Here is a 125,007-nt window from a genome sequence, read left to right as displayed (position 1 = left end):
GATCTTCCCAACCCAGGGATTGAACCCAGGTCTCCCACATTGCACACATATTCTTTACCATGTGAACCACCAGGGAAGCCCAAGAATACTGGAGTAGGTAGCCTATCCCTTCTCCAGGGGGTCTTCCCGACCTAGGAATTAAACCAGGGTCTCCTGCATTGCAGGTGGATTCTTTAAGACCTGAACTACCAGGGAAGCGCTTGTGTGACTTTAGGCAAGTGATTTGACCTCTCTGAGCCGGAGTTTCCACCTTGTTAGAAAAAAAATTAAAAACAAAACAAAACTCCCTCCCCCTGCCAGCCACTGTGAGAAGACACAGCAATGCCCAGAGAAGACCCAACTCTGTACTTGGCTCCCAGAAGAGCCTGGTTCACAGAGCTTGCTGTTGCTAATCTCTGCTTCTCTCTTCCCCAAGACCTCTGCTGTCTGTGGGTTTGGGGACTCCTATACCCAGAACATGGCTCAGTGGTAAATAATTCGCCTGCAGGTGATACAAGAGATGCGTCAGATTGAGACCCAGGGTTCAATCCCTGGGTTGGGAAAATCTCCTGGAGAAGGAAATGGCAACCCACTTCAGGATTCTTGCCTGGAGAATCCCATGGATAGAGGAGCCTGGTGGGCTACAGTCCACAGGGTCGCAAAGACTCGGACACGACTGAGGACAGCACCCAGAACACACTCTGCCATGGCGTGAGCTGCAGAGAGAAATGACTGTGCACACTGAGAGGGCAGGGGCTGAGCAGGGCCCTGGCGTGGGGTGGGTGCCAAGTGCCGAGTCCCTGGTACCTGCTGCTCCCTGTGCTGTAAGGAACGCAGGGAGCCCCGTGGGTCATGCAGAGTTTGAACTGTAATCGGGCAGAGTGTGTGGGTGGGACTCTCCTTGAGCCTCTGACTCTGGGCCTTCTGCCCGAGGCCTTGTGGAGGCTGACTGTTCCTCTCAGATATCAAAGGCTCCCAGTGACAGGGCTCCACGAGGGATTTTCCTCAAGCTTTTTGGCTGCAAATTTCAAGCCTACAATAAAGTTGCAAGACTGGTGCAATGAGCATACATATACCCTTCACCTGGATCCACCTCTTTTGGTTCATCTCTATCTGTACACAGGCGTGCGTGCTAGGTCGCTCAGTCATGTCAGACTCTTTGTGACCCCACGGACTGTAGCCCTCCAGGCTCCTCTGTCCATGGGATTTTCCAGGCAAGAATACTGGAGTAGGTTGCCATTTCCTGCTCCAGGGGATCTTCTGGACCTAAGGATTGAACCACGTCTTCTGCGTTGGCAGGCAGATTCTTTACCCCTGGGTCACCAGAAAAGTCCCTGTCTGTGTACATGCACACACTTTTTTCAGAACCATTTGAAACTTGACATCGTGACACTTGATCTCAAAATGTTTCCCTAGGCATCCTTTCAGAACAAGGACATTCTCCTTTAAAACCGCAACACGGTGATCATATTCAAAACACATGATGCTGATGAATCCCTTATCTAACTGTGGTTCTTGTTTAGACTTCCCCAGTTGTCCCAATTGTGATTTTTTTATATATATATATTTTTTGTTTTGTTTCGATCCGGGAGCTGATCAAGGACCTATCTAAGCACTGTATGTAATTATGTAATTGTCAACCCATGCCAGTATTCTTGCCTAGAGAATCCTGTGGACAGAGGAGCCTGGTGGGCTGCTGTCCGTAGGGTCGCATAGAGTCGGACACGACTGACGCGACTTAGCATGCATGCATGCATTGGAGAAGGAAATGGCAACCCACTCCAGTATTCTTGCCTGGAGAATCCCAGGGACGGCGGAGCCTGGTGGGCTGACGTCTATGGGGTTGCACAGCATGTCTTTTTAACCTAGTTCTCCTTTTTTGTTTTTTTGGTCATCTGGGACACTTACATTAAAAAAAAAAAGATTTTAAAAATGTATTTATTTATTTTTGGCTACGCTGGGTCTTGACCACTGCTCGGGCTTTTCTCTAGTTGCGGTGAGTAGGGGCTACTCTCTAGTCGTGGTATGAGGGCTTCTCTTGTTGTGGAGCACAGGCTCTAGGGCTCGAGGGCTCCGTATTTGTGGCTTCTGGGCTCTAGAGAGCTGGCTCAATTGTTGTGGTGCATGGGCTTAGTTGGGCTTCCCAGATGGCACTAGGGGTAAATGAATCTGTCTGCCAATGCAGGAGACATGAGACTCTGGTTCAGTCCCTGGGTTGAGAAGATCTCCTGGAGGAGGGTATGGCAACCCACTTCAGGAGTCTTGCCTGGAGAATCCCATTGACAGAAGAACCTGGTGGGCCACAGTTCATAGGGTCGAAAAGAGTTGGATACCGCTGAAGCAACTTAGCACACACGCACTTAGGCTTAGTTGCTCCTCAGGATCTTCCTGGATCAGGAATCGAACTCATGTCTCCTGCATTGGCAGTCAGATTCTTTACCACTGAGCCACCAGGGAAGCCTGATACTTATATTAAAAAAAATAAAAAAGAATCCAGACTAGTTGTTTTGCACAAATGTCCCTCAATTCGAGATTATCTGGCTACCGTCCATGGTGTCAGAAAGAGTTGGACACAGCTTAGCAACTGAGCACGAGTGCACGCTAGTTGCTGCTGCTGCTGCTGCTAAGTCGCTTCAGTCGTGTCCAACTGTGTGACCCCAGAGACGGCAGCCCACCAGGCTCCCCCGTCCCTGGGATTCTCCAAGCAAGAACACTGGAGTGGTTTGCCTAAATTCAGGGTGTGCATTTTGGGTAGGAATATTAATAGCACAGGGGGCTCCAGTATTTTTGACTGGAGAAGCTGATGGACAGAGGAGCCTGGTGGGCTACAGTCCATGGGGTTGCAAAGAGTTGGACACGACTGAGCAACTAAGCACAGCACATTAATAGCACAGAAGAAAAGTTTGACGCGCTTAGAACATCCCACCAGGCAGCACAAGATGTCCCATGTCCCACTATCTGTGACCTTACTTTTGACCCTACAGGTTTTCATAGAGGAGAGAATTTTGCGGGAACCTGCAACCTCTCTGCTTGCCCCCCAGGCCAGCCACATTGGAGACCTCCCCATGGGGAGGTGGCACCTTCTGTGACTTTTAGGGACTAAAGGGAATGGAGTGTGGCCAGAACTGCTTCCCAGGGTCCCAAACCCCACCCTCAGTTCCGGGGTTCTGGGGGAGAGCACAGGGGCTCGCTCTCTTGGCTGCTCCCCCTTTATAGATTTTTCAGAGAGCACCAGAGGAGAAAGTCATTATCCATCATCACAGAGGCAACCCCAGTGTTTATGATACTTTTCGATTTCCAAAGGACTTTCCTGCCGGGGTCCAGCCCCGGTGGATCCAGGGAATTTGAAGCGGGGACAGCGTCGGTGAGGATCAGGAAACAACTGCTTAATTAAACGTTAATTAAGGATATAAAGAGTAATAGAATAAGGATAGCTCAGTGAGGAAATTCAGTGGAGAAAAGAGGCTGAATAATTCAGCCAGAAGGTAAGAGAAAGAACGACACAGGGAGACCAAGTTTCGGTGAACAAGGTCCGCACTTTATTTTCCAAAGTAGTTTTTATACCTTAAGTTATGCATAGAGGATAATGGGGGAAGGGGTAGAGTCATGCAGTAAGCCAGGCTTTCTTCCTGCAAACTTATCATATGCAAAAGTTTAGGTGATTTGCATCATCTTCTGGCCCGGAGGCCTGTTAACATTTTAAGACCCTTTCTTCAGAAAACTTACTTTTCTCTAAAGGTGATAAGTCAAGCGCCACCCTCCAAAAGCATTAGATAAAGTTGCATTCCTACAGAGCAAAGGTGTGGTGGGCTATAACAAGAAAAAGAATTAACTCAAGGGTCCAAGGTTACAAACATTAAAGTTACTACTTACACCAATTATATTAATCAATACACTGCCAGGGACACAGCAGGTAAGGGATATGGAAACTAAGCAGCAAACATTGGCCCAACAAGTGAAAATCCCTTCACCAATACAATTTCTAATCAATCTTTTAACTGCTCAAAGGAATCTGTATTTAGACAGTTTAGAACATCTCATGCCTCTCACAGTTGGGAGGATCTGAGCAATCACATGTGGCCAGAAAAACCTATTCAGGCAGGCTAGAGGACTTCCAAAGGAGTTTGTAGGTTGAAACACTGTCACACCCAGGAATTATTAACTGGAGCTGTAAGCTAACTCTTTTTTCAGAGAGAGGTAGTGGGGGACAGCCCCCCATAAAGTCAGAGGTGTAGGTGAAAGCATAAAGCAGAAAGTAGGCAGACTCTGGTTTGGGGGGTAGATGCTCGAAAATTTCCAGGGGAACTCCTGAGGCTCGATCCGCCTTTGGCCTTTGCGTATGCCAAGCCTCCTTCCTCTTGACCTTTGCCACGGGGGGAGCTCGCTCCCAGCACTTTCCCGCTTCATTTCCAGGGGCAAATAAGAGCCAGTCTCCTCAAGCACCAACCATGTTATTTGTTAAAGTTTCATATGCCTTAGAGTGCTCTGCTCCTCACACCCATCCTGAGAGGTGGGTACAACCGTCACCCCGGTGTACAGATGGGAAAATGGAGTCACAGAGAGGTTAAGCAGCTTGCCTGAGGTCACCCAGCTAGGAAGTAGCAGTGCTGGGACTCGAACCCTGGCTCCTTTGAACCCCTAGCCAAGGTTCTAAGCAGCATGCTGCGAGTTCTCTTTTGAGCTTCACAGAAGATCCAGTGGCAAGCAGGGAAGACGTGAAGGTACCTGTTTGCAGATGGAGGAAATAAAACCAGAAAAGTTGTGTGTTCTGGCCAAATTTGTGGAACTGGGAGTAGGCCCCGGAACTTCGGAGTCCTGGCCTAGTGCCTTTGCCGCAGCCACAGGCTGCTCTTGGACTGAGGCCAAAGATACCGAGGAGGGCCTTCCCTGGTGGTCCAGTGGCTACTCTGAGCTCCCAGTGCGGGGGGCCCGGGTTCCATCCCTGGTCAGGGAGGAACTGGATCTCACACACTGCAACTAAAAAAAAAATAATAATAATAGATCTCGGCATGCCACAACCAAAAGATCCTGCCTGCTGCAACCAAGACCCTGCCCAGTCGAATAAATATTTTTTAAAAACAAACAAACAAAAAAGCAAAGATGCCAAGGGTCCTGATGGTGATATGCCAAGAGGGATGGCAAGAGGGCAGGGCAATGGCAGTGAGTGTCCCTCCGCAGCCTCCTCAGCATGCCACCATGAGTGAAGCAGGGATCTTCCCTGCTTTTGCCCCCAAGCCACAATCCACCCCCCTCCGCCTGCCCTTGTGCCTGTCTCATCCTGCCTCTCCTTGGCTGGGAGGGAACCATCCCGTGCCAGCCATCCACTTGTCAAGGCACCCTTGTTTTAGGAAGAAATGGCTGGTTCCTGTGGCAAACCCCTGCCTAGCCTGATAGACCTGAGCAGCTGGTTTTTGAACCCTGGTCTCAGAGAAGCCCAGAATCCCCACCTGCTGGAGGCAAGAGGAAATACTGGGCCAAGATGGGGAGGTGGCCTGGAATCACCTGGGGGATTGGGTGGGACATGGGCAAGATAAGGGAAGCCAGAGGGTGAAGGGGAAAAGGTCCACCCCTTTACTGCTTTACAAATCCTAGATTAGGTCACCTCTTCGGTGAAGCCCACCTTGACCACCTTGGTGCTCAGCAAGCTCTGCTCAACTATATGTGCTTAGCCAAACAGTTGTGTCCAACTCTTTGAGACCCCATGAACTGTAGCCTGCCAGGGTCCTCTGTCCATGGGATTCTCCAGGCAAGAATACTGGAGTGGGTTGCCATGCCATCCTCCAGAGGATCTTCCCAACCCAGGGGTTGAACCCAGGACTCCTGCATTGCAGATGGATTCTTTACCAGCTGAGCCACAAAGGAAGCCCCCTCAACTATATGGGAAAGTACTTAATTCTGCTTTAACCAAAACAGGCAAAGTGCTTGTGTCTCCTCTACACGCTCCAGTATTCTTGGGCTTCACTTGTCTCAGCTGGTAAAGAATCTGCCTGCAATGCAGGAGACCTGGGTTCGATCCCTGGGTTGGGAAGATCCCCTGGAGAAGGGAAAGGCTACCCACTCCAGTATTCTGGCCTAGAGAATTCCATGGACTGTATAGTTCATGAACTCCCAGAGTCGTACATGACTGAGCAACTTTCACTTCTGGGCTTCCCTGATAGCTCAGTTGGTAAAGAGTCCACCTGCAATGCAGGAGACCCCAGTTTGATTCCTGAGTCGAGAAGATCCCCTGGAGAAGCGATAGGCTACACTCTAGTATTCTTCGGCTTCCCTGTGGCTCAGCTGGGAGAGAATCTGCCTATAATGCAGGAGACCTGGGTTCAATTCCTGGGTTGAGAAGATCCCCTAGAGAAGTGAAAGGCTACCCATTCCAGACAGTCCGTGGAGTTGCAAAAAGTTGGACACAACTGGGCGAATTTCACTTTCACTTTCCTTTTATATAGTACTAACTGGCGGTGGGCGGGGGGCGGGGGCAGCTTTGTGCAGCTATTTGGGCCTAATCCTGAGTCATGTATGCAATAGGTGCTCAGTGCATGGGTTTTTGTTTTGTGTTTTGTAAAACTAGGTGACCATTGTAGATGCCATTTCAGATGCATTCAATCCTGTATTGTTGCAAACTTGAATTTTCTGAGATACGTCAGACCACAAGGACTTAAAAATTCCCTCACCCTCTTCAACATTTTGGTTAAAGATTTTGGCTAAAGATTTGAAAGGATCAAGGTTGAATAGAAGACTTTCCAGTCAAAATGGAAAAAGCATCCCAAGTGACAAAAACCCTTCTTAAGGATAGTGTTAAGAAAACTCTCACCAAGCTATGCTGGAAAACTCATCTAAAATTACTGTCAGGGAAGCCTAAAATGGAAAAAGGTCTTACAAATTGCTCTGCATATACCAGTGGCCCCATAAGTGGACTAGGAATGAGCCCTTATGAAAGGATATATAGGAGACCACGCTTAGCTCCTGAGCTTCCACAATGGCTTAGCAGTAAAGAATCTGCCTGCAATGCAGGAGCTGCAGGAGACATGGGTGGGGATCCCCTGTTTGATCCCTAGGTGGGGAAGTTCCCCTGGAGGAGGAAATGGCAACCCATTCCAGTATTCTTGCCTGGAGAACCCCCATGGACAGAGGAACCTGGCAGGCTACAGTCCATGGGGTCACAGAGTCAGACACGACTGAAGTGACTGACCACGCACACACACTTAGCTGCTAAAAGTAAAAAGAGAAACATGTCTAACACAGGAGGTAAAATTAAACAGTATGTTCAATAGGTTGTGTTCCACCAGGTCTCCCTCTCACCTGGAAGTCCCTTTCCACCCTTCAAAGCAGGAGGCCAGGTGCTGCCGAAAGTGTGAAAAAGAGAGATGCCCTGAGCAGCAGCTTGAAGAAAAAGGGAAAGAATCCTATGTTCCTCAAGATTGAGGGGTATCAAAGAAAAGAGGGGGGCGCGGGGAGAAAGTTCCCTGGTTGTCTAGTGGTTAAGAATCTTTCTGCCAATGCAGTGGATCCCTGGTCTGGAAAGATCCCACAGGCTGCAGGGCAAGTAAGCTCATGAGCCACCACTACTGAGCCCATGCCCCCCAGAGCCCGAGCTCTGCAACAAGAGAAGCCACTGCAGTGAGAAGTCTGCACACCGCAACTAGAGAAAGCCCGCTTGCAGCAGCAAAGACCCAGAGCAGCCAAAAATAAATGCATATACAAATCTTTTTTAAAAAGAAAGAAACGTGATAGTTTAGAAAAGAAAGAAAAGCAAAGGGGTAATTAATGCCCAGCACGACCCTGTGGGGCTGCTGGATATGGAGGCCTTTTTGTCCCCCAGTTTTTGTAGGCAAGACTCCAGCTTCCATTACTCAGCACATGTTTTGATTAGCTAAATAAAATGAAAGACTTTATCTATTCATCCATTCATTCACTCGAAAAAATCATTAACATCATTAAACGAGCAACTGCTCTGAGCTAGAATCTCTTCTAGGGGCGCTCACCCTCGGGGACTGACATTCTAGTGCAGAGAGACGGATCACAGATAAATAAGCAGATAACATGAGGCCAGCTCTAGGAAGAAAGAATGAGTGAGTGAGTGAATGAATTGTCGATGGAGGAGAGGAGAAAGTGGATGAAAGGCTCAGGGAGGGAATTCCCATCCTCCTGCCATCACCCTGGAGGACGGGCGCTCTGCAGAGAGTCTGCCCTCGCCAGAGCTGGGGCAGCCTGTTGCCCTGGCTTTATGTTAGTCCGAGAGAAGATATTCCAGGAGGAGATATTTACTCTAGGCTTTTAGAGCACTGGCTATCACCCACCTTCACCCCCATCCAGAGGCACCAGAAATGAAACTGCTGGCCTCTCAAAGGAAAACCAGAACTCAGTCCACCGCTAAGACCAAGGGCAGCCAGTATAGGGGACAGCTGCCCTGGGACATTCAGAAAAGTGCAGCAGCATCAAAATGCTGCCGAGGAGGCCGTGTTCCCCAAGGTCAGGGCTGACCTGGGACTAGAGGCAGCAGAAGAATCTTCTTCCTCCCTTCCTTTCGTTCCTTTCGTTCCTCCCTTCCCTGGCCACTCTGTGCACATTACACTCCCAGCCTTCTCTCTTCCACTTCCCATTTTATTTTTCTCTGTGGCACTTATTACCTTCTAACACATCATACAGTTTACTTATCTATTGTGTTCTTGCTTTTTTTAAATTAAAATTTTGTTACTCAATAATGAGGGGCCAGTTTACCATGATGTGACAATGGTGGTAGCCAAGAGTACTAGGAAGAAGCTCAGCATTCAATGTATCTAAGACATAAAGCTTCAGTGATTCGTTAAATATTATACAGGATCAAAACTTTCAGCACTTCCTTAGATCTTTAATTGAAATCTTTCAGACAAGGAGACATGGATTTGATCCCTGGGTTGGGAAGATCCCCTGCAGAGGGAGATGGCAAACCACTCCAGTGTTCTTGCCTGGGAAAATGCATGGACAGAGGAGCCTGGCAGGCTACAGTTGCAAAAGAGTTGGAGATGACTTAGTGACTAAACAGGAACAGCAGATAAGTTAAATAATCTGAACAGGTCAGAAATTGCCTGCTGACATCATACTTTAGTGAATTACCTTGCACAGGGAACTCTACTCAGTACTGTGTAATGATCTGCTGTACAGCAAAGTGTATCAGTTATACATATACATATGCCCACTCTTTTTTAGATTCTATTCCCATATTGTGTTTGCTTTTGTCAACAACCCCCCAGACCCCAAATGCAAGTTCCACGAGGGCAGGGATTTACCTCTTCTGCTCACTGTTATATTCTGGCACCCAGAACAGTGCCTGGCACACAGTAGGTGCTCAAAGAGTATTACTCACACCTTCCTTCATCCTTCCAAAATTCCTTGAGTGCTGGTTCTGTGCCCGTACTGTGCTCTGGGCAGGGGCGTGAGTCATCAATAAGACATCCTGGGACTCCCCTGGCAGTCCAGTGCTTAGAACTCTGTGTTTCCACTGCAGGGGGCATGGGTTCGATCACTGGTCGAGGAACTAAGATCCCTCAAGGAACTCAGCCAGGCCCCAAAATAACTAATAAGACATCACTCCTCTCTTTAAGACACTCATGGCCCCTGGGAGCCATCCTTGGGAATGGATGGCGCCAGAAACCTGTGTGCCCTTCCCCCCACTTCATTCCCAAAGTTCCCCTCCATTCACTCCCCTTGCTGTGTGAATGAGGGGAAGTCTTTCCCTGTAACAGCGAGCACGCGTCCCTGAAAGCAAACCTTCCTTCTGGCTCTGCCCGGAGCCAACAAGCAGCCTGGTCCAGTGGAATCAGACAGCCCAGAATTTGACTCTGAATCCTGCTCCCTGGCTTCTCTGAGAACTCCGTTTCTTCATCTGTAGGATGGGACTCCAATATCCACCTTGCAAGGGTTCCACTGCGAGTAGAAGCTGACTAAAGGGTTTGGCCAGAGCAAGCAGTAATCAAAGGCCCCGCTTGCTGACACTGTTCCCGCGGTGTCTGGCTGTGACTTGCAGCAGGCTGCCTCGCGTAGAGAGGACACCCTGGTGCCCCGGGCTGGCACAGCGAAGCCACACTCCAGTCCCCAGCACGCTGGGCAGGCACTCAACCTCAGGTGTTCCACACAGCATTCATGGCTTTTACAAATCTGAGATTCAACTTGACGATGACTTTTTAAAATCCAGCATTGGTGAGGGTGTGTGCTTCCCGCTGTCACACCTGGCTCCTGAGGCATGTGTTTTATTTGGGAAAATCTAGTGATATCTCAGGGCCTCCCAGGTGGCGCTAGTGGTAAAGAACTCGGCTGCCAATGCAGGAGACATAGGAGACACTGGTTGAATCCCTGGGTCAGGAAGATGCCCTGGAGGAAGGCATGGCAACCCACTCCAGTATTCTTGCCTGGAGAATCCCATGAACAGAGGAGCGATATCTATCAAAACAATTCAGCCTCTAGGAATTCACTGAAACCTGTACAAAGACTCACAGACCTGGGTGTACATGAAAATGTTATTTATAATACCAAACAAATAAATAACTTCATTGTCTAACACTAGGGATTTACTAGATAAAACATATGATATATCCTGCCATTAAAAATAGTGTTACAGAAAAAGAATAATATGGGAAGATGTTTACAAAATATTAAATGAGTAAAGCAAATATAAATCAGTATTATAGTATACATCTCTTTCCCTCTCTCGTACTAAAGTTGCCTCTAGATGGTAGGATTACAAATGTTTTCTAGTGTCTTCTTCATGCTTTTCTGCATTTTCTTTTGTGTATTACCTGTTTTGAAAGAAAAATTAGAAAATCAAGCTCATTTTTGCAAAATACAGACTAAGCAGAGATATAACAAATTACATAGTTACATTTTATCTTATATCATGTCGAGATCACTTATGTTAACCTATAGATAATTTCTGATCACAGCTCAATGAACTTGTGAAAACCTTTTAAACTGTCCCTATGATCTTTTATTACTGGACCAGAAAGATCCCCTGGAGAAGGGAAAGGCTACCCACTCCAGTATTCTGGCCTGGAGAATTCCACGGACTGTATAGTCCATGTGACTCGCAGAGTCGGACATGACTGAGCGACTTTCACTTTCATACATATATATGTAAATTCTTAATGCCCTTTTCTTTGGAAATAATGTTAATTTACAGAAAAGTTGCAAAGGTAGTATAGAAAGTGCCCCTCTTCCCACCCCCATCCCTCCTAACTTGCATAACCAGGGTACACTTGTCATAACCCTTAGTGACACTTGTCACTAAGAAATCAGCACTAGTAACTAAACTTCAGACTTTATTTGGATTTCACCAGTTTTCCCATTAACATTCTCATTCTGTGCCAGGGTACAATCCCTGGGTACCATATCGCCTTGATCTGTCCCTGTCTTTTCAGGCTTCCCTGGTCTGTGACAGTTTCTTGGACGTTCCTGGTTTTCCAGGTACCTGTGTGAATTTTGTAATCAGGAAAAGAAAGGGATGAGGACGAAGCAGAAGAAAAGAAGATGAAGATGATGATGGTGATGGTGAAGAGTTATGTCCCGGAATGCCTTCGTTTTTATCTCGGTGGGAGGCAAAGGATCTTCTTTTCCTTTCTCTGCTCACCAGTACAAAACGGGGAAAGCAGTTGCTGCCTCGCATCTGTGGGATCCACAGAGGCTGGGTGCCTTAATCCCTCCCTGCCTTCTGCCCTCTCGGTTCCTGCGCCCGCTACCGTCCCTCCCGCCCCCCACCCCGATGCGGGGGCCCTTGGCTACTGGGCGACCCCGGGGCCGCGGGTCCCCTCTCCGGTTGGGCGAGCGCGCGGGCGGCACCCGGATCAACTGTTCCACAACACCCGACTCGGCCGCCCCGCCCCGCCCCTGCCCCTGCCCCGGGTCTTATAAGGCTGTCCTGCCTTCAAACCTCCGAACTGCCCGCTGCCCGCCCCGGCCAGGCGCCCCCTGCAGCATGATCTGGAACACCAATCTCCGCTGGCGGCTGCCGGTCGCCTGCCTGCTCCTGGAGGTGGCCCTGATAGCCCTCTTCGGTGTGTTCGTGCGCTACGACATGGATGCCGATCCCCACTGGGTGCAGGAGAAGGTGATCAAGAACTTGTCCACTGACTTGGAAAACGAATTCTACTATCGCTACCCGAGTAAGTTCCGCCACCTTGCAGGTCACCCCCCCACAACCACCCCCCTCCCCCCGCCCCGGGCGGAGGGTCCTGCCTGGCCTCGGGCGGGAGCTGCCTGAGGAGATGCAGCCCCCAGCCCCCTGCCCCGTCCCTCTTAGGCTTCCCACTATGGAGACTTCCCAGTGTCTGGAGGTTAAGCTCGGGAAATGGCCAGGTGTGCCCAAATTCCTCGGAGACCTCCAACCTCTCTTCAGAGAGCCCTTCTTGATGTCTTCAGGAGACCCCAGCCAGTGGGTGACCTTGGCTCTCTTATCCAGCTGTGCCCAAACTCTCCGCCTTAAGAGGGTAGTTCCAACTTCAAGGGCTGCAGGGGTGGCTCATTGGCCTACCCGCCCTGCTGGCGTGCAGGACCACAGCACAACCATGTTTTGGCTTGGAGAGGGAGAGAAATGCCCCTGAATTCCCTGGCATCCGTGGTGCCGTGATTAACAGCATGGCCGTAGAGTCACCACACCTCACCTGTATCACGGCTCTGCCCTCAACCAGGTGGGTGACCTGTAGGCAAATGTCAACAATACACAGACTCGATTTCCTCATCTGTCCAATGGGGATAATAATGAGACCTACCCTACAGGAGTGGGGTGAGGCTGGCATGAGACATTGCACATAAAGTTCTGGCACTGTGCTGGGCATGGAGTCCTCACTTCATAATGCAGCAATTACTGGATGAGTACTAAGTGCAGACGCCCTAGGACTCAGCAGTTAGAAGAACTGGTGCAAGGTTACTTGGGTTGGCCCAACCTCTGGGGCCCCAGCCCAGGACTCTCTTCATGCCCTTGTGCTTTCTAGCTTTCCACACCATCTGCCAACAGCCAATGACAGTCTCTTTCTAATTGTTGGTACTCACAAAGTCATGGACTGTTAGTTTTAGAAGGGACCCTAAAGTTCATCTCCAACAGTCACCTATGCAAACTGATCTTCCCTCCATGACTTGTTTGTTGTTGTTCAGTCACTCGGTCATGTCTGACTCTTTGCAACCCCATGAACTGTAGCATGCCAGGCTTCCCTGTCCTTCACTATCTCCCAGAGTCTGCTCACACTCATGTCCACTGAGTTCATGATGCCATCCAACCATCTCATCCTCTGTCACCCCCTTCTTCTCCTGCCCTTCATCTTTCTCAGCATCAGGGTCTTTTCCAATGCCTTGGCTCTTAGCATCAAGGGACCAAAGTATTGGAGCTTCAGCTCCAGCATTAGTCCTTCCAGTGAATATTCAGGGTTGATTTCCTTTATTTAGGATTGATTAGTTTGATCTCCTTGCTGTCCAAGGGACTCTCAAGAGTCTTCTCCAGCACCACAGTTTGAAAGCATCAATTCTTTGGCACTCAGCCTTCTTTATGGTCCAACTCTCACATCTGTACATGACTATTGGCAATGTTATGACTCCCATTTTACAGACCAGGAAACTGAGGCCAGAGAGGGGACATGTCTTGCAAAAGTCACTCATCCAGAAACCTAGTGAGCTCCAGGGACCTGAACCCACCCTCCTGGACTGCTCTCCTCCCTTTCATTTCACCTTTCCTCTCTTCCCCTTCCCTACTGGTGGCTGTGACTAGGAGTTGGAACATAGGTGTGGCCCCAAACTTGGGTTCCCAGGCCTCAAGGCAGTTCCCAGGGGTATGGAGTGAGGGCCATCCCTTTTGGTTCTTTCTGGGTTCTTGGGTCCATGCTGTCGACACCTGTGCAGGCTTCATTTCTGCCCAGAGGATTAGAGGAGTCCTCTGGGCATCTCAGTTTTCAGAGAAGTCTAGCTCCAGCTGGCTCAAGCTGGGGCTCAGGGGTGCCTGAAGATGGCTCCCGGGGCATGGGCCCCTTGGCAAATAGCAGGCACAGAACCAGCTGGGGACCCGTCCTGGCAGTGCCCTGAAAGCCCAAGCTGCTGAACACGAACTTCTTCCTGGGCTGATGCTCCGGGCAGTGTCTGGCGAGGTTGGCCTGAGGAGAAGCCATCAGATCCTGGGCTCTTGAAGCTTCCCGGGAAAACAGAGGGAGAAAGGAAATGACCTAAGGCTGAGGATGCCACAGTTTCAAACACCTGAAGGTCTGGTTCAGCAGCAAGGTTCACCCTGTGCTCCTGGTAACCTGAACCTCAGATTTGTGCATTCCTCAAGCAGAGGGCAGTGTAACCTGGCAGTTGACTTTGGAATTAAACAGATATGGGCCCATCACTTTAAATGGAGTAAAGCGAAAGTGTTAGTAGCTCAGTTGTGTCTGACTCTTTGTGACCCCATGGACTATAAACTGCCAGGCTCCTCTGTCCATGGGATTCTCCAGGCGAGAATACTGGAGTGGGTTGCCATTTCCTTTTCCAGGGGATCTTCTCAACCCAGGGATTGAATCCAGGTCTCCTGCATTGCAGGCAGCTTCTTTACCATCTGAGCCACCAGCGAAACCCAAAATAGATTAAGCCACCTCCCTAATCACACTGAGTCTCAGTATGCTCATCTATGAAATGGGAATGTTATTTAATGCATAGGAACTCTTGGAAGATTGAAGATAATGGGTAGCCAGGAGGGCATGTCTCATGACATGAAGCCAGAGGACAGTAAATGTTGGTATCAAGCTTCCTCAGAAGGGACTGATGCTGTTGCTGAAGGTGTTTAAGTGCAGGCTTAGCATCCATTTAGTGATGTGTCTCCCCTGATAGCTCAGTTGGTAAAGAATCCACCTGCAATGCAGGAGACCTGGGTTTGATCCCTGGGTTGGGAAAATCCCCTGGAGAAGGGAAAGGCTACCCACTCCAGTATTCTGGCCTGGAGAATTCCATGGACAAGTCCATGGGGTGGCAAAGAGTCAGACACGACTGAGCGACTTACACTTCACGTCACTTCAGTAATGTGGCCAAGGAATATCTCTTTGAACGTGAGTTTGAACTACTATAGCATTTAATTTCCTTTGTGTTCTCCCCACTTGTTGTTCAGTCACTAAGTCATGTCCAGCTCTATTGCGACCCCATGGACTGTAGCCTGCCAGGCTCTTCTGTCCATGGGATTCTCCAGGCAAGACTACTGGAGTGGGTTGCCATTCCCTTCTCCAGAGGATCTTCCCAACCCAGGGATCAAACTTGTGTCTCTCTCGTTGGCAGGCAGATTTTTTACCACTGAGCCACCAGAGAAACCTTCCCACTCACAAACACTTTCTCCATACTCTGTCAGACGAGGAGTGTATTTGCTTCTATTTTATGTTGCCAGAGGTGGAGCTTAGAGATTTTCCCAGCTGGTCAGTGGCACAGGCAGGGGTGAGGCCAAGCCCTCACACTGCACAAAAACCGCTTCCCCCAATCTCTGTGGCATTGCCACTCCTCAACCACCTCTCCAGGAGGTTTTGCAGTGATGGGATGGTTCTGTGTCTGGCTCCGAGTTGTGGGAGAAGTGGACACAGAGTCATGGAAAATTGAGGGACTGGCCAGTGGACTTGAAAGGCAACAGTTTAGGCTGGGCTGGCCTATAGAGCATGGGAAGGGCCAGTCCCCAGGCTGCTGCAGGGCTGAGGAAGCGTTGGAGAGAGAGCTGCTGTTACCCACCAGCATGGGAAACTTGATCCTCAGATTTCAGAAATTTTCAAAACTTGGCCTTCTTTAGACCATCCCAAAAGAGAAAAGTGAACCAGGAAGGGGTCGCAGAACAGCTGTGTACTGGCGCCCCCTGGTGGCGGCTCTTAGAACTGGCCTCCAGGAGCCAGGCTTGCCCCTCAGGGACCTCCCGTGGTGGAGGGAATCTGCCTGGCTGCTCAGTCACTCACTACAGGCTGGGGAAAGTAGGGGAAGAGAGGCGTTGTCTTATTAACTTCCACCGACCCCCAGCAAGTCGCCAACCCAATGCAAAGCACCTGGTCAGTCTTGAAAGAGAAAAAGAGAAGTAGTAATTAATATAATTAAGCAATTGCTGAGGAGGAGAAGGGGACAACAGGATGAGATGGTTGGGTGGCGTCACCAACTCTATGGACATGAGTTTGAGCAAGCTTCAGGAGATGGTGAAGGACAGGGAAGCCAGGTGTGCTGCAGTCCATGGGGTCGCAAAGAGCCGGACACAACTGAGCGACTGAGCAACAGCAGTAAGCAGTTGCTGAGGAATCAGGCTTAGGCCCAGGGCTTTGATTGGATGACATTAAATGTGTACCACACACCTCTGAGTTCTGTTACTATTCCTCATTTTACAGAAAAAGAAACTTGAGGTCAAAGAGGTTATGTCCTTGCTCAAGGTCATACAATCTGAACCTTCAGACCATTAAAAAATATATATTTATTATTCATTTATTTGGCTGCCCTGGGTCCTAGCTGTGGCATGTGGGATCTGGTTCCCTGATCAGGGGTGGAATCCAGTACCCCTGCACTGAGAGCAAAGAGTCTTAGCCCTTGGACCATCAGGGAAGTTCTGGATCATTATTATTAAAAGCACTTTCAGTAGCATCAAACTCATTTGGCAGTCAATCCTAAAGGAAATCAACTGTGAATATTCATTGGAAGGACTGATGCTGAAGCTGAAGTTCCAATACTTTGGCCTCCTAATGCTTAGAGTCAGGTCATTGGAAAAGACCCTGATGCTGGGAATGATTGAGGGCAGGAGGAGAAGGGGGCGACAGAGGATGAGATGGTTAGATAACATCACCGACTCTATGGACGTGAGTGTGAGCAAACTCTTGGAGACAGTGAAGGACAGGGAAGCCTGGTGTGCTGCAGTCCATAGGGTTGCAAAGAATCGGACACGACTTAGTGACTGAACAACATTCGTATTCCAGTAAGGACCAGTTTAGGAGACAGAGAGAAAGGAGTAAGAGAGTGAATAAGGAAGGTGTGGAAAGAGAGCAAAGCTGGAGTCTGTGCACCTGAGGCTGGGGGGATAAGAAACAGATATCCACAGAAGGGTTAGAGACAGAGGTCAGGACAGCCGGGGAGTCACAGAGAAGGACGGAGAACTAGCGAGGTGGGGACTGGCAGGGAGAAGCCCTGAGAAGCCGTGCGCTCTCTGCTCTTTCGTCCCAGGCCACAGGGAGAACTGAAGGCAGCCCCCAGGAAGGCCGCCTCCAGTCTCTTGAGCCCCTGCCCGCCTGCTTCCCCCACCTCCAAACAGCTCACATATGGAAGTCTGTGATGCTGCCTTTTCCCAGGGGTTCCCCTCACCTCCTTGCCAACACTGTCCTTGTCTAATCTGCTTAATTCCGGCCGGCCAGTCCTCGGCTCCTGTCTCCCACTCATCGTTCCAACTCCCAGCTCTGTGTGCAGGTCTGCTGGACCTCAGACCCCAGCTCCATCCCGAATGGCCAGGCTCCATTGCGCCACACTACCCCGCCTGACACTTACCGCCACCACCCACACCCGGGGTCATGGGGTCATCTCAAACTCCCACGACCAGCCCTAGACCCAGCACCTCCCTCCCTCCCCAGCAACCTCTTCCTCCTTCCCGGCATTTGCTTTCGAAACTGTGGTCTGAAGGTGTCTCCTCCCTCTCTCTCCAGTCTGTCACCCATCAGTTTCTTCCCAAGAGTCACTATAACAGTCTCACACACTGGGAAACCCAAGCTGAGCTGCTGTTTGTTTAACTCTGTGCAAAAAGCAGCTCAGAGCACCGTGCTGGGGTGAGACCTACAGCTCTCTTGCATCAACTTCTGTGCCTCAACCCTTACCCAGCCTTAGGGAAGCCTGCAGGGGAGACAGATGAGGGCAACGGGGGAGGGGCAGGACAGCCTGAGCATCTCTGCCCGCCCACACTGTGGGCCTATCTACCCAGTGGGTAGGAGACATCAGACAGGAGAGGGTCTGCAGTCTCCCCTGATGGTGAAGTGCCACCTGGGGCCCTTGGCTGCTGCTCAGCTGGCATATCTGGCTACTCCTGAGACTACAAGAGTAATTATCCATTCATCCCTTCAGGGATATTTATGGAGCATCCACCTGGGGAATGCCCTAGGCAGTAGAGAATACCAGCGTGAACAAAATAGGCTTGGCCTGGACTCCTGGGGCTTCCCTGGTGGCTCAGCAGTAAAGAATCCGCCTACAGTGCAGGAGATGCAAGTTCAGTCCCTGGGTTGGGAAGATCCCCTGGAGAAGGAAATGGCAACCCACTCCAGTATACTTGCCTGGGAAATCCCATGGACAGGGGAACCTGGTGGGCTACAGTCCATGGGATCGCAAAGAGTCAGACATGACTTAGCAAATAAACCACCACCATTTGACTCCTTGGAGCTTTACGGTCTAGTGGGCTAGACAAACAAACTTAACTACCTAACTACAAATTGTTGTAAGAACTAGAAAAGAAAGAAGAAGGTGTCATGAGGGAGTGAACCAAGTTGAAACTCAGGGGTCTGGAAGGCCTCTGTGATGAGGTGACTTTTTGCTGAGATCCACAAGAAGAAATGGAGAAGGAAATGGTAACCCACTCCAGTATTCTTGCCTGGAGAATCCCATGGACAGAAGAAAAGAGTTGGGCACGACTGAGCGACTAAACAAGAAGAACAGAAGTTGCTGGCCATTCTGCAGGAATAGCGTCCCACGTGGAGGGCCCACCACAGGAAAAGATCCAGAGTGAGACTGAGCTCAGGGAGGCCAGTCCGGCTGGGGCACCAGAGGGAAGGGAGGACCGAGGAAAGGAAGAAGGAGACTGGCGGGAGGGGCCAGGCCAGGCCTGGTGAGCCCTGCAGTTCTCTCTTATTCAAAAATGTTTAATTGGGGAAATCATTCCGAATTTACAAAGAGTTGCTAAAACAAAAATAGTACAAAGAACACTATATACTCTTTTTAACTCCCATTAAGCATCTCTCTCTTTTCCCACATAAAAGCAACACGTACATACCGTTCCTTTTCCCCTGAACTAAGAGTCCGTTATACATATTGCGGTCTGGCTGCCTTAATTACTCCACTGTTTCCTAAGAATAGAGGTATTCTCTTCCATCACCACAGTAATCAACTTCACACATTTACACTGTATGCTACTTTCATATACTGTCCCTATACAATTTTGTCAGTGGACCCAATAAGAACCTTTGTGGCATTCCCCTGCACCCGCACCCACTCCCTACCCCAGCCAAATCCAGGACCCAGTCTAGGGTCAAGTATTGGATTTATTTGACCTGTCTCTTTAGCCTCTTTAACCTAGAACATTCCTGTGTAGGTAAGGCACCTAGCACGTGTCTGTCCTATAATAGATGTTCACAAGGGCAGCCTTTCTTTATCTTTTAAGACACTGATATTTTTCAAGAGTCCAGCTTCAACCCCTTTCTAATAGCATGTTTCTTTGTTTGGTGTTTCCTCGTGATTAGATTGGGATTGTGCCTTCTCAGCCAGAGCACCACATAGGTGTTGTGTCCTTTTCAGAATATCTTCCTGAAGGTGCACAATGTCCGCGTGTCCCCCACTGGTGACGTTTATTTTGATCACACCACCAAGATGTTGCCCAATTTCTCCACTGTATGGTTACCGGATGTTTTTTCACCCTCCTTTACAACTCATAAGACTCCTTTAAGACAACGCAAATACCTTGCTCTTCGTCAAAATTTGTCCCTGGATTTTAACATCCAGTGATGAAATCTTCATTGTGAAAATTGTGATTTTCCAGCTTCAGTGCTCATTCCACATTTAACTGTTGGGCTGTCAGCATCCTGTTGTAAGCAAGAACCCTCTCTGCTCTCTCTCTCTTAAAAAAAAAAAAAAAAACTGTTTCTGTTTTTTATGATTTTCATTTGTTATGGTACCTAATTATTTTGGCCAGTCAAGGGACTCCTAGGTCAAATGAGACTAACTTCTCCACAGCAGAAGAATGGAATTGCGCAGGTAAGGCCCTTGGCAAGGGCAGTGAAAGGGGGCTGTCATCTCTCAAAAGGGACGCTCAGGCATTCCTTGGCCTTAAAACCCAGTGGTCTAAGTGGTCTAAAGTGGGGGGGGGCTCTTACCTCCATCCCCCCAGCCAAGTCCACCCCAGAGGCTTTTTTTCTTCTAATTGAAGTACAGTTGATATACAATGTTATGTTAGTTTGTGCTGTATAGCAGTGATTCATTTATACATATATAACTGAATATGCTATGCAGTAGAACCTTGTTGTTTATCTGTTGTATACATAGCAGTTTGTATCTTATGATGTGATGGGGTAGTAGTGGCTCTTCTACTCGCAGCAGAGTCATAATTACTGCAGGAGCCTCAGGATCCAGATGTAGGGGTGGCGGGATGGGGGTTGGAGGGTGGCCCAGGCCCGGCCAGTGGCGGAGCAGACACAGGCTCAGCTGCGGACCGCGCTGGCCCAGACGCAGAGCTGCAGCGAGGGGCTTCGCTAGGCCACCGGGACTCTGGACTGTGTTCTCCCCACAGGCTTCCAGGACGTACACGTGATGATCTTCGTGGGCTTCGGGTTCCTCATGACCTTCCTGCAGCGCTACGGCTACAGCTCTGTGGGCTTCAACTTTCTGCTGGCGGCCTTCGGCATCCAGTGGGCGCTGCTCATGCAGGGCTGGCTTCAATCTTTTGACGGACGCTACATTCTGGTGGACCTAGAGAAGTGAGCGCGGCTCGGGCCGGGGGCGTAGAGCAGTGGGCGGGGCCTGCGCGGGAGGCGGGTCCAGGGGCGTGGCCCAGAGGCTTTGGGCTGTGAACTGGGTCTTCGTCTTCCAGCCAGGGTCCCCAGGGGCCCGGCAACATACACCCCCCACCCACAACACACACACACACACACACACACACACACACACACACTCACTTCCTAATCAGTGAGTCTCCAGGGTGGGAGTTCTCATGGTAACTAAGTGCTGTTGGAGGGTTTCCTTCCTCCTAAGACACAGGCTGTAGGGATGCAAGGCTTTTCCCCAGAGTCCAAGTCCTGACTCCGCTCTGACATCTCAGGGCAAAGATCAAAATTTGCCCTGAGAGAAATCGGGCCATAGGACCCATGGAGGGGAGGGAGTGGGTGGCAGGCGAGCGGAAGGAGTGTGGGACTGCCTGAAGCAGCCTACTTAGGTTCATTGTAGAGGGGATATTGAATGGGGAATCCAGTTGCCTGTGTCCCCACCCACGGAACAGAGCAAAGAGCTGTGAGGCATGTGTGGAGTCCTAGGGCTGAAGCCCCTCCCTGCATCAGCCTCCGAGGGGGCCCCTGATCCCTATCTCTTCTCACCTCCATCCTCATCACTTTCGTCTGTGATAATCTTTTGGTCTGACAAGTACTACACTCCCTTCTATCAGGGAACTCAGCCCCTCCCTCTGTCTGAAGAGACCTCTTAGGAGCCTTAGTATGTTTCTTCCCTCAACACCACCACCAGGTTATACAGTAAATTTGCCAACTTGCCAAAACCCAGCTTGCCAAGCAGTCATCTCACTGAATGACTCATTTATCAAACTCTCCAGCCAGGGAAACTTAAGAAACTGTCAACAGTTTCCATTGCATGGTACAAAATCAACAGCCTTTGGGAGATTTCCCCCCTCCCTTCCCTTTTTAGTCAAGGTTTGGTTTATTGAAGGCTCTTTCTTTAAGTCCAGTTAGATTGTCTTCAATTTCTGTAGACATATGACGTTTGGCTAAAGAAAAGTACATTTTGAGAAAGTTGTCATTGGTGTGTAAAAACAAGCATTCATTAGCCTGCTTGGAAAACCAAATCCACAGAAAGGGTTTAGAGGCAAATTGGTATGAAACCACGTTTTTTTAAACATCTATTTTTAATTGGAAAATAACTGCTTTACAATATTGTGTTGGCATCTACTGCGCATCGCATGAATCAGCCATAGGTATACTTATGCCCCTTCCCTCTTGAACCTCCCTCCCCAAAACTACATTTAAAGTGCAAATCCCTGCTGTCACATACAGGACACCAATCAGATATCATAGGCCAGGGGCCTGAAATTTTAAACATATGTCAAATATTTGCAAAATGTTAATTCATTCGAGCCAATTAATGAATCCATGAATTAAGAGAAACAGGAAAAATAGTCGACTAGGTAGAAAATGTTTTGGAACCAAGAAATTGGTCTTTTTGTATATAAAATCCATGACATACATGCATATCATTCTACTGTATAAGATACACAGGAAATTCTCATTCCCAAAGCCATAGACCCAAAGTATAAAAGTGCCTGTGATATATTTAATTGGCCACCACAGCAAAATAGCTATGGCTAAATGCAAAACAGAACTATAGAGCTTTTTTAAATGTTCAAAGGAAATTATTGTAAACTTTTGTGGGTTAAATTTTTTAAACCAGTTATTTAACAGGTTAGTCACTTGACAACTTGAGTTTTGACAACTTGGTTTTGGGAGAAATGATTTTCAGCAACTTAGCTGGAGCCGATTTCTGGTGCCCAGGGCTGAGATGAACATGTAGCCCCCTAGACCTCACCTGAGGATCCTTCTCCTGGCTTCTGTCCTGCCCCTGCTGAAGAGTCCCAGATCCCACCTGTCCCTCCAGGGCTGTTCCCCAGACTCAAGGAGGACCTGTGTGCTCCTCAGCTTCCATTCTCAGGCCTTGCCTGAGATGTGACATCCAGATATCCATCTCCCAGGGGCTGATGGCCCAGGTATGGGCTTCTGTGTGCTCCCTCTCACTCCTTCCTAGGGGGTGATCTCTGCCAGGTGGTCTTCTGGCTGAGTTATGGAAATTTGGGCAAATAACTTGGCCTCTCTAAGTCTCCATTTCCCATGGAGAATAATGGCTAATAATGGTACCTGTTCCATGGGTCCAGGTGTGATACAGGAAGGCCTGTGCTGCACTGAACAAGCATTGAAGTGCCTGGCACTTAGCACCTGTCATCATGCATTCAGCCAGGCCCTGGGGATGCGGCAATGAACAAGGCTTATAGTGAAGAGACATTCCAGTGGACATCCTTTGTCTGGGGAGGAACCTTGAGGGGACAGAGCCCTGCCCCAACTCCACACACTGTCCCTACCATCAGCTGGCTTCTTACTTCTCACTTCCTGATTCACACACACACACACACACACACACACACACACACTTGAGTATGGGGGAGGGGGCTCCTGTGGCTGTGACTGCCTTAAGGAAGTAGTAGCCCCTGCTGTCTTTATGAGGACCCTGGTTGACAACGCTCATGACTTGGAGGCCACACTGAGAGTCTGCCTTGGACTCCAGGACAGCTTTGCTGCTGGCAGGGCCCAAGGAGACCTGGGTTAGGCACAGCAGGCACATGGATGGAATCCGGATCCCCTCTGACCACATGGCATGCCTCTGCTGGCTGGCTGGGTTTTCAGGGTCCAGACTTAAGGAGGGCCTGCAAGCTCCTTGGCCTGTATTCTCTCTGCTGGCCTTCCTGTCCCCTCTCTCCACCCAGCCCCTAGCTCTCTACTGCCTGAAGGAAGGGCCTTCCTTCTTCCCTGGACATAAATCCTCTCTCCCAGGTAAGGTGAAGAGGAGGTCATGATGACTCAAACCCAAGCAAGGCCCTGGTAGCCAGCAGGAGAAGTGTGTGTAGAGATAAGGATTTGGAGGCAGAGACCACATCTGGTTAGAGGTATTGGGGAAGGCTTCCTGAAGAGGTGGTGGGTGAGAAGAGGTTTTGGAAGGGCAGGTAGAAAATGAAGGGCAGGACAGGGTCCCAAATACGGACCGGACGATATTCAACAACAGCAGCCAGATCACTTGGGTGCCTTGAGTACAAGCTGCCTGCAAGGAAGAGGGTGGGGCCTGAGATGGGCCCTCAAAGGAAGGGTGTGGTGGCATCTGGTATGTGCCACTGCTGTGCTGGATACTTCACAGGCTATTTCTTTGCATTCTTAGAGTAGCTCTAAGATGCTACATGCCCATTACCACAGATGGTGAAACTGAGGCTCAGCAAAGTTAGACCACAAGCCCAAACCCACAGGTGACCAAAGTTCAGATTTAACCCCAGAGCTTGAGTGCCACTTCTTGCTGTGGCCTCAGCCCCTCCCCTGACCTGTCTCCCCACAGCCTCATCAATGCGGACTTCTGCGTGGGCTCTGTCTGTGTGGCCTTTGGGGCAGTTCTGGGCAAAGTCAGCCCTGTCCAGCTCCTCATCATGACTCTCTTCCAAGTGACCCTCTTCTCAATCAATGAATACATTCTCCTCAACCTGTTAGAGGTGAGCAGAGCTCAGAACAGGGATGGTGGTGGAAGGGACACTTGGGGGGACAGGAAGGTGACAGAGAAAGAAAGGACTGGGGAGACAAGCCAGCTGGATTCAATTCAAGTTTGACCAGTCACTTAATCTTCTGACTCTCAGTTTCCCCAGCTGTAAAGCAGGAGAAATGACATATATTGAGCATCCACCCGGTACATCAATCCAGCAACTAGACAGAGTAGAGGTTCCTCACATGTTGGTTTTCTTCCTCCTTTCTCTTTTGGCCCAGCAGAAAGAAAGAATGGGATGTTCCTGCACATCATCTTGCACACACACATTCCCAGATTGCTCTGCCAAGAAAATGACCTGGTATACTGAGGGGGCACATCTGTAAGGAAGGTTCCCAGGGGAGTGGCCAAAGCAGACATGTACAGTTGCATGGGTTGCACACTGCACAACTCTGGAGGTGCCATTCACATGGACTTCTATGGCAGGAATGATGCCCCCTGAGGTTGACTAATTCACTGGCCAAGGTAAAGAGCATCCTAGGCCTCTGACTCTTGTTTAGACACCTCTTTGGCATATTTGCAGGAGTAGGGATTATTCAGGAACCCCATCCCTTTCTCATTCTCCAACTTCTCTATGTTTGGAGTCTGGCTAGAAACCCCCATGAGTTGTTTATTTTTTTAACATAGAATTTCTCAGAAGCAGGGTGATCATACTTGCACAGTGGTTCCTCAGTATCATCTGGGATTCAGTCTTTTTTGTTTCACTATTTTGAGCACATGATTTCCATTCTAATTTTTTTCTGTGCTGTGCCAAATGCAGGATCTTAGTTCCCCAACGAGGGATTGAACCCACGCCCTTGCAGTGGAAGCACAGTGTTAATGTTAATCTTGGGACTGTCGGGGAAGTCCCACCCCCAGGGGTTTTGCTTTCAGACGACCCTATATTCAGTCACTCATTTTGTCATTGTTTTCCTCTACCACACTATCATATTCCTTCTTCCTGACTCATCTCCCTGTCATCGTCCTTTTTTTTTTCGGCCATGCCAGGTGGCATGTGGGACCTTAGTCCCCTTACCAGGGATTGAACCTGTGCCCCCTGCAGTGGAAGCACAGAGTCTTAACCACTGGACCACCAGGGAAGTCCCTCCCTGTCTTCATCCTTGCCTGATCCACCACCTCAAGCTAGCTAATCTCCACCAGCAGCTGTGGGGACCTGTTAATAATGCATATAAGACCATTCCTCTGATTAAAACTCTGATTTTTTTTTTTTTAATTTCACTTCAAATCAAATCTAAACTTGTTTTAAGGCCCTACATGTTCTGGCCTCAGCCTTTCCTCTAAGCTTATCATCTACTCTCTCCCCATCTTTCTGTGATTTGACCATATCCTGTGGTCTGCTTTTCAAATACCCAAGCTTGGTTCCACCTCACGGCCTTTGCACTTACTGCTCCCTTTGCCTGGAGCGCTCATCTCCCTGGTCCTTTTCATTACTGAGGTCTCAGCTGCAGTCTCACCTCTTCAGAGAGGCCCGCCCAGGTTCTCCTACCAGTGCTGCCCTCTCCCTTACCTCCTTCTAGTCACTATCCTTGACTTATTTTCTTCAGAGCATTTATCCTTAAGGGAAAATAAGAGTGAAACCTTATCTGTCTGGAGACTATCTCTATTCCTGGCACTTGGCCCAATGCCTAATAAATTATCGAGAAGTATTTGTCAAGGAAATAAATTTTGGATTTACATGTCAGGCAGTGCTCCAGGCAGTGGGATACAGGAGTGAGCAGGACTTTGTTTCAATCCCAAGGAACTCACAATCTGGTGAGGGGGCCAGGAAGCAAACAATGACCAGACAGTGAGACAAGGATGGAGTTCCAGGGCTAGGTGCCCTGGGGGGTGGGGAGGAGGACCTGAGCCAGCACATGGCAGGCCAGGGAGGCTTCCTGGAGGAACAGTTGTTAAAGCCAGAAGTCAAGTAGATAATCAGGCAAAGGAATGAGCAAAGGTATTTGAGGCAGAGGGAATGGGGGTGGGGTGCTGGGGGGGCAGGAAGGAGCATGGATCATCAAGACTTTCATAGACTGTGTTGAAGAGTCTCAACTTTATCATGAGGGCAATAGGGAGCTATGGAAAGTTCCAGGCAGGAGAGGGGCATGGTCAAATACATGCTATGGAAGTGTCACTTTGGCTGTGGTGAAGAGAACAGTTGGAGGCAGAGAGTCAAGAGGCTGTGTTAGTCACCCTGGTGAGAAGTAATGGGACCGGGTCTGGCCTAGGACAAAGAGAAGAAAGTGGATCATAAGCGAGTTATAAAAAAGGTGAATAAACCAGCCTTGGAGACTGGTTGGGGTGGGTAGAGAGAAAGAAGCTAGCCTAAATGAGGAGGTACACAGGGGAGTCAATAGATGAGATCTGAAACTGACTGAGAAGTAGTACCTTGGGTGTGAGTTTAGAGGCAGAGAAGGCTTCTTTGACCTTCAAAACCCCTCTCTGATCTGCTGCAGAAATTCCCTCAAATGCATGACAGTGTTTGGGCCTCTCCTGCAGCCAAGTTGAAACACAGTAATCACCGCTGACAATCAAGGAGCACTTGCCCTTGCCTGGGCCCTGCTCTGAATGCTTCACGTGGGTTATCTCATTCAATCCTTCTCTCTGAGCTAGGCACAGTTATTACTCCCATGTTACAGATGAGAAAACTGAGACTCAGAGAGGGTAAGGGGCTCCCCCAAGGTCACACAGCTAATAGAGGCACCCACCAGGCTGGGAGTCAGGAAAGAGGTATGTCAACAATTCAACAACTAGCCCTGTGACATTGGATGACACGCTTACCTCTCTGGTTGGGTTTCCCATCTAGAGGGAAGAAGCAGGTCTGTGATTTTTTTTTTTAATTTATTTTGCCTGTACTGGGCTGTCACTGCTGTATAGGCTTTTCTTTAGTTGCAGCTAGTGGGGCGTCTCTTCGTTGCAATGTATGAGCCTTTCATTGTGGCGGCTTCTCTTGTGCAGCACAGGCTCAGTAGCTGTGGTGCATGGGCTTAGTTTCCCCGTGGCATATGGGATCTTCCCGGACCAGGGATTGAACCCATTTCTCCTGTACTGGCAGGTGGATTCTTAACCACCAGGGAAGTTCCCCACTTTAATTTTCACTGAAGTATAGTTGAGGAGGGGATCCCCACTTCCTCCCCTTCCCAGTTGATGGGTCTGCCAGGGCCCTGGGCTTCCTTCTGTAGCCTGTACCTCCTTGGAGACAGCTGCACCTCTGTCTGTGTGTGGGGAGGTGGGGGTGGGAGAGTGTCAGAGGAGGGAGGGAGAGGAGGGTCAGACCCTGACAGTACCCTTGTACACATCCACCAGGTGAAGGATTCAGGGGGCTCCATGACCATCCATGCATTCGGCGCCTACTTTGGGCTCACAGTGGCCTGGATCCTCTACCGCCCTAACCTACACCTCAGCAAGGAGAGGCAGAGTTCTACGTACCACTCGGACCTCTTTGCCATGATCGGTGAGAGCTTCCATAGCGATTGAGGGGGCCCCCATGATGACCGAGGGCTGCCGTGCTACCGTGGTGGGTGAGGGTCACCATGAGCATTTCAGGCTGCGGTGATCATACCTCATCCCCACATGGTCTGGTGGGTGGCTGCCAGTTCCCTTCGGAGAACGGGCAGGGAGAGGTTGCCTATAGATATTTCAAGGATCCCAGTTACTTGTCCCTTTTCCCCACGGGGCTGGGAGAAGTCGGTCACTCATCCTGTGTGTTCCCTCGAATGCCCCAGGGCAGACACAGTGATAACCAGGAAGTGCGTCCAGCCCTGATCTCAGCAAGGTGTACGTGCCTATTTCCTGTGTCCATTCATTCCAGAGAACACATATCAGCTACCTTCTCTGGTCCTTTAAAACTCAGCCCTGCCTTCACGGAGCTCCTGACAGGGTAGTAGAACAGATGGCCATGCAACTTGATTATCTCCCTACAGTGGAGAAAAAGATTCTCCCTCAAGGTGCCTGGGCAGCAGGGTGGGAGGCATTTCACCAAGTTGTGGGGTCAAGGTAGACTTCCTGGGGCGGAGTGAAAGATTAAGAGGGCATTAGGTAGTGAGTAAGGCAGGGAGGGCCTTTCAAGATGAGCCCCCAGCACGAATAAAGTTCCAGGGGAGGGAAATGGCTGGGCTGTGTGAGTCACTTGATATCTCTGGAGCTAAAGGACAGGATGTCTGTCCAAGCTCCGTCAGGCCCATCTAACGCCCCTTCTTCTGGTTCCACTGACCCTGTCTGGTCTGGCCAGGCACCCTCTTCCTGTGGATGTACTGGCCCAGCTTCAACTCGGCTATATCCAATCACGGAGATGCTCAGCACCGAGCGGCCATCAACACCTACTGCTCCTTAGCAGCCTGCGTGCTCACCTCAGTGGCGCTGTCCAGCGCCCTACATAGAAAGGGCAAGCTGGACATGGTGAGTGGGGTGGGGGCGGGGGAACCTTGGGGGAAGCTGTGGCCACAACTGCCTGTGCCCAGTGGGCACTGATCACCACGCCCTGCCAACAACTCAGTGAAGCAGGCAGCATAAGGATTATTGCACCCATCTTGCAGATGAAGAAACTGAGGCCCCGAGAGAAATGATTTGTCCAGATGACACAGTTGGCTTTAGGCAGAGCCCAGAACCAGATTCGTGGAGGTTCTATCATGCTGGCTGCCCTGGATGAACTGGCTCCTTCTCATCCTCCTCTCCCCACAATGCTGACATTAGTTCTGGACTGAGCAACCCCCCAAAAAACCAGCTTCTGGCCCTCAGCCTTCCTAGCTCTGCCCCTACCTGCCCCCTCCACGCGCTCAAAAGAGAACCCCTTCAAAACACTTGGGACGTCTGTGGGGCTGTGGTGTTGCCCAGTGTCCTTCATATCATGCCACTGGGACACATGTTCCTGTCATTCCGGGGGGAGTAATGGGTGTTGGTAGATTTTTCTATAGAAAGAGGACCACCTCTCTCTCTGATATTCTTTTTTATTTATTTTTTATTGCACTGGGTCTTCATTGCAGTGCTCAGGCTTAGTTACTCGGAGGCATGTGGGATCTTAGTTCCCCAACCAAGGATCAAACCTGCGTCCCCTGCATTGGAAGGTGGATTCTTAACCACTGAACCATCCACGAAATCCCACCATCTAATACTCTGACACTAGCTTCTAGACCCAGGCACCTATGTGCCAAGATGCTGCCAGGAGTGTGTGTTACTCCGGGACACAGCCTTGAGCCCCGGGATGCACTGGTCAGTCACTGTACAGAGAGATGGGGAACAGGCACCGGGGGGAGAGAATCAGACACACTTGTGTGGGCATATGCAGGGAGGGACATGGAAGAGGATGAAGGTCAGGGGCTCTGGCTCCACACGGACCTGGATCAAGACACCTTTCTGCCCTTGGCTGGCCGTGTGGTCTTCGACAAGTCCATGAACCTCTCCCGTGCCTTACTTTCTTCACCTGAAAACATGAAAAGGTAACCGTAATCGCCTCCTGGGCTTGTTGTGGAGATGAAACATAGTCCTTGCAAGCCAGCACCGTGGTCCATGGCACAGGTAAGTCCTCAGAGAGTCAGCCGGTGCGCCTGTAGGCTCGCAGATTCTGCCGCCAGCACACATGTGTACAGAGGCCATCAGACACACGAACCTGGGCACACTTTTGTGTCTGGGCACCCAAATCCAAAGAGGACATGCAGGTGGGCTGAAGGAACCCATGGACACAAGCACATGTGCACATAGAAAATGCCCCGAGTGCTGGTGAGAGTGGCAGGTATACAGACAGCACAGGGGTGGCTGTCCCAAGCCCGGGCTCAGGCTGGAGTCCTCTGTAGTCTCCTGGCTGGCTGAGATGCATGGGAGCCATCTCTGGCTCCCAGGCGGCCCACCACGCACAGATCAACTTGGGCCCTAGGTCAGCTCCTCCAGGACGCTACTCTGGGAGAGGACTGAGTTCCTGCCTGCTCTGCCTGCCCTGCCCAGGTGCACATCCAGAATGCGACGCTCGCCGGAGGAGTGGGCCTGGGCACCGTTGCCGAGCTGATGGTTCTTCCTTTCGGCTCCCTCATCATCGGCTTTGTCTGCGGCATCGTCTCCACCCTGGGTTTTGTGTACCTGACGGTGAGAGCTCCAGGGCCAGGGACTGGGGGGTGCGGGTGGTTTCTAGGGAGAGGGTGGGGGCTGGGTCTCTGTGTATTTGGGGCTTCCAGAATCCCCAGACTCCCCACAGCCTGCCACAGCCCCCTGCCTGAGCAACACTCATCGCCCTGTTTCCAGCCATTCCTGGAGTCCCGGTTGCACATCCAGGACACGTGTGGTGTTCACAACCTGCACGGCATTCCTGGCATCATAGGCGGTATTGCGGGCGCAGTGACGGCAAGCATCGCCAACATTGATCTGTATGGGGAGGAAGGGTAAGAATGGAGGCGGTCCCTCCTTCCTTCTCCATTCCTCCTTCCTACTGTTTCTCTAGGGTCCAAGACTAACTCTGTCCCCTTTCTCACCCACCCCGGACCACTATTTCATGGGCCTCTCTCCTCAACCTCTGTCCTTCCATAAGAATCTTAGAGACCATCTGATCTTTCTAGTGCCCCCATTCTGCAGATGGAAAGGCTGAGGCCCAGAGGTTATTGAGCCTTTGTGTCCACTCATGCGTGTGGGGTGACAGCGGGTAGTCACTTGGCCTCTCCAGGGGATCCTGACCTGCTTCCTGTCTCTACCCCAGGCTTGCCTATGCCTTTGGCATTGAAAGATCCAAATTAAACTGGAGCCCAAACATGCAGGGCAGGTTCCAGGCTGCCGGGCTCTTTGTGTCACTGGCCATGGCCCTGGTGGGCGGCGTCATCGTAGGTGAGTGGGGGTGACCATGCCAGAGAAGCTGGGGCCCTGTGGTTGGGGGACCCAAGAGTGTGTGCCAGAGGTCACCTGGAGCCCCCAGGAACCCTTTGTCTCTGCACTGATGGCTCTGAGACCGGGAGGATTTTTCCAGTTGAGGGGAAAGTCTGGGTAGGCAGAGAAGAAGTCATTCTTGACCTCTGGGACCTCCAACTTCCTTTAGGGGTCATTCTGAGATTACCATTCTGGGGACAAGCACCTGATGAGAACTGCTTTGAGGATGCAGTCTACTGGGAGGTGAGTTCTACCGACTTGTCCCGGGGCTCCTCTCCATGGACCCCATCAGCTGGGCTGGGGCCTGGGAAGCCGGAAGCTGAGGGTTGGGGGACAGAGCTCGTGTCCTCTGCTCCTTTATCCAGGAGGCTGTCCCCTGGGGGGTTAAAGGCTTCATTCTACAGCATGTGTAGAATGAAGCACGCTCAGTCATGTCCAACTCCTTGCGACCCTACGGGCTGTAGCCTGCCAAGCTCCTCTGTCCATGGGATTTCCCAGGCAAGAATACTGGGGTGGGTAGCCATTTCCTTCTCCAGGGAAATCTTCCCAACCCAGGGATCAAACCCACGTCTCTTGCATCTCCTGCACTGGCAGGTGGGTTCTTCTACCGCTGAACCACCTTGGAAGCCCTCATTCTAGAGCAGTACTTTCCAAAGTATAGTGCTCCCTAGAACAGCAGCAGCAGCAGCATCTAGGAACTTGTGAGAAATATAAATTGGCCAGAGGTCAAAAATGACTTCTTTTCTGCTTACCCAGACCTTCAAGTGCCACTCAGACCTCCTAATTTCAAAGCTCAAGGGGCAGGGCCCAGCCCTCTGTCTACAAGCCCTCCACATGATTCTGATGAAAAACTCATCTGTGAACCAACCAACTAAGACCAGTGGTTGGGCCCTAAATGCATGCTGGAATCACGTGGGGGTCTTTAGAAACTTCCCAGGCCTCAGACTTGAAGTTCACTGGTCTTGTGTGGGGCCTGGAAATTAGCATTGTATTTAAAATTTGCCAGGTGAATCTAATATATGGCCTGGGTTAAGAATCGCAGTGCAGTCTTCAGCTTCTGTGGCCATAAATACCACCTGGTGACCTGGTAAAAACTCAGTTTCCCAGACGTTAGCCCAGAAATTCAAATTCAGTAGGGCCTGGACTCTGCATGGAAACTAGCTCCCAGGTGATCTTGTACTGACACTCCCCTAAGCCTCTAGAACAGCGTTGGTACAAAATCTAACTTGAGAAACATTGTTCTAGAAGCTGAAAGTAGTAGAATGTCACAGAACTCACCTTTTAAAAATATGCCATAATCCGGGCTTTCTGTGACTTCAGGGGGGCCTTCCTCCCCACGAATCATCATGACAGGTATTTGCCTGTGTTAGGAGATGGGGAATGAAACACAGGGTCCTTCTTGTCTCCCAGCCTTCCCCCTCATGACAAGGGCAGTGACCTAGCCTGTGTCTGTGGCCCCTGGGACAAAGGTCTGCCCAACATGTTCCTTCTTTTGGCTATTTGTTTTATGATTAAAGTATGGTTCATTTGCAATATTAAATTAACTCCAGGTGTACAGCATAGTGATTCAACATCTTAATAGATTACACTATATTTAAAGTTACTATAAAATAACAGCTATATTTCCCTGTGCTGTACAATATATCCTTGTAGCTTATTGATTTCATTCATAGTTGCTGGCTTGTACCTCTTAATCCCCTGCCCCATTTTGACCCTCCCTCCTTCCTTCTCCCTGCTGGTAACCTCTAGTTTATTCTCCATATCAGTGAGTCTGTCTCTTTTCTGTTATATTCATTCATTCTAAAAAATAAATATTTTTTAGATTCCATATATAAGTGATAACATACAGTGTTTTGTCTTTGGTTTATTTCACTAAGCACCCTCTATGTTCATCTATTTTGTTGCAAATGGCAGAATTTCATTCTTTTTTATAGCTGAGTAATAGTCCACTGCATATCTATATATACACCACATCTTCCTTTTCCATTTATCTGTTGTTGGGTGCTTAGGTTGCTTCCATATCTTGGCTCTTGTAAATAATGTTCCTGTGTACATCGGCATGCATATATCTTTTCAGATTAGTATTTCCATTTTCATTGGATATATATCCACTAGTGGAATTGATGGATCATATAGCAGTTCTATTTTTAGTTTTTTAAGGAACCTCTATACTGTTTTCCATAGTGGCTGCATCAATTTACATTCCCACCAACACTGCACATGGGTTCGCTTTTCTCACATCCTCACCAACATTCGTTGTGTGCTTAACTGCTCAGTTGGGTCTGACTCTTTGCGACCCCACGGACCATAGCCCACCAAGCTCCTCTGTCCGTGGGGATTCTCCAGGCAACAATACTGGAGTAGGTTGCCATGCCCTCCTCTAAGGGATCTTCCCAACCCAGGGATAGAACCCAGGTCTCTGTAGATTTTTTGATGACAGCCATTCTGACAGGTGTGAGGTGATGGCTCATTGCGGTTTTGATTTGCATCTTTAATGATTAGCTGGCTCTGTATTTTAAAAATCATACCAGAACTTTTCAGGATAATCTTAACTAATATCCACTAAAAACCAATATTATGTACATGACTAATAAGCCTTTTAAATTTGCTCTTTAAATTATTTTTTAAATTATAACATGAATAGAAGCTCATTAAAGAAAATCTGGAAATAGAGATAAATAGAAATTCCATCACCCTCATTCAAGCACTATTAATATTTTGGGTATATTTCCTTCCAGCCTCTCCTTTTTAAATCTACATGGACTTTTCTTAAATAGCTATGATATTATACTTGATTTCATATCCTGCTCTTTTTCTTTCTCTATCATAAGAACTGTTTTGTGTTATTACATTATGAATAAACTTTATTTTTTAGCAGCATAATTATTTTCATCCTATATATGAAGTGGGAACTTAAATTATTTCAGACACCACAATTAGAAACCACACAGATTTAAGGTTAATGAAATAAACTAAAAAAACAGAAGTATCCATTCCCATACACAGAAGTTCACTCTTGGTTTCACTTTTTTTCTTCTTCTTCTTCTTCCTTTTCTGTGGGATTCTAGTTTTCTCATTAGGGATTGAACCCAGCACCCACAGCAGTGGACGTGCCAAGTTCTAACCCCTGGCCCCCTGGGGAATTCCCTCTTGGTTCTGTTTTGTTGTTTTTTTTACATTGTTGTTGTTTCAGTTGCTAAGCTGTGTCCGACTCTTTTGTGACCCCGTGTGGCCCGCCAGGCTCCTCTGTCCATGGGACTTTGATCTTCATAAATTATTCTCAGTTCACACCTTCTCTGTGCTGTATTATCAGCAGTGCTCAGTTTCAAGCCACACAATCCCATGCCATTGGGAGTAAGCCACCATCAGGCCATTCTCATGGCCCCTGGCCTCTGGCAGTTTACCTGGGAGACGAGGTGACTTCCCAGAGGACAGAAGTGAGGCAGATGTCCCCCAGGAGCACAGGTGAGGGCATCTTTAGGATCAAAGCTAAGCCTTGAGGCCAAGGCTGGGCTGATCTCTCCCATCCATACTCCATCTACCAATCCACTTGCGGCTGCCCCTACATCCCCACTCCCCACCCCAACCTCACTCTTGGGCCATCGTGGAGTTCGGGGAGCTTGCCAAGCTGCCTCTTACCTGGTGCATTACTAGTCCTCTTTCAGAAGTGCGTTTGGCACAATTGGAATCCCCCCAGGCTGGGATATCAGCCTCTTGCGTGCATGTACAACTCTTACCGTCACTGTGCACTTCACTTGGACCCCTTTCCTTTGCTCTAGTGGGGCAAGGGCTGTGTCCTGCTTGGCCTTGCTGTGCCCAAGCACCCTGGACAGTGGCTAACTGAACTAGGAGCAGGACACGTGTGTGAAGGATTGCCCTGCTTCATGGCATGCAAACTGCACGGTGATCACAAGGTGGCGCCCACCACACACTGTTCGCTGCTCCTGGCCTTGCCCAGGCTGTTCCAGTTCCACCAGCGACACCTGCCCGACCTGGGCAGGGCCCTCAGAGCCGCCGCCTCTCTCTGCAGATACCCAAGGAGCCGAAAAGCACTGCCCTCCGTTCTGAGGACTCCAGCATCAAGCCCCCAGAACCTTAAACTCCCGGGGCAAGAGAGAAGCAGGTGAGCATGGGTTTGGCTTGTCCGTGGGGGCCCAGCTCTGGGAATCAGATGCCACTAGCAAAGGGGAAGAAGGAAAGCATCAAGAACTGAGGATGTGAGCTTCGCCTGCTAGCGTCATGCTGGGGTTGGTGGGAGAGGCACCTGGTGTCAGACCGTGTGCCTACTGGACAGACACAGGAATCTGTGGAAGGCATTCTGGACTGGAAAGAATATACGGAAAGTGACCTGGGCACACCCATGGCTTTGCTGCTTACTGCCTGTGTGACTTTGAGGATCTCTTCACCCCAGAGACTGAGCCTCAATTTCCTCATTTATTAAAGTGGAAATGACAGAGCTGGCTCTATTCAGTTGATCAACTCAGGCAAGAACCTTTTTTCCTTCCTTCTCATTCTCCTTCCTTTTTCTTTTTCATCTACTAACATTTCCTTGCTCCCTCTGTGAGATGCACCAAGCCCTTTTTCATACCGTTTGCACCTGACACCTTAGAGATCTCTACAAGTGCAATGATTTCCCACTTTTCTTTTCTAAAGATTTTTTTTTTCTTTGATGTGGACCAGTTTTCTAAAAGTCTTTATTGAATTTATTACAATAAATATTGCTTCGGTTTTATGTTTTGTTTTGTTTTATTTTGGCCACAAGGCATGTGGGATCTTAGCTCCCCCACCAGGAATTGAACTTGCACCCCCTGTATTTGGAGGTGAAGTCTTAACCACTGGGCTTCCAGTGGAATCCCAACTTCCCTCTTTTTAATGCGTGTGTGCGTTTATGCTCAGTCGTGTCTGACCCTGCAACCCCCTGAACTGTAGTCCACAAGACTCCTCTGTCCATGAGATTCTCCAGGCAAGAATACTGGAGTGGGTTGCCATTTCCTCCTCCAGGGGATCTTTCCAACCCAGGGAGAGAATCTGTGTCTCTTGAATCTCCTGCATTGGTAGGTGGATTCTTTACTACTGTGCCACCTGGGAGGCTTTTTTAATAGATGAGGAAATTAAGGCTCAGAGAGGTTCAGGCGCTTCAAAGCCAACACAGCACATGTGGAGGAACTGGGGTCTTTCCAGGTCACTATCATTGCTCTTACCATAGCTATTTGACCTCCTTGGAGACCAGAGTTTGCAAAGAACTGTTTCTGGGACAAAAGGCTGAGTGATGTGGCAGGAGGGGTTGCTAGGGATTAAGGAAAGGGAAAAGCGAGACTGTGACCAGCTGCTTCTGATGCTGCCCATCTCGTCCAGAAAAGGAAAAGGTGCCTGAGGGGCTTTGGGCAGGACTTGACAGTGGCCCGCTGCTCTTGCCTCTCTCCCTGCAGGCTCCACAGATTGTTCTGGTGCTCCCCAAGGAGCCAGTGCTGACCAAGCTGGAAGCACAAGAGCAAGGCGAGTGGCGCCCCTCCTGCTGGCCTGGTCCAGGGCGCCTCCATCTCCCCCTCCGCCTTCATCCCAGGGGGCCTGCCTGAGAATGGAGGAGGAGCTGTAGGCAAAGTGGGCATCCAAGCCAGGTTCCAGCTGCAGGAGGCCTGCCACTGGGGGTCTTGGTGGTCACATCCTGAGAAAAACAGGCAGGAGTGGGGCTGGGGGCTGGAGTGGACCCGAGTCCTCCTCAGAGACATCATAGCTGCCAGCCAGTGTCTGCTGAGCTCTTCCACCCCCTGCCTGCCTGTAAGCCAGTGTCTTCCATACCCCCTGAATCCCCTAGACCTCTCTGTGCCATGCAGATGGTGGCCTCCGTGAATAAATATGCCTGGTGTTCTTTGTAGAATGGGTGTGAATTCTCCAACAGGGCCAGTTTGAGGGGGTGTGAGTCGCTTGGTTATATCCGGTTCTTTGCGACCCCATGGACTATAGCCTCTGTCCATGGGATTCTCCAGGCATGAATACTGGAGTGAGTTGTCATTCCCTTCTCCAGTTGACCTTCCTGACCCAGGGATCGAACCTGGGTCTCCTGCATTGCAGGTGGATTCTTTACCACTGAGCCACCAGGGAAGCATAAGACCCAAGAAACCTCCAGACTCAGTCCTGACCCCCTACACCCAGCTGCCACTCACACTGCAGGGAAAACCATCCTAGGCTCAAGAGGAAGAATTTGGGGTGCTGGAGTCGGCTCAGCCTGGAGTGCCCCCTAGCAGAGCTCAGCTTTTAGACTGAGCTCTTTCCCCAAGACCCCTCCTTACTTCATTCACATCCAACCACCCCCCAGAAACACCCATTGCATGAAACCATGCCCATGTGCCCTCCATGTGACCGGGCACCCTTTCAAGGGCACTCAGGCAGGGTGAGGGGGTAGGGAGATAGGGCTTTTGTGGTCAACTCCCCCTCCCCCAACCCTTCCCACTTTCCTCCCTGCCACTCTAGCCCTGCTTTCCCTCCACACTGAGAGAAACTTGCAGCCATTCAGATCTTCCCATCAGTCATTAAGGCCTGCCACCACCCGGGTCAGAGTAACACACAACTCTAGCCCCCTGGGGGCTCACAGTGTAGCTGGGAAGTGGATCCACCTGACATCCAGAATCTACCTTGAACTCCAGCAGGTCTTCAGAGCTCCGGGGGCTTACCAAAGTGGACCACCTGTGCAGGGCTTTGGAGGTTGAATAGGAGTTCACCAGAAGGCTGGCCAATAGCTTGAGCAGAGACCAGAGATGAGAATCAACTTGGCCAGGTTTGGCATGGGTAACAAGGAGGTGAGGCGACGGTGTGCCAGCTGGAGAATAAGAAGCAGATTCCAGATCCTTTGTGGAGCAGAGACTCCAAGAAGAAGGGGTGAGGGGAGGGGGTGGAGAAGGTCTCTCCTGCCTCTCAGTCCACCCTCCCCGCCCCCCTCACAGTTCACATGTACAGACACACTCACACACTCGGGCCTCCGCTCCCCTTGCCGGAGGAGGGGGAGGAGGCGGAGGGGAGGAGGAGCTGAAATGCAACCTATTCATGTTCCCGCGATGTAACACCCCTCATTTTCCATGCTGGGTAAAGACAAAAAGCCTTTACAACCTGTTTCTGGAACTTGTCAGCAGCTGCCAAGAGGAGCATGTTAATTAAACGTCGGCAAAGATGGAAGCCGGAGGCCCCGGCTCTAATTGGACAGTTTGCTTCACCGATTGAAAACATTGTGACAAAGGAGGAGGTGCGCGGCGGCTCAGCAGGGGCGCGGCGTGGCGGGGCGGGGAGCGGCGGCTTTGATTTCAGCTGATCTGCGCCCCAGCCTCTCTCCCCCTGCGGAGCCGGCCGGGCCCAGCCCGGCACGCCCCGCGAGGGCACGGGAGGGGCGGCGGCGCGGGAGGGTGGGTGCGGGTGAGGAGATCAGGAGTCCTCGAGGTCCCACGGGCAGTCTCGCCCGGTATGAGGCCCAGCCGAGGACCAGATTTTTGGGGTTCTGGGCTGGGCTCCTTCCCCTGATGACACGACCGGAGTTCCAGGGGGCGAGGGTCCTGCAGTCGGTTCTGTATGGTCGAGGCTGCCCTGGGAACCCAAGCCCAGATCCCAGTAGGGAGAGACCCGGATCTGGACCGGAGAGACCCAGGATCTGGACCTGAGCTGTTGCCCAAACTAGCTCAGGTCAAGTGATTGGGAAAGTGACGTCGCTCAGTCGTGTCGGACTCTTTTGCGACCCCATGGACTGTAGCCTACCAGGCTTCTTCCACGGGATTTTTCAGGCAAGAGTACTGGAGTGGGTTGTCATTTCCTTCTCCAGGGTGATTGTGGATTTTGAGAGGAGATCAACATGGATTAAGGTGGGCCCTTGTTTGTGCTCAGCTGCTCAGTTGTGTCGACTCTTTGCTACCCCATAGACTGTAGCCTGCCAGGCTCCTCTGTCCATAGACTTTTCCAGGCAACAATTCTGGAGTGGGTTGCCATTTCCTACTCCAAAGTGATTGGGGGTGAGGGCTTAAAAATGTTGAGAGGCTTATCCTGGAAGGCCCACCTCTGAAGGTTTTCTCAGGGCCCTGCAGAGCCCAGAGTTTCCATCCCGGTTGTAGGGGCACCCGGAGACTGTCCCCCTTCTGTTGCTTCGTGGCTCTACTGCAAGTCCCCTCCTGTTCTCAACTCACAAGTGAGGCCAGCAGCCATGTATGAAGCCCTGACTGCGTGCTGGGCACTGTGCTATCATTACAGGTCCTGGTATGTAACCTCCCAGCAACTTGTGGGGGGGCGGAGAGGAGGCAGATGGGCAACGAAGGTTCCGAGAGGATAAGTAACCGGTCCAAGGTCACAGTTTTGTTAAAAGTGGTGCTAGGGTGAGACTGGAGCCCAGGTCCCTCTGATGTCAATGTTTGAGCCTGGACCTCACATTTCTTGCTCTCTGGCTCCTGGTCCAGCCAGGAGATGAGGGTCTTCAGGACACTGTGAGACAAGAGTGGGGTTCCTACGTGTGTGTGTAAGTCACTCAGTCATGGCCAACTGTTTGCGACCCTGTGGACTGTAGCCCACCAGGCTCCTCTGTCCATGGGATTCTCCAGGTAAGAATACTGGAGTGGGTTGCCATTTCCTCCTCTAGGTGATCTTCCAAACCCAGGGATCAAATCCGGGTCTTCTGCATTGCAGACAGATTCTTTACCCTCTGAGCCACCAGAAAAGCCCTGAGAACCTCTTCTTCAGGCCTCCAGGATGAATGGCCTGAAAGATGGGTGTGCAGCAACCTGGGGTCACTCTGGAGGCCTCTAGGCATGTTCCCTGCTCCTGCATACTTGCCCACTTTGCATCTCTTGGAGTGGGGTGGTTCGTTAACAAGGCCAAGCCCCCTCTTCTGTCCCCTTCTGCCTTGGCCCAGCTTTGTCCCCCACCTCACCCTTATCCGGAGCTGTGACCCAGGAGGGCTCCGACTGGGGTGGGAGGCCAGGCCGGGGCCTGTGAGAAGCAGGAGCAACTCTGGGAAAAGGGGCCATTGTGGCTGAGCCCGGGGATTAACAGCTACAAAGTGGAGGGCTGAGGCCATTGAGGGTAGCCCTTCGAGCTGAGTTCCCAGGGGGGAGCGGCTAGACCAGCCTGTGCATGAGCCGTGTCCAGGCTGCCTGCTGGGCCTAATCCCCTGGGAGCTGCAGGCCGAGAAGCCCTGGAAATACAGCTGCTCTGGAGAGAGGGCTGCCCTTGGTAGTAGTGGGGGGCGGGGCGGGGGCAGGCTGGTCCAGGATGCTCGGGGTGGCCGCTCTGAGGAGGATTGGGTGAGGGGAGGCATGCCCATGGGGTGTGCATGTACACCTGTGCCCCTGGCCTGGGCAGGGTGCCTGAATGGGCCACTCGAAAGATAGGCAACCCAGGACATAGAGAACAAACTAGTGGTTACCGGTGGGGTGGTGGGGAGAGGAGGTGCAAACTATTGGATATAAGACAGGCACAAGTATTGCACTACGCAGGGAATAGAGTCAGTGTTTTGTAATAACTGTAAATGGAGAGTAACCTTTAAAATCGTATCAAGAAATTAAAAAAAAAAAAAAAAGATAGGTGACCCAGTGTGTTAGGGGCAGCACCAGCCCCCTTCTGTGTCTGAGATTTAGGGGCTCTCGTAAGGGGAACAGTCCCTGAAGGCAGAGACCAGGCCGACCCAGAGGTACTCAGAGGTCCCTGACTGAAGAGGTGAGCCTGGAGAGAGAGAAGAGGCAGCGCCCCCACCAGCAGGCCTGAGTGGGTGCTAAGTGTGTGTGTGTGTGTGCGCGTGTGTGTGTGTGTGTGTCCTCGTGTGTGCGCGCACCATCGAGCAGGGTGCTTGAGAACAGCCCTTCAGAGGTGGCTGGAGGGGCTCCGCAAATTGTAATCAGATTAAGGGGGCCAATCACTTAGGGCTCTTGAAAAGGCCACGAGGTTTCTAATCAGCCCTGAGCGCCCCAGCCCACAAAGCCCAGGAGGAGCTCGGCAGGAGCCGCCTGCGGGGGGGCCGTGCGGGTGGGGACGGCTTTCTTCCCTCTCTGTCTCTCGTAATTATGTCAATTTGCTAGCCAAATTGTTTGCTCGAGTGGACAGGGGGGCTTGTGGCCCATTCATGTGGTAATGTGGGAACCGGCAGGCCTCCTGGCTGGGAAAATAGGAGGTGCTGGACCTCGTTCGAGGGAGCAGGCGGGCCGGGGGTGTAGGCACCCAGGCCTTGGGAACTCTCCCCTAGCTAGTGTGGGGCTTTGTCCCATGAATTCCAGAAACTTCCAGCTTGGGTTATGCTCTGGGATATCCTTTGGGGCCTGTCAAGATGAAGGATGGGGAAGGAGGGGAGGACCCCACAGGGGACAGAAGAGGTGGCCTCCGGGTTCCTTCAAGGTGAAGGTAGGCAGCTTGCTGTCTTTATGCCTGGTCCTTTGAGGACCAGGCTGAGGCTGGAGCAGTTTGTGAACTGGATGGCCGCGATCTCCAACCTCTGGGATCTCATGCCTGATGATCTGAGGTGGAGCTGATGTAATAATGATACAAAGTGCACAGTAAGTGATACGCACTTGAATCATCCTGAAATCATGCCCCCACCCCTGGTCCATGGGTAAATTGTCCACCATGAAACTGATCCTTGATGCCAGAAAGATTGAAGGCCACTGCGAAAGGGGACCTGGGAGATGCTAGAGAGATGGGATCCTGAAAGGGTGAGACTGAGGAATGTGCAGACTTGGAGTAACTTCTAATCGGTTGACTTAGCCTTTATGCAGGGCCAGCTACTGCGCCACTGCTTTGTACACAGCAACCCGTTGAGCCTGAGAGCAATCCAGGGAGGTTGGCACTGGGCTTCCCATTTCACAAAGAAACTGAGTCTCAGAGAGGCTAAGTGACTTGCCCAAGGCCACACAGCCAGTGGGTAAGGAGCAGAAATATTTGTTTATTTATGGCCGTACTGGTTCTTCCGTGCTGCGCTCAGGCTTTCTCTAGTTGAGGTGCGAGGGTTTCTCATTGTGGTGGCTTCTCTCGTCGCAGAGCTCATGCTCTAGGTGTGCGGGCTCAGTAGCTGTGGTGCTCGGGCTTTGTTGCTCTGAGGCATGTGGGATCTTCCCGGGCCAGGAATCAAACCCTTGTCCCCTGCATTGGCAGGTGGATTCTTAACCACTGGACCACCAGGGAAGTCCTGAGGAACAAAACTTTGAACCCAGGTCTATCTGATCCCTCTGTCCCTTTGCCCCCACCCCCAGCCACCCACCCATAGGAGTTCATTGCTTCCTTTAAGCAGCAAACAAGAAATGACAGAAACGCCTGGCTTTGTACAAGGCATGGAGGGTGCAGAGACCTAAGAGGACCCAGGAAGGTCAGGGTCAGGGAGTCCTCAGCATAGGCATACTGGCGTGAGCTGGAGTCACCCTCTACAGTCAGCACAGAGCTATGGCCACAAAGATGGTCAGGCATTGGACACGGTGCTTGGGAGCCATGGTGGACGTTAGGAAGAATGGTTGTCAACAGACCAGATACAGGTGACTTCCCTGTCCAGGGCATTCCCCTGCCCTCTGGGCTCCCCTGCCTTCCTCAGGTCCCCCTTTAGCATGTGAGGCCCTTTCTTGTCTCCCTTGGATGTGGCAACCCAACACCTCCTTTTCTCAGATTAGGGGGCCCTGTGCACTCTGGCCGCTCCCTGGTGGACCCTCCTGGCTTGTTGCCGTCCCTCCCCGCAACAGATACTCACAGGGCTGCTACCCACACCTACCCCCAACCCCAACCACCAGGTGCCTCCTCACTGTGCCACTCAGGGCTATTAGGATCTGCCCTGCTGGAAGCTGGCAGGGGGCTGGGGTGCAGGGTGGCACTGGAGGTTAGGGCAGGAAGAGAGGTTTGAGGGAGGGTCTGCAGTCACAGCTGAGCACCCCTCACTCCCCAACTGGGAGAAAAGGCTGGAATCCATGTTTATCCCTGAATGAGATGATGGCCAGAAATCCTTCTTAGCGCAAATCCAATTTGATGGGCAGTTGTCGTTTGACTCTACTAGGCCAGGTGCTGGAAGACAAGGGTGTGGGGAGGGGCGGGGGAGATTCCACAGCCCTGTCAAGGGCACAGATACGGCAATGGGTCAGGCCAGGAGAGGACTAAAGGCGAATAACAGCAATGCAGAGCACTTATTCTGTGTCAGGCACAGTTTTAAGCACTTTACATACATTACTTCATTTATTCTTCACAATAATTCTATGAAGGGAGTACGGTTATTGATTCCATTTTGCCTCATGAAGAAACTGAAGCACAGAGAGGCTGAGTAACTTGCCTCTGTCACACAGCTACACGTTTAGCAAAGCTGGCATTCAAACGATGGCCCTAGAGGCCCACCCAGCTTTGAGTCCCAGCTCGGCTGTTACCACTCTTAGTGCCTATATACCAGCTGGCGCTAGTGGTAAGAGACCCACCTGCTGGTGCAGGAGGTGCAGAAAACCTGGGTTTGATCCCTGGGTCAGGAAGATCCTCTGTAAGAGGGCTTGGCAGCCCACTTCAGTATTCTTGCCTGGAGAATCCCATGGACAGAGGAGTGTGGCAAGCTACCGTCCATAGCGTCGCAAAGAGTCAAACACTACTGAAGTGACTTCTGAATCGACTTAGCACGGAGCACAGGCTGTTACCACTCTTAGGTCACTTGAGGAGGCAAAGGAAGGGAGGATCCTAGGTGGGGGGGATTACGTGGAGAGGGCTGCCTCGAGCAGATCAGTGATGCCTGTCAAGGGCCATAGCCAGCTCCAAGTGACCCTTGAGGAAGGGAGGAGAGGAGACCACAGAACAACATCCCAGCCTCACTCCCATCCCTCCTGATAACACCCGCATGAAACCCATGAATTTGGTGAAACAAACAGGAGAGTATTTAGCCCGACTTTCCAGAGGCCATGATGTCTAATCGGAGTCCTGAAGGACAAATAGGATTTATTCAAGCAAAGGGTTTGGAGGTGGAGAAACTGCCTTCTGGGAGGTGACAAGACATCTGGCTCAGGAATGGCCAGGCCTGTGGCCAGAGGGGAAGGTGGGAGACAACTCAAAGGGCAGTTTGGGTATTATACTCCGGGTACTGGCTTCTCAGATGACTCAGTGGTAAAGAATCCACCTGCCAACTCAGGAGATGGAGGTTTGATCCCTGGATCAAGAAGATCCCCAGGAGGAGGAAATGGCAACCCACTCTAATACCCTTGCTGGGGAAAATCCCTGGACAGAGGAGTCTGGTGCACTACAGCCCATGGGGTCTCGAAAAGTCGGACACGACCTAGCAACTGAACAACAGCAGCTCCTTCCCACATTGTGTCCACCAGCCCGTTCTCTATACCTGTGTCTGCACTGCTCGCATGCTGAGTCACTTCAGCCGTGTCCGACTCTTTGGGACCCCATGGACTGCAGCCCATAAGCTTCCTGTGTCCATGGGATTCTCCAGCCAAGAATACTGCACTGGGTTGCCATGCCCTCTGCCAGGGGATCTTCCCAAGCCAGAGACTGAACCCTCATCTCTTACATCTCCTGCCTTGGCACGTGAGTTCTTTACCACTATCGCCACCTGGGAGTCCCCCTGTGTCTCCATTACTTCTCTGTAAATCGTTTCATCAGTACTACTTTTCTAGGTTCCATATATATATGCATTAATATACAATATTTGTTTTTCTCTTTCGGACTTACTTCACTCTGTATAACAGACTGTAGGTTTGGCCACCTCACTATCGTTTTCATGGCTGTAAAATGCAAAATTCTTGAGCCGTCCTTCCCTCAGTCTACAGAGACTCTGAGAGCAGGCCTGACAATCTCCAGGTGATCCTGATGCATGCCCAAGTTTGAGACCTACTGTCTAACGTGTTTAACTATTCCCCTGTGGTTGGACATTCAAGGTTTTCCAGTTTCTTATTATTAAAACTTGTGTTACAACACGTCCCTTTACATGTGTTTTTGTGTCCTATGAGAACATTTCTTCTCTCTCACAATTTTCTTGGTTAATTTTTCACATTTGCTTTTCCAGATGAATTTTTTAAATATTTATTTTTACTTATTTATTCGACTGCTCTGGGTGTTAGTCGTAGCATGCAGACTCTTAGTTGTGGCATATAGGATCCAGTTGCCCGACCAGGGATCCAACTCAGGGCCCCCTGCATTGGGAGTGTGGAGTCTTAGCCACTGGACCGTCAAGAAGTCCCCCAGATGAACTTTAGAATCTGTTTCTAAATTCCACTCTCAATGGTATTGCATTGTATATACACTTTAACTTAGGAAGGATCGACATCTTGGCAGTATTGAGTTTTCCCGTCAACTATTGAAATTCTATAGGATTTTAAGTGTAATTCACATACTTATATGTAATTTAGGCATGCTTTGTTATGATCCCAAATATAACAACTGCAGGAAATATTACTATAATGGTCTTCTTTCCCTAAATTTTATGAAACTAAGAATATAATCATAAAGGATCAAGCGTATGATCATCCTATTCTTGTTGGGATAGTCTCATTTCTTATGTTGGCCTCTCCATTTCTTTCATTGGGTCCGTGTGTGTGTGGCTGTGCTGGGTCTTCACTGTTGTGTGTGGGCTTTCTCTAGTTGCAGCGAGTGGGGTCTCCTTTCTAGTTGAGAAAGTAGACAGATTTCTATGGGCAGGTTTCTCACAGCAGTGACTTCTCTTAGTGGTGGGTCTAGCTGCTCTGTGGCACATGGGATCTTCCCAGACCAGGGATCGAGCCCGTGTCCCGTGCATTGGCAGGCAGATTCTTAACCACTGGACCACTGGGGAAGTCTCAGCCTCTCAATTGTGATTCAGTCAAGCCCATGTCTTTTGGGGGAGCAAAGGAAACTTTTTTAGAAATATCCCCTGTGGACTTCGCCAGTGGTCCAGTGGTTAAGACTCTGAGCTTCCACTTCCTGGGGGAGAACCGTGCGGCACAGCCGAAAAAAAAAAAGAGAAATCCTTCTCAATAGACTTCTCCCCATTTAAAGCATGCTCCCCAACCCTAGTTCTTCCAGACTCTTCTCATCAAAAAGTGCAGTCAGCACGCTCCCCTTGAATTTGACCTTGGTGACTGCTTGACCAATTTTTGTTGTTGTTCAGTCGCCAAGTTGTGTCCGACTCTTTGCCACACTATGGACTGCAGCATGGCAGGCTTCCCTGTCCCTCACCTTCTCCTGGAGTTTGCCCAAGTTCATGTCCATTCAACCAGTGATGCTTGACCAATAGAACAGAACAAAATGACACTGTGCCAGCTTCCAGGCCCAGAGACCTTAAGAAATGGCAGCTTCTTATTTCTGTCTCTTGGGATATTTGTTCTAGGAAACCAGCAGCCATGTCTGCAGAAGTTCAAGCAACGAGGAATGGAGGCCCTTGGCCCACAGGCTAGGCTGAGTGACCAGCCCACAGCCAGCCCCAACTTGCAGCCAGGCGATTGATCCTCTAGTTCCATTCAAACTGCCCAGCTGATACCACGTGGGACCTACAGAAGCCGTCCCACTGATTCCTGCCCCAATCACAGATGTGTTGAGCCAAAGAAATGACTGTTGTTTGATGTGCTGAGGTGTTTGTTTTTTTTTTTAATTGGAAGATAATTGCTTTTAAAAAAATTTTTCATTGAAGGATAATTGCTTTAATTGAGATGGTTTGTTAGGGAGTTGTACCAACGCTGCAACTCATTTCAATGCCTAAACCAATCACTGACATCAGAACTAGGACTTAAACATTCCAGAACCCTCCCCTCTGAGGCTGGGGCGGGGGCTGGGTTCCCCTTCCCTGAGCCAGGGACAAAATTAGAGCCATGCCAAGGACAAAGCAATGGCTGCTGGTGGGTGACCAACAGCATCTGCTGAGGACATTAGATCCACTGAGATGAGAGACCTGGCCCAGAGTCCCACAGCCAGTCTGTGGCAGGGTCAGGATTTGAACCTAGGTTCTCTCCCAGACATCTGTAGCAAGGCTGAAACTTACCACCCATGACCTCTCCTACCCCCACCTGTGAGACTTTCCTCCAGTGTTATCTGCTCTACAAAGCCTCCCTGGGTGCCATTTGCCCATGGGCACACCTCCCATCTAACACCCATCACAGTAGATTCTCATCATGTGCCCACCCGGCTACCCCCAATAGGACACAATATCCCGCAAGGTGAGACTTTTGCTTCTGTCTCCCTCTGGCATAATGGAGGGCTTGGCAGAGAAGAGGGAACAGGCACAGTGGACTCATATTTTGTGGGATCAGAGTCAGTACTTAAGGTCAATGTCCAGTATAGCCAAAATTACTCCTAATGAGCCTTTAAAATTTGCCTGGCAAGTCAGTATACATGGTTTTGTATATATAAATTTGAACAGTAACATACCTGTATAAATGGATGTATTAGTATGTAGGATACAAGAAACAGTTCGTATTCAAATGTATTTGTACAGTATTTTTTTAATATTTGCTTTTATGTATTTATTTGGTTGCGTCAGGTCTTAGTTGTGACACACAGGATCTTCGTTACAGTGAGAGGGCTCCGGAGCTCAAGGGCTCGGTAGTTGTGACATGTGGCTTGGTTGCCCCCTGGCGTGTGGGATTTAACTTCCCCTACCAGGGATTGAAGGAAAGTTATGACCAACCTAGATAGCATATTCAAAAGCAGAGACATTACTTTGCCAACAAACGTCCGTCTAGTCAAGGCTATGGTTTCTCCTGTGGTCATGTATGGATGTGAGAGTTGGACTGTGAAGAAGGCTGAGCACTGAAGAATGGATGCTTTTGAACTGTGGTGTTGGAGAAGACTCTTGAGAGTCCCTTGGACTGCAAGGAGATCCAACCAGTCCATTCTGAAGGAGATCAGCCGTGGGATTTCTTTGGAAGGAATGATGCTAAAGCTGAAACTCCAGTACTTTGGCCACCTCATGCGAAGAGTTGACTCATTGGAAAAGACTCTGATGCTGGGAGGGATTGGGGGCAGGAGGAGAAGGGGACAACAGAGGATGAGATGGCTGGATGGCATCACTGACTCAATGGACATGAGTCCGGGTGAACTCCGGGAGTTGGTGATGGACAGGGAGGCCTGGCGTGCTTCAATTCATGGGGTCACAAAGAGTCGGACACGACTGAGAGACTGAACTGAACGGAACTGAACTGAACCAGGGATTGAACCCATGTCTCCTGCATTGGAAGATGAATTGTTAACCACTGAACTACCAGGGAAGTCCCTGTACAGTATTTTTAATTAAAAACATTTTGAATATCTATGCACATAATTAAATGCACATGAGATAAACATCACTGTAAATGTTTGCTGGAAGAAGGTATCAGTCATAAAGACACAGAAGGGATGAGTCTGGCCCATCTGCCCATTATCCCCTCAAACCTCTTCCCGCACTGGCCCAGCACTGTTTATCTTTCTCTTGTGCCTGAAATTTCCCCACTTGAGTCACTGAGCACCAAGGCACACAGGTCAAGTGTCCCAGAGATCATAGTTACAGGCAGCACATTAGTGTCGGATGGGCTTCTCTGGTGGTGCTGGTGATAAAGAACCCGCCTGCCAATGCAGGAGACATAAGAGACGCGGGTTCAATCCCTGGGTCAGGAAGATCCCCTGGAGGAAGGCATGGCAAACCACTCCAGTATTCTTGCCTGGAGAATCGTATGGACAGAGGAGCCTGGTGGGCTACAGTCCATAGGGTCTCAAAGAGTCAGACACAACTGAAATGACTTAGCACTCAGGCACAGTGCTAGATACATGTTTTAGCTTCTCTGGTTGACTGTTACCAATGATTATAATGGAAGGTCACCGAGCTATCTCTTTGGACACACCTGGAAGATGGGTTGTGTGTGTGCACTCGTGTGCACTTACGTATGTGGGTACTGGTGAGAAGCTGCTTCATCAAGAACCTGGCTTTTCTGTATGTTCCTAAGAGATGCCACCAAGGGGTCCTGCAGGCAGAGCTGGCATGAATGCCAACCAGTAGCCCCAGTCCCATGGCCAAGGGAAGGGAAGGCTTAGGGAACTCCTTGTGAATTTGGCTTAGAGGGCTCTGGATTTGAATCCTATCCCCTAGAATGTGCCTGGGTGCGTTGCAGGGGAGGAGAATTGATTCTTCACTTGACCCTTTCCTATATTGTCATATTGTCACAGTAGGGTTTTTTTTTTTCTTTGTCATCTCAAAGCTGAAGAACAATTTTTAAAAGGATTATTTTTTAAAAAAGAATTTCAACATGTTGGTCTCATCCTTCCCAAATAAATGTCAACTCCTGTAGCAGGTGAAGGATGGGGCTCTGTGGAGCCCATCGAGAGCTGCCCTTCTGCCTCTCCGATCTCTTGAAATAGATCAGTCCTGGAGTCATTCACAGCCCACAGCAGAGGCAGTGAGGCTTCACCTGCGCTTCAAATGCAGGCGTACACGACCCCCAGGTCTTAGAGCCCAGAGGGAGCCTCTCAGAGGGCTCCAATTGTCACACTTCAGAGCCTCTGGAAACTGCAGAGACGGCCCTGCCAGAGGAAGTCTGGGGAAGGGGGCCTGGGGCCACTTGGGAGTGTGTCCCCAACCTTCTGCCCTCTCCTGCCCTAGTCACCTCCTCTTCTCTGCGGTCTCTCTCTGGCTCTCTCTCCACCTGTCAGTCTTGGCCCCTGTGTTTATCTCTCCCCATCTCTCCTTCTGTCTCCTCTACCATCTCTTGTCTCTCCCCATCTCTGACTTCCTTGCTGTTTCTCTCTGTGTATCTGTCTGATTCCCCTTCTCTTTCTTTCTCTTCTCTCTTCCTCTCTTTTCCTCGCCTTCCTGCTTTTCTCTGTCTTGGTGGTCTGTCTCTCTCTGCATCTCTCTCTCTCTGTCTCTGTCCCTCGCAGTCTCCTCCCTCTTGCCCCCTCTGGGGGTTGATCTGTGTTGTGGGATCATGCCAAGCCCAGAGGGAAGGTCAGGGCGCCCTGCAGAGACCAGCGCAGACTGCCATTAACCTGTCACTTCTGCCTCCAGTGGGGGAAACAGCGGGGCTCAGGGAAGGCGAGGAACTGCAGTCACTGGAGATGAGACGTCTCAGCTGGGGCTGACAACCGAAAGCAGAAGCCACCCACTCAGAGGGCTGCAGACAGGCACTGGGACGCCGAGGACAGCAGAGCGGGGATCTGGACACCAGCCCACATCATAGCTGCTTCTGGCTTCTGAGCCAGCAGGGACCGTGGCATAGGGAGAGTCTGAGCTGGTGGCCACATTCAAGCCTGCCTCGCCTGCAGTCTTGGGAACTAAGGACGGGGATCTCTGTGAGGTTAAAAGCAAAGCTCTCAAACTCAGCAGCCTGAGGGCCATGTATGCCACTGCCCCTTGCCCCTCAGTGGCTTGAAAATTTGTCAAAAATATGAATCTACATTAAAAAAAATTTTTATTGATGTATAGTTGCTTTATAATGTATTAGTTTCCACTATACAGCAAAGTGAATCAGCCACACACACACACACACACACACATATATATATATATTTGTTTTTTTTTCCTCTCTCTTTTTTAGATTTCCTTCCCATTTAGGTCACCATGGAGCACTGAGTAGAGTTTCCTGTGCTATACAGTGGGTTTTCTGCTTAGTTATCTGTTTCATACATAGGATGTATAGTGTATATATGTCAGTCCTGAATTTACTTTTTGAAATAATTTCCTTTATTTATTTATGTATTTTTGGCCGTGCTGAGTCTTTGTTGCTGTGTGGGCGTTTTCTCTAGTTGAGGCAAGCAGGGGCTGCTCTCCGGTTGTGGTGCATGGGCTTCTCATTGTGGTGGCCTCTTTTGTTGCACAACACAGGCCCTAGGGTCCTCGGGCTTCAGTAGTTGCAGCACATGGGCTCAGTAGTGGGCTCAGGAGTTGAGGCTCCCGGGTTCTAGAGCACTGGCTCAATAGATGTGGTGTGTGGGCTTAGTTGCCACGCAGCATGGGGGATCTTCCCAGATCAGGGATCGAACCCATGTCCCCTGCATTTGTAGATGGACTTTACCCTTGAGCCACCAGGGAAGCCCCCGAATCTACATTTTTGAACTGGCAAACTTCATATATCTGTTTTAAATAAAGTTTCCTCTTGAGGACCTAGCAACACAGGGCTGTGACTGAGCAGCAGTGCTCCCTGTCCTGCCCGCCCCTTCTCCTTGCACCTGGACACCTCCTCAGTTGCCTGCCTGCCTCTGTAATTTCAGGGGCGTGTGGCCTCTGACAGCAGAGAGGTCCTCTGGGCAGAAGTAGGGGCCCGTGTGCTGCCACCAACTTACTGGGTGACACTGGGTAAGGCATGCCAGCTCTGGGCCTCTGCTTTCCCATCTGTAAAATGGGTGATTGGATGAGCCCCACAGTAACAGTCACCTTTTGGAGCAAATGATGAAAGCTAGGGACCCTATCCCTAGAGAAAAGGACCTGTGTGTAGCTTTGCCTACCCTGTGAGAGGTTCACATGCGGCTCCCCCTGGGATGGGCGGGGATCCCAGACTAAGAACTCTTGCTGAGCACCAGCATCCCTTCCCCCTTTGTCTCAGCCTCCTCAATCTGGGCCCAAGGGGACCCACTCTCTTAGAACCTGACACACTGGGGCCACCCTTCCTCTGGGTGAGCAGGGACTCTCTGGGTCCCCAGCAGCCAGGTCCCCAGTGACCATGTCCCAGCCAGGCTGGCAGCCGCCCATCCATATGCCGGAGGGGTCTGGGCTGGCGCTGGATTAGCATAACGCGCTCCTGGAGGTAAAGGCCCACCAGGCGGCCTGTGTGCAGCGCCTGCCTTTGTCCCGGGGGCCCCCGGACCGGGTAGAACAGCCTGGGCGGCTCATACACTTTTGACTGCCAGATGAAAGGGGGCGACATAAAGAGGCTGGCAGGGCTGAGCGTGGGGGCGCTTTGTGTCCCTCCAGACGGAGTTACAGACGTCTGTGAAACGTCAATTACAGCTGAATAAAGATGTCTGCTCGGTCCAGACGTGCCTCCTTTCAGCTGGGGAGGTGTTTCCAGGCCAGGGGTGCTCTGGCAACCTAATTTGGCGATTGTGACTCTATAAGCAGCCCTGGCATTCATCAAACCCAGGGAGGATGGGAACGGGCTGGGCTGGCGTGACCCTGCTCTGGGAGGTGTGCGGGAATTCGGGCTGGGTGGGGGTGGGAAGAGAAAGGAATGACTTATCTCCCTTGCTTTCTCCCCCAGGCCAGACCTCGAGGATGGCAAGGGGCATGCAATTTGGGAACCACACCGTCTCCTTGTATCAGCCAGTCTCCCTTCCTGGGCCTTGTCAAGGTGGCTCAGTGCCTCTGGCAGCTAAGGATGGGATTAGTGTTCACTGATCCTTTCTCCTGATGGGTTAGTGTGAAGCATTGTTGAAGGGATAGCATTAAAAGCGCCTAAGAGCTACCCAGGAGTCTGCAGTGGTAAAGAATTCGCCTGCTAATGCAAGAGATATAGGAGACTCCAGTTTGATCCCTGGGTCAGGAAGATCCCCTGGAGGAGGAAATGGCAATCCTTTACAGATTTTCTTGACTGGAAAATCCCATGGACAGAGAAACCTGGCAGGCTGTAGTCCATGGGATCGCTGAGTGTCAGGCATGACTGAGCACACACGCATGCATACACACGAGGTTCAAGTGCCAAGGTGAGCAGACATGAACCCCTGATGTCACTGAGCCTCTGGGCTCACCCGAGGACCACCACCCTCTTACTGTGTGAGATGACTAAGCCTGCATTTGCGTAAGTCCTGGTCCTGTCCATCAGATTGTCAGTTACTTGCAGCAGACACAATCCTACCTGATGCAGTAGGTAGCCCAGGGCTCAGATTTCTGGTGTTGGATTTACAGAGTGGTAGAAGGGGCTGTGCTACTCAGAACTCCCTTGAGGGGAGGGGACACAGCCCTGGTGGGGTATGAGGACCCAGGGCAGAGTGTTGACTCTGGGCACAGTGAGCTGGTCTGCCTCTTCCCCCAGATGGTGCTGGCCCCTGAGGTGCCCTCACCCCAGAAGACCTCATCCCTGGAGGTCTTGAACAGCAAAGGCATTTCTTGAGGACCCCTATGCTCCTTGGGACACCTGTCCTGAAACTTGCCCAGCGGGACTAGACAACGGACCCTTTGGCCACCATGTATCAAGTCCTGAGTGAAAACTGAGTGAAAACTCTTACAGGAGTGCAGAGCAAAAAAAAGGCCCTAAGAACAACCCTCCTGCCTACTGAGTGCCTCTTGTGCACCCTAGACGAGGTGTTTTCACGCGACTTGCCATTTCCTTCTCCAGGGGATCTCCCAGGGATAGAACCCGCGTCTCTCACGTCTCCTGCATTGCAGGTGGATTCTTTTCCAGCTGAGCCACTGGGAAAGCCCCATACTTTAACCTAGTACAAAACTGAAAATGTTGTGAGAAGTCTCCTTCATTTCCTGTCTCTCATTTGCCCTGTTCTCAAGTCTCCCATTAAAGTAGTAACGTGGGGCTTCCCTGGTGCTCCAGTGGCTAAGACTGTGCCCCCAGTGCAGGGGGCCTGGGTTCCATCCCTGGTCAGGGAACTGGATTCCATATGCTGTAGTGAAGATCGAATGAAGACCCTGTGTGCCGAAACTGAGACCCGGTGCAGCCAAATAAATAATTTTTTTTAATGAAAGGTAATAGCTGTTTTTCATTTTTTATGTATCCTTCCCCAGAATTTTCTTTATACATAAACCAGCCCATCCAAACTTGCCCTCGTATTTTCTTCCCTTATTTGACACCGCTTCCTAGTATGACATTAATCAATCCTCTCTCGAGACTCCTTTGCCTTGCTTTCAACCTTTTGCTTTTGCAAATGTCACTGCAACAAATAACCTTGCTCGTAAGTCAGTTCTCACAAGTGTGAGTGTATCTGTAGGACCAAGTCCCAGGAGAGGGACCGCTGGGCCGCAGCTTCTGTGCATGTGCCATTTTGCTCTACCGTCTTCTTCATGGGGGCGGTGTCACCCCCTACTCACGGTCTGTGGCTGATGCGATTTTAGCAAGGATGGTCACACGTACCCTTTGTGGCTTGGCCAGCAGAGCACAGGCCCCTCAGCCTCAGCCAGTGCTCTCGTGCAGGGAGAATGCACGACCTTACCTGGCGGCCCAGCTCACATGCAAGTCTACTCTCTTTTGCTCCCCTGCCTCTTCCTCTGTAAGTGTTATAAAGGAGGGCACCCTCTTCCCCCAGCCACCACACACACACACACACACACACACACACACACAAATCGCTTCTGAAAAAGGCAGCAGCAGAGCCCTAAAGGAAGAAGGACATCTGCCCATGTTTACTCAGTCAACAGATCCACGAGTACCCACTGTAGGCCTGGCAGCCTCCTAAGTGCTTATATGTGTGATGCGCGATCTTGGCCACGGCCCTTAACCTCTGGCCCCCAGCATCCTCTTGAGTAAGATGACAGGTATGCTATCTTTAAATTTTATTTATTTATTTATGTACGGCTGGGCTGGGTCTTCTTTGCACCAAGCAGGCTCAGTAGCTGTGGCACACGGCTGAGTTGCTCCATGGCGTGTGGAATCTTCCCGGAGCAGGGATAGATCGAACTTCTGCAACGGCAGGTGGACGTCTATCCACTGCACCACCACCAGGGAAGTCCAGGTATGGTACTTTTTGTTGTTTTTACTTTACTTTTTTTGGCCTTGCTATGTGGCCTGTGGGATCTTAGTTCCCGGACCAGGGATCAAACCCATGCCTTTGGCAGTGGAAGCACGGAGCCCAGACGGCTGGATTATCAGGGAATTCCCTGTGGTTTTTTTAATTTAAGATTATTTATTTATTCATTTCGGCTGTGCTGGGTCTCCATTGCTGTGTGGCTTTCGTAAGTTGCAGCGAGCAGGGGCTGCTCTCTAGTTGCCGTGTACAGGGTTCTCACTGCGGTGGCTTCTCTTTTTGCGGAGCGCAGCCTCTAGGCGGGGCGACTTCAGTAGTCGCTGGGCGCAGTGGTCGTGGCTCTTGGGCTCTGGAGCACTGGCTCAGTAGTTGTGGCACACGGAGGTTTGTTGCCCCGAGGCGTGTGGGATCTTCCCAGAGCAAGGATCGAACCCGTGTCCCCTGCATTGGCAGGCAGACTCTTAACTACTGGACCACCAGGAGAGCCCTTCCAGTTTTTTTGTTTGTTTGTTTGTTTTTAAGTTGACAGCTATGGACACCAGAGTTCCAAGTCTCCTCCTAGCTCTAATGATATACCCTCCTCAAATCATGTGGTCAGTCCATGTGGGTGTCAAAGGGACAAAAGGCTTGGAAAACCCTTTTTGGGCCGATACATGTTGGCACTTTGTAGAAATGGGCCACCTTCCCCTCTCTCTCAGGTGGCGAGCTCGAACACTGAATTAGATCTCGTTACTAAAGAGCTGGGCACATTTGGAAGTGCTCAGCAAGCATTATCTGCCTTCCTGGGCATTTCCAAGAGCCACCCCAGCAGCTGGGCTGCCACCCCAGGGTCAGGCTTGAAGGCACGCTCTCCGGGAGGCCCCAGTCAGGCCACTGGCGGGCTCGGGTGCTCTGAGCAATGCCCTGCCCTCTCTCCGTGGCGGCGTCTGGACAGGCCGGGAGGCAGACGGGACGAGTGACAGCTGGGAAGGTTTAATTGCTCCTCGGTGGCTTGGGAGCACCTCCCTCCCTCCGCCAATGATCTGCATTTCAATGTGAGAAGAGAGGAAAGTAGGATGCTGCTCAAAGGGGTTACAATGATTAATCATTTAAAAAGCAAGATCTTAATTACAGGCCGCAATTTTTGCTATTTAAGGAGTCCATTAGTTGCCAGAAAGAAGAAGAAAAAAATTATCACAGGTTATTCTCCTCCGAAAGTAGAGCGGGGGGAGGGACGGGGGAGGAGAATCAGCTGCCGCTCCTGGATGGGGTGGGGGGCAGGGTCCCAGCCCTGGAAGAAGTCTGGCCAGGGACAGGATGGGCCCTGTGTGCAGCGGGAGCCAAGTGAGAAAGACGCTTGCCTGGGGGCCTGGGGGAGGGTACAAGGGTTGGTTTGGGAGAGAGAACTTCCAGTCCTCTCTCTCTCTGCAGCTCTGGTCTGGCTGGAATCCCACCTGTGGGTGCCTCTGGAGGCCTCCTCCTGGGCCTGGCAGCTGGCGGTCAGCCCCTGCCCCCCTTCTCCAATGACCCCTGACCCCACCCTGCTCAGGACGTGAGGTTAATTGCCAGGCCCTCCCCTCTGACCCCTTTGTGGGTTTTAGTTCTGTCTGGTCTCTCAGCCCCCAGGGTGTACAAAGGAGACCGGAGGCCAGGGTTTGGGGGGTTGGGGGGAGTAGTTGGGAGTGAGATAAAAACAACCCAACCTCTTTAGTGGATTAATTTAGTGATCCTCAGGGGGCTAAAAGAGCAAGAGATCAAGCCTCCATCCCGACTCCCCACACACTGCATCATGGCCCCAGAGGTTCCTATGGGATAAGGGATCTGGACATTTCCTCATCCTGGCCGCCTTGAAGCCTGGGCACAATCCCACAGCTGGCAAGGGCCTGCTGCCCAGCCTGAGGTTCAGATTTAAGCCGCCTCATGAGCCATCACTGGCAGCTCCTAAATCCCCCAAAACAGCCTGAGAAACGAAGGGGCAGACTTCCCAGGCGGTCCAGGGTGAAGAATCCACCTACCAGTGCAGGGGACATGGGTGCGATCCCTGGTCCGGGAAGACGCCACATGCCGCAGGGTAACTCAGGCCCATGAGCCACAATGGCTGCAGCCTGTGCTCTAGAGCCTGTGCTCCCCAACGAGAGAAGCCACTGCGATGAGCCCGCGCACCTCAACCAGGCAGCAGCCCTGGCTCGCCACCACTAGAGAAAGCCCGAGTGCAGCAACAAAGACCCAGCGTGGCCAACAGGAAAAATAAATTAAAAAATAACTTTTCTTTAAAAAAGAAACAAAAGGGGCTCCACCAGTGCAGGACGACCTACAGGAATCCCAGAAACCTGAATCCAGGTGATCACGTGCCTGACAGCACCAGCACCATCAAAGTTAATAACTCAGGTGAGTCCAGAAGGATAAATGTGAGCGGGATCTAGGCCCCAAGCTCACCTTATTCCTATGACACCATACGTTTAAAATAATCTTGCAAACAAGTCACAGAGTTTACCAGCCCACCCAGAGGACAGGCTTATTCCCTGTCAAGCCTGCTTGCTAGTGGGAATAAAATAAATGAAATCACTTCTGCAAACAGACCCTCCTGCCAGACTGATTAAATGCCTCTGAGTGTGTGTGTGTGTGTCCATCAGCCTCAGCTGTCTAACATTTAGACCCTCAGAGGGCAGGCTGCTAAATCGGATAGAATGATAATCCCAAGGATTTCTGCGGGGAGTCTGGGGGAGACCCAAGCCACAGACTTGCAATATGGGTTTGAATTCAAAATACCCAAACTGGTTTCATGATGACTCTAACTTGGCCCCTGCCTCCTCCATCCTCAGGCCCCATCACCACCCGGGAGAGGGACAGTGTCTGTCCCTTTAATTGCCAGGTTCCCCACCTCTTGGGGATAAACACACAGACTCTCACCCATCTTCTCCAGCCACTCCCCCCTCCCCACTCCAAAGCTGATTAATTGCAGGGTTGGGCACCCAAAACTGGCTGGACCACATTATTCCTGATGTTGGCTCCTTTCACTGGTCACTGCCTTTAAAGCCACAGTAATCAGCAGCTTTTAGCTTGTCACTCTCCTGACACTCCTTACTTAGACCAGGAAATGGCAAATGAGATGGAAAAAAGAACTTCATTATCTGTTTCGTTCTTTCCAAGAAAGGAGAGTTGGAGGATGGAGAGGAGGGCCTGGCTTCAGGAAGCCACCCCTGTGGATGATGCTCGGACCACGTGGGGATCCTGGATCACAGCCCAGGGCCCACCCGCGGCACCTCCACACACATCACTGACCCAGGCTCCTTGTGGAACACTGGGCATGCAGACCCTTCCCCCACTCCCTTGGAGACCTGCTGAATACTCACGCCTTGAAAAGGGCTCTAGGCCCAGGGAGTCCTGGAGGGCTTCAGATGCCTGGCTGCCTCTCCCCTGATGTGACCTGCACCCCATCCCAGCTGCCAGCCCAGAAAAGTCTTGTGCGAAAATTAGGAAAAGGTGCCCCCTCTGGGCAGATGTGGCCATTGCAGGGCACACAGGTCAGGGATTGGGTGCAGGCTGAATTTTAAACCCACTTCTGCCTTTGTCTTCAAGACAAGCCCTAAAACAGGTTGTTATCTACACGGTGGGGAAACTAATCCTCCCTGCTGTAGGGCACAGACCTCCAAGGGGCCTCTCAGGGTCTAGAAAGCATTATCCTATGTCTCCCAGGAGGCTGTCAACCCACCCTCAAAAAGATGTAGGGGACCCAGCAAAGAGAAGGAGCTGATGACTCCAAGATAGCCCAAACACACCTGTCTCCAGCAGTCTGGGGAGCTCCAGACCCTGGACGAGGAGGCAGCAGGAGCCAGAGAGAAGTGTTTTGTTTTTTAATTTATTTATTTGGCTGTGCCAGGTCTTAGTTGCAGTATTCATGACATTTAATCTTCATCGAAGCAGGCAAACTGTTAGTTACAGCATGTGGGATCTAGTTTCCTGATCAGAGACCAAACTCAGGTCCGCTGCATTGGGAGTGCAGAGTCTAAGCCACTGGACCACCAGGGAAGATGCTGGGCCAGTAGGTTTTATTAATCCCAAACTCTGTTTTCTGTTTGCAAGACGTTGTCCCATTTTCAAAGCACGTGTGCTTCAAGGATCTTGTCTGAACCCCTCAAACCGGGATGTGGGGAACCAGGGCAGGAGCACAATGTCCATTTTACAGATGTAGCCCAGAGGCTCACAGGATGAGACTCACACATCTGACAAGGCTAGGAGCCAGCTCTGGTTTCAGAAGGTCCTGGAGCCCCTTGGGCAGGAGGGGCAGCTAATCCAGCCACCAGGGTCTCGGAGTCCTCCTAAAAGAAGTGACCTCTAAGCCCAGTGAGTGCCCAGGAGCAGTCCAGGCCAAGAAGGAAGAATGGAGTTCTGGCCAGAAGCAGCGATGCCGAGGCTCCCCGCAGCTCAGGGTGGCTGGAACAGGGGCACATGGAGGGAGGGCGAGGCAGCTCCTGAGAGGAACCGCCCCTGTGAGCACTGCAGGGGAGTCTGGACTTCTGGGGGCGAGAGGGATGTGGGCACAGCTGAGCTCAGAGAATGGGAGGGGAGGAGAGGGAGGTGGTGTTTAGAAGGGAAGAGAGGGGGGTGGCGAGGGGCCAGGTTAGCAGGAGCACCCAACTCTGGGGTGCAGAAAGTCTGGGTGTGTTAGGGGAAGGGGTCCTCTTTTTTAATTCAAACAGAGACACCGGGTTAGCTCTAGTGCTGCAGGGAACCTCATGAGCGTTTGAACCTGACACCCTGTCCTAGGGAAAAGTTGCGCCCAGTCTCCTTTTTTTAATTTTTTAATTAATTTATTTGGCTGCATCCAGTCTTAGTTGTGACATGTGGGATCTCCGTTTTGTCAGGCGGAATCTTTCATTGTGGGGCATAGACTCTCTAGTTGCGGCACATGGGCTCAGGAGTTGCAGGGCTTAATTCCTCTGAGGCATGTGGGATCTTAGTTTCCTGATCGAGGGTTGAACCCGCATCCCCTGCATTGCAAGGCAGATTCTTAACCACTGCAGCACCAGGGAACTCCTGCCCCCAGTCTCCTGATAGCCTCCTCTAGACTCTGAGCCCTCTTGGGTCTGGTGACCCCATTTGGGACAAGGAAGGGATCCCCTGGTGGCTCTCCCTGAAACTTTCCCCCCAAGAACCAAGAGCCCTGAGTGCCTGTAGTCTCATGTCGGAACCCACAAAATTCCCTTCCCTTATCTAGGCCTCAGTTTCCTCATCTGTCAAATGGACCACTGTTCTTCCTCCTCCTCTACACCCATCAGCAGTCCAGCGACAGGGCTCCCTGCTGCCTGGATCTCTTAATTCCCCACACCCAGGGGGCCTATGAATGCAGGAAACACCATGTGAAGAGCAAGAACCTGCACTACCTCGCCCCTAAACCCCTCTTTCTGCCTCAGCTGGCTCAGCTGGGGTCAGGGCCTCTTTGGGGCTGGCACCTCCACTCATCGGGGGGTAGCTCTTGGTCCTCCCACACCTGACAGGCCCCCTTCTCCTCCAAGGGGCAGCCAGCAGCTGGGGGTGTCCCTGGCCACCTGCCTCTCTCCTTCCCCGCCTCATCCCCACAGCTGTGGCTACACTCCCACCTCAGCCCTGGGCTTCTGCCAACGCTGAATTCATGTGACATCTCAGGGGCTCCTGGGGCAGACAGATGGAAGGGGAGGTGCTCCAGGCCCCCACCCCCGTTCTCCCGGGATGCTCCTCTGCCCTCATTTGCAGGCCCCCAGGCAGGCAGGACAGTCCTTGGGCTGAACTGATGGCAGGACCTCAGAGAGGGGCCAGGTGTGTGATGGGGCCACAGGACTGGGCTGGCAGAGGGAGGTCTGGCGTAACACAGGGGCCCCTGCTTGGCCTCAACAATCTCTGGGAGTGTCGGTGACCAAAGAGCCCAGAGCAGGAGAGAGCTGGAGCAGGTGATCCTAGCAGACCTCATGGATGGTCAGAGCTTGAGCAGACCTGACTTGACTCTCTGCTTTTCCACTTCCTAGCTGTGTGACCTTGGACAAGTAATTCTTCTCAGTTCCCTGGTGCAAAATATTAAAAGGAAATAGTGATCTCTATTCTAAAGGGTTGCTATCATGCAATAGAACTAATATTTCATAGGTGCTCAATAAATGGCATCATGATTCTTTTTCTTTTTAAATTATTTATATTTTTGGTTGTGCTAGGTCTTTATTGCTGCACTCGGGCTTTCTCTAGTTACGGAGAGAGGGGGCTACTCTCCAGTTATGGTGTGCAGGCTTCTCAGTGCGGCAGCTTCTCTTGAGCACAGGTTCTAGGTGCACGGGCTTCAGGAGTTGCAGCACTCTGGCTCAGTAGTTGTGGCTCATGGGCTTAGTTGCTCTGAGGCACGTGGAATCTTCCCAGATTAGAGATCGAACCCGTGTCCCTTGCATTGGCAGGCAGATTTCTTACCCACTGTGCCAGCAAGGAAGTCCCAGGATGACTCTTTTTATTCCCATGGACGAGTGGAGCCACATGCTACTTTAGTGCACTGGGCTTTGTGACCTTGCGTAAATTGCTTCCCTTCTCTGGGCCGTCCATAAAATGAGAGGCTCGGAGAAGAAACCCAGGGCCTCCTTCTGGTATGAGCTTTACAGTTTGTGGGCATTCTGGATTCATTAGGGGGAGGCTATGCAGACTGCATCAGTCATGAGCTTCAAGTCCTGGGTCCCTGGGGAGATTTGGAGGTGGGAGGAGAGAGTGGAGGAGAGGAGGAGAAGAGGAAAAGAGTGGGAGACAGGGGATGAGGAAGAGGGGTGGGAAGGGGGAAAGAAAAGGGAGAGGAAGAAAGGCATGAGAAGCAGGGGGAAAGAAAGACGGGAGAGTAGAAGGAGGGCAGAGGAAGGAGGAGGGAGGGGGACAGGGGAATGAGAAGGAAGTTTCAGCTGGGCTGCTCCCTTCTCCTCAGAGGAGACCAAGAATGAGTTAGTTCCCAGTGTACCTGAAAGGTTTCCAGCTTGTGGGAGGTGGGGCAGGGTGGGTTCTTCCTAGAGGCTGATGCCCAGAGTCTGGTCCCTGGGGCTGGGGAGGCCCTTCTGGATTCCAGTAATAAACCATGAGTCACTGCCTACCCTGGCCTAGAGGAAAGCAGGTGAGATGAGATGGTTGGATGGCATCACCGACTTGAAGGACATGAGTTTGGGCAAGCTACGGGAGTTGGTGATGGACAGGGAAGCCTGGCGTGCTGCAGTCCACGGGGTCGCAAAGAGTCAGACACGACTGAGCAACTGAACTAAGAGCCACTGGCCCATAGGCAAGCTATTATTTCCTCCAGAGTGTGCTCAGGACGTGCACATGTGCACAGGGTGATCCTTTCTTTGGAGGCCAGGGGGCAGACCGAGAGACAACAAATCAAACAAAGGTAAAGAGCTTTTCTGACTCTTTCCTAGAAGGAGAACCTTCCCACTAGGCAAAGGTGGCCACTCCCAGAAGATAGCTGAGACTGGGCAGTCTAGGCAGATAGGGGCCCGAAGCAGCCAGTCCCAGATCAGGCTCTTTGGCCATGGCCATGTGCTTCCTACCCTGCTTGGCATTCCTGCTCGCTTTCCTGAATTGCGATTAAACTCAGATGGTAAAGAATCTTTCTGCAATGCAGGAGACCCCGTTTCTATCCCTGGGTCAGGAAGATCCCCTGGAGAAGTGATAGGCTACCCACTCCAGTATTCTTGCCTGGAGAATCCCATGGACAGAGGAGCCTGGCGGGCTACGGTCCAAGGGGTCACAAAGAATTGGACATCACTGGGTGACTAACAGTTTAAGGATGAGAGACCCATGGCCTTAAATGTCACTTTTGAGCTGTGAGTCCTTGAGAAAGTCACTTCCTTCTTGCAGGCTTAGTTGTCTGCAGGAAAGGGTACCAATGGGAGCACTGAACACCATACTGTGGGGCCAGGCTCAGTCTACCAGCGCTTAAAGGGCTAAGGAGCGGGTGGAGGCTGAGGTCACGATCTCCTGGAGTCCTTTTCCTTTCTTCACTCTGTTCCTCCTCTGGCCCAGGGCAGCCGTGAGTGTGTTCATGGTGGGTGCAGGGCCCCACAAACAGGCACTCTGCCCACTTCCCTACCCCACCCCACTTTCCAGATGCCCCTCCGGGCGGCCCACACCCAGTGCGTCCTTGGCTGCCTGCATCTCAGCAAAACTCCAAAAATGCTTTGCAGCAGGGGAACGGAGAAAGAAGCATCTTCCTGGAACCTCCCCCAGCGTTTAGCACAGGAACTGGTTATGTTGTGTGTCCAGATATGAGCCCTGGAGGAGCAGGGAGCCCCTGGCTGGTGTGAATGGTGGGGACTTGGGGAGGGGCGGCGGGGAGCTGATGCAGGCTAGATGGATGAACAGGTCTTGGACCCAGAAATAGAAGGTCTGGGTCTCCGGCTGACTCACGAGAGCCTGGGAAACCCTCTTCCTGCTGGGCCACAGGCAGGGGTGGGAAGTCAGGGCCCACAGGGGCTTTGTACCCTATACAATCGCAGCCACTCTTCTGGATAAAGGGGCAAACAAAGGGGCCTTCGGAAGTGGCCACGCTGCTCAGCACCCAGGGAGGCCCCAGGAAGCCAGCTCTCACTTGCCACCCACCCAGGCATCCTCCCCGCATCCCACCACCCCACCCCGGGGGCCAGCTGGGCCCCAGCCCCTTAAAGCCTGGGCAGCTGTGCTGGGAGGAACACCCCCCACACTCTCTGGCCAGGGAGCCTGGAAAGTACCAGAAGAGTCCCCACCAGGAGTGAGTGGGGGAGCTGAAATGCTGCCTTCTTATCTTATCTAGGACACTGACTGGAACTGGTGACTGATGAGGGTTGAGAGTGCGCTTCAGAAAGGCCTTTAGGCCACTGATGAGGGATGGACCCCCCGAGGGGATGCTGGTTTGCAAACAGGAGACTTAGAGATAGCCCCTCTTCTGAGCCATCCTCCCCTCTAGTCAGTCACATCTGTAAGGGCCATGTCCTTAGCCAACTGAGTTCTCATAGAGGAATATCATGCTGGGGTTCTGGGACTATGGGAAGCACAGCGCAAGTGCGCGGATTCAAGACGCAGCATGCCGAGGCTCTGTAGCTCTGGCTTTGTGATCTCAGTGGGCTTCATAACCCATCTCTAAACAGAAATACTGCTTGTAGGCTGTAATGTGCATTATATGAGATGATGGGTATCAGGCCCCAACACATAGAATATGCTCTATAAATGGCAGCTAATATTTCTTAGGCCCTGTTTGAATGTGGAATGGTTCTGAGTTCTAAAAGAGTTGTATCCAATTTTTTGGAAGTTTTTTTTTTCCTTTTGATTCAATATACCGAGAAAGAAATGGGAAGTTGAGATAAGTTTTCAGAGTGCTTTGGGTTGTGTGTTAAATAGCCATTCGTTCTGGAACACAGAACAGGATTGTAATAAAAGGACATGGACCAGTAAAAAAAAAAAATACAAAAAACAGCAAAAGTAGTGCTCAGACTAAGGCTTCCAATGATCTTAAAACAAATGTTGTATATCTGGGTGAAAGTGATAGGGTTCCTTCTACAGTATTCACCTGGCCTTTAAAAAATTTTTATTTTTAATTGGAGGATAATTGCTTTACAATGTTGTATTGGTTTCTGTTATGCAACAACATGAATCAGCCGTGGGTATACACATGTCTGCTCCCTCTTGAGCCTCCCTCCCACCTCCCACCCATCCCATCCCTCTAGGCTGTCACAGAGCAACAGTTTGAGCTCCCCGAGTCATCCAGCACACTCCTATTGGCTATCTATTTTACATATGGTAGTGTGTACATTTCCATGCTGCTGCTGCTAAGTCACTTCAGTCGTGTCTGACTCTGTGCGACCCCATAGATGGCAGCCCACCAGGCTCCCCGTCCCTGGGATCTAGGCAAGAACACTGGAGTGGGTTGCCATTTCCCATTTCCCTGCTGCCGTCTCCATTCATCCCATCCTCTCCCTCCCCTCGTTGTGTCCACGAGTCTTTCTCTGTGTCTGTGTCTCTGTTGCTGCCCTGCAGATAGGTTCATCAGTACCATCTTTCTAGATTCTTTGTCTTTTGTTGAGGTGCACGGACTCTCTAGTTGTGGTGCACAGGTTCAGTAGTTACAGCACAAGGGTTTAGCGGCTCCATGGCAGGTAAAATCTTAGTTCCCCACCCAGGGATCAAACTCACGTCCCCTGCCTTGCAGGGTGAATTCGTAACCGTTTGGACCACCAGGGAAGTTCAGAGCCACCTGTTTTTTAGTTGATGGAAGACACTGCATCAGCTTTGCTCACTCCCCAAAGGCAGAGCTCCCAGTAAAGCTGTCTCCACCGAGGGCCCAGGATCCACACAAGCCATCCTGTGGATGGTGCAGTGTCTCCCCCGTCTGGAAATGGGTTTCCCAAATCAAGAGTGCACATAGAACTGCCCTTCACAGAGCTCTGGATTCACGAAGGATTTCAGTGGCTTCTCGCTAGCTTGGGAGTTCGCAGGCAGAATTTCAGAGTGGTGCCAGACAATGCTGATGGGAACGGGGCACCAGGAGCATCGGAGAGGCCCTATGGCCCGGCTGTTTGGGGTCCACACATACCCTCAGCCCCAAGTCAGGCCATCTTGTGGCTCTGAGGGTGGTTCTGAATCCACAACAGTGGATTCCCAGTCGAGCGCTTGAATGACAACCAGAAGTTCCAGCCCACTCCCCCAAGTCTCTCTCCCTCAGAACTAGGTGTTGGTGGCCTAAGGTGGGCACCCCTAGGTCCCGGTGTACCCTGGGAGCAGGGAGGCCACTGGGCCCCCAAGAGTAGGGGAGGGAAGGCCCTGTTAGCCCCTGTGAGGATGGGACAATGCCCCCCTTTCCCGGCAGCTGGCAGAGCTGCCAGGCCCTGAGCTTCTGAATGCCCATTGCAGCCAGACACTGGACTCTGTTTCCCAGGCAGCCCCGTGCCAGGCCTGCCACCTCCCAGAGAGAAGGAGCCTTTCTTCCCTGTTGGCCAAAGCAAAGGCTCCCAAAACAGCATCAGCGGCAAGGGGCTGACCTCTGTTCAGAAAGCCGGGGCTTCCCATCCCCCCACCTTGGGAACCTCAGAGCTGCAAAGGGAAGTGAGCCCCCACCTTTGTGCTCCCTCCTGACTCTAAAGCTACGGGATCCCCAGGCCCCCCTGGCTCACCGCCTCTAGCCCCCACCCACCCCTACCTATTCATCAGGGCTCTGAAGGCCTTTCACAAGGCTCATCCTGTTGGCCTTGAAAGGGGCTTGCATTGAAGCGTGCTCAGGGCTGTGTTTAGAGGGAGAGATTCCAACTGGAGCTACTGTGCCTGCTTTGAAGGTGCTTCTTAAGTTGTTTCAGTCTCGTCTGACTCTTTGCCACCCCATGGACTGTAGCCCGCCAGACTCCTCTGTTCATGGAATTTTCCAGGCAAGAATATTGGAGTGAGTTGCCATTTTCTTCTCCAGGGGATCTTCCAGACCCAGGGATCGAACCTGTCTCTTATGTCTCCTGCATTGGCAGGTGGGCTGTTTACGACAAGTGCCACCTGGGAAGCTGTGAAAGTAGTGGAGCGCAGACCTAGCAGGTGGCAGTGACCATGGGCCCCGGGGAGGGGCATGGAGTGGGTCTCCAGACCCAAGACTGCTGTCCCCTGTGGCTCCCAGACTATTTTCTCTAAGGACTCATGCCCCAGCTCCATGTAAGGGGTGGACCGAGGTGACCTGCAGAGGGCTCGGTCACTGCCAGGGTTTGCCGTCCACTCCTGACAGCCCAACTTGGATCCATGGATGAGCAAGTGCAGGGCTAGCGGGAACTGTGGAAGGATTGGCAGTCACTAGGTATAGACTGCTGCTGCTGCTGCTAAGTCGCTTCAGTCATGTCCGACTCTGTGCGACCCCATAGACGGCAGCCCACCAGACTCCGCCGTCCCTGGGATTCTCCAGGCAAGAACATTTCCTTCTCCAATGCATGAAAGTGAAAAGTGAAAGTGAAGTCGCTTAGTCGTATCCGACTCTTTGTGACCCCATGGACTGCAGCCTACCAAGCTCCTCTGTCCATGGGATTTTACAGGCAAGAGTATTGGAGTGGGGTGCCATTGCCTTCTCTGAGGTATAGACAGTCTCAGACAAAATGTCAGAGACTTTTTGGTGTGGCTTTTTAGGAAAACCAGGCTGTGGGGTGCCCTCCCCCATCAGTGCAACTCTGGGGGAACCCTGAGCTGGAAAACTAGGGGCCACCAACAGCCTTCTCTATGAGCGCATCCACCAACAGCCTTCTCTATGAGCGTATCCACTGTGGCACCCCCGCCCGCACCCCCAGGCCAGGGAGAAGGAGCAGAGATGGAGGCAGCCACCGTGTGGCTACCACACATGTGACACACAGGTGCAGAGATACCAAGACCTCACCATCGACAGAACCCTGGAGACACAAAGGTGAGAACCCACAAACAAGCACGCAGTGTGTAACAGTTGTTGGATCTTCATCAGAGGCACTGTGATGGGTGCCTGATCATTTCATTGTGGACAGACACACAGACATACACACAAAGAGACATAAATAGACACATGCTGGAAACCTAAAGACAAACACTTACGGACTCAGACACAAAAGAGGGACAAACACACCTTGGACCCACAAAGATAAACACCCCAGTGGTGTCCCAAGGGATCCAGCCTGGGGGCAGCCAAATACCTTGTCTGCAGAGAACTTGAAAACAATAGTAAAAACACACCTTCAGGTCTGCTTTTTCCCACCTTGCACTGGCAATTCTTTAACCATGTCAGTGATAAAATATTCCTTTCCCCTCCCCAACTTATTTTGCTAATTCTAACCTGTTGGATTTTTTTCAGGTGATTTTTGTTGTGGTAAAATATACAAACAACTGTGTAAAAAAAAACAACTGTAGTGCTGGAGAAGACTCTTGAGAGTCCCTTGGACTGCAAGGAGATCCAACCCGTCCATTCTGAAGGAGATCAGTCCTGAACATTCACTGGAAGGACTGATGCTGAAGCTGAAACTCCAATACTTTGGCCACCTGATGTGAAGAACTGACTCCTTGGAAAAGACCCTGATGCTGGGAAAAATTGAAGTCTGGAGGAGAACGCTGGGGACGACGGAGGATGAGATGGTTGGATGGTATCACTGACTCGAAGGACATGAGTTTGAGCCAGCTCTGGGAGTTGGTGATAGACAGGGAGGCCTGGTGTGCTGCAGTCCATGGGGTCGCAAAGAGTCGGACACGATTGAGGACTGAACTGAAAATATACAAAACATACAATGACCATTTGTTGTTTTTTATCGTGACTATTTTAACCATTTTTAAGCAAACACTTCAATGGCATTAAGTACACTCACAACGTTGTATAACCATCACCACTATTTCCAGAAGTTCTTCATCATCCCCATCAGAAACCTTGCACCCATTAAACAACTTCCATTCCCCCTCCCCCAGCCCCTGATATTCTCTTTCCACTTCCTGTTCCTATGAATTGCCCATTCTCAGTTTCTCATATAAGTGGAATCATGTAACATGCATCCTTTCGTGTCTTAACCTGTTGGCTCTTATAATAAATATGTAGGCTTCAAGTTGGGCTTCCCTGGTGGCTCAGCAGTAAAGCATCTGCCTGCAATGCAGAAGACCCGGGTTCAATTCCTGGATTGGGAAGATCCCTTGGAGGAGGGCAAGGCAACCCCCTCCGGTATTCTTGCCTGGAGAATCCCATGGACAGAGGAGCCTGGCAGGCTGCAGTCCATGGGGTGGCACAGAGTTAGACATGACTGAAGTGACTAAGCAGCAGCAGCAGCAGCAAGCTTCAAGTCAGCACATTTTTATTAACTAATTCTGTGTTCTATATGGAAGCTAATCCCAACAAGTCCCAGACCCACACCACACAGTTGACCCCGAACTCGGTTCTGGTGTTTGGAATCAACTGTTTTTTTTTTTTTTGGAATCAACTGTTTTCAGGTGCAGTTCCTGTCTCCAAGCCCTAGGCTCTGTGATGGCGAAGTTGTAGAAACAGATTTGAATTTCTTCTTTTTATTAGCATGTAAAACAATGAATCAAAATGTGAGTTGTGAGACCATAATAGTTTCATTAGGAAAGTGTGAATTTTTTATTTTATGGGAAATATTTCACTGAATTTGAACAGTCTGTTTAGAATTAAGGTTTCTTCTTTTAAAATTGTTAGTCTTTTATTCTGATTTAATTCTAAGGTAATTGTATTCATTATTGAGGTAGACCAATATATAGGTATATATTCCCCCCTTTTAAAAAATATAAGAAGTATGTATCCACTTTTCCCTTTTTGTACTATAATGATTATTGCATTTTTAATTTTATTTTTGAAATGACATGAATTTATATACAAAATTCAGTCAAAAGAAAAATTTGGCTGCTTGCCATTTATTCATTGTTATTCATTTCATGGTCGTTACTGCTCCTAATTTTGTTTTATAGAGGAGGAGTGGTGTTAAGTATCGGCTCAGCCTATATGCTAGCTACACCCTGAAACAGACAACTACACCATACACGTATTGTCCCTCTCTCCTCTCTCTCTCTCTCCTTCCCTCTCTGCTAAGTGCCCAAAGATCATGCAGTACACAGATCTCCTTAGCGGACAGCAAACCCCATAATGGAAAGGTGGGTCACTTGCCCCCTCCTCGGTTTGGCCCAGGTTGAGCGCTGCCTTTGGGCAAGGTGGGGTCTGGAGTGGATGGGCGAAAGAGCGCCTCTGACTTGGACTGGAGAGGACGCCTGAAGCCAGGGAAACCCCCGCCCCTAGCCCCAAGGTCCCATTCCTGCTGCACTTCCGAGGTCTACCACGAGGTGCCGCTGTAGCAAAGCGATCCCCACCTATCCGCCCCTTCCGAACCCACTGGGCTACGCTTGCGGAGGGAGCACCCTCTCTGTGCCAGCCTCGTGCCCGGATCTCGGGGTTCCGGATGAGTAAGGTACCGCCTCTTGTCCCGGAGCATCGCACAACCTGGCGGGGGAGACTCACAAGGAAGCGGTGACAGTGCCAGTGGCGGGCGCTGTCTGCTCACATAGGCAGGAGCGACATCACCAGTCAGAGCTTGCCAGTGTAACCAGGGAAACTGAAGCCTGGGGAATAGCAGGAAGAGCCAGGGGCAGGGGAAGGGTGCCCCGAGTGGAGGCAGAGGTGTGCACCGGCCTGGAGGTGATCGAGGGCATAGGGGCGCGGTCAGCAGAGGATTGGTCACTGAATAGTTTTCAGTTCAGTTCACTTCAGTTCAGTCGCTCAGTCGTGTCCGAGTCTTTGGAAACCCCATGGACTGCAGCACGCCAAGCCTCCCTGTCCATCACCAACTCCCAGAGTTTACCTAAACTCATGTCCATCGAGTCAGTGGTGCCATCCAACCATCTCATCCTCTGTTGTCCCCTTCTCCTCCCACAGTCAATCTTTCCCAGCATCGGGGTTTTTTCAAATGAGGCAGTTCTTCACATCAGGTGGCCAAAGTATTGGAGTTTCAGCATCAGCATCAGTCTTTCCAATGAATATTTAGGACTGATTTCCTTTAGGATGGACTGGTTGGATCTCCTTGCAGTCCAAGGAACTCAAGAGTCTTCTGCAACACCACAGTGCTTTTAATCCCAGCCTAAAGAGTTTGGGCTTTATCAGGTAGGACTCTAGGAAGTCACAAAAAGGTCCAGTTGGAGGTGCACTTAGAAAAGTATCCTGCTGTTATTTGTATTTTTTTTTTTAAGAAAAGAAGCAGCTTCAAATATAAAGAATATGCACACATACACTCCTGAGTATTCACAGAGTTTATCCAAAAGATACACAACAATGATAGACATTAGTTTCTTCTGGGAGTAAGACTGGGGGCTGGGCACAGGGGTGGGATGGAAATCTTCTCTGTGTGTATTAGTATTGAATTTTGAGCCATGTAAATGAATCACTTTTCTGAAAAATAAAAATTATTAAATTGAAGATTGTAAAGTCTTTATAATTAAAAACAGATCATGGGGCTTCCCTGGTGGCTCAGCGGTGAAGAATCCACTTGCCAGTGAAGGAGACCCAGGTTTAATCCCTGGTCTGGGAAGATCCCACATGCCTTGGAGCAACTAAGCCTGTGCACCACAACTATTGAGCCAATGCTCTAGAGCCCAGGAACTGCAAATACTGAAGCTCCTACTGAAGCTCCTGGGCTTCAGTAGCTGCCTAGAGTCCATGCCCGGCAATAAGAGAAGCCACTCCAATGAGAAGCCTTAGCACCACAACCTCAATGCCTGGAAAATCCCATGGACGGAGGAGCCTGGTGGGCTGCGGTCCATGGGGTCGAGAAGAGTCGGAGACAACTGAGCAACTTCACTTTCACTTTTCACTTTCATGCATTGGAGAAGGAAATGGCAACCCACTCCAGTATTCTTGCCTGGAGAATCCCAGGGACGGAGGAGCCTGGTGGGCTGGCGTCTATGGGGTCGCACAGAGTCAGACACGACTGAAGCGACGCAGCAGCAGCAGCAGCAGCACCACAACTAGAGAGTTGCCCCCTGCTCGCCACAACTGGAGAAAAGCTCAAACAACTGGAGACCCAGCACAACCAAAATTAATTAATTGATTTTTTAAAAGATCACTTTGGCTGTGTTGAGTAGGACAAGTTAGAGACAGACTGAAGGCAGAGAGAATGGCAGAAGACTCTGCACTGGGCCTGATGAGACATGGAGGAGGCCTGGGCCAGGCTGGGGTGCTGGGGCTGGGAGTGAGTGCAACACTGGGGGTCTCCAGCTTGGCAACAGGCACAGAGTTTATCAGCTTTTATGTAGCTACAAAAAAAAGGGGGGACATGAAAAGAATATACTGCTTTTTTTTTTTAAAGTCTTTATCGAACGTGTTATAATACAGCTTTTTTTTTTTTTTTTTTTATGTTTTGGTTTTCTGACCACGAGTCTTATTGAATCTCAGCCCCATGACCAGGGATCGAACTCATACGTCCTGCATTAGAAGGTGAAGTCTTAACCACTGGACCAGCAGGATAACCCCCAAAGTATTGCTTTTTAAAAGAAAACTACAACATCCCACAGAGAAGGCAATGGCACCCCCTCCAGTACTCTTGCCTGGAAAATCACATGGACGGAGGAACCTGGTAGGCTGCCGTCCATGGGGCCGCTAAGAGTCGGACACGACTGAGCGACTTCACTTTCACTTTTCACTTTCATGCACTGGAGAAGGAAATGGGAACCCACTCCAGTGTTCTTGCCTGGAGAATCCCAGGGACGGGGCAGCCTGGTGGGCTGCCGTCTATGGGGTCACACAGAGTCGGACATGACTGAGGTGACTTAGCAGCACAACATCCAAATGAACAAATGTTTAGGTGTCTGTAGAATGGAACTAGTGCCAACCAGCCAATTTACTCATAAAATAAATTATATTCAATGTGAGTGCATGTTAATAGGTTTGATAAGTTGGGGGAAGGGATGCCCAATGGGAGCCATGTGGGACCTGCCTCCGTTCCATACTTCCAGGGTATGCAGTTAGCTGCAGCACTGGGACCAACCTCGGCTCCTCGGCCTCCCAGTCCTCTATGGCCTCCCCTTGACGGTATTGATGCCCTGCACGAAGCTGTTAGTCGCTCAATGGTGTCCGACTCTTTGTGACCCCATGGATTGTAGCCTGCCAGGCTGCTCTGTCCATGGAATCCTCCAGGCAAGAACACTGGAGTAGGTTGTCTTTTCCTTCTCCAGGGGATCTTCCTCATCCAGGGATTGAACCCAGGTCTCCTGCATTACAGGTGGATTCTTTACCATCTGAGCCACCAGGGAAGCCCTAGAATGTCTCTGAACAGATACAAAGGAAACTGGTGTCAGTAGTCGCCACTGGAGTGGGGAACCAAGGGCTGGGGAACCAGGTAGGAAACTCACCTTTTCTGTCTACCCTTTGTACAGATGGTATATTTTACAATGTGCTTAAAAAAAATCAGGAAGAAAACATAACATCCTAGATAAACATCCAAGATACCTTGTTATCCGAAGTGATAAATTTAGATTTCAAAATCTTAGGTACAATATGACCCCTATTTTTGTAGAGAAAAATGTACATTGTATCTCAATGTACAGCAAAGTGTTGCACTGTGCTATTTTAGCTTAGTTTTATTTGACATTCTCCTGATAAAAATTCAAACAGTAGAAAAGGGGATAAATATAAAAATATACCTCCCCCTCCTGCTTCCCTCAGTTCAGCTCCCTGTTGCCTCTGCTCAGCTCATCTTACCAAAAGCATTAACAGTTATTAAGTCTGGGGGCAGGACTGCAGGGGATATTTTCTTTTTTTGTGCTTTTCTGAAAGTTCCAATGTTTCTCAATAAGCATATATGCTGCTAAATCGCTTCAGTCACGTCTGACTCTATGTGGACTGTAGCCTGCCTGGCTCCTCTGTCCACGGGGATTTTCTAAGCAAGAATACTAGAATGGGTCACCATGCCCTCCTCCACGGGATGTTCTCCATCCACGGATTGAACCCACGTCTCTTATGTCTCCTGAATTGGCAGGCGAGTTCTTTACCACTAGTACCACCTGGGAAGCCCCAAGCATATATATTACTACGGAAATAAGAAAAAATACATACATTTTTAAAGTGCTCAGAATTAAGTGAGGCCTGTCTGGGACTTCGCTGGTGGTCCAGTGGCTAAGGCTCCAAGCCCGCAAAGAAGGGGGCTCGGGGTCCATGCCTAGTCAGGGAACTAGATCCCACGTGCTACAAGGAAGATGGAAGACCCCACATGCCACAACTAAGGGTTTGTTTTCACATGCCCCACTGAAGACTCCTCATGCTGAAACTAAAAGACTTCACGTGCTGCAACTGAGACCCAGTGTAGCCACAAAAATAAAGAAAAAATTTTTAATAACAATAATATAATTTTTTCAAAGTGAAGTCTTCCTTCCTTCCTTCCTTCTTTCTTCCTTCCCTCCCTTTCTCAACTCTGGAGAAACAGGCTTGGAGCTCCTCCACCATTGTTTCCATCCACACCAACCTCCCTCACTTTTCTAAGTTCCTGGAAAGGCTTCCAGCTCCATTTTAAATAAAATCCTCCTTCTTCACCTCCTGCTCAGGCCTCATGGTCTCTACCCTCCCCTCCATCCTTAAACCTCAACCATCCAGACCTCCTTTCAGATGCAGAGCAGAACCAGGGGAAAGAAACCTGTTGATTTTCTTGAGGGACTGAACCCAAGAATTCTGTCTTGTTGGTCCTCAGAGATTCTCCGGAAATGGATCCAAAACACAGAAAGGCAAAAGGGGAAGCAGCCTGAAGACTCCTCTTTCACGAGATCTCGTGTTAAAAACAACAGGCCTTGTTAAAACTGCACCTTAATGAGGCTCCTTCCAGGCCTAATTGTCACCATGGCAATGACCCCTAGCGGCCATCTTTAATTAACTCCGAGTCAGAGTCACCAAATGAACTCCTCCAGTAAATTGCCTGCCAGCCCAGGCAGTCACGCAGCCCCTCCTCTGTCCTTTGGCCTCCGGCACAGGTGATGGGGCAGAAAATTTCCTGACTCTACCTGGCAAGGTCAGGGGAGGGGCTTAGATCCATGACAATACTAGTAATAATAATAATCATAGAAATGATAAGAGCTACAATGCTAAGATAATTTGCATTATCTCTCTTCTGAAAGATTTACTTATTTATTTTTGGCTGTTCTGGGACTTCCTTGCGGTGAGTGGGCTTCTCGTTGTGGTGGCTTCTCTCATTGTGGAGCATGAGCTCTGGGTGTGTGGGCTTCAGTAGTTGTGGCTCACGGGCTCAGTTGCTCCATGGTATGTGGGATCTTCCCAGACCAGGGATTGAACCTGTGTCCTCTGCACTGGCAGGCAGATTCTTAACCACTGGACCATCAAGGAAGCCCTGCATTATCTCTTCGGAGTAATCCTATGAGGATTGCACTATGACTACCCAGCTTTTTCCAGATGCGGAAACAGAGGCACAGAGAGACTCAGCCAGTAAATGGCAGAGCTGAGATGTAAACACAGACTTAGAGCCACCCTTGGAATCCCCCCACTGGAGATGAAGTTCACAGGGTCACCTGCTTCTCTTGAGCACAATAAATATCTGAGGTTTCCTGTCTACTGCTTTGCAGAGGTGTGATCTTGAGCCACTGGGTTCATATCTCTGAGCTTGATTCCTCATCTAGAAGAGGAAGGCGGATTCAAGTGGGTCAGGGGGTTGCAGCCTGAATAGCCTCATCAGTTCTGTTCAGTAATGACTCCCAACTCCATCAGAACCTTCCTGTTGTCTTTACCCTGGTGTGATTTCAGAAGCAAGATGCCATGAAGGTCAAGAAATAATAAATGTGATCATCTGTGCAAAGCCCGAGCCCAGTGCCTGCCCATAGTAAGTGTTCAGTGAAAATTAGCTGTTACTGCTTCACTAAGTGAATTAAGTGGTCTCAGCTGTCCAAATGTGGTGATGGCCCTGAGAAAGACCTCCTCCAGGACAGGGCTAACAGTCGGGAACATGGGGGAAAAGGAAGCCATGGAGATGGCGCCGCAGTCACCAGTTTTAGGGTGGGTGGGTGGAAGGTTCAGGCAGCAATGGGAGAACACACTGGAAAAGCACATTATAGCTGTGGACCAAAGATGAGAGCCACCATCTTGCCCTGGCCTTGCCCCTAAACATGCTTCCATCAGCCTAACCCGAGCAGGTCCAGAGACCCATCCACTGAGGCACATTCCAGCCAGAAGGAAGCTGTAGAGGTTAATAGGCACTTTCCTTCCCACCAGGAACACTCCCTGGAACGTGCACAGGATAATTCTGCTTACACTCAATTGGCCAAAATTCAATCACATGCTCATACCTAACCCCAAGGCAGGCTGAAAATGCAGTCTTCCTTTTGGGCGTGCAGGGGGAAATGGAGAAAACCCAGGCTTTGCCACAAACCTTCAAGTTCTTCACACCACCCCGAGTAATATTTTTAAACTAAAATTTCTGACCATGTCTAAATCCTAAAGACAGTTTCTCTCTGCTGTTTTTAACATGAGCTCCAAATGTATGAGCATGGGTTGTAAAGTCCTGCTGGATGCATCTTCTTTACTTCCCACTGACCCTTCATCCTGGCTACTCTGGACCACTGGCCTTCTCTAAATCAGCCGTGCTTCCGTGACTCTACCCCTGTGCCCAGGCTTGGAATGCCATTTTCTCTCATCTTCGTTTAGTTAGACGATTACCTCCTCTCTAGAGATTTCCAGGGTCAGAGAGGAAGGGGTGAGCAGGACAGATAGGAAAGGCTGTGCCTTCAGACACAGGCTGGAGAAGGAAAAGGAAGTCTGCAGTCCAGGGCTAAAGTGGGGCCTGACCTGGAGGTACAGCAGCCTTACATGTGCAGCAGGTGGCAAGCTGGGGTACCCTTGAGTCTGAGATGGGAAAAATTATGGGTTCTAATTAGTTCATCTGCTCTCATTTGACAGATGAGAAAACTGAGACCCAGGACTTCCCTGGTGGTCCAGTGGCTAAGACTTTGTGCTCCCTAGACTGGGGGACAGGGTTTGATCTCTGATCAGGGAACTAGATCCCACATGCAATAACTAAGACTCAGTGCAGCTAAATTTAAAAAAAAATAGAAAAAATTGAGACCTGAAGACAGGCAGTAACTTGCCCAAGGTCACACACAAAGGCATACCATCGGTGCCCATACCACACTTGTATTGTATTACTAGGTTTAGTCTGCATTTGGGTGTTTTATGGGACAAGGGGGTAGTCTTGGGGGCATCATGCCAGGAGGTGTGGTTCATAAAGGGGCTGAATGGGCAGGGGGTACCCAGAGGTTCAGTCTCTCAGTTGCAATGTTGGCAGCCCCAGAAAGACACACACACACACACACACACACACACACACCATGCGGCCTGGGACCTGCACTTGGTCTGGCTCTGCAGTTCTCCTATGACTTCAGGAGGGGACACAGAGCCACTCAAGAGAGGCTATGGAGGCCGAGGAGCACCCAAGGGACCCCACTTGAATTCATCTGCTCCACTTCTGCACCTGGGTACCAAAAGCATGAGGTTGGTCCTTGTCTCCATCTTTGGTACTTGAGACTTAGGACATCATGTGCCCTCACTAGACAGTCACAGCCATCATTACAAAAATGAGCTCTGAGTGAGAGAGGCCCCCTCTGCTTCTCAGGACTGCTCATCAAGGCTGCTCAGGGATCACTGAAATCCTAAGTTCTGGGGATTCTTACTGAGCCCAGGGTTCCAGAGAGAAAAACCTGCTACCATCTGCCTAAATAAGAGACCAAACAAAGCCTGACCACATCTGGGGGCATTATTTCTTTCCCAACTTGAAAAATAAGACAAAAAGAGATGTCTACTGCCTCCTGAAGGGAGGCTGAACAAGAAAGGTGGCTCAGAGAGCCTCAGGACTGGGCATGGGGCCTGCCAAAGGGTATGTGGTCCAAGGCCACTCAGACTCAGATTCACAGGTTGGAGAGAAGAAAGAACATGCCCTGATGCTCCCAGTACCCACCCCAATCTGGTCTTTATAAGGTTAAAGGGCTGTGAAGCTCTGATCCCAGAAGGTTGGATGTCAAACCATTTCATCAGCTAGGATCTTGACTTCAAATAAAAAAGAAGAGGTAAATGAAAACTCCCCCAAACATGTGTGCCCTGAATGTCTTACTAAGGTTTAGACAGGTTCTGAGCCAATTTTAGAGGCATATAGAAGGTGAGGGCATGGTCTGCCAATGGGACACTTACCTGGCTGAAAATATTTAGCCCAGGGTTTTACCACCTCTTGGGGTTCCTTCCCTTTGGCCTCCCTACCAGCTCCATTTCCCTCCTCCTTAGCCTGTCCGGCCATGTCAGTGCCAGCTACCATTTCCTCTTACTCTCCTGGTCTTCCCTCTGCTCACCATCTTAGACCCCCATTTCTCAAAAAGGATCTCTTTGGGGGTATATCCAAGGGTCAGTTCTCAGTCATTGTACTTGGCCTGTCAGTATATAGACACTTTCAATCTCTCTTTCCTTCTTAAGGTATTATTCCCCAGACCTCAAGGATACCACTTTCTTGTTCTCCTCCTACTCAATGACTCTCCCTTTTGGTTTCTTTTACTGATTCTCATCTTCCTCCTCTCAAAAAAGTATCCCAGTGTTCAGCTCCTAGAACAATTTTTTTTTTCCTTTCTACACTCACTCCCTAGTATTCTCATCTTGCCTTGTAGTTTTAAATAAGACCTATAAGGTAACAACTTCCAGATTTAAAATTCCAGCCTGGACCTCTCCCCTGAATGCCATGCCTATAAGTCCAGTTCCTATGGGACCTTTCCCCCACCCAACTATCTGATAGGCCTCTCAGACTTAGCATGTCCAGAGTCAAGCTATCTTTTTTTTTTTTTCCCCAGTGGCACCGCTTGTGGGTTGTGGAATCTTAGTTCACTGACCAGGGACTGAACCCAGGCCCTTGGCAGTGAAAGCATGGAATCCTAACCACTGGACCACCAGGGAATTCCCAAGCTGATATGTTGTTGTTCAGTCACTCAGTCGTGTCCAGCTTTTTGCGACCCTATGGACTGCAGCACACCAGGCTCCTCTGTCCTCCAGTATCTCCAGGAGTTTTCTCAAATTCATGTTCATCGAGCCGGTGATGTTATCTAACCATCTCATCCTCTGCCACCCCCTTCCCCTCTTGCCTTCAATCTTTCCTAGCATTAGGATCTTACCCAATGAGTGGCTCTTTGTATCAGGTGGCCAGAGTATTGGAGTTTCAGCATCAGTCCTTCCAATGAATATTGAGGGCTGATTTCTTTTAGGATTTACTGGTTTGATCTCAAGCTGATATCCTCATCCCCCAGGTTCTGCTCCTCCTTCTGTCATCTCAGTTCAGGAAATAGAAGCCTTATCCTTTCAGGAGATCAGATAAAATCCCTGTGATCATCCTTGATTCCACCATTTCTTTCACATCCCACCTCCAGTCCCTCAGCAAATCATAGCAGTTTTGTCTTCAAAATAAATGAGCAATAAGCCAATTCTCACCTATCTCCACTATCCTCCTCGGTGTTTAAGGTGGGAGAAGTAGGCAGGGGCTAGAATATTGAAAGAAAGGAGAGGTCTCTTGGCTGTAGCAAGAACATTTAAGTTTTACTCTAAATTATAAGGGAGACCATTGGAAGCTTTTAAATATAATGAGATCTGCCTCTTAAAAAAAACTTCCCTAGGTACTGAGTGGGGAATGAATTGAGGGGGCAAAACTGGAAGCAGTGAGACCCGTTAGGTAGCTATTGAGATTTAGTGGCAGGATGATAATGGGGTGCATTACCTTCCTTACATGAAGAATCCCCCACCTCAATTCCCCAGGGAGGAGCCGGTCTCAGAGGCTGGAAGGCCGGCCAGGGTGTGGCTGAACCAGCTCACTCTGTGGGTGAACCCAGCAGAGGCGGTCTGTGTTTCAGCACCACTGGGTGGACAGCTCCTGCCCCATCTCAGAACTGGGAGCCTCGGGGTTCAGCCCTCTCCCAGTGCCCTATGTTGAGGCAGGTAGCTAGGGGAAGTGGCCCTGAACTGGGCTTAGGTGAACATCATTCCTTTGGAAACCTCCATTTGCTGCACTCTAAAATGGAGGTGATAACACTGTCACTCCATACCACAAGGCCGCTGCAAGGGCCAACGAGTCCACTACTCAAGGACTCTGGGCACCAGTGGATGGGGCTGCCTGGAGTGCCTGCACAGGATTGGAGTTCATTTCCCTGACACTTGAGAATTTAAAATGAAGCTGAATCTTCCCTTGAGGGAAGGAGCTGTTGGAAACCTAATCTGGGGTGTTTCCCCGGGAAGTTCCTGGTCTCCTACACCACTGTGTCACATAGCTGCTGACAAAGCTCCAGATAACTAACTGCTGCTCTGAGAGTTGGACAATCAGTCTGAATTGTTTCAGGCACAGTGAAGATTTTCTCCCTCCAATAGCAGTTTCTCCAGGATGAAATGGCAAGAGTTAGGGATCCCACTCCTGCCCTTCCCCTTGCTGGGCTCTAATCAAATCTAGTTTCTCTCAATGTGTTTAAACTGGTTTGGTTTTCTTATTTGGAGATTGGCAGAATTCCTTTTCGTGTGCACGACTTGGGGGTCAGCAGACCAAAGGGACCTTGCTGTGCTGACTCAGGCAATCACGAAGACACAGTCTTGCTGAATCAGGGAAGACAGGAGGGACTGAAAGATTTCCCTCTCTGAAATGAACTCTGGGTTTTGGGTCCCCACAGAGGAGCTATCTCTGAGCTTCCCTGAGGGATAAGGGAGCAGAGAGTCAGACTCTAGCCTTGGGTTTACTGGCAAACTACAGCGAGAGCCAACCTGGGCATCTGGAATGCCCCCACACTGCTAACCCTGCATCAGTCTGGCTCTTCAGTCTTGTTTGCCACTGCCCAGATCCACACAGTCATCTGGCCACCCACTTTCCCCTTTCTCCTTCCCTTCCCTCCGGAGTGAAGCCCAGAAGTCCTCTAGGAGCCTCCCCACACTTTGAGAGGGCTCAGTCTTTAGGCCTGCCAGTCTCCAAGAGGACCAGGGCTTAAGTGTCTCAACCTCAGAACCACCCTGCCCCCAGGAGAAAATGAGGTGGATATGGAAGTGCGGAGGTAGCCGGGAGTAGGTATCTTGGTGTGAAAAGGTGGCCAGACTGAGACCTCATTCAAACTCCATCTCCTTCTCTTTCTGCTCACTCACTATGTGACCTTGGGCAAGTCCCTTTTCATTTTACTGCTTTCAGTCTCCGTTTGCCCAACTGTGAAATGGGATGAATGTGGTTCCTCCCAGGGGGCTGCTATCAGGAGTCAATGAGATAAAGTAAGCCTTTTACCACAGCCCCAATGACTCATTAAAATGTGGATGCCCTCCAGAAAGCAAAGTGCCTGAGGAGGATCTCAGAGTTAAGGGAGACTTCCCTCACCCCAACTAGTTAATTTCCTGGTATCTCTCTAGATCTCTGTGACCTCCATTGAGGACTAGGCAGACATGTTCACACTTATTGTACAGATGGGAAAAGTGAGGCCCTGGAGGTGACCTACTCTGTCTAGGATCCCACTCTGGCTCCTCTGACCAAGACTCAAGATGAAGGGAAATGTTCACCCTGAGCCAGAGTTACCTTAAGTGCCTCTCTTCACTTCCAGGGGCTCCAGAACCCCATTTCAGAAACTTCTAAAGGAACTTGGGAACGACTGCTCCTTCATCTTTAAATGAGGAGAAGAAGACTCCTTAGATGAGATAAAAATGCAGCAATGCGTCCAGGATTTACAGACGCCCCAAAGGAACCCACATTTCCGCCCCCCTCCCCCGCCCCAAGGGGCTGATGTTTTGGCTCCAAAGGGTTTATAAATGGAAACGTGTGGCTTCACCACTCCAACTCAAGTTCTCTTGGAATCCCTGAAAGAGCAGGAGCCAGGCTCCAGACGAGTCGGTGGAGGGGCGGGGCAAAAGGCATGTACGAGGAGCCCCTAGGGCCGGCGAGGCCGCCCATACCTGCGCTAGAGTCGCTGGCTCTGACTAGTTCCTTAGGTCCCTTGGGCGGGCAGGAAGCTGAGTAGAGGCATCCGAGACGGGTCCCCGCTCCCACCCCTACTTCAGATTCCGGTGCCAGACCTCATTCTCAACCCTCAGGGCAGGAGATCTTGGGGTTGGAGAACCCTCCTGCGGTGGGGAGAGAAGATAACCATCTTAGGTCATTCGTTTCTCAGTGTCTGACTCCCGCATTTTCAAAGCCCAGACTCAAACTGGTTTTTAATTAGCCGAGATGATGGATTGTCAGCAGCTCTGATATTTTAAAATACCTTTGAAAACAACTATTACGCAAATAGACATGCATATATACATACCAGGACTCCCAAATTAGCTCTTCTCTCAGCTGCGGACCGCCACCGCAGGGTAGCGGCGGAGAAAACAGCGCGGCAGGAAGTGGAACACAGAGTGTCACGGTCAAGGCCAGATTGCACGTTGGCACCGCCAGGTGCCAAAGGCGCTCAGGTTTTAACCTCTTCCCGGATCTGCCCAGGGGTGGCGTGAAGGGCTGGGGGAAGGATACGGTTTTCACTTCCAAAATGCCCGGAAGGAGGCCCTGGCACCCACGCCTCCCAGGCCACAAAGTCTCCCCGAGACTTTAAGCGAGAAGTACAGGGTGCCTACTCCGACCGAGCTGGGTGCTGAGGGCGCAGCGGTGAAGCACCAGCGCGAGTCACCACCAACTGGGCTTCCCTGGCTTAGGCCGGTGTAGGACACAAACCTGGGACCCTGGCACTCAAGAAATCTGGCCTCCACGTCAGAGTTATTTCCAAGTAAGGCGCCACACGGCTCTACCTGAGCCCCCAATTTCCCGGCTATCCGACAGCTGCTGCCCTGGCAGGTGCCCAGCCCACAGTGGTGCTCCGTCGAACGTAATTCTTGCAGGAACCCGCCATGCTGCGGCGATTCGGGCTCCCCCTGCTGGCGCCCTAGGTAAAGACCTGAGCGCGCACTGGCGGCGAAAACTGGAAAGCTTTTTTTTTTTTTTTTTAAGCTAGGGGTTCCTCCAATCATTGTCTACCAACCCCGACCCCAGCCCCGCCTCCCGCCAAAGTTGCACACGAGAAGATTCCGGGAAGATCTTATGTTCCTACAACTTACCCTAAATGCAAACAAAATAAAGAATGCATTCGTCTAGCCAACAAATATGTTCTGAGCACTCTAAGATTAACCACCTTGAGTGGGTAGCTGTTTCTTTCTCCAGTGGGTTTTCCTAACCCAGGGATCGAACTATGTCTCTCGCATTGCGGGCGGACTCTTTACCAGCTGAGCCACCAGGAAAGCCCAAGAATCCTGGGAGCACTCTAAGATTAACCAGGCTGAGTGGGTAGCTGTTTCCTTCTCCAGGGGATCTTCCCAATCCAGGAATTGAACCGGGGTCTCCTGCATTGCAGGCAGATTTTCTATCTGCTGAGCTACCAGAGAAGGCAGATTGCTTACTAGCTGAGGTTAACCACCTTGGCTAACACTAATTGAGTGCTTACTGCATGCAAGACATTGTTGGGCTCTTCTACATGTGTTAGCTCATTAAACCCTCACAACAGTGGTAGCAGGATGGCACTATTATCTCCACTTTACAGTTGAAGACATTCAGGCTCCAAGACATGTGTCCAAGGTCATACATAGCTGGTAAATGGCTTTGAATTTAGGCTGTCCCCAGTGCCCAGGCCATCAGCAAACATTACATATGGGACACTGTGGTTTAAAAAAAAAAAAAAAAAGACACTGGAATTGGCTTCAAAGCATCTTGGTCTCTAATTTCCCTGGGGAATTTCTCTTAGAAAGAGAAACAGATGAATGTTTCATCTAGAGAGAGATGTAAGGGTTTTCTTGGTCACTTCCTGGGTATGCGTTTCCTTGTGGCACCAGAATAAGATGGTTTCCCCACATTTCAAAGAAGTAAAGTTTAAAAAAAAATTTTTTTTTCGAAACATGTAGTTTACTAGCAGTTTTAAGATCCCCATTTATCCCTTCAAAATTGTACTTCCTTTCCAGAAGGGAAGAGAATGAGGCTTAATAAAATTCAGTAGCCCATTCCTCACTTCTAAGATGAGCCAAGAACCATGAAGGAAACTGACCTACCACTGCCTCAAAGTGGACCTGTCACACTCTTCCTGAGCCTCTCCTTTGTTCCTGGGGGCTGGCAACGGGCCCCGGTAAAATTATACTGTGCAGAGTTGAGTTAGAGAATGACTACCCACCATGGAGAGTGTCACAGTGAGAAAGCCACAAACCCAGATGGAAGTCCAAGACTGTTAGAGAGAGGCCTTGGATACCAGTGCCTCTATCATTTACCCAACACAGGGACTTAAAGGTGCCACAACTGTACCTTAGGCACATGACATAAAATGGGCCATTCCAGTCCCTGATATCGATATTCCAATGTGGAAACTAGAAACTCATTTCACTGCCTTCTACTCAGCCCCAGTGTCATGCCTATACCCTGCCCCAGGCCCAAAGATTGTGTGTGGTTGCCCCTTTTAAGTGGAATAGGAAACGCCAACCCATCCAGTATTCTTGTCTGGAGAAGTCCATGGACAGAGAGAGCCTGGTGTGCTACAGTCCGTGGGGTCACATGGTCAGACAAGATTGACCAACTGAGCATGAACACATACACTCCCCTTTTAAGACTCTAAGGTTTTTTTTTGTTTGTTTGTTTTTGGCTCTGCTGGATGTTTGTTGTTTGTTTGTTTGTTTGTTTGTTTTGGCTGCACACAGGCTTTCTCTAGTTGTGGTGAGTGGGGGCTACTCTCCAGTTTCGGTGTGAGGACTTCTCATTGCAGTGGCTTCTCTTGTTTCAGAGCATGGGCTCTAGGACTCATGGGCTTCAGTAGCTGTGCTCCTGGGCTCCAGAGTGCAGGCTCAGTAGCCATGGTGCACCGGTTTAGCTGCCCCTCAGCACGTGGGATCTTCCTGGACCAGGGATCTACCTGGTGTCCCCTGCATTGGCAGGCAGATTCTTAACCACTGGACCATCAGGGAAGTCCAAGACTCCTTCTTAAGTTTTTTTGAAGACAGGTTTGTATGTTACTCATCACTGTACTCTGAGCTCTGAGCACAGGATCTGACACAGAAGTACAGGTGGGGCTGAACTATTAACAAACAAATTCCCCCAAAGCATCCCTGACTGGTGATCATCTTGTCCCTATTTGAATCCTCCCAGAAATGGGGCACTCATTACTTCTCCATGGGAGTGCTTCCCCTGTGAGTCAGTTGGTAGGTTGGGTTCTTCCTTTTGTAGCATCCTAGATCTAGTATCACCCACTGGGCTTTTCCCGAGACCTTTGAAAAGCTACTGATTGTATTGAAGCCCAGTTGGAAGGGGAAAACTGGAAAAGGGAGATTTCTTTTTCCATGGGGAAACCCACCTGAGCCCCAGAGGAGAATCCAGCCCATGCAGAAGTTGAATTCACACACAAGGGGTAGTTTGTTGGGGCTTACTCTTGAAACTCTCCTGCATGTCTGGTCACGAGTGTCTGGGAGAGGCTGGCCTGGCAACCCTAAAATGACACCATGATGGTATTTCAGATCCAGAGTGTTTCCCTGTATTTTCACATCAGTGTGAGCTAAAGGAAGTGCATATGTCCACACATGTGTGTGCATGACAGTCTCAGTATCTGAACACAGAGATTCATTCTTGGATTTCCATCTAGGCTAGGCAGGATCCAAGAACATGACCAGGAACAAGCCTATATTCTGGGGAGGGAAGGGGTGTGGCATCACCACAGTGTGCACAAGCTGGTTAATGCCCTAGAGCCAGAGAAAAAATGGGGTCCGGAAAACTCTAGGGGTATATACGCACGTATGTATGAGTGTATAAGGGGCTTCCCTGGTGGCTTAGCAGTAAAGAATCTGCCTGTCAAAGAGACAGGGGTTTGATCCCTAGGTTGGGAAGATCCCTTGCAGAAGGGAATGGCAACCCACTCCAGTATTCTTGCCTGGGAAATCCCATGGACAGAGGAGACTGGTGGGCTACAGTCCATGGGGTCACAAAGAGTCAGATACGACTTAGTGACTAAACAGCAGCATGAGTGTATAAGAGTGTGTGTGTGTGTGTTCACAAACAAACCCATCTGGGTGGATAGTGTGAATGCGTAAAGACAAAGACAAATTGGTGCTATGTCTGGGTGACAGTGCATGTGGTATGTGTGTATATTTACAAGCATTTCTAACCTGGTTTTATGACAATTGTCATTCTGTAGCTGAGCGTGTATGTATGCATGTATGAATGTGTGTATATGTGTTTATAATGTAATCCCAAGACTATATATGAATGACTAGGGGTGTTTGTGTATTTAGATGCAAAACCATATTTCAGTCAGGGTCTGGATGATTCTGTATGTGTGTGTGTTTTTCCTGCACACCCCTGCGTGTTCCATATTCCCCAGCCTCACGGACATATGTGGATGTTCTGACTACAGAGGCTGAGCCCAGGCAGGCCCCCAGGTGGGCTGAGCATGTAGGAGAGTAAGTGTGGGTGACTGCTGTTTATGGGCAACCTCACAGAGGCTTTGTCTGATGCCCACTCCCCATGGCCCCTAAATTCCTCACCCTGGCAGGACATAGGCTGTCCTTCCTTCCAGACCGTCTTCCCCCAAGGAGTCCCTTTAACTCGTAGCCCTTTCCTGGCCAGGAGGCTGAGAGTTGAGGGATATTCATCTCCGGGCGGGTTTTTGTTCCGTCTCATGAAAGGCCTCAATGGCTGGGAATACCATTCTAATTACAGGGAAGCCCAGCTTATGTGGGGGACACAAAGGGCTGTGGTCTCATAGCAGCTCCTTCCATCCGTCAAATAAGGCTGTCTAATGACGGGGTGAGAGCTGTGAATGCCTAAAACAAACTCGAAAAGGAGGGAAAATAAAGCCGCCGGGGGCTTAAAATATATTAAATTACCCTGATTAGGAGTCGTGGCTTTGCAGGAGCTGGTTGGAGAGGCTTGGGTCCTGCTATTCACTTGGGGGGGGGGGAGGGGTCAGTAGGTCGGGAGGGGTTCACAGAGCCCGGCCCATTCTCATGCTAACACCAGGGTCGCGCTGCAGGCTTAGTGGGCTGGAAAATAGAAATGAATTTGCCATAATCCTCCTCCTCCTCCTCCTCCCAAGCCCAGGAGAAGGGTTGCTTAATTGCAGCCCCTTAGAGCGTGCTGGGCACTGGGGCAAGGCCACACCCTGGAGCCTGGACCCCTCAGCCTTCTCACCCCTCACTCATTTTTCCTATAGGGCAGGTTCAGGGCCTCAAAGCAGATTCCAAAGCATTGGCGGAGGGTGGGGGGCATGTAGTGGGCAGTGTGCATGTACATGAGTGTGCACACACATTCACCCTCCCTCCTTTCGAGGGTGCCAATATTCACAGTCACCCCTTTCCACTTATTCATGCCATGCACAAACACAAATACCCCTCCACTCCTCCAAACACACCCCTTCACACACACTTCTGTAGACACAAATGCAACTCCACACAATCAACAGACACCTGTACCCCTTCCTGGGTGAACACATACAGGCCCTGCCATATCTTCCCAGGCACCCATTGCATGTACACACACTCCTCCTTCGTGTGTGTCTCCATGTGTGTCATGGACACACAGGCTGCTTCCCAGACACCAACATATCCCTCTAGACACGTCCCCTCAAACCACTGACTCAGTACAATTTCAATGCTTACAGCAGAGGAAACTGAGGCTTAGAACACAGCCAAGGGACAGTGCCACTGGCGTCAACCTGACTGCTGCAGGCCCTCGGACTGGTCTCTTTCCCACCTGGACATCAGTTTCCTACTATTAAAAGGCGGAGCTTGGACTAAATGTTCTAGAAAATTCCAGCCAGGGGTACATGTGCCTGCAGATTGTGTGGTGTAGTGTTTGTATCTACAGAAGTGTGTGCGAAGAGGTGTCTTTGGAGGAGCGAAGAGGTGTCTTTGGAGGAGCGAAGGGGTGTCTTTGGAGGAATGGAGGGGTATTTTTGTCTGTGCATGGCATGTATAAGTGGAAAGGGGTGACTGTGAAAAATCACCCTTTGGCTAGGAGGGGTCAAGGGTTAGGGGTTACTCCTCCCGCGCCGTCCCTGTCTCTGTATTCAGGTATGCTCTCCACAGTACACTCCACAGTGCACACAGTCACGATTTTCTCTTTTTTGCAGGGTTACAGACTGGAGGGCGGGCCTGGGAGTCCAGTGGCCTGCATCCGCGCACGTCCCGCTGCAGGTGGCGCTGCCGTCCCGCTCACCCCACCCACCTTCAGCCGCGCCTATCTGTGGCTCCATTCGTGCGACTTGGCGGGTTTAGGACGCCACAGAGCCCCGCAGTGTGGCGCGCGGAACCCAGAAGAGATATCCAACCCCGCGCTTCCTCTGCCCGGGACGCCCTCTGCCGGCGGATCTCGAACAGACTCGCCCGGAGGAGGCCGGACGAATACACTTGACCCTCGGGCCTGACTCGAAGAGTCAGCGCCGCGAAATCCACTGGTCCCCATACTGCGCTCTGCTGAGAAAAGCTAGGGAAGAGCCGGCCAGACTGGAACGGAGATTGCGAAAGTAAACTCCGCAGAGGGAGCGTGGGAACCACAAGGCCTCGCCGCCCCCTTCCCTCTCGCGATCTCTAAGAACATAACCTATATTCATTCTTGCCTAGAGAATTCCGTAGACAGAGGAGCCTGGAGGGCTACAGCCCATAGGGTCACACACACACACACACACACACACACACTTCTTTCAGCGGCGCGCAGTGAGCCCCCGGGAATGAATGAGCGGAGGGGGCTTACTGTCAGGGGCCAGTGGCCAGGGTGGGCGGCCAGGGGCCCGCCGCCAGCTGCTGGCGAACCTGAACCAATCGGCCTCAGAGTTTCCATCTGAGCCATGGGCGAAGGATGGCTCTCGGCAGCCGAAGAAGCCAGGAAGAAGCCCCAGAACGGAAATAAACTTCCTTCCAGCCACGCCATGCAGAAAAGACGGGGACCGCCGAAGCCTCAGAACCCTCACCCCCCTACCCTCGGGGGTCAGCCGAAGCCGCTGTCGCCCCTCCTCCCTGGAGGGCAGCGCTAAGACTAGTTGCTGACAATAGGGGCACGACCCCCACCCCGAAAGCAGTGGGGGCAGAAAGTGCAAGTGAGATCTTCCGGGCTTGGACACCCAGGCGTGCGGCGCGGTGGGCGGGCATCACTGGGGATCCAAAGAGGCTCGGGTTTAAGGTAGAGGCGGGATTGATTCACTGAACCGAGAAGTTTCAGAAAAGCACACGGAACAGGAATGGCAGATCCCTCCCCATCTCCTCTAAGAGGTCCATGGTAACTGCAGCGTGAAATTTTCAGGGGCCACCAGTACCTCCGAGGTAGAATTAACACGCAAGGGTCTACTAAGCCTAGTTTTGAGGTCAAATAACAAGTTTCGCCTGGCCTCTGCACTCCCTTCCCGCGGGAGTATTTGCACTGCTCCCTCAAATCTGGTTCCGCAGAGTTCTGTTTTGGGGATTTATCTAGGCCGAACTTTCGGGCCTGGAAGCCCCGTGCACTCTTATCTTGGGGACAGAGAAACTCCCCTGGGGCCACTCTTCAAGAAGAGCCCAAATGAAATGCGGGGAGGAGTTGGAGAGGCGGAGGACAAACCACGCTGCGTGGAGCGGACCTGGCTCACGACCTTTGCTGCGGCCAAAGTCTCCAGCGGAGGGCCCCGCCTGGGATTGTAGCTTTTCCCAAACGACTGTCCAGGCCTCGGGCCTGGCTGCACCTTTGGGTTAGGGAACTAGCTCGGGACCCGCGGGGCCCTGATCCGGTTCAACTCCGCTCCTCCTAGGTCTCCTGGGGAGGCTGGATCGGAGCCCCGAGGGACAGCAGGTATGGAACCAAGGGCGTGGCTGAGAAGGCTGAAAATGGGGGAGCCGACTGGAGAGGATTGAGCCCTTATTGCCCCCAAATCAGGCTTCAGCCGCGCCTCGGTGATCAGTCCCGGTATTTGGGGAAGCGTTCCTCCCGCCCCCCACCTGCCCCTCACTCTCCAGGCACAGTCAGCCGCCCGGAAATCCGTAGGTTCCTGTGGAAGCGCACACAGCGACTCCATACAGTTTATTCAAAGCAAATTTATGGGAGCAACGAATTCGAATTCCAGAATTTTCTCCACATAAAATAAAACTTAAAGAGGCGACACTCAACCTCTAGACCGTGAGGTGGGGTAGCCTCTTGCCGGCGGAGAAGGTATTTGTTGGATGCCCTGTGGGGCAAGAGGGAACCCCTTCCACCCCGCCCTCCTGGAGGCGCCCCCTCGGCCCGCGGCCTGTTGCCCCAGTTCACAGGGCGAAGAAGGCGCCCGCCAGACTCCGCGGCCACAAAAGGAGCCGCAGCGGGCTGGAGGCGGCCCAAAAGCGGCGGCGCAGAAATGCCTGGGTTCTCCCAACACAGGAGCCACCCGAGGCCAATGTATAGCCAGAAACTGGAGACAAGGGACTTTCGAGCCGTCCCTAGTTTAGAGCATTTCTCCCGAAGTCGCCCTCATCGTTCCCTTGTCTGCCCTGACGCCAAAGGCTCACCCCATCAGTTACCTCCTTTTATCACAAAGAGATGCGGGATCTTGTTTTTTTTTTCCTAGAATATTCCAAAAATGAGCGGCTGTATTTGGGTGAATTCCAGTGGGACCGAGCTTACGTCCTTCGGCGTGATGGCGCTGCCAGAGCTCGGGTAGGATCTCCGTGGGCCCGGCGCGGGCACCGGGAGGGGCTAGGGACTCAGGGCCACTGGCGTTTCTGGGGAGAAGCGCAAGCCAGAGTTACCGCAGCTCGTACCACCGAAGCCTCTGGTTCTCGTGCTCAGATCCGGCGTTATCCGCTGTCTTTAGAGGAGAACCCAGTCCCCACCGCAGGTCTGCCCCAAGCCGAGATGGTCACACCTGTCAGCAGTATAGCAAGACCCTAAGTGTTCTACCCAGTCGTTGGCAAGAGACTGGAGCCTGGATTTGCAGTGGCTGCCTGCGTTCAGTGTAAAGGGAACGGGCTACGAAACCCCAATAAACTGCGGTTTTCTAAATATCCCGGGTTCCTAAACCCCGTGTATCAACCACCAGAAGCCATGCAAGGGCTAGGCGGCAGAACGGGGCTCTCGGCAGTGGCTCTGGGCTTCTATTTGTAAAACAATAAAATCCAGAGAGCCGAATGAAGACAAAGCCATTTTTAAACGTTCGATTGGTGAAATCTCCACACTTAGCAAACACTTTCATTTTCAGAGCTGTCTGTTGCCGCACACAGGTCCAGAAAATCGATTGTGTTTCCTGGTGAATTCCACCCAGGTAACAGAGTCCTGGGAACGCAAGCGGGTGTACAAATGTTAGAAGGAATGGATGAGAGGCTAACAAGTGAGCCCCCAGGACCAAACGCCTTTATAAACTCACTGGTGTGACTTTGCTGGCATCTACATTTTTTTTTTTTTTTTTTGCCTATTTACGCTGCTTCTATACCCTCCGTGGAGCTGTCATGGTTGTACGGGCCTAGCCAGCCTCCCTTTTTCTCCCTTTGCTAGGCAGAAACCTCAGTCGCTTCTGCCAGAAGCTACCATTCGGCCCAGCGGGGCCAGAAAAGGTCCCCTTTCCTTGTACCGTGCAGATCCTTACATCCTGTGTCCTGCGTGCTCACGCCTTAACAGTCAGACACGGGTATGGGACCCTCCTGGAGAGAGGGGAGCAGAAGATAAGACGTGCAGGGGCCCCAGCCAAGGTTGACAGGCACCACGGACACCTCGGGCCAGCGTTTCCAATATATGGCCCCACGTTTGGGAACTCCTGGGTTTTGTGCAAGTGCGTCCACAGGACCCGGTAGCCAGAACACAGGACTAGCCTTTCCGAAGACCGGGCGTTCTGCGGGCTGACTCCTGTCAATAGGAGAGAGGTGGGTTATTGACCTAGCGGCCTCCTCCTCTCCATCTATTGTCGCAGCTCAATCACGCACTTACCGGAAGAAAAGCGAGTTTATCTTAGCCTGGAGGAGTCTCGTGTTGCGAGTGTGTGTGTGTGTGTGTGTGTGTGTGTGTGTATCTAAAGGGTGGGGGAAGTTCTGCAGCCACGACTGTGCAGATGGGTTGAAGATAGACACTTTCAGAAAAGGGCCAATTTCCCCTTCACAATGAGCGCTAAGTACCTGATAAATGGGGCTGGTGTTTATTCATGAGCAGGTACTTTGGAGATGGCGATTAGAACAGCCGCCCTCGCCGCCTCGCCAAGGTACTTAAGGCCGGGCAGGTGCAACGCTGCGCGCGCCCGGAGCGCACAAAGCCCGCGGCCGCAAAGGCATGGGGAGGGGCGTGAATGAGGGCCGCGCCGGGCCCCGAGGGCGCGCGGCGCGCAGGCACCTAAGCCCTTTGTTCCCGGTCCGAAGCCAAGGCCACTTCACCAAGGGGCGTCCCGGGAAAACCTCCCCTCTCATTACCAAGAATTCCCCTTCGTCCCTCCTCCCGTAGCCCAGCCGGGCAGCTCTCGGTCTGGCGGACGCAGGGACTCAGCGTGAGACCAGACTGGGCATTTGTGTAAACGCTGCCTGTAAGCTGGCTATTAGCTAACCAGCCAAGTAACTCAACAACTAGGAAAGCCACAGAACCCGGGCCTGGGAACAGCGCAGGCACGCGGCTCGAGCCGCCCCCGCCGCCGAGGCGCCACCTCTGGCCGTGCGGGTAACCTCGGGCTTTCAGGTTTTGTTTCAACTCCAAGGGGAGAAAATTGGGGTCTGTCTCTTTCCACAGCTTCCTGGCGCCAAGGTCGTGGGACAGACCGGATCTCGGCCTTGGAGTGGCTCTGGAATCCCTAAGAACCTCCAGCTTTTGCCCACGATCGGCGTCTCGGAGCGCGAGGAGGGCGCAGCTGGTGCGCCGGGCCTTGGGGGACTGAGAGTCGGGTCCCCAGCCTGCTTGGACGTGAGCGGCCGAGTATCTCCCTTGGAGTCCCATAGAGTAACCTGTGTCTCTCACCCCCCTGGGGCCTTACCCCCATCCCAGGCAGCTAGGGTGCTTCGTATTGGCCATGTCCAGGGGTCTGGGGCACTCAGACAGTGGAGGGGACACTGTTGGCCTGTTGGCCTGATATCCTCAGGCTGTCTGGTTGCCTGTTTTTTTTTTTTTTTTTTAAATAACTGTTTTGAAAACAGATTTCTCTCCAGTTCGGAGAATCAGAGAGGAGAAATCTATTTCAAGCAAGTTGGATTCCTGGTGGGGAGAAAAATTCTTTTGACCGTAAATAACAGGCAGGGACCTGACCTGACCCATCACAAGGCAGTTTTTTTCATTTTCTACCATAAATAAGAATGAGGCGGCTCTGCCACTCGATGCAAATTGACCAGGCGATTGTAGACATTAATGTTCATTATAGATATTTCTTGGAACCTTGGGCTTAGAATAAATTGCAGATATAAGAATCCCAATTCCCCAGAAAATCCGCCATCTGGGATGTGAGTGCAAACCAAAAGTGGTAACCCAGAGGTGAGGCGGGGAGGCAGGTGGGGGCCAGTCCAGCACCCATGGACCCGATTGTGCCACCATCAGCCAGTCTGCAGCCCAGTGAGACCCAGAGCCAGCCCGACGGGCAGCCACGGTTAGCTTAAAGGCATCACTAGAGAAGGAATGGATAAAGATGGTTGGATAGCATCACTGACTCGATGGACATGAGTTTGAGCAAACTCCAGGAGATGGTGAAGGATAGTGAAGCCTGGTATGCTGCAGTCCATGGGGTTGTAAAGAGTCAGACACGACTCAGCGACTGAACAACAGAGAAGCAAAGCTTCCCCTTGTGTCTCCTGCTAGGAACTGAGTTTGGATTCCAGGGAGCAGTGTTCTCCAGGGTTACAGCCTGCGTCACCTGCTCTAAGGGGATTGCGGGCCGCTAGCCTCGGAGAGCCTGAGACATTTAGATGCGGCCCCCTCCTTGGAGTGTCGAAATGATTCCAAGGCCATGCAAGTAGCCTCTGCCCAGCAGCCTGGAGTAAGAGGGAAGGGGCAGTTGAGGAGCTCGGGACAGAGCCTTGCCACTCCCTACGCGCCCGAAAGACATGGAGTGGATACTGCAGGGCCCTGGAGGCGAACCTGAGACAGATGTAGTGCGGCTCAGCCTCCTCTGTTGTTACCGTAAAACACTGCTGGCCCTGGCGTGGGGCCCCAAATTTAGGCAGGAGTGAAAGATTGGAACGAGTGCAGGCGGTGGTGGAGACTACAGATGACGCATCGCAAGGCAGTTTTTATATTTCTATTTCCAAGACCTTTAACGCGCACCCAAAAGATGCAGGTGTGACCAGGAGGAGGGCCAGCAATGCTAACGCCCACGATTGACTTTCTTAGCATTACAGATTTAGAACATATCAGAAAAATAGAATGAATAGACTTCCTGGAGAAGTAGATAAGCCCGGATGTAATCTTTGGCCCTCCTAAGGTTGGCTTCCCCCAGCTGAAAGTTTGTTTTTCTAAGGAAGCTTTTTGGGCAAATGCAGTTTGTGCTCATGTGGGCATGGGGCATCTCGCTCTTGCAAAGCCCCACTAGGCAGTCTAGTGAATTAGGCCATGAGGCCTGCTAAGCTGGAGCCCTGGGCAGAGTCCCTCAGTAGGGTGCCCCCTAAGTCCGACCTTAGACCCGCCAGTGCCAGAACCCTTTTACCAGGAAGAGCTTTATCAAGTTTTGGAATAAGTTAGGGCAGGAGTCTCCTATGGGTTTTTTTTTTACTACAGCTGTTTCATCAAAAATGACTCATACATTGATCAGTTGATGATTGCTCCTGGAAAAGCTGGGAATATCTCAGTAACCTAGCATCCTGCCCATCACTCTCCCAGTGACTGATGTAGAGTGCACACTGCTGAATGCCAAGTTCTGACCAGAAGGCTTCAGACTAGAGCTCAAACTCCTTGACCTGCTGGTCTTGGTATGTGTTGGCTCTTCCTGGGGTCTACCTCACACACCAGCTTCCTCCTCACAGCACCAAGGCTCACCATGGATGGAGTCGGACAAGGTAGCACTCAAGATGGAGCCTGTTATGGGAGAACCCGAGGAAACCCACCTCTTCCTGATCATCTCACATCTTCCCTCTGGGTTTGTGATGAAAGAGATGAGGGTCAGGTTTCTCTGACCCTGAAGAGTCTGCAGTAAAGGAAGCAGCCCTTCAGCCCAACACCTTGACATTCAGGACCTGTGAGGTAGTGAGTGGGCTGAGACTACAGTCTGATGTCTGCTTTGACAGTGACCTTGGGGAAAGACCCTCCCCATCTTCAGTTTCCTCACCTGCCAAGGGAGGAGGGTTTTCAAAGAAGAGCCTTAACATCTCTAATCTGAGGCTCAAATAAGTGTGAGAGAGGGCTGCACTGGGAACTCCTGCAGACTTCTGAGGATGCTTGGTGTCCTCCCAAGGGAGTGAACATTTCTTTCTGAAACCTGGTCCTTTGATAAACAGTGTGATAGTGGAGTTAGTGGAGCCAAGTTGCCTGGGTTCAAATCTGACCCAGATCTGCCATTTACTAGCTTTGTGGTCTTGGGCCACTTTATTCTCTGGGCCTCAGTTGCCTCATCTCTGAAACAGAGATTGATAATAATTAAGGGTAACTGGGCTAATCTTCATATATACATGTAATGCCCCTAGAAGCATGCTGGCATGGGCAAGCTGTTAAAATGATCTTCCCAGACCCTGGATGCAGTGTCACCCCTTCCCATCCCTCTTAGTCTCCCCCACTGATGATCACCGTTTCTGTCCCTGCATCACTGCCAGGATCACAGCTCTGCCTGGGTCTGGGGAGTCTGGGAATGGGATGCAGGAGGGCAGGACTCCTGTGTATTGCCCATCTGATGAGTACATTGCCCATTTGATGAGTACATTGCCAAGGAATCTCTGCCTCAATCCTTTACTTATTTTCTGAGATGGAAGGAAGTTGAGTCATCTCTCTCTCCCCTTCTCTCTCCTCAATTCCACCCATAGGCAGAAATAGCTGTGTGAAAACACATGCCCTTGGCTCTGAAGGGTGAGCAAGTAATGGAGGCCCAGTTGATCTATCTCCACTACAAGGGATCCTGCTCAGAGGTGAGTCAGGGTGTACTGCACAAAACAATTGACATTTTCTTCCCCTTTCAACACAACAGGGAAGCTCCAAGAATACTGGGTGGGTGGCCATTCCCTTCTCCAGGGGATCTTCCCAACACAGGGATCAAACCTGGGTCTCCCACATTGCAGGCAGATTCTTTACTGTCCGAGCCACCAGGAATAGATGTATGTGTACTCGGTCGTGTCCAACTCTTTGTGACCCCATGGACTGTAACCTGTCAGGCTCCTCTGTCCATGGGATTTTCCAGGCAAGAATACGGGAGTGGGTTGCCATTTCCTTCTCCAGAGGATCTTCAAAACCCAGGGATCTAATCTGAATCTCTTGCAACTCCCGCATTAGCAGGCAGGTTCTTTACCAGTTGAGCCACCAGGGCAGCCCTGAGCCACGGGGAAAGCCCTCTCTAAATACACACATACACGACTGTCAGCTCCCCAAGAGCAGGGGTTATTCTGTTCTGTTTGCTGTTGTAGCTCCAGTACCTAAAGTGATGCCTGCCCACAGAACAAGCACTCACTAAATAACTATTTAATTAGTGAAAGTAAGAAGTGTCCCCACTGATCAGATCAACTTCTGTAGCAGGGTCCAGTGTTCATTTATTTTCCTCATCAAGAGGCAATGGCCAGATTTTAAAATAAGAAAGAAAAAAAAGAGAACTCTTCATCTCAGATTTCTCTTCTTAGTCATCTTCTGGCTCAGCCTCTAATTCTCTTGATTATCTACAAAGTCCTTCTTTGAACATCCCCCCAACACACAAACATCCCTGTAAGGAGTTAGACTCCAGGAGGGACAAGAGTTTAAGGGTCTGTGTTTAATTCATCACCTTCAAAGACACTAGGGATCCGTGTGCCCTCCTGGGGGTCTGGGTTATCTTGTACAGAATGGAGCAGCTGTCCTACCAGAATCCAGACACCTCCTTAGATGCCTGGTTGAAGCATGTGCTACTGCTAAGTCACTTCAGTCGTGTCCGACTCTGTGCGACCCCATAGATGGCAGCCCACCAGGCTCCCCCATCCCTCGGATTCTCCAGGCAAGAACACTGGAGTGGGTTGCCATTTCCTTCTCCAATGCATGAAAGTGAAAAGTGAAAGGGAAGTCGCTCAGTCGTGTCCGACCCTCAGCGACCCCATGGACTGCAGCCTTTCAGGCTCCTCCATCCATGGGATTTTTCCAGGCAAGAGTACTGGAGTGGGGTGCCATTGCCTTCTCCGTGAAGCATGTGGAGACCAACTAGTATCAGTGTTTTATTTTCTGAGGGGAGGGAATGTTCCTTTTTGATAATGCAAAGTGACAGTAACATCATTGTCATTAAAGAAGACTGCTGTTAAAACAATAATGGCTTTCCCTCTTGGAAACATTTACTATGTCTCAGGCACTGGAACAAACACAACATCTTATTTTATCCTTACAAGACCCTGAGATTGATTTACAAGCCCATTTTACAGATGAGGTAATGGAGAGCTGGCAAAACTCATAGTTTGTAAGGGAGAGAGCCAGGGTTTGAACACAAGATTCCAAAGGTTGAGCTGTTCACCCTCACCTTCTCTACCTTCTTTCTCTGATAAGGAAAGCAAGAGTGTCCATGTGAAAGGTGATTTGGGAGGCATTTGCAGTGACTAGCTCAGAAACAAAGCTCAAATGCTGGTAATCAAACACAGTGAATTTGAAACTAACAGAACATTGTAAGTCAACTATACTCCAACAAAATTATTTCAAAGAAATAAAATAAAACAGCTTGCCCAAATTCAAAGCCCACCTGAACCGCTTTCTGCTGTGACACTGCAGACAGTTTACTTAACCCCTTCACATCCCAGTTTTCTCTTCTGTAAAAGGGGGGTAATAACAAGACCCTGTCTCCTTTAGTTGGAAGGGCTGAGTTCATATATATAAATTATAAATTATTTTCTCAGCCTATATCAGAGTAGTATTTATATTGCCTTCTTCGAACTGCTGCCGTAAAGTTCCTCATTCTACCCCTCCATGAATTGGACATCTTGGCTATTGGGACAAAAAAAAAAAAAAAAAGCAGTTTATCCAAGATGTCACGATAACCCAGAGAGAATCAGATTAGACTCAGACCAGAAGTTCTCACGAGGAAGAGGAAGGGTCTAGAGCAGACTTTGCAGAAGGTTTTGAAGGAAAAAAAACGCTTCCTTTTCCCTTTTTAAAAAGATGTAAACATCTTCCCAGGCTCCTCTGACATCAGCTTGTCAGTGATGAATCATCGGGAGCAAAAAGACACGCACTAGGTAGGTCACAGTCTCCATTTTTAGTCAACTTCTTGGTGGCCCGGCTGAAGCCTTGCAGGAGGGCCCATGATCTTATGCAGCTCAGGAAACCTCAGCCCCTCCAAGTCTTCAGAGGACTGGGTTAAATGGAGAGGGAAAGACTAACAGAGACTGAAGGCCTCCCTTCTGGTATTTCTTTTTAAAATCTTAAAGAAATTTGCACAGGGTTTTTTTCCTTTCTTTTTAACAGAGTACATGGACCCAGCATTTTCCTGTTAATGCCTGTTTGTGAATGAGATCTTGTAAGTAATAGAACAGAGGGAAGCAGTCCCTGGGAGATCTCTCAGTTTGAACCAGTGTTTATTTAAAACAACAGCAGCAAAAACCCCTCAATCCTCAATGGTTCCTAAATTTATATGTACTTGATTCTTTTTTTTTTTTTTATGAATCCATCCAGAAACCATTTCATTTATCATGTACCAAGCCCTTGGCAGTGCAACTGAAGATGTTAAGAGAAGCAGAGATGTGGAGGAAATCCAGGCAGATCTCCTGGAGGAGGAGACACTTGCTAAAGTTTGGCCAAGTGAAAAATGGAAGGAGTGTATTCTTAGAGGGAGAAACTTCATCATGACTAGAATTCCAGCAGTAAGAAATCTGGGAACTATACAGAGAAGCAGGAAAGGAACGCAGAAGGGAACAGTGTGAATTGAGGGAAAAGCCCATCTCCCCCTTTTTATCTTGCTGCTTCTAACTGGCTGTGAATTTAGAAACCAGATAACATGGATGTTAGGATTGTGTGTAAAACATCAGTATATAAACAACCTCAGAGTGAATATCTGACAATGAAAGGCAGGAATGGGAGGGAGGCAAGGTTTGGGCCACTGGTACCAGCTAACACCTGTCCCTGCACAGAATCCAGTAACCGGCCACAGTGGGAACAGCCAGAAGTCCTAAGCCATAAAAAGGGAGGATATCTTACGGGCCCCTGCACCGCCACTAAATCACAGCCCACTCCCACCCCACCCACCACCCTTTAGCCCAGGACCTTAATTTAGGTGCTGGAGATGTGGGGGGAGGGAATGTCCATAGTTGATTCTCCCTAGAGCCGAGCCACACTCGCGCCCCTGCAGTTCTCCAGAAGGAGCCTCAGGGCCTGGGGAACTAGATTCTAACTGCGGCCCCTCCTGCAGAATCTGAGAGAAGGCGAGAAAGAGCAAGATCCGGAACTAGCGCGCAGAAGCGGAGACCAAGGAGGCTAAGCCGACCAGAGATGGATGAACTAGACGCCCCTGGGAAAGGCCGGCGACTTCACCGGATAGACACGGGGCACCCTTGCCCTCTGTGCCTCCCGCCCCAGGCCCGGGACCCTTCAGAGCCCTGGAGAGGCAGCGCCCACCCCGCCCCCAGACCCGGCGGGGGTCCCTCCCAGCCTCCCATTCTCCTTGCAACACACCGCCCTCCGCCCTGTTTCTCTGGGTCGCAGAGTGCGGGGCTGGGGGGCGGGGCAGAAGGGGTGCGGCGAACCCCACCAGGGCTTCTTACCTAAGCGCGAGCATCCGTCCGACCGAGCTCGGTCTGCTGCTGGGACTGCGGGGCTGGGGAGGCTCCCACGGACTCGGATCGCGCCTCCCCCCACCGCGCCCCGAGCCCCCAGACCCTTCGGTGGCCCCGAGCTGGGGCGCCGGGACCAGGGGACAGGCGCCGCGCGGGCGGGAGGAGGCGGCTCCTGCGGGGCTCGGCGGGGCGGGGCGGGGGCGTCTGCTGGGCCCCGCCCGGAGGGGACTTGGGAGCTATTCTCTCTGGAAGGACAAAGGCGGCCGGGGAAGGCTTGGCGCCCCCCAACCCCCATCCCCGGGGCCTGGCCCTGAACTTGAACTTGTACTTGACACTTTGTCCGGAAGGTGGCGAGGGAACCCATCTGAGCTAGGACGGGGGGCTAGTCCGTCCACCTCTCCTCCTGGGGAGGGAGCGAACCCGGCCTCTTCGGCGCCGGGAGGGAGCCCCTGCCTCCCCAGGTGCCCTCAGGGCCCGGTGCGCCCCCAAGCGGCCTTGGGCTCGAGGGTCGTGGGGTTCCTGCCCTCCCCCTCGGAGAATCGGGGTGCGAACCAAGCCGTGGGTCTCCCGCCCGCAGGAGTAGGCGCGGACCCTGCGCCCCCGCCCTCCACCCTACCCTACCCCACCCCACCCGGAGCCCGGCCCGCAGCCGGAGCCGCGCGGGGCCTGCCGGATTCCCTGCACGTCGCGTCGGCGGCCGCTATTCAGCCGCTAATTGAACGTTAATGGCAGGTGCGGATGAGGTCACCGGAGCTGGCTTTTCTCACACATTTTTCATGCAAATTCGCGAAACTCTAAACAAATTTAAATAAAAAGCTCTTTGTGCCTCGCGCCCCTCAGTCTTCTCCCTCCCGCCCGGGGTCCTGGCTCCTCCCGGGGCCCTGGGGCCCCGAGCCTGCTGCCCGGCGGAGCGCGGCACGCGGGGGGGACCTGGGCGCCCAGGGGCAGCGCCGCCTGCCGGACGGCCAGGCCCACCCCGCCGCGCCGCCGGCGGCCCTGACCGCAGCCCCCTGGGCGCGGTGGAGCGGGGATGAGAGACGTTTCACTGGGGTTGCCTGGCAGGGGAGGCTGGTAGGGCGCCAGGCACTTAGGGAGGCCGCGTGGGCAGGGGTTTGAATGCTTGGCATCTGGGCAGGTGTGCCTGTGCCGACATCCTGGCTGCACCCATCCCTGCACCCACCAGCTACCTCAGCCTCACTCTCCCCGTTGGTTAAACAGGAATTAATACAGTGCCCGTTTTGTATAGGGATGTCTGAGGATTAAACCATGATTTAGGACATGAGCAAGCACTTAGTGCCTGGCGCAAGAAAGTCTTGATAATTGTCTGGGGTCCCAGGGCCTTGTGAAAAGGGATGCTGTCATATTGCACATTCATAGAGAACCTTGTCAGGGTCTTTCAGGAGATTTACGAAGCCTTGCATCCCATTCTGGTCACAGAAATGAGATCTGGAGCCCAGTGCCATTGCTTCCCAGCTGTGTGAGTGTGCACGTGTTTCTTAGCATCTCTGAAGCCTCTGTTAGCTACTCTGTAAAATGGGATTAAGTCTTATGGCAGTGGGGGTGTTTGTCACTATGAGGATTAAATGACAAGACACTGATGGAGGTTTGGGAGCTGCCTCAAGATCCAGAACCTACAGAACCCCGTTTCTGAGAGTAGCACACCTAAGATTGCCACCCTCAAGGCTAGAGGTAAGCCTGGGACCCGGCAGCCAATGGCCTCCGTCCTCTTAGCCAGATGAGCCTAGCCCAGGTCAGGGAGACACTTCCCCAGACCTTGGGAGGGCTTCTTGGATCCATACCAGGGACCCACCACACCTGACACAGCAGGAATTGTCTTTGCTAGTGGCTAAATCTTACTTTCCTCACCCACATCCTTCCCACAGAACTGACCAGACACAAGGAAGGCTTTGCAGAGAAACTTTATTGTGAGTTGGGAAAAGTGTGTGTGTGTGTGTGTGTGTGTTAGTCACTCAGTTGTGTCCGATTGGACTGTAGCCCGCCAGGCTCCTCTGTCCATGGAGTTCTCCAGGCAAGAATACTGGAGTGGGAAGCCATTCCCTTCTCTAGGGGATCTTCCCAACCTAGGGATCAAACCCGAGTCTCCCGCATTGCAGACAGACTCTTTACCATCTGAGCCACCAGGGAAGCCCATGGGGTAGAGAGAGGTGAGGTTTACAGGATGAGAAGAGGCTTTTCTTGCAGAACTTGCCAAGTCCCTCAGGACCATCCAGGGGGATCCCCCTGGCCTTGCAAGAGACCCAGTGATTCCAGATCCCTGAGTGAGATCTCTGCTCACCGACTGCTGCTTCTGCAGCTTCAGCTTTCCTTGAGGACCTCATCAGGCCAGACTCTGGGAAGCACTGGGGCAGGCCCAGGAGTGCCCATCAGGCTTCTATCAGGTCAGGGGAGAAGCAGAGTCTGCAGAAGTGTAGGTGACCCGCAGCCAGGGGACTGGGGGGCTGCAGCAGTTAGACCCTCTGACCCCACCTACTCCCACTTCCCATTTCCCACCAGGTGGAAGCCCTGAGCCTTCCCCTGTACCTTGCCCCCACTTTCCAGTGCTCATTCAGGCTTGTCTTAACCAGCTGGGTTGTGTCTTTACCTCCAGGCCACCACCCCCAGGAAGTCCATCTGGACAACCCTTCTGGCCCTGGACAGCTCTGGAGGAGAGGCTATACTAACCAAAGTCTCTATAATCCTCCTCCCCATCCCTCCACTGCCCAGTCCAGGGGCAGGGATACTGCAGGAGCCACATGGCATTAGGTAAAATTGGGGGAGGACCCCAGGCAAGCAAATACTTGAGGAGGTGAAGTTGCAGAGGAGGGGTTAATATCTCTATGAATGGGAGGTGGAAAGGAGGGTGTTCCAGCTTTGGGGACCTCCTAGTGGCCATGCCAAACAGGATTTCTTTGCAGTCTGGAGTAAGACTTCACAGTCCAAGAGAGTTGAGTTTGAATCTTAGTTCTGGCACTAACTAGCTGTGTGACTTGGGACCTAAAACTTAATTTTTCTGGGCCTCAGTGTCCTCATCTATAGAATGGGTGGGTAACAATAATACTGACAGTCTATAAAGTTATGAGGAGTCACTGCAGTCTTCTTTCCTGCTCACTCTGCAAGCTCCACAGCTGATTTGGGTTGACTGTAGGTGTCGCCCAGGTCCCAGGGACTACTCTGCAATCCTGCGGGTTTCCCAGGGTGCTCTGGGTGGCTCCCTGGTCCAGATCTATGGCACTTTCCCCCCCAATCCCACCTAGGGCCCACCCAGGCCCATGAGGGCCCAATGGAGGGCTCCTCCAGTCACCATGGCCAGGTCCTGGCCTGTCATGTGTGGAGTCAGACCCACACCTCCCACTCCTGAGACCTTGTGTCCCTCCTCAGAGACACTTGCTGGGCCCCTTGCTTTCTCTGGGGTGAAGCAAACAAGGCAGGCCAGTGGCAAAATTCTTGTGGAGCTCCTACTCCAACTTGGTTAACAGAGGTTAAGCCTGATATAGTCAATAACCGCTTTACATTTCTCAGTGAAAGTATCCCACAAGCATGGAAAGAAAATGGGACTGCCTTCATTCCCTCTCACCCCCAGAGGCAGTCTTCTAATACACACCCGGAATCTCTGCACATATAAGCATATTTTTTACTTTTAAATACACACAAATAAGATCATGCTCTATCGCCTGTTCTGTGATTTATTCTATTCACCCAACAATATATACTGGCCAGCCTTCCATATCAGCTAATATTTAGAGACCTACCACATTCATTTTTGTAGCTGCGTAGTATTTCACACAGTATGAATGGACCACAGGTTCATTTCCATTTCTTTATATTCTTAAAAAATAAATGCTCAGATGAACATTCTTGTACATTCTTCTTTGCGAACGTCTACGTGTTAACCGTATAGTAAATTTCTATCAGTGCAATTTGCTTGGTACTAAGTACACGTGTCCTTTACATTCTGATATTGCCACATTTCATGCTTTCCCACCAATGGTGTTTGAGTGTCTTAGAAGAGATACGTGATGGTAGAGAAAGGCATTGAGAGAGGCAGCGATGTAAGACAGGTCATGGAAACATCCAACCAGCCCACTGAGCATGGCGCAGGACTGGCCTGCTGCCCTGAGGGCGGTGCCCAGTGCCTCTGTCTTGTCCAGGCCTGTGTGGTCTAGTAGTCCAGGGGTACCCTGAGTCAGAGGGGAGTGGGCCCACAGGGGTGCTGGGGGTGGAGGGCGGGCCAGCATGGCTGGAGTCCTGCCTGAACGGTTTCCTGTGGCCATTGTCTCTGCCCTGCCTGGTCTCCTTGGGGGGAGTTTATTCAGGGGCCTTTGGAGAAGAGTTGGGCAGGAGGAGGAGGGTGTGCAGCCCTCACCAAAGGCACCCAGGAATGTGTCACAGGAGGGAGAGGAAAAGGGAGGGAGGACCCATCCCTGGGAGACACGGACGTCAAGAACCCCTGACTAATGAATAGTGAGTTTGCCCTTGAACCTCACTGGGCTTCGCCATTCTCAGGCACAGAACAAGAGCAGAGACACGTCTGAGCCCAGCTGCACGGGGACGGCGGCGGTTCATCTCAGACACTTTGACAGGCCGGGCCTTTTCCCTGCATAGCTCGGATCTGGCTCCCGGCTCCCCTGGCAACAGCACAGCGGCATGGCTCCCAGGTCCAGGCCCTGCCTGCTGTGAGCAGGAGGAGGGAGGAAGAGGAGCACCAAGGGGAGGACAGCTGGGGAGAGGGCATCGTTAACTCCTAGAAGGCTGGAGCCCCTTGCGTGGGCAACCACCCGGCACGCCGCCCTCGGCCCTCAGGGGCGGAGATACAGGGCGGAGATTCTGTTTGCTGGAACACCCTGCGCTGGAACAGGCATACAATGTGAGGAGGGCAGACAGGGTGGCCCACAGAGCAAAGGCCAAGACCTCCGCAGGATGAGTGGGGGGTAGGGGCACGTTTCCCCAGGTCCCCAGCCAAGTCCCAGAAGGGCAGGAGTGGGAGCAGAACCCGCGCTGTGCTCTCTGCCCCAGTCCTCCTCCTCCATCCTGGCCCCTGACCGCTGCAGCTTCAAGACAGCAGCGACTGCATCTTCCCTTTCTGCTTGGCTCTTCCACCTCTGATGATGGTGAGTGTCCTGGAGTGAGGGGCATGGCTCTGGACTCCAATCCTATGACCTTGGCAAGCAAGACCTACAGCTCTTCTGTCTCCATTTTCAGAGAAGCTGAAAAGAGGCTGTCCCATCACACTTCGCAGGACAACCTAGAGATAAGAGAAATAATATGTGAGAAGGAGCTTGGTCCTCTGGGGAGGAAAGTGTCCTAGAAATCTCATTCAGGTATTATTAGGGCTGAAAGTAGGTATTTCTGCTCCCTGGGGCTCGGGGGAGGAGCTTCTTGAAGCTGTCTCAGAACCTCCTCAGCAGAGCAGGCTGAAACTCAAAGGCCACAGGTTAGGAAAGGCAATGGTTTCTGTCCATGGCCTTTGGAGGCTCAGCTTGGACAGGAAGGTAAGACAGACCCACTGTATGCTTTCAAAGAGCTTTTCCTGTATCATTGCTCTGCCTTGCTGCAACTTTATGAGAAGGGTGTGGTGATCCTCATTTTAGAATTAGGAAAAGAGAGGCTCAGAGAGGTTAAGAGCTAGCCCAAGGTCACCCTTGTTATACAAAGACCTGAGCCCATGTCCCCTGATTCTGTGGCCTCCATTGTGTCAGCTGTATGGGTGGCAGAACCACCAGGCTGGGGCCCTGGGAAGGTGGGGGCAGGCAGTAAGAAGCAGAATTTCCCCTGTGGATTGCTTCTTGGGGCTTGGACCTTCTGAGTCTGAAGGGCCTGGCCAAGGGAAGTAGGACAAGGCAAGTCCCAAGGAGAACAATGCAAGCCCACTGTGAGGGTCTCTGGTGGCAGAGTCACAGGACAAAGGCTAGCCAGAGCAAACAGGAACAGAGGAGGAGGCCCCAGATCAGAAGCTGGGGACACACTCAGCTAGACCTGTGCTCTCCAGACACAGTCCCGCCCCAGGGCAGGTCACATCCCAGCCTCAGGTCCCGGCCGGCAGTGAGCTGGGTTTTTGTCTGAAGCCTCTGGATGAAGATGTTGCCCTTCATCCAGGGAGCAATCTGAAGGAGACCACACTGGTTGGGTTTCCAGCGAGCCAGGGGGCAGAGGCTGAGGGTTACTGGCAAGTAGCAGAAGAGAAAAAGCAGGAAGAACTTCCAGATTACAAAATGTCACAGCTAAAAGGGACCTTAGGTGTCATCCTAGCCAATGCTCCTTTGCCAAGTCCAGAAAGGGAGAGGGTTCACTCAAGGCCAGAAGAAGTTCAAGTCTCTGACTTTCAGCTAGGTAGGGTTGTGCCTTCCCATGCGACTTGGCATTCTACCAGGCCACCCTGTGTCCTCAAAAGCAGGGATTTCACTCAATGAGGCACAGAGAAGGACCAGACAAAAGAGCTTACTGCTGGCAAAGCATACCACGTGTCAAGGGGTGGCTGCTATGCCTCTTTGAGAGCAGAAGCCTTCCTGGAAAACACCATTGTCACCACCGCGCAGGTAGGGACCACAAACCTTACCTGGCTGATGACAAAACAGGCATGAGGAGATGGATCAGAACACAGACCGGCCCTGAAGCCTGACCCACCAATGCTTTCCAGAAGGGTCAGGGAGGAGCAACGGCACTAGGGCGGGTGGGAGCTCCCAGGAGAAGCTTGTCCCCACAGAGCCTGATGGTGGAGCCTTAGCCAGGGCGGGGTCTGGAGCTGGGGAGGACTTCGGCTTGCTGCCCTTGGCTGCCGGGTCCTCTGCCAGGTGGAGCAGGGTGCCCCATTCCAGGCAGATCTGACCTGCTCAAAATGCAAAGGAGGTCAGGGACCCTGCGTTGTGCAGCCTTGTCAGGAACCGCCCTCGAGGGAAGTCTGTGCACTGGCTGATGAAGGGACATGTGATGGGACAGAAAGACACAAAGACAAATGAACTTCTCTCGGCCCAGCTGTGCCCTCCTTCCTGGGCTGCTGGTTTGGGCCAGCTGCCGCCTGACTGGCCGGTGCCCACAGTTAAATATCCTGCATATCACTACTGTCCTCATCCTCCGAATCATGGCTGCATCAACCCACCTGGAGAAGCTCAGATCCTCCATACCTGCCCCGGACTGTAGGGGATAGGAGAAGGAAGATGAGCCCTGTTCAGTGGTAAGCGACTCCACTGGGAGGTAGGAATTATTATTCCCATTTTACAGATGAGGGTTTAGAGGCTCTAAGACATTCAGGGGTCTGTTGCACAGTGGTGCCAGAAGCAGAACGCCAATCTGGGCCTCTCGCCAGCCCCTCCTCTCCAGCCAGGGTCCCAGGCTCGGGCTATCACCAGCCCACGGGACTGCAAGGCTCTGAAGGGCCTGGGCCCAGCACCCCCACCTCATTTTCTTTCCTCCCTAGGGTTCTCTCAGGGTTCGGTGTAAGCAGGGGTGGTATACTGCCTAGCACACTTGATTCATTCTAGAACAAATCCCCCAGCCCCTGAGCAGCCCTGACAGCATTTTCCTGGCTAACCAGGGGAAGGAATGTCTGCCATGTTCAGAAAGGGCTTCTCCTACTAAGACAGGGAGCCTGAGGATTTGGGGGCTGGGATCAGGGTGGGGACAGCTACCAAACAATGAAACCTTAGCCAGGCAGCAAGGGCAGCAGAGCCTTAATCTCAGGAGCTTTCCTCCTGAGGGACAAAGCACAAGGTCAGCCTGGCTGCACGCAGGCCCGGCCCAGCCCCACTGGGCGCCACCCATGCCGGTCCAGCCTCGGAACGGTGAGCCACGCTTGGAATGTGATTCCCAGGCTTTGTGTGATGCTCGGTTAGCAGAGTGCGACTCCCAAGATCCCCTGTCACCCCCTAAAGCCTCTGCCAACCCACCCCCCAGCACCACACTGATCACCAGATTAAGGAGCTCAGGGCTACAGCTGAGGCAGCTAACACCCAGGAGAGAGGGAGGGGGAGGGAGGGGAGGGGAGGGGCAGGGAGGGCAGTGGGCAGCTCTCCCAAGGCCTGCCTGCTCTGCCTCTTTCTCTCCCACCCGTATTGTGGGCCCTGGTCTCTGTTCCTGCCTGAGCTCTAACCTCTACACTCTTCCTCATGTAGCTTCTAACTTCCCCTCCAGAACCCCAGATGGAGCCCAGGCCTCCCTGGCCAGGACTGCATGCCCTCTGAAGGGGATCCCAGAGGTTCTCTAACCACCACCCAACTCCACAGCAAGGTGCACCCCCGCAACATGAGGGAGCAGGAGGGAGCACCGGGGATGGGAAGAACAGCGAAGAAGGGGCAAGAGAAGGCGTTTGAAGCCCTTGCCTAAGACCCCAGCACTTCCTGAACCAATGCCATCCCCAAGCATTTAAAGCACAAACACAGGAAAAGAAGTTCCCTTCTGTCTGCAAAGAATCAAGGTCTGTAAGAAATGAGATGGCTAGATTCATAGAGACCCAGTGGAAAGAACTGGAGGTTTTGGCCTAGGGAATTTTGGACTGCGAGGGTCCCAGACTCACCCTTTCAATCACTGGGAAGCTGTGAAGAGAGAACAGGACCAGTGGGGCTGGGTGGGGGAAAAGCAAGAAAAGGGTCTGGAGCAGCTCCCCTGGATCCTAAGACTCCTGCACCTGGACAAGAGGGGCCATGCTCCAGGTCCCCACTCCCTGACCTTCCAGCATTTCTGTGCGGGGCTGTGCAGACCTGGAAACTCTGACCCATAAAGTCATCTGGAGGTCCAGCCCAGCAGGCGTCCAGCCCCTCGTCCTCCATGCCAGGGCCTGCAGGGGGCGACCAGGACACACCCAGGGCCTCGGCCAGCAGCTGCTCTCACTCCAGTTTCTCCTTTGCTGCCACTGCCAGGCTCCCCTCTGCCAGCCGGGTCCTGCTTGCCACCACTGCAGGGCAGGGGCAGCAGAGGAGAGCCTGGGGGCCTGGGGGCAGGGGTGGTTCTGTGAGGACCTGAGCAGAGAGGCTCTACCTGCTCCGAGAGCAGAGGCCCACACTCCAGTGTCCGCAGGGGTAAAATCCTTCCTCTAAGGTCCTCTCACCGCCCGCCAGAATTCACTGGTCCCACGCCCGTCATTGTGCTCGGGGAGTGCGAAATCAACACAGGTTTGAAATGATCACAACCATCACAGACTTTCTGAGTTAGAAGGAACCAAGAGATTCCTTAAGTTTTCCTCACTCACTGTGCCAGGGAGAACACCGGGATCCAGTGTGAAGGATGAACTGGCCTCCCTGGGGTCATGCAGCAAGCACGTGCTCCTGCCGTGTCTGCTCAGGGCCAGGCTCCTGCGAGGGCCTAAAAGAGGGCTTCTCCGTCATACCCCAAACAAGATCCTGGCCCAACTGTGGGCGGCGGGGGTCTGGGGCCAGGGGAGGCCATAATGCGATAAGCAGACTGGCCATCTGGCTTGGGGATGGAGGAGACTGGCCGCTTCTGCTGCCTGGTCCCGGGGGACCCTGTGTCGCGAGAGACAGACGGCCAGATGGACAGGCTCTGGCCCGGGTCTGGGTGGAAGCCAGTGAGCTCCCTGTAGCCAGAGCTAACCAACTCGCAAACGTGGCAGGGTGGGAGTAGAGAAGGTATGGGGAGTGCCGCCAGGCCCCTCTAAAATGACAGAGACAGGAAAGCAGGCTGGGGAGCCGAGATTCCCGCCCAGGCACAGAGCCTGGCTCCCCAGGTAAGCCCTGGCCGGCTCAGCCCCACAGCCATAAACAGGTCCCCCTCCCGGGGAAAGGCAAACGCGTCTCCCCTGGCACCTTCTCAGACATGCATGCAAAACTAATTAACATGGGGAGACATGCGAGCAGCCGGCCAGCTCCACACCCTCGAGTCCACGCAAACAAGGCGAGCCCTTGTCCAGGGGACGTGCACAAAGCTTTGTTGCTAATTTAGGCATCTGTCTCTGTCTGGTCTGGTCCTCCTGCCTGTGCTGGGGTTTTTCCCAGCCCCTCGGACAATGCTGGGAACAGGCCTGCCGATCCCTTATTCAAATCACACCCAGGACAATGAGCTCATTGTGCAGGCCACAGAAAAAGGGATTCTGGGCGGGGGGGGCGGTGTGTGTCGGGGGGTGGGCAGTGGAACCGGGCATCAGGAGTGGAGAAGGGTGGGGTGGTAAAGAAAATGGGAACCCAGGAAAGTGTTTACTAACACAGCCCCTGCAGCTGCCTTGGGCCCCTCTCCCTTCCCCCACCAGGCTGGCAGCCGGGGAGAAGTCCTGGGACTTGACTCGGAGGTGGGGGGTCCCCGCAGTAGATTAGGGGCCTTGAATCTACGGGGCTGGTGGATACAAAGTCTGGCTCAAATCTTTGCCTTGTCGCCCTCTCCCACCTTTAGCAGTCTACAGCTACCCCTGAGTGTCCATGGCTGGTGTGCCTTTTGTAACTGGTTTTGGGGGTCCTTTTTCCTCTTACAGCAGAATGTACAGGTCCGGACTGCAGACAAGGAGATGGGGCTGCGGGGAGAGGTGCTGGCGGCTGCTTGGGGTGGGACCTGCTGTCTCGGCCATTGTCTTCAGGCAACATTTCATTTTCTCCTCCTTCCCGGCTAATAAATTAGAGAGGAGGCCGTGGGCTTCGAAGGGACAGACTCCCCACGGACAGCGGGCAGGCAGGTGGGAAGGCAAGTCTGTGAGCTCTTGGCAGATGGGCTCACCCAGTGCTTGGCTGCTCACGCCACACCTGGTCAGACACTTGCACAGAGCCCAACAATGAGCAGCATAAAAATACCCTCTGTGTGTGTGTGTGTGTGTATGTGCGTGTGCTCAGTTGTGTCTGACTTGCCGTACAGGCTATAGCCCACCAGGCTCCATGGGATTCTCCAGGCAAGAATACTGGAGTGCCATTTCCTCCTCCAGGGGATTTTTCCAACCTAGGGATCAAACCTGCATCTCCTGCCTTGGCAGGTGGGTTCTTTACCACTTGAGCCATCGGGGAAGGCCCATACACACACACACACACACACACACACACACACACACATATATATCACATGTAAATTTATATACATTATACAAATCCTCCAAGATTCCTGAATGGGCGATCTGGGCTTGAGCCCTTCGTCCTAACAGTTCCCCAGCAACTTGTCGCACTGAGCCCTCCTAGACAGGACGATGTAAACAGACATGCACAGCCTGACACTGACACGCAGACATAAAAAGAAACACACACACCCAGAGGCAGCCCCCGACACACACACTGACAATGGTGTAATGAATGCAGGACGGCGACAGCATTCAGTCCAAAGCCCACACCGCTGGTCGCCCAGCACCAGGGTGGCTGAAAGGTTATGGAGTGGCTGCAGGCCTGCTCCCCACAGTGTCCTCTCCCAGGCTCTCGGCTCTGTGGAGCTGAGGTGCAACACCATGCCAGGCACCCAGGTGGGAGCAAATGTCTCCTGAGACAGAAAGGCTTGGAACTGGACTCAGCCCTTAGTCAGGGCAGTCTGAGCTGCCCTGAAGGATTTTCTTAACAGTGAAAGAAAAGGTGTTTAAAAGTCATATTGACTGTCCTGCATTTTGAGACATGTCTTGAAGTTGGGGCAAAGTGGAAATGCCACACAAGATCACCAATAGTTGACTATTTATGATCTATCAAATAGAAATTTCATATGGGCCAACCTAACAGGCAACTGGCTCCAAGAACTATTGAGTGTATTTTCCCTTTTTAAACTTCCTCTCCAGACTGGGTTATTTTTTTCTGAAAGAAGAAAAAAAAAAACACACCCAATGATCCAAGACCCAGATCTACTTTTGGAGCATCTGTCTATAGCCACATAGCCACATCGTGCAGAGACGTCACAGTAGCCGCTGGAATGACCTGTGAACACACAAACGCGCGCCCACGCACGCACACAGCCTGCGGCCTGTATCAGGCCAAGCCCCACCTTCAGGCTCCCCCACCAGGGCTCCTGCTTCTCCTTCTCCATCGTCTGGCTCCTGAGCATGTCCTAGGGAGGACGAAAGGAATAGGAGACTAGAATGGCATGGGCAATGGGGCAGCCGTGCTACTGGCTTCTTCTCCAGAGAGGTGTCCAGGCTAGCTGAGAGTCTGTGCATGTACTGGAGGAGACATCAACCATGCAGCTTCGAGACTAAAGTGTGCATTGTCAACTGGCCACCAAATACAAACCCAAGGCCAGGCTCTGTGCATATGACACTCACTCCAACTACCTGTAGGAGAGCCATGCCCAGGAAACTAGAAGGGTACAAGGCCACCCAGTGTGAGGAAGGCCCACTCCTTGCCAGCAGTTGAACATTTATGGTCCTGTTGCTCACAGAACACAGAACGTACCACATCTTCCCAAGAAATCACTCTCGCCAATCTCTCCGGAGTTTCTCAGGGGAGGAAAGATGGAAGGTTTCAGAAGCAGAGTCCAGCAATGCTCTGCATATCACTACCTGCTTCTTCGTTGTCCAGAGAGGAAGGCCTGTTTCACAGATGCTCATCTTGCCCACCAGAGACAGCTGGCCCATCCCTATAGAAGCTGAGAGCAAGACACTTCCTTGAGAGTCTCCAGGTGACCTGGGATTCCAGTTCCAGACTTCCATGCAGCAGGAAGTCGCATGGTCTCTCTCACACCTCTGACAAAGTACTCTGACCACAAATGCCCTGTAACTCCTAGTATTACCGCGTTAACTTTCTAAACACATACTACATTAACCTCAACAAGAAAACCACCAAAACATGACCACCAACAACCACAGTAAGATGAGATCTGTTTGGCCTTCCCTCTCCTGAGAGGCATGTGAGAGAATGTGAGCCTGTAGCTGGGGCTTCAGAGATGGTAGTTGCATTTGCACGGTGGGCTCTAACCTAGCGGCTACCTGGATGACTCTTCCAAATACCAGACGTGTTGAGAGCAGGTATCTGGGTGCCCACCACTGCTACCTTATATGCGGGTTCACCTCCCAACCACTGCACGCGGGCTCCAGTCTGAGCAGAACCAGGAGAGAATTCTGGCCTTGAAGTCCCAAACAGTGTTGGATTCCTTCTGAGGAAAACCTTCTGCACAAGAATTAGAGGTAATTTATCATTTGATTGCATTTAAGATGCTCCCTACCAATCTCAAGGACTTCTCTGGTGGCTCAGACAGTAAAGAATCTGCCTACAATGCGGGAGACCCGGGTTCTATCCCTGGGTCGGGAAGATCTCCTGGAGGAGGACACAGCAACCCAACCCACTGGAGAATCCCATGGACAGAGAAGCCTGGCGGGATACAGTCTAGCCTCAAATGCAAATCTTGATAGGTGACTGCTATGCTGATTCCTAGGATCAAAGCTGTGTTTTAAATGAAGAAAAGGCAATTGAGATGTCACAGTTCTATAAAGAATCAGTGGAATCTGGAAAATTAAAGTTCTAGGCCAGGCTAAATGGCAGCTTAAGGTCACCAAGGGCAAAACATGACATGGCCCCTACCAGGCTCTGGGGGTGTGGAGAGGGGAAGGGAAGCCAGGAAGCTGCAAATGGGTGAGAGCTGTCACACCTTCAGCGCCCGCTAATCCAACACCCCCTGCCCAGGGCCTAGCCTTCCGGTCGTGACTGAATAGATGAAATTTTGTATCACACAAGCTTTAAAGGTCTGGACAAGGGACTGTGGTTTTCTTCTGTTTATCCTCAAGGCCTTGCCCAGAGCCTGACACGGAATGCTTGGTCAATGAAACCTGAATGAATAAATGAATGAAGTAGAAAAAAAACAATCTGGTACAGGAAGAGTTCCAATTCCTGAGCTCCATGGTTCCCTTGCTAACTGGGGTATGGTTCCATGCACAGCCCTAGAAGCGCTGAAATCCAGGCCAAGAGCCAGCAGAGGTGAGAGGCCCAGGGTGGATGTGTCTACTTGACTCAGGCTGGCCTGGCAGCACACACACCCACCGTGGACAGGGTGACAAGACCACCTCCCTTAGCCTGCCCTCCACTGTCACTGTTCTTGCCTCCTCCATCTGACCTGCTTTTCATACCCAAATTTCTAGGTCAGTCCTGTAAGACTCATGCCTACACCTGAGCCTCTGTTCAGGGAGTCCTGCCCCTCCTCAGCCCAGAAGACCTCTTTGGCTACAATGAGCCTGCTCTGATGCTCTGCCCCACATAAATTCCTCCTCTCCTAACTCTGATGGCCTGAGTCAAGCTCTGTACATCTCCAATGTGTGCATCCTTAAGCTGCTTTCTGCCCCGAGGGCTTAGGGAACGGGTCGGGGCTTCTCCTGGGTTCTCTCTGGACCTCGGAGCTAGGAGCTGGGTAGACTGGCTGAGCCTGGCCCCTTGCTCATTGCCTTCCCTGCTCCTTCCCTCATCCCACATGTTTGGCCCACCAGTGAGATGGCTCCCTGCAGAAACTTGCTGGTTCCTCCTCTCAACACACACACATCCGCTCCAGGACAGCAGGTGGGGGATGCAAACTGACATTTCTTGAGAGCTACAAGGTTAAGTATTACTATCCTCAATGTTACAGATGGGAGAACTGGCTGCAAGAGAGAGTGTGCCAAGGTCCCAACTAGGTCAGACAGACCCCCGAAGCCCACTGAGCCACATGCACTTCCTTACACCACCATGACCTTGAAGCCTGCAATCCAACAGCAGAAGAGAGAGAAACAGACTGGAAACAACTAAAAATGGGTAAGAGAAGCTGCAGACTCAAAGGGCGGGGGTGGCTGTAAACTGGAGACCTCCTCCTTTTTGCTCTCAGTCTCCCAGCACTCCCCACATGACACGCCCTCAGGGGCACGCACCACCTTCCCTTTCCTGTGCCGCCACACTGGTTGAACAGAAGTGGGTCTAAAGGTCTCTGCTTAGGGACAAGATTAGACAGAAGACGTGGAGACCTTTGCCTTCTCCAGAAGACACAAGTCTGGGACTTCCCTGGGGGTTCAGTGGTTAAAAATCCGTGTTCCAATGCAGAAGACAGCATGCCACCTCAGGGCATGTAACACTGCAGAAAGCAGAACTTCTCTCTTGTCCCAGGGAAGGTGTAATCCCTTGGCACCATGGGCAGATGGGTGGGCTTGAATCCACCCGACTTCACAGACTGAAGCATAGCCAGGCTACGGATCACATGGACAATTAGGAGACAGTCAGGGCTGGTGGGTGCTTCTCACCCCTCTGAGCACCTCACCAAGACTCCCAGGGGCCCAGCACTCAGCCTTCCTACCTGGATCATCCAGGTATAATACCAGCCCAAAGCGGAGACACTACAGAGCCATCCCCTGGCAGCCCAAGTGAGCTCCTGCTGCTTCCTAAAGCCCAGGCTGACTCCTAAGGACACAAGGACTCACAGGGGACTCAGACGCCCCCACCCAATGGCTCTAGCTTCTGAGACACACCTCATGTGAACACCCCAATGGCATCTGGCTTAGAAAAGAAGGGCAGATTCTAGATTACTTTTATCACTCTCTCTGTTCCCCAAGAGACAGGCCTTAAAGGAGATAAAGTATGCAGAGCGTTAGCGTGGAACTTGGCACAACATAAGTGCTCAATAAATGGTTCCTGTCACCATTATCATGACTCATTACGGTTTCCTGGCTGCCCACTCCTCACCTCCCTGGCTTGTGTGAGGAGCCCTCTTTTCATAACCTCGAGGCTTTACAGAGCTCAGAGGCCCTTAGCCCAGCCCAGGGTTTCCAGGGCAGGAAGTTTCAGAGATGTGGAGGTAACTGGGAGTGAGGCTGGACCCAAGGTCAGGAGTCCTCCGAGGTGAGAAAGCTCCTCTGCCCTCTGACAGCAGGATGAGCCCAGCGCCTCCCTAGAAAATCTTGCTGAAGACCCGAGGCTTGGCAGAGAGCCAGGGCAGGAGGCTTCTCCAAGAAGATGCTGGCTCCAAGCCAAGGCGCATCCCAGAAGCTTCAGCTCCCAGAGAGCAGCAGAGGCGGAGGGGAGGAGGGGTCGCCAGAAGAGGGGCAACGAGGATCCCTCAAGCCAAAGGAAACCTGCTGCACGTGGGTCTGGCAGGAACCTGGGTGCACGGCTGTCTCCTCGTGCCCTGAGGGCTCCACACATCAGGGAGACGATGAAATCACTTTGAGGACAGGAGTTGATGGGGGGCGTGTTCCACCCCAGGACCACCCTCCTGTCATCTACATCTGTGCCCCTACAAACTCCACCAGGCACCACTAAACCTCCAAGCAAAGACTCTTCTGGGGTTCCCCATTGGCTCTCCTCCCCCCACCCATCCTAAAACCTGAGAAACTCGATGCTGCCTATAGATTCAGGTCTGTCTCTAAGGACTGAGGGGTGAAAAGCGTTAAGTCACTCAGTCGTGTCCGACTCTTTGTGACTCCATGGACTGTAGCCCACCAGGATCCTCTGTCCATGGGATTTTCCAGGCAAGAAAACTGGAGTGGGTAGTCAATCCCTTCTCCAGGGAATCTTCCCAAGCCAGGGATCAAACCTGGGTCTCCCACATTGCAGGCAGATTCTTCACCATCTGAGCCATCAGGTCTTCTGCGTCAAAGGACTGAGGGTTAATCCCCATTTAAAAGGCTATACCAGCCTCCTGTCTGGCTTTTCCATGCACAGATATCTCATGGCCAGAGACCTTTCAGGGGTAGATCAGCATTAGTTACTGAGCGCTGGGGCTGGAAGAGGTCTTAATTCTCTAGTCTAGCTCAATGAAAATATGAGTGGCATGTATCACTTTAAAATTTCCTAGATACTTCCCTGGTAGTCCAGTGGCTAAGACTCTGTGCTCCCAATGCAGGGGGCCCAGGTTTGATCCCAGTCAGGGAACTAGAACCCATATGCCACAATTAAAGATCCTGCATGCCCCAGCTAAGACCTGGCGAAGTCAAATTAATTAAAAATTTCTGGAAGACACAACAAAAAGTAAGAACAATTAAAACTAATTTATTTGATTTTTAAAAAATATTTGACTGTGCTGGGTCTTAGTTGCAGCACGCAAACTCTTAGTTGTGGCATGTGGGATCTAGTTCCCTGGCCAGAAATTGAACCCAGGCCCCCTGCATCCAGAGCGTGGAGTCTTAGCCGCTGGACCACCTGAGAAGTCCAAAATTAAGTTTTATTTATTTATTTAAAAAAATTTTTTTAAATGCAGGAGGCTTTTAATAGTAAAGGGATGATTAATATAAGTTGCATGTGTGCATGCTCAAGTCACTGTCATGTCCGACTCTTTGCAACCCTGTGGACTGTGGCTCACCAGGCTCCTCTGTCCATGAGATTTTCCTGGCAAGAATACTGGAATGGGTTGCCATTTCCTTCTCCCTAAAATTCACTTTAATAATATATTTTAACTCAGTATTATCATTTCAGCATGTTGCACTCAAACAACTCATGAGACTGACAGTGGTTAGCATCCTGGACAACGCAGCTCTTGACTCCAGCAACCTCCCCCATTTTTGGAGAAGGATGTGACCCAAGTATCTAAGGAGAGGGCACCGGGGCAGAAAGGGAGGCCCCAAACTCGATCCCTACAGCTGGGCCCATGGGCCTTTCCCTTCAGCCTCCTGGTAGATACTTGTGGCCTATGAAATAGATCATTTTATGATAAATACAATTCAAGGGGCCTGCGACTTAAACCTACTTGAAATAGACAAGCCGGAGAGGAGCAGAAATAGATATACTTGACATCACGCGCTCTGCTCCGGAACAAAGACCAACAGGAAGGAACAGACGGGAGGTTCTGGGAGATCTCTGCATGGGAGGCAAGTCTTGATGAGGACCTCTGTGTGTGGCATCCGTGAGCAGGGCCACCTGGCTCCTGTGGGTTGTAAATACCCACACTCCAGCCCTGGGTCTGGTGATTCTGCTACCATGTCTCCCTGGAGGAACTACCCACAAAAGCTTCTCTCTGCTTTAGAAGGCAAGAACAAGTCGTGCATTTACCCAGTGCTTCTAGTCTTCTTACTCGGAGTCGCCATGCCAACACACAGTCATAATTACGGAGGAACTCGCCAATAGTGGCAGCATTGACAAAGACACTATATCAGGGCCTGTGAGCTAAGCAAGGTCAGGCTCCTCGCGGCCCCCAGCTTCCTGCCCACTTCCTTTATTCCACTCTGATCCATCTCTTTCCCTTCATTCTTTCTCTCCCACCCAGATGGTCTTTGATTATATTTTCTCTGCAAAGAAAGGCGCTATGGCTCAGTGTATAAAACACTTTTATAGCAATTAGGAGACAGGTTCTCCTTTGAGTCCCGATTTTAACTTGTGGGAAAAGTCACTTGAACATCTAGGCCTCAGTTATTTCGCTGTGAATGGGGAGAATATTTTTCGGACAGTGTCTATTCAGTGGGTGGGCGCCTGCATCTAATTTACCTACTAAATTTAGAGGCTGATGCGTGTCCAGTCAACTCTAAGATCTTCTTTATGATTAGCCCCAGAGGTACCAGAAGCTCAGGGAAACAAAAGAAGGTTCAGATCAGAGAGGGAGCTGGTTCTATCTAATACCCTGAGAACAGCAGGGCTTATATCTCCCCCCAGGAAGGGTGCAAATCTCAGAAAAGGAGCCAGGAGCCGCTGAATGGTGGCCTCTATCCGATTATAAAAAGATGAGTGGGATGGATGAGAACTATCAGACTAAGTGGCAAGCATCCTGAGGCCCCTGTGAGAACAGGGACGCACACCCATTTAAAATGAGAGGCCAGGAAAAGAAGGCAGACAGCCATCACCCGGGCCCGGCACAAGAGCGCCCCGATTTCAGAACACCCAGTGCACCAACATCTGAACTTACAAAGGAGATAAATTGGAGGCTGATGATTAGCATCACAAAATGATTATTCCCTTTGTAAAAGGCTTCACTGCAGGACTGCTTTAAATAGTGCATTTAAACCATGATCTGATTTGCTAAATTCGATTTATACACATCTACTGCCTAAGCTGGCGTGCGGCTGTATTTACATGTCTTCCCTTGGCACGGAGGAGGGGAGAGGCCAGCCATTATTTGGGGCCTTTAATCCTTGTAGACAGTAACTAAGCTGGGGAGCTGAACCCTGTTTTTCTTCCACAGCTGGGGCTTTAGCTGTAGACTGGCCTCAGCTCTCCACTCTGCTATGCCTGGGCAGAGCTGGCCCAAAGACCATGGTCAGGATTTGGATAGGGTCTGTTGGAGCCTTGCTGATTCCATGCGGGCTCCTCACCAAGGAGCAGACCCCTCCCCACATCCCCTCCACGCCCCCCCACCGACCACACATAGAAGTGACAACTTTCTAGTACAAATTTCCAGAGAATCTGGTCTATGACATGCTCACTAAATGTACTTAGCACCAACAGTTATCATGCCAAGGGTTCAAAGGCTACCTTTTGGGAGCCATGGAAATCTGCTAATCTGTATCAGTTCTGGGGATCTGATGAGCCACAGTCTGTGACTTGTACTTAAGCTGCAGGAACCAAACCTGAGCAGGCTCAGAAAGGCTGGCTTTGCACCCAAAGACAAAAGAATGGGTCCACCAGGTCTTATAGCAGCTGTGTGTGCTGGGGACATGGGAAAACTCTCCTTACTTCACAAAAAGTGACTTGCAGGTCTCTCTGATGACATGTCCCTTCAAGAAAGAAATGACCCAGGGACTTCCCTGGTGGTCCAGTGGTGAGGACCCCGTGCTTTCACTGCAGGTGGCACAAGTTTATTCCCTGGTCAGGGAACTAAGATCCCACACACCATGGAGCCAGAACAAAATAAAAACAAGAGAGAAGCGGCCCCTTCCTGTTAGGTCCAACAACGTGATAGGAGGCGGAGAACTACCAAAAGGGGGAAATATACCACCTAGTTCACACCATCTGCCAAGAGAGGTCTAGGCAATTCATGGGCTCAGTGATGTTCAAGAAACAAAGTCCCTCCAGAGGACTGAAACCAGAATGTCTCTCCACCACCAGATATTCACAGACACCCACAATGAGGAGACCAGCCTAGCACCAGGAACCAGGGCAAGCACATTTATAGTGGAGATGGAGCAGTCACTAAACACAGCTAAACCACTGCTGAGAACCCCACGAAAGCCGCTCATGAGAGGATGGAAACTGGACTGGGAATCAGGACTCCTGGGTCCCATTCTTTGCTCTGCTAAGCAAACTTCATGACTTTGGGGAAAATGAATCTTTCTGGGCTGGATCCTCATCTGTGACATGAGCTGCTGACCTACGTAATCACCAAGGCTTAAATTTTCGATAAATCTTCCGGAGGAAAAAAATGTCCTTATCTCTAAAAATCCTGATGAGCTTCCTTTTTTGAACAAGGTTATAAATCATCATCTTTCTTCTTTCTCTTGGCTGCCAGGAGGCTCAGAATCACAACATTAAATTAGAACATCTATTTTAGGCTCAGACAATAAAGAATCTGCCTGCATTATGGGAGACCCGAGTTCAATCTCTGGGTCTAGAAGATCCCCTGGAGAAGGGAATGGCTACCCATGCCAGTATTCTTGTTTGGAGAATTCCATGGACAGAGGAGCCTGGCCGGCTGACACGACAGCGACTAATACATTTAGGTCAAGAGGTTGGGGATGATGGGGTGACAGGAGAGTCCTCTTCTGTGAGCCCTCATAGGTGATGTGGGGATGAGGGCTTGGATTCGGGACAGGCTTGGTGTGTGTTTGAAAGATGAGACCACAACAGATGAATCCATGAGTCTGTTGTTATTTATGTAAGTGCAGTTTGTGGGTAAGAACTCAGGCTTTGGGGAAGACAGGCCTGAATCCACCTCCTGGCTCTGCCACATCTTAGCTATATAGCCAAAATCACAAAGAGGGAATCATCACCTTATGTATCAAGCTGAGACTCCGATGCATGCTTAGCAGCGGGCCAGGCACAAAGCAGGACTCAAACACAGAGAACATTACTGGAGTTTCTTAGTCTGTACAAAAGCATAAGCGTGGAACCTGCTTTAGGGCAGCGGTAGGACTGAGCTTAAATTTTTCAACCAGGTGGACGGGGTTGGGGGCGCATTAGAGCCATAGCTCTGACCTTTGGGCCGAGACCTGGAGGGGGCGACCTCAAAGTGGCTCCAACTGGCCAGCGGAGGACGCGACGGCCCCAAAGCAGTCCCGGATGATGACAGCCGTGCCTCCAAGCCCGTCCTCAGTCCCGCACCACCGCAGCGCGGCGGAGACCCTCCGAGAGACTACCGCCCCCGTCGGCGGGGCTCTCTGCTCCTCAGCCCCCTCTGTCACTCTCTTGAGCTCCGGGACACACCCAGTCCAAGGAAGAGTGGCTACGGTGTGCTCGCCACTCGGGCCTCGCCATTTCAAGAAAACCGGGCGTCAGAAATAAGAGTGCGAAGCGGGCCCGCGGCTCCAGGTTCCAACATAACCTCCCTGTCCGCTCCAGCCCTGCCGCAACCTGCTCGGGCCGAGGGGGAAGGCCGTCTCAGCCCCAGTCAGATGCAGGTTAAGTGAGGCGAGCTCCAGCCTGGCGCCTCTGTTTTCGGCCGCAATGTGCAACCGCCGGGCTCCGCGGCTCCCGCCGGGTGGGAGCGCACGGAGCGGCCTGGGGACCCGGGGAGCCGCGACGGAAGGTCCCGGCGGGAGGTGGGAAGGAGGACGGCGGCCGTTCCCCTCGCCAGCCGCCCCACCCCCCGGGGTAATTAACGCCCGAGGGCCTTCCCAGGGCGAGCGGCGGCCGGGACGCGGCGGGGCCGGGCGCGCTCGACGCGCTTCCCGCTTCTGTGGGCTCGCGGCCCGGCGAGCGCAAGGAGGGACGAGGAGGAGCTCGGCGGGGCCACGACCTACCTGGTGCCCACGCAGCCATCTTGCCGCCGCTCCTCGCGCTCTCAAAATGGCCTCCCGGGCCCCGCAGCGCGCCCCACCCGAGTCTCGGCGCCAGTCAGGAGGTCACGGCTGCGGGCCCGCCGCCGCCTTTCCCGCCAACCTCGGCCCGCCCCGAGGGCCTCCAGTTTGCTCAACCCCCTTCCTCAGAGCCCACGCTGTGCGGCCCGCGGGCGCGTCTGGTTCCGAAAGCCGTAGGCCCAGGCAGTGCCCCGGGTATACATGAGGTGTGAAGGCTTACAAAGGAGTCTCGCTCAGCTTAGGCTCGCGCCCCGCTGCGGCCCTCGAGCCTGTGCCGGGGACTCCATTTTCTTCAGCTCCACCCTTCCCGGGCCAGCCGCGCACCCCCAGAAAGAGGGGCAAGGCGCGGGCTACTGGGGGCCTCGGCCTCCCGCAGAAAGCCGACGGTGTTGGGGGGGAGACCAGGTGTCCAAGAAGCCAAAGCCGGAAGCGTCAGGGCCGCCATTTACTTGAGGCCTACTGTGTGCTACCCGCATGCTCCGCGCAAGCCGTGCCGAATTGTATCACAAAGCACCGCAAGCCAGAGAGTGTGTTGTTAATGGCATCTCACAGGGCGTTGGGCGTGTGTGTGTGTGTGTGTGCGCGCGCGCCATTGGATCTGGGCTTAGGGAGGAGGGGACGCCTTTCTGGTAACCCAGGTTAAAACACAGGCGCTCCACCGTCCCGAGCTGGGAATCGCCCAACCCCCAGGCTGCCGGCCGGCGAGCCGGCTCTTGGAGACAACTCAGGGCAGAGGTGGGATGCGGGAGGACAGCTCCTCCTTCCATTCCCTGGCTCTTGGCCACTCACCTTGCCTCCGGCGCGCCCTCCTATGACAGAGCCCGTGCCCACTGCTACTTCGTGCCCGCGAAGAGGGCGCCGAGCGCAGGCGGAACGGCGCCAGGAGGCAAGCGCTTGCAGGGCAGTAGCTGCAAAACAGAGCGGAGAATCAGGAGCCCCTGCCTCCCCTTCTCAACCCATGCCGGCCCAGAAGGGCGCCCGCGTCCACTTGAAGGTCAGGTAGAGGCGTATGCGTCCTCCAGGTCAAGACCACAGCCCAGGGAGGCCTCTGGGCGCTCTCCGCGAGTCTCTCTCGTCCGCCCAGGACTCAGGAGGGAAGACGGAGCGGAGGGGAGGGGGCACGGTGTACCGGCTAAGGGGGATTCCGGCCCGGCCCGGAGCTCCATATGGCCAGTGGGCCAGGCATCCACCCACCAGCAAGGATGCCTTGAACCCCTAGTAGGTTCGCTAAGAGCTGAAGCTCCAGAAATGGAGAATCGTGAGTGGGGCACCTGGATTAGTGCAGAGGCTACAGCGCCCCAAAACGCTCCTGGCTCCCCTCACAGATGTTCATGAATCCTGATATTCAGAACCTGCCAGAGCTGGGATGCCAGGCGCCGACTGTTAGAAATCCCCAACCCCCGAACTGACAAGGACCAACTGGTTATACCCTCTTGGCGAGAAAGTCAATCCTTATCCTGCTCCCTTCAAGTCTGTAGACATTGGTGTGTCCTCCCCAGCCCGCCAAGCTTGGACCTTTATACCTGCTCTAGCGCCCCGCCCCGCCCCCCGCCCCCCAGAAAACGGTGCACCTTGGAGTCCTGTTTCGCCTCTTAATTCAGGGGCCCAGGGGGTAATGGCAGGCACTGGTCAGTTCTTCCAGGGGGTTCTGGACATCCATTGGTGCTTTCACGCTATCTCCAGCAGGTGGAGGTTTGAATTTCAGATCCAAGTATTCATGTGCACCCCGGTTTGACCCTGAAGGTAGCTATCATTGACTTAGCACCTACATATGCCAGGCACTTTATTTGTATATTTTACTTAATTCTCCCAGGACCCCTGGACGTTGGGGACTAGTATTCCCATTTCACAGATGGGGAAACAGAAGCCCAGAAAGATGGTGTGACTTGTCAAGGATACACTTGAGTTGTAATGGCTAAAGCATGTCCTCAAATCCTGCCTCACAGGCATGGGCAGCCCCACCCCACCCGCAGCTGCTGCCCTTCTGAAATCTGGACTGCTGGATTATTAACCCATTCCAGGATAGTCCTGAGCTCTCCATCCTAGTGCCTGAACTCAGGATTGTCACCCAGAAGGGCAGAAAGGGTCACAGAGGAGAACATGTCATCCTGCTCGCCCTGTGACCTGTGATGGGGAAATTCTGCAACCCGTCTGCCCCCCCCAGCCACCCCTCCAGGGGCATTTCCACCCTCTTTAGACTGGGTCCAGAACCTTGAGGGAACCTAGCAAAGCCTCAGACTGGCCATTAATCCACTCCTGATTTTTAAAATCCCAGTCTACACAGTCAAAGAATTGGGTGACCTGTATTATAATCAAGATAATTCAAGCAGGAGAAAATGAGATGAAGGGGCAGGAGGGCATGATATTTTTACACATAACCCCAGTGGAGACCTGGGGGGATTCAGGAGCTATAAAGACGAGAGTTATGAGGAAATGCCCCTGTTTCTGTTTCTCTGTAAGAGATTTCAATCCCAATTGATAATCAGACAGGAAGCTATCTATAACTCCCCCAGCCTTCAAGCTGAGAGGTGCTTTTTCTTTAAATGACGTTAATGTGACGTTAATGTTTTTTTCTTTCTCTCTCTCTTTTTTATGAAATCTCTATAAGAAACAACCTCTAATAATTAAAAAATTATGTCCATTGGACCAGAGGTGAAAGAAAGATAAAGCAAAATGGTGAAGGGGGAGTTTGGGCTTTTTTCAGAAGAGAACCAGGGAGACAGCCCCCACCCTCAGCTGCCTGACACAGCAAAGATGGCAGCTGAAGGTTGCAATGGGGTGGGTACAGCCAGACTGGAGAGACACTAGGAACAGGGGAAATGGAGGGAACAAGAATCTGAAGTCACACACACTTTCCAGGGGACAGAGGAGAAAGGTTCCTTTCAAAATAAACTCAAGTGGAAGAGTGGGAGACCAGCCTAACTTGGGGCAATGGCCATGGTAGCCAGGCCCCCACCCCGTTCCAGTTTGCAGTCCATCCCCACCCTAACAAGACAGAGAAGGTTTGAGAAATGCCACTCTGCACGTTCCTGCAACACACAAAGAACCCGGGTTTGGCCAGAGACAGAGGAGAGCAGCTCCACTCACAGTACCTCCTAATTCATGGTGGGGACACAAACTAGGTTGCATGCTGATTGCGGGGGCAGGGGGAGGTGAGGCTGACCAGTGAGGGCTCCAGTGCTTGTGCAGATGGAAACTGAAAGGAAGTTCTAATTAGCACAAAGCCGGCACCTTCCATTAATAGCTCTCCATCAGCTCCTGGGTGCCGCTGATGGGAAGCAAGTTGCAAAGGCAAGTGTGAGCTTCACCTGTCCCCATCGTTAACAGACCTCAGGTGAGGTCAGGGCTGTCGTGAAGGAAGACCACCCCAATCCAGCTGCCCCACCCAAACAAATCTAACTACAGGTCGGGCTTCTGGACTCAAGGGGAGCATGTTTAACTTGACGCATCCACAAACATGAAATCTAAGAAGTCCTGGCACACACTCTATGCAGATGACACTCTAGATGGGTCAAACAGATCCCTGGTAGGTGAGGGCAGAAGGGGGTTGGGCAGGGATTGACTGGGAAGAGGCAGGAGGGAAGTTTCTAGAATGAGGGAAATGCTGTCTTGAGTGTTGGTTACATGGATGTAAACGCACTGTACAGCTATAGCTGTTTCTACGTGTAAATTATACTTCTAATAATATATATGTAGGTGTAGAAGTATGTGGCAGTATATCTCAAACATATGCACACAAAGGTCTCAGCCGATGACCGATTTCTCCATAGCCTGTGATCTCCTGGATGTGAAGGTTCATACCCTTTTCAAGGGTCACAGTAGAGAAAGGGGTCGGAGCAGATGGGGAAGTGGAGCCGCGCGCATCTCCCAGACGCAGGGCCTGGGCTGGCTGGGTAGGGAGGTTGAAGGTCTGAATTGAATCAATTAGCTGCAGAAAACTTCAGAAAAGAAGTAAGGCCCTTCATAAAAACAAAGCCCCCTCCTTAATCCCCAAAGGCAATCCTCTCCCCCATTCCCATGGCCATTCCTCAGTAAACAAAGAAATCCCTCCTTCGACATCCACACCTCAATATTCATTAGGAGCGGACGTTAGAGACTGCATTCCAGTCTCCCTGAGTGCCCTAACGACTGGAAACCCAAGGGCAGAGGACTGCCGGGGTCTCCTCTCTTGGTCTCTCCCTCTGCTTTCTCTCCACAGCTCCTCTCCCCTTCTCACGGAGGTCTGTCCTTTCTCTCCTCCCCTCTCTCCCTTTCTTTTCCTCCTTTTCTTCAAATTAGTGAATCAGCAAATCAAGGCAAAGACATCACTAACTGTACTTTGTTCATTTATTTTGACAAGTGCAGTTTAATTTTAATTATTTATGATAATACTTCATAGTAGACGAGTAAATGTGCTGGGGTATATTTGGTAACATTAATGAAGTCTGCCTAATAGGAACCTTCACTCCAGCACCCTGCCTGGGAGCTGCCT

General features: G+C 51.5%; 1 protein-coding gene and 3 long non-coding RNA genes across 6 annotated transcripts; 1 reads left to right on the top strand and 3 right to left on the bottom strand.

Moving 5' to 3' along the window:
• Positions 1-10,454: 10,454 nt before the first annotated feature.
• Positions 10,455-11,863, bottom strand: LOC112443238 (uncharacterized). Its single transcript, XR_003031586.2, has 2 exons — positions 11,414-11,863; positions 10,455-10,745 (listed from the first exon to the last, which is right to left on the bottom strand). It is a non-coding gene; the product is annotated as an uncharacterized lncRNA (long non-coding RNA).
• Positions 11,788-47,427, top strand: RHCG (Rh family C glycoprotein). 3 transcript variants are annotated; one of them, XM_024981600.2, is made up of 11 exons: positions 11,788-12,104; positions 20,438-20,624; positions 24,019-24,169; positions 27,502-27,649; positions 28,427-28,593; positions 30,133-30,270; positions 30,427-30,563; positions 30,875-30,999; positions 31,208-31,281; positions 35,069-35,161; positions 46,316-47,427. In XM_024981600.2, exons 1-10 carry the CDS (start codon positions 11,918-11,920, stop codon positions 35,135-35,137), a joined length of 1,383 nt encoding a protein of 460 aa, XP_024837368.1. In that variant the 5' UTR covers positions 11,788-11,917; the 3' UTR covers positions 35,138-35,161; positions 46,316-47,427.
• Positions 47,428-64,012: 16,585 nt separating this feature from the next.
• On the bottom strand, positions 64,013-99,377 carry LOC132343339 (uncharacterized). Its single transcript, XR_009492107.1, has 2 exons — positions 98,804-99,377; positions 64,013-67,762 (listed from the first exon to the last, which is right to left on the bottom strand). It is a non-coding gene; the product is annotated as an uncharacterized lncRNA (long non-coding RNA).
• Positions 99,378-100,718: 1,341 nt separating this feature from the next.
• Positions 100,719-121,311, bottom strand: LOC112443237 (uncharacterized). Its single transcript, XR_003031585.2, has 2 exons — positions 120,480-121,311; positions 100,719-104,057 (listed from the first exon to the last, which is right to left on the bottom strand). It is a non-coding gene; the product is annotated as an uncharacterized lncRNA (long non-coding RNA).
• Positions 121,312-125,007: the final 3,696 nt, after the last annotated feature.

Source organism: Bos taurus, chromosome 21, assembly GCF_002263795.3.
Source record: "Bos taurus isolate L1 Dominette 01449 registration number 42190680 breed Hereford chromosome 21, ARS-UCD2.0, whole genome shotgun sequence".
In the NCBI taxonomy this organism is placed as follows: domain Eukaryota; kingdom Metazoa; phylum Chordata; class Mammalia; order Artiodactyla; family Bovidae; genus Bos; species Bos taurus.
Note: the sequence above shows the minus strand (reverse complement) of the source record. Positions and strands in the feature narration are given on the sequence as shown.

Bases quoted from the DNA above. Each gene is read 5' to 3' on its own strand.
- RHCG (XM_024981600.2), top strand. From the start codon at position 11,918: ATGATCTGGAACACCAATCTCCGCTGGCGGCTGCCGGTCGCCTGCCTG. The intron at 24,170-27,501 runs GTGAGCAGAGCT...CACATCCACCAG, and splicing joins TTCTCCTCAACCTGTTAGAG to GTGAAGGATTCAGGGGGCTC. The intron at 31,000-31,207 runs GTGAGTGGGGGT...AACTTCCTTTAG, and splicing joins GGTGGGCGGCGTCATCGTAG to GGGTCATTCTGAGATTACCA.